Source organism: Podarcis vaucheri (genome assembly GCF_965113315.1).
Source record: "Podarcis vaucheri genome assembly, chromosome: 13".
NCBI classification, from domain to species: Eukaryota; Metazoa; Chordata; class Lepidosauria; order Squamata; family Lacertidae; genus Podarcis; species Podarcis vaucheri.
The window spans coordinates 43,969,616-44,091,330 of NC_138751.1; the positions used below are offsets into that span (position 1 = coordinate 43,969,616).

Below are 121,715 nucleotides of genomic sequence, written 5' to 3' on the forward strand. Positions count from 1 at the left end.
GGGACACAGGGGGACGCATACCGCTAAACATTTTGTGAATCTAACAAGAGCAGAAACTACAAAAATAAAAATTAGTTTCTTCTCTAGCACAGTGAATTGTCAGTTCCGTTGCTACCCCCGATGGCGGCCTTTTATTCATTTACTGTATTTATTTTTCCCCATTTGAACTATAAAATGGTGGTTTTCTTGAGTCAAAATGAGAGTACCCCTAAACTTTTTTTAAAGATAAAAGTAAATATAATATAAATATAAATATCTGCCCATATTATTTCTGGCCCGTGGACTTTTATTGGAATTTTACTTTTATTGTTATGCTGCCTTTCTCACTATGTGTACCAAAAGCGTGTGCTAGAGGGGGTCCTGTTTTGAGCCCCTTCCCCGGTCTTTGTGTCAGCTCAGGCCTGATAAGGAAAGAAGGCTTTTCTGTCCCAGCATCCAATTTCCAACAGTGGAGGGGAACCACACAAGCAGGGCATACTGCTACCCTCTTGAAATGACCATCCTGCAAGATCTGGACTCCCTCCATGCAGACTGAAGGTGCAAACAGGAGAATAAACCCTATTTCTTAAAGCTGCAACAGTCTCTGCCGCGTCTCAATTCACCAAAGTGTTACGGAAAAATCTAGGTGTGAGGCTGCTCAGTCACCCAGCTCGTCGGGCAGAGCCCGCGGGTCCCTGCGGAATAAAGGAAGGAGTCCAGCCACCAACCGGAGCTAATAGCTGTAGACCAAAGTTTACTGCGCAACAGGTTCAAAGAGGAATTTTGAACCCCAAGGATGGGGTGACAAAGACTTTTAAAACTTTCCCATCATATCCCAGAATACAGTTCGTACAGCATCATTGCTACATCACTGACATGTCACAAACGGGGATGGGTAGACAGGGGTTACACTAGGTTGAAGGTTGGTGGTTCAAATCCCCGTAATGGGATGAGCTCCCGTTGCTCGGTCCCTGCTCCTGCCAACCTAGCAGTTCGAAAGCACCTCAAAGTGCAAGTAGATAAATAGGTACCGCTCCGGCGGGAAGGTAAACGGCATTTCTGTGCGCTGCTCTGTGCGCTGCTCTGGTTCGCCAGAAGCGGCTTAGTCATGCTGGCCACATGACCCGGAAGGTGTACGCCGGTTCCCTCGGCCAATAAAGCGAGATGAGCGCCGCAACCCCAGAGTCGGCCACTACTGTACCTAGTGGTCAGGGGTCCCTTTACCTTTTTAACCTTGGCAAAACATGTCCAGACAAGTCCTTGGTACAAGATTAGCATAAGCAGACATGGCAGGGCAAGACTCAGGTATAAGATTAGCGTAGGCAAACACCTCTGAAGTCCCACCACCCAAAGTACAATACAGTGGTGCCTTGCAAGACGAAAAGAATCCGTTCTGTGATTCTCTTCGTCTAGCGGTTTTTTCGTCTTGCGAAGCAAGCCCATTGAAGGATTAGCGCTATTAGCGGCTTTATCTGCTGATCGGATCAGCTGATAAGCGGTTTAGCGGCTTAGAAAAAGGGGGGGAAAGGGGAAAAAACCAGCAGGAACTCGCAAGACATTGTCGTCTTGCGAAGCAAGCCCATAGGAGATTCGTTTTGCGAAGCACCTCCAAAACGGAAAACTCTTTCGTCTAGCGAGTTTTCCGTCTTGCGAGGCATTCGTCTTGCGGGGCACCACTGTAGAACTTCCTTTGCATGTCTGGCCCCTTGACAAATTTGGTGATGGGATTAGGCTTTCCTTGGCCAAGGATCAGCTCAGCAATTGTCACCTCTGGGAACTTCCTGGAGTCCCTTTCAAGGGGGAAATAGCTTTGGAATGGAGGAAACCGGCAAAGGAGTTGATTTTATATTATTTTTAAAGCTAGTTAACTTCCCTGAGCTGTCAAGCTGAAAGGATACATTCAGGCATAATATTTGTAACATTTAACTTTAAAGATGTGCTCCCCCCCCCCCGGTAATTTCCGTAACAAAAGGAACACAGGCCCTGGGTGAGTTCCTGGGACCCCCTAGGTTATTGCCACCGCTAGGCAGAGAGAGGGGGAGGCACCAACCTTTGTAATGTTGTAAACAAAAATTGCCCTTTTCCCTTATGGGGTATCCAAGAGCCCATACAGAGTCCTTACATAGGTTCCCTATTGGTAGGAGAGAATAACAGAGGCCAACCAGAGAATATTGAGAAGCAAAGCAGCTAGTAAGCTTGATCTTTATTGATCTGTTGCAACAGGGTGCTCCCCTCACCCACAGGAGACAGGAGGGACCCAGAAAAATGTCGTGCAAGGCCTTATAAAGACTTTTGAAATTGCCGCCCTGTGGATCAAGACCACCCCCAGAAACATCATACATACATCACAGAAAAGGCGGTCTAAAACAGAAATTTGAATATTGTTTTTCTCCTGTCTGGCAGGTTACTTGATTGGATTGCCAGGATAGCCTGGCCAGTCTTTTGTAATGATAAATACTTAGTTCCTGGGCCAGGTCACAGGCTCACACCCTATTCATATCTTAAATGTGCCCTTAAGACAGGATTTGTGAGGAAAGAGACAATGGGGAGATTTCCGACTTTGACCTTGCAGAGAAAACATTTGGTCAGTTTAGGAATCAAAATGGTTCCAGCTTGGTCTTCCTGTGCTGATCTATGTACGTGCTTGGTTAGTACATTTATGAACATTTCCATATATCTAAGACCTCAAAATTCCTATCACAGTAACATTATTCTTCTTTCACCCCACAACACAGAAGCACACACACAATGTTCATGTAAATAAATTAAAAGTATTTTTATTATTATTTTGGAGAAATCAATATAAATGACAACAATTGGAGAGTGTGATAAGAGGAAGGCAGTGAAGAAATCATATTCTACGCTTCAATGGATGGGGAAACACGTGACTTCGCCAAAGCAAGAGGAACGAGTGCGGAGATCAGGGGTGTTGCGGCGGTAGCCGTAACGTCCATTGTACCCTTTCACCGGTTTTACGTCCATCAAGTGCCAATAGTGGCCAGCCACTTGCTGCGGAGAATGACCTGTAATAATAATAATAATAATTTATTATTTATACCCCGCCCATCTGGCTGAGTTTCCCCAGCCATTCTTGGGTGAGGAGAGGGGGAGAAACTAATTATTTATTACCCCTGCTGTAAGATAATTCCTCTAATTCCCTTATGGGGTTTCCAGAGCCTGTATAGAGCCCTCCCTGGTCATGAAGAAAGCAGAGGCCAACCAGAGTACAGTGGTACCTCAGGTTACATACGCTTCAGGTTACATACGCTTCAGGTTAGACTCTGCTAACCCAGAAATATTACCTCAGGTTAAGAACTTTGCTTCAGGATGAGAACAGAAATCGTGCAGCGGCAGCAGGAGGCTCCATTAGCTAAAGTGGCACTTCAGGTTAAGAACAGTTTCAGGTTAAGAACAGACCTCCAGAACGAATTAAGTTCTTAACCTGAGGTACTTTCAGGATGCGAATGCGGCAAACCCGGAACTATTTTTCCAGGTTTCGCTGCATGCGCAAAAGCACTAAATTACGCCACGTGTAGAAGCACTAAATCACGCCGTGTACATGCGCAGAAGCGACACCTCCGGTTGCGAATTCCTCAGGATCTGACCGGAGCTCCGGAACAGATCCCATTCACAACCGGAGGTACCATTGTACAGTGGTACCTTGGGCTACAGATGCTTCAGGTTACAGACGCTTCAGGTTACAGACTCCGCTAACCCAGAAATATTACCTCGGGTTAAGAACTTTGCTTCAGGATGAGAACAGAAATTGTGTGGCAGCGGCACAGCAGCAGGAGGCCCCATTAGTTAAAGTGGTACCTCAGGTTAAGAATAGTTTCAGGTTAAGAACGGACCTCCGGAACAAATTAAGTTCTTAACCTAAGCTACCACTGTATATTGAAAGCAAAGCGGCTAATAAGCCTGCTCTTCATTTAAAAGGAAATAAACTGTTGCAACAGGGTCACCACACGCAGGACAGAGGAGAACCCTGAACAATGGTGTGCAAGACCCCATAATGGCTTTTGAAGTTGCCCACCCTGTACCCCAAGACCACCCCCCAAAACATCATACATGCATCATGTATGCCACCTCTAGCAGAAATTGGAGAGTATTGCTTCTCTCCTGTCTGCTAGTATACCTGATAATGCCTTATGGTAAAGGTGAAGGACCCCTGACAGTTAAGTCCAGTAGGGAACGACTTTGGGGTTGCGGCACTCATCTCACTTTACTGGCCGAGGGAGCTGGCATTTGTCCGCAGACAGCTTCCGGGTCATGTGGCATGCATGACTAAGCCGCTTCTGGCGAAACCAGAGCAGCGCACAGAAACGCCGTTTACCTTCCTGCCGGAGCGGTACCTATTTATCTACTTGCACTTTGACGTGCTTTTGAACTGCTAGGTTGGCAGGAGCAGGGACCGGACAACGGGAGCTCACCCCATCACAGGGATTCGAACCGCCAACCTTCCGATCAGCAAGCCCTAGGCTCTGTGGTTTAGACCACAGCGCCACCCGCGTCCTGTTGGTAAAGTTAAAGGACCCCTGACAGTTAATTCCTGTCACGAACAACTCTTGCATTTTCTGGGTAGCCTGGCTACCCAGGTGATGGTAAATACTTTAGTTCCTGAATCTCTTGCACATAATTGAGTTTGCTCAGCTTAACAGATACAGTGAAACCTCGGTTTCTGAGCATCTCAGAAGCCGAATGCCGAAAACCCGGAAGTAATTGCTTCCGTTTTCGAACACGCATCGGAAGTTGAACGGCTTCTGCTGCGTTTTTCTTTTTTCTCAGTGGATTTTGCAGACTGCCCATTGCTCCTCGGTTTTCAAACATTTCAGAAGTCGGACGGTCTTCTGGAATGGATTACGTTCGAAAACCGAGGTTCCACTGTACTTGCCAGACTGTGTTTGCAGGAGGGTGTAAGCCCCTACAGTCCAAAGACAATTGGAAAGCTTTTCCCATTTCCCTCCTCCTCGCAGAGAAATATTTGAGGTCAATTTGGGAGGGTCAAAATGGCTTCAGGATTGCTCTCCTGACCTATTTCAGACATGTGGTTTATATACTTATGTATGTGTTTGCCTTGTACATTTATGAACATTTATTCTATATTTGAGACCTTAGAATTCTTATAACATTCCTTCTTGCATCCACCCAGGTCATTAATAAAATATCTAAGTTACTATCTATCTAGCATCCTCAGTACAGTGGTACCTCGGGTTAAGTACTTAATTCGTTCCGAAGGTCCGTTCTTAACCTGAAGCACCACTTTAGCTAATGGGGCCTCCTGCTGCTGCCACGCCGCCGGAGCACAATTTCTGTTCTCCTTCTCCTCCTCAAGCAAAGTTCTTAACCTGAAGCACTATTTCTGGGTTAGCGGAGTCTGTAACCTGAAGCGTATGTAACCCGAGGTACCACTGTATATACTGCTTTAAATGTATCACATGGATGTGTCCTGAATTAAGTCATTTCTGCAGCATCAAACAGCTTCAAAAGCCTTTAATTCCCACAATGAAATAGGGGGGAACTGTTCCAAGAAAAGAGAGAGAGAGAGAGAGAGAGAGAGAGAGAGAGAGAGAGGGAGGGAGGAACGACAAAACACAGGCATAGAAAAGCCATAGTATTTCTCTCACCTGCCCCTGCCCAATTTCTCCTGTTCAGGTACCTCTGTCCTGGCCCATAGATATGAAAATAATCTACTATCCAGCCATCCCTCGAGGTACCTCCGCGGGTCTGTAACAAGCAAAAGCAATTAAAAAATATATTACTAATGCTGCTTAGCAATTTAGCACCAGCAATGTGCTAGGGGCTGTACAGAACTCATTTTTAAAAAAATTCCTTCTAGTTAAGATATTTTTGGGCACGATGAAGCGATAAAATTTGCAGGGCGGGGAAGGAGTCCTTTCAACTTTTCACACTGCCCATCGCATTCCTTCCCTTTTTCCTAATGTAATTGGGGCTGATGTCATAGGGGCATGTGGTGCGTACAGTGAGGTCATAGAGGCAGCTGTGACATCAAGCAGCAAAAGCCGAAACATTCCAAGAAAGGGAAGTCCAAATACAGAAGATATTAAAGATTTCACACACCCCTCCTGAACACCCATAGGCCATGCTATAGGCTCCTTCTGAACACCTATAGAAGATGCACAGCCTATCTATCTTTTGGAAACATTCCAAGGTCTTTTAAGTAGGACATAATTTATTTTTTTGATTTAGGGCACAATTCAGGAGCCTGGTGGTGATTGGGTCTTCATTATATTTTCCCCATTTACTTTCAGTGTGCTGAATGGATTGGAATCTGGCTGGACACTAAGAGAGGTTGACAGGGGCATAATTCTTCTGCCTCCAGAAGCAACCTAGATTTAAAATAATTGAAAAAGTAACAATGGATTTTACTAGCCTAATGGGCAAAAAAGTACCGTATTTTTCGCTCTATAACACGCACCCGACCATAACACGCACATAGTTTTTAGAGGAGGAAAATCCGTAGGCATGCCACCCATAGGCATTTCCTCCATAACACGCAGACATTTCCCCTTACTTTCTAGGAGGAAAAAAGTGAGTGTTATGGTGCAAAAAATACGGTAACCTCTGTATGGCTAAGCATGTCAAATGCTGATCCAGCCCTTTATTAACAACCTCCAAGGCAGACAAACCCACACACCACTCCAAGAGCAATGGATTCGATTACTATACACTTTCAAAAAGATGCACAATGCTTTCCGTTCTCGGGCAAAGCTCTAACATACCAGTAAGAGGTATTACTGAGCTGTGCTAAGCAATTATGTGAATTAAATTGCAGCACGTGGTCGACTCACCCTAGCACTGCAGATGCAGACACATTGCACAGCCAAGGAAATCAGTGGCAGCAAACTATTATGGGATGGAGGGGCTGGCCTGGCCGGAAAGCTCCAAGTGGGCAGTTTGCGGACCACAAACTAGGAGCAAGTTTCTACGGAAAATTGTCCTGCAGGATCATGAGTGAGTAGATCCTGCAGTACCTGTGTGATTGTCAGCTGAGTTGCTTTTATTATCCTTTAGATGCACTTACCTGTTCTGTCCTTTTCAGCACAGATTTGACCACTGGGGATGAGAAGTAGCTGGCCGCGTGGATGTCCAACTGAGCATTATAAGGAGGCAAGGCAGACCACAGCCTGGGCAGGAGGTTGGTGTAGCTGCTTGCTATAGTGTCTACGGCCACACCATCGAGGATGAACTCCTTTTGCCTTTGTAGGCATCTCCGTGTGACGCAAGTCATGTTTTGTCCGAGGCAAGAGAAAAAGCCACTGGTCGCTATTCCCAGCTGTACCACTTTCCCTGCCGCCTCCCCAGCAACTTTCACTACTTCCTGACCACACAATCAGTGTCACTGTGATGCTATCAGCATAGACAATTGCCTCCTAACAACCAAGAGGTTGCCAACAGGTTGTTAAGGTTCGAGATGACTCGTCTCAGGCATGGTATGTCTTGATGAAGGGGAGCGGGGATAATGCTTTCCAGTGGAACAGAAGGGACCCTAAGGGTCATCTAATCGAATCCTCTGCAATTCAGAAATTCTGCCCCAAGCCTTCCCTGGGTGGGCTCAAACCACCAACCTTCTGATTAACAGCCAGATACACTGAGCCAATGCACATAAATATCTTGTTGTAAATCCTCTTATTTCACGAAGGAACCTACCCTCAAAAATGGGCCACGGGAGTTGGAATTTCTCAAATAGAATACGTAATAAAAATCTTTTAACAAAAACGCTAAAGATCTTGGGTAATATTTCTATTCCGTGAAAAAAAATATTATTTTCTGCTCGATTTCTTAGCTGCTTCTTTCTTCGGCTGGGAGCCATATGCATGCACAGCAAGGTACGTATATATATTTTTAAGGACATCTCATACATACTTGGGAGAACTCAAATGTAGACATCACATTCGGAGCTCAGCAATTCACCCTGCCGTATTTGTGTTCAACATGGCACTCGTGGGCCTGATGCCCTCAGAAACCTTCCTTGCCAACTCCCAAGGTCCCGCCCCTTCAAATTTCATACACTTCCCCTAAGATAGGCTTTTTTCTTGTGGGTGCTATCTTCTAGTCTAATAGTTTAGTGATATATGCTTATTACCAGTGATGTTTTAATGTATTTTTAATTGGAAGCCACCCGGAGGAAGAACTGAGGGGAGAGACTCCATCAGGCAAGGCCTCCTTCCACCTGCCTTGCTCCACCCTTTAGTTTCTGCTTCTCAATTTGTATTGTATTATTTTATGTACTGCGGCTTGGTTTTATTGATTATAGTTTAGAAATTATTTATTGTAACTGTTGAGTGGATTTCTGTTTAATTTTTATACGTTGATATTGTTTTGTACTATCTAATAATTGCTGAATGTTACTTTTTGATGTAGGTTGCTTAAAGTTTTGTTTTATTATCACATTTTTGTATTGCATTAGGTGGTTGTAAGTTGTACATTTTTTGTTTCTTCAGCTTGTAAACCGCCTTGAGTATTGCAAGCTAGAAAGATGGTGTACAAATAAAAAAATGATGATGAAACAGAGTCAGATGAGCAGGGTACAAATAAATTATTATTAATAATAATAATTATTGCCTGTTGGTGGGAGGCTGTGTTGTGCTATTCTTATGAAACTGCTATTTTGCGGTGCCCAGCAGTTTTTTAAATTCCTAAATGTGCACCTTAGTCCAACAGGTTTGGTGATCCCTGACATACAGAAATAAAAGTAGAGAATTCTGCTATTTTCCCATGACTGTACTGAACAAAATTCTTATTGCGAAGGGCCTACACCCAACAGGGTGTAAGGAGTACATTAAAAAGCACACATCCCACTAAATAATCACTACAGGATTATCTAGCGCAGGCTTCCACAAACTCGGCCCTCCAGATACTTTTGGCCTACAACTCCCATGATCTCTAGCTAGCAGGACCAGTGGTCATGGATGATGGGAATTGTAGTCTCGAAACATCTGGAGGGCCGAGTTCTGAGGAAGCCTAATCTAGCGGTTTGCCATTATTTATTTTACAGCTTAAAATTATGTTAACTTTTTTTTTTTGCCCAGAGTTAAAATAGGACAGTACAAGCATAGAAAAAACCTACCCAAGTCTCTATCCCATACGGATTAAAAGTTAAACTTGAAATACCTTCGGCAACACCTTTGGAACTTCAAAGTTCAAAATATTTTAATTTTACTATCCTTGCTCAGGAACTGATACAGGTATAACTGCATAATTAACACAAATGGTTAGGTTCTCAACTTTTTAAAAACAGTAATAAATAGTACAGAAAGATGTTCCAAAAGATCACAGACAAGATGCAGAAGAACACTGGGCACGATACAGACTAGTGTAATGCCAAAGGCCAACCAGAACTGACACTTGCAAAAGCTGGGAAATCACCGTAGAGTATGCTTATTCAACTGGTTCCACATACCCGTAACTGGATCACAGGATGACTTACAGATCAGCTAACCTTCCTGCACACTTGTTGCTGAAAGCAGTTCCCGAGTCTCAGAAGACTGATATTAAGGCCCTAAGGTCTAGGATACAAACCCAAATCCTAGTGTTTTCTGCAGACAGATGAATTGCAGGAAAGTTGCATGAAAGCATAATTTCACTGAACTGGGAACACATAGGAGGAAAGTTTAAACAAGAGGGATTACCCCGTTACTGGACAAGTGAAAGGCCAACAGTTGAAAGGCTGTCCTTGTGAAGCTTTCAGACTATTTATTGCATTTACACCAGGGGACACAAGGCACAGATAGGGGCACCCCATTTTATCCCACCAACCCTATGAGATAAGATTGGGCTGGGAGAGTGATTGACCCAAGCTTTTCTGCTGTCTTCAGGACACTCACTCAAACACCTTACACAAATTGTGAAGTTGCTACAAGTCAAGGAGTTTGGTACAACCACTTTTTTTATTGGACTTTTACAAGACAGGTTTATGCAATGCTGCCAGCGTTGGAGGCGATCCTGGGCCACAGATCTGCACATTCCTTGGCTACGGGGCCTGTGATAGCAGAGCCTGGAGGGGGCAAAAATTGTAAAAACCACCATTAAGCACTGGCAAAGGAATTCCTATGAAACGTATTTGCTGAATTTGTATTTAATAAATGGGTCTGGGGAAATAGTCATTAACACACTGGCATGGCAGCTTCAGCTGCAAAGCCAAACCTGAAGCAATCAATTCACAATATAGTCGACTCGCAATTTGCACTCATTTTTACTTGCACGATTGCAGCTTTACGGCCAGCCAGCTACAATTGCACAAACTAAACGCACGCAAGGGGGAGAGCTTAAAAGCTCTTTCCATGCTGGGTTTTCTCAGTGCAGAAAGAGCTTTCAAACACTTCCTTCGCCTTGCTTACTACGCCCTGGGATTTTGGTTTTGCCCAGGCTCTGGGCCTTCCAGAGACAGCTAAGCAAGTCTTGTGGGGGAGGCCCACTGGCTTCAGAAAGGTAGGGATGGTCACATGGGGGCAGTTCTGGGCTTATTCTGATTACAGTGGTACCTCTGGACGTGAACAGGATCCGTTCCGGAGCCCCGTTCGCATCCAGAAGCGAATGCAACCAGTGTCTGTGCGTCGCCGCTTCTGCGTAACCCGAAAATACTTATCCCAAAGCTACTTCAACCCGAGGTATGACTGTATATGCAATTTCAGCTTCATGTGCAACCCCCAGAACGCAACCCCTGCCCACGCAAGTTGCAAGCCTACTGTGGCTTTTGGGGGGAGGGCTTCCTACCCCAAGTCAGCAACCATACCTTTCATTTCCCCTTTGTTGTTTACTATGACCCCCGCATTGTCTTCAAAGTACAAAAACACCCCGTCTTTTCTCCTATACGATTTCCGTTGACGAATCACAACTGCCGGATGCACTGCAGAAAGGAAGAGAAATTCAGTACGAGCTGCCGAATAAATAATATGCAGCCAGCACAGGTACACCACAACCCTTGGGCTTAAACTCAAAGGTAATATGCACCCTCCTAAACATCAATTTCCTTAGGGTTCTATAGTTGATAGTGTATGTGTATGGATTATATAGGCTTAAGCCTACTATTTAATTCAATGAAAACAAGATGTACAGTACATAGGTTTCGGTGGACCTAGCCTTGGCTCTGAAGCACGATTTCTAATGGACAGGACATCAATGGCCAGCATATTATTTAAACTACAGGACGCAATACACCTTTTCTTGGAGCAAAATGTTTTTTTTGAGTGCAGCATACATTTGGCTCTGGGTATAGCATCCAACACTAACATGAGGATCCACCTGCCCTCTGGGAGACTAACGCTAACACCACACACACACACACACACACACACACTCTCTCTCTCTCTATATGCAAATAATTGTACAGTGGTGCCTCGCAAGACGAAAAGAATCCGTTCTGTGATTCTCTTCGTCTAGCGGTTTTTTTCGTCTTGCAAAGCAAGCCCATTGACGGATTAGCGCTTTTAGCGGCTTATCTGCTGATCGGATCAGCTGATAAGCAGCTTAGCGGCTTAGAAAAAGGGGGGGGGAGGAAAAAAACCCAGCAGGAACTCGCAAGACAATTGTCGTCTTGCGAAGCAAGCCCATAGGAAATTCGTTTTGCGAAGCACCTCCAAAACGGAAAACTCTTTCATCTAGCGAGTTTTCCGTCTTGCGAGGCATTCGTCTTGCGGGGCACCACTGTACATTGCATGACCGCACATTATGCTCCTAGATAGTACTGAAGGACCTACTTAGCTGGTAAAAAATCTGCTTAATTGTGAATAACAGCCAATTTATGCGCATCCTGGAGACATATGAATTAGAACATAATTTAGGTCAAATATTTTCCATCATTTTAAAATGACTGCATTCTATCTCTCATCAACACAATCAAGGTCACAACACTGTTCTCCCTTATGATCAGCTATTTTCCCACTACCTGTAGCCCCTATGCAATTAACACAGTAAGGGGGCTTCAAATCCACGAATCCAGCTTCCTCCACCACTCACCTTTCTTCCTGAGCTCTGGTTTGCCTTTCTTGACAGTAGCCATTACCATGTCTCCCACGCCAGCAGCTGGCAGCCTATTCAGGCGCCCCTTAATCCCTTTCACAGAGATGATGTATAGATTTTTGGCCCCTGCAAAGGAAACAGAATCATCATCTTTCTATTCACCCAGGAGGAAAGGTCAAAGAGACTTCCTCTTCAAGTATATGTGACACAACTGATTGAAGCAAAGCAGCACAAGCTGTCACCTCACCCAAAAGTTGTGCTATTGCTGTACCCTTCTACGACAACTCCCTGGGCCACGGGAAAGCAGACCCAACAAGTGCTTTTCAGAAGGGGAAACCTGCTGCTTCTGCCCAGTTACGTTTTCGATGAGCATTGCTGTTTAGAGTCAGAACTGAATAAGGGCCGCTCCTTCTCACAAATTCAGAATGGAAAGAGATCAAGGCAATGGAATTCACTTTTACCCCTCTCTCCCCAGCTAGGATCAAGAACCCATACATCGCCCTTCGTAGAAGCCACACCACGATATGCCACCATTCTGATTGAACAAAAAGCCAGCAAACATCTACACCAACCTAAGAAGAATAGATTCAGGTAGGTCTGTTGGTCTGACGCAGTCGAAATGTATATAAAAAATTGTCCAGTAGCACCTTAGAGACCAATTAAGTTTGTTCTTGGTACAGTGGTACCTTGGGTTACATACGCTTCAGGTTACAAACTCCGCTAACCCAGAAATAGTACCTCGGGTTAAGAACTTTGCTTCAGGATGAGAACAAAAATCATGCTCTGGCAGCGCGGTGGCAGCAGGAGGCCCCATCAGCTAAAGTGGTGCTTCAGGTTAATAACAGTTTCAGGTTAAGAACGGACTTCCGGAACAAATTAAATACTTAACCCGAGGTACCACTGTATAAGCGTTCGTGTGCATGCACACTTCAGATAAGAGGAATATTAAGTTGCATGCTGATCAATGCACCTTAGGGAAGCTTCTTCCAACTGCCTCCACCCCCTTCTGCCCTGATGCTTGCAACCCAAAATTCGAAGGTAAGCTAGAGCTTAGGTTGGCTGGCAGCAACTCCCAAGAATCTCAAGACTGCTGGCTTTCTCTCTCTTTTTTTATATATAATATTTATTAATTTTCCAACAATTTAAACACAACACTACAAAAGAAAAAACATAAATATTAAAAAAATGCAATACAGTACAAAAAACAACACAAAACACTATCACATAAAACTAATAAAACAAAAACAAAAACATTTCACTATCTTATCTTTTGTTCACTTGTTTCCACGACCTCCTCACACCTCCCTTTTTGTATTCCACTTCTGTTAATTGTTTCAGCAATTCCTTTCCATCTTCCTGTGTTTTCTATCCTATAATTATCTTAACACATTCTAACCTTATTTTTCCCTTTAATACTCTATTAAAAGACTGCTGGCTTTCTCATCCCAGCTGGAGATGGCGCAGATTGAACATAGAACCTTTTACAGGCAAATCATAGAAGAACACTTGTACCTTTCCACAGTTGCACAGCAAAATTCTATAACAAGCAAAAAAATTTCAGCACCTCAGCTTTTCTTGTAATAAAGCTTAAAGAATAACAAGTGGGGTGTACTATATTATTTTTTTCAACTACTACATACCAGTGTTGTCTGCGCAGTTTATAACAGCTCCCACAGGGAGACCAAGGGAGATGCGAAATTTCGCACCAGACGAACCACCACGTCCTGTTATGGAGACAGGGATGAAAGACATACAGTTAGCCCAAGACCCACGCAACATCTACCACTTTTTAAGGTCTGTTTCGCTTCTCCCAAAACAGTGAATGGTTTTCTCCACCCACAAGCCCCTTTTATATGCAAAACCACTCTTTCATCACTGCTGCCATGACCAACTGCTGTCTTGTTCAGTTCCAATAAGCTGTACCGGTCCATTAAGATAAAATAAACGACGAGTTTTAAAGAGTGATGCGCGAAACCTAAGCAGTTGCATGCATGGCTACTTAAAACTTGATATTCAATTTTGATAGATGAAAACTTTCAGCTCTTCAAAACGAAAGAAATAAAAGAAAACCTACTACATACGTCACACTGCCCAGGGAAACCCACCCTGTTCACCAGGTATGGGGAAGCAATGTGCTCCTCCAGATTTTGTAGAATACAATCTCTGTCACTCCTGGCAATTTGCCACACGGGCTGAAGATGATCACCGGAGTCCAATAATGTTCTGAGGGCCACAAGTTTCCATACTTGATCCAGAAACACTGGGGAGGCCCAACTACAGTGGTGCCTCACAAGATGAAAAACTCGCAAGACGAAAGAGGTTTTGGTTTTTTGAGTTGCGTCGCAAGACAAATTTCCCAATGGTCTTGCTTCGCAAGACGAAAACATCTTGCAAGTTTGTTTCCTTTTTCTTAAAACAGTTGCGACTTGACTTCGAGGAGCAACTCGTGCTTCGCAAGACGAAAAATTCACTAGACGAAAAAACTCGCAAAACAAATTAATTTCGTCTTGCGAGGCACCACTGTACTATGTATTTTAACATGAAATAAGCAAGATTAAGGCTTACAGCTCCTGGGTGATAAACATGACGGTACTGTATGCCTCTTCTTTCTTTCTTTAATTATATATATATTATATATATTAACAGCACCAACAATTGACACAGAATTGTAGCGCTGGAAAGGATCCTGAGGATTATAAAGTCCGCCATTGCAGGAATCTTCCGCCCAATGAGCGGTTTGAACCCACAACTGCCTGGTTCCTTACAGGATATAGGCCTTTGGGAGCTTACAATCTGAAATCCCACAGGAGGGAAAATAAAGGTAAGGGACTGGAGGTAGCAGTAAACAGGGGGGGGGGATTATTTTTTAATGAAAAACTATCGTTTTAACTACGATAGAGAGGGCGAAATGGCTGCTGAGTGATGCTGTCAACTTTACAACTTATAAAGTTGCTCTTGCAGCTAGGAAGACCAGGGCAAAGAATTTTGATAAAATAGCCATTAATTGTAGGTCTGATTTACACAGTTCACACGAGACTCTCCTCTATTTTATCTGTCCTTATACCGAACATTTCTGTTAGATTTGGATGTGGTTTTATTCTATATTAAGCGTCTGCAGATGTTTTGGATGGCTAGCACAATAGAAGCTGGATTTTTAAACTTAGGCTTTAAAACGCAACAACTATACATGCTTGAGATCAGGGAAGTTTTTAATGTGTGACATCTTAGTGTATTTTTGGTCTTTGTGGAAGCAGCCCAGAGTGGCTGGGGAAACCCAGCCAGATGGGCAGGGTACAAATATTAAATTATTATTCTTATTATTACTGTATTATCATCATCATCATTACAGTAAAATCCAGAGCAGGGCAGAAGACCAGGCGACCTTATTCTGGGAAGAGGATATAGCACCCCACATCCTAAAAGCGCTCTAGAAGCTGCAAATCCTGCCCAAGTCTTCCTCTTAGGCCTAAGACCAAGTGCACGTATTTTGAGTGCATGTCTTTTCTCTGCTAACCCACAACCCGTTTTTCTTAACTCTCCTCCAGCAGGGACGTGTATATTTGCTCGCTAACTCTGTACAGCTTCACGGGCGCGGACACGTCTCGGCACCCTCTCCTTAACAGCACGTCAGAATGCGGCTCAAGGCCAGGCCCTGAACGCGTGTTCGCCGAGGGTGCCAGCGGGGCCCTTAAGCAACACCTCTCTCCCACCCGACCCAACGCTTCCTCTGGATTTCCAGGGTCCCCTTTCCCGCACCCCACGGTATTCCACGCGGAAATACCCAGCCCCCGTGGCAGCCAAGGTCCCCACGCGCGCAACCCGCCACCAGACGTCTCCTTATCCCCGCCGAAGCGCCGGGATGGAGACGGATTCCGCGCCACCCGCAGCCCCGGCTCAGCAAGCTAGGCCTCACCTCGCTTGGACATCTTGCGCGGCCGGCGGAAAAAAATGAAAAGGAAGCGCAAGGCCTGCCGGGAGAGTTAGTAGTTTTTCCTCGGGAGGCGCCCGCGTCACGTGAGGCGGCGCCCCTCTCACGTGACGGCGGAGGCGGAAATCCAAAAGCGCCGGCCGCAGCGCCACCTAGGGACCCGCGCCTTTAACTGCAGCCGCTCTTCCCCTGCAAAACCCTATCCTGTTTCTCCGCGTGGTTTACTTGGAAGCAAGCGGACGCACCGCAGACTTCAGTGGGCGCTGCTCCCGGGTAACCGAACAGAACCGTGCAGCCTTTAAAAAAAGGGCTTGAACTGAAATGGAATGATGTTTTGATGGATGGATGGATGGATGGATGGATGGATGGATGGATGGATGGATTGACTGATTGATAGATTGATGGATTGATTGATTGATGGGTGGGTGGGTGGGTGGATGGATGGATGGACTGATGGATGGATTGATTGATGGATGGATGGATGGATGGATGGATGGATGGATGGATGGATTGTAGACCCAGGGCGGTTGTCGGACTAGATGATCGACCCTACAAATCGACTACTCTTGCGGTTTCATAAATTATAATAAGTGACGTTAGTCGTTTTGCAAGCCGCCGCCACCAGCGAGCATGTGCAGAGTGACTTCCCATCATCGCCGAGGAACTGCGGTTCACCCCCAAATATTCTGAAGCTGCCTAATTCCACGCTGTCCCGAGACTTTGGGACAACATATGAATGAATGAAAGCAGCTGATCGTCTCTCTGAGCATCTGGATCATAAAGTGGGAAGTGACCCGGCGCAGGGGTCATCTAGTCCAACCCCCTGCAATGCAAGACTATTTTGCCCGAGTCGAGATTCGAACCCAGGACCCAGAGGTTAAGACTCTCACGCTCTACCCTGTACTGATCGCAACTTGAAAGCAGCTTACTTATATCTGGGACTGGGGACTAAAGACTTCTCAGGAGGAGCCCGCCTTAAAACCTTTAATTTATATTTTATATAAATTGATTTTTTAAATATATAAATCATTTCTATGCCGTTTTCATTCCAACGCATCCCAAGGCGGCTAGAAACAAACAACACTATAATAGTGCATCGCAAGTACATTGATCATAAAATATAACCAGCAAATCACCACTGAAATAATAATAATATTAATAATAATACTAATAATAATAATTTATTTATACCCCGCCCATCTGGCTGGGTTTCCCCAGCCACTCTGGGCGGCTTCCAACAAAACACTAAAATATAACCTGTTAAACATGAAAAGCTTCCCTAAACAGCATATATAAAGCGCAGCTAACAACCCAGCAATTGTTAAACATAAATAAAGCTTTTACCCTTTTTTTTAAAAAAAAAAGTATCTTAAATCGGAAATCAGTTGCTCCCCAATGAGTCACTAATTGTCTAAATTTGGGGACCGTAACCGGCTTTTGTTGTAACCGAATTAACGTTTAGCAACAATTCTTTGACGTTTGGTGCACCGGTGCTTTGCACGCTTTGGCATTAGAGGGCGTTTCTCAGCTAAATCTCCGCTAATCCCTTTTGGAAAGAAAGACGCGATTTTCGAGTTTGGTTTCCTTATGTTGAAGTCCAGCATGTTTCCGGAAGAGGGGGTATAGCTCAGTGGTAGAGCATTTGACTGCAGATCAAGAGGTCCCTGGTTCAAATCCGGGTGCCCCCTGGACGGATTTTTTGTTCTTTCGATTGCCAATTTAAGAATTTGCAAGCGTAACGTTTAGGAATCGACTCAAAAGCCATGCAAAAAGCTTAGAAAAGCAACATGTCCATTTGAGCAGGAGGAAGCTTACAGGATCGCAATGCACTACTGTGCCATATTCTCAAATTTTGTATTCTTGCCTGAATTTACCTGGAATTACACTCAGGTTCAGCAGCCACAGTCATAAATAAAAATTCTGGCCTCGTCGATCGACTAATTAATCCTTGCTCCCTTTGTTTCCATGCAAGGCTCGTTTTGTTTTTAAGCTGCGTGGTGGAAAGAAATCCAACAGGTGATGCTTTATCACACCTGCCTGTCCTGCAGTCACTAAAAAATACCATATCCTTGGCCTTTGGATGGGAGCAGAGTATTCATATTGCTTTTATGTATGTATTTACCGGTATGTATATTTTTTTTACTGAATTTATATCCCATCCTATACCAGGAGGTCTCAAGGCAGTTCACAGAAAAGATCAACATAAAAACCACAAAATATATAATCAGAATCAAAATAACATCCCCCTCCAAAGAAAAAAGAGACATATTTTAAAAAGGGCATAGGATGTGAATCAGATCAAGCAAAGGCCTGGTTAAAAAGGAACATTTTTGCCTGGTGCCTGAAGGTGTATAATGAAGGCATCAGGCCAGCTTCCCTGGGGAGAGCATTCCACAGACTGGGACCTTAGGACAGCTTTTGAGAATCTTTTTACACCAGCAGGTCTTTGCAGCTGTTTAAAGCGATTACCGTATTTTTCGCCCCATAGGACTCTCCGTCCCATAGGACGCACCTAGTTTCTTTGGGGGGAAATAAAGGGGAAAAAAATTCCCTTTATTTCCCCCCCAAAAGCAGGTCGGGGAAACCGAACCAGGTCGAGGAACAGCGGGATGGCGGCACTGCGCCTCCCTGCTGTCCCCCGAGCTTGTGGGGCTGGCTGATGTCTGCCCTGCGCAAGGGGCGCTCTGCATCAGGGCGCCCTCCCCTGCGGGGCGGCAGGCTGCTATCCGCAGCGTGGGGAGCCTTGCCGGGAACTCCTGCAAGGCTCCCCACGCTGCGGGTGTCTGCCTGGCGCGGGGGGCGCTCTGCTTCAGGGTGCCCCTCGCGCTAGGCAGCAGGCTGCTATCTGCAGCCTAGACATCCCTGCCGGATGTAGGGCTGCCTGGGCTGCGGATGTGTTCCTGAAGCCTGGAGAGCGAGAGGGGTCAGTGCGCACTGACGCCTCTCGCTCTCCAAGCTTCAGCAAAAGCCTGCATTCGCCCCATAGGATGCACCCAGATTTCAACTTCATTTTTGGAGGGGAAAAAGTGCGTCCTATAGGGCGAAAAATACGGTAACCAGCCACTTTAATGATTATTTGGATTCTTTTTAAAGGGTGTTTTATTTTTAGCTGTACATTGCCCTGATATTTTATGATATGGGAGTGCAGAAATGCTTTGGATTAAAAATAAATAAATCAATGCATTATGGAAGGGTCCCCAAACTAAGGCCTGAGTGCTGGATAAGGCCTGAGGGACTCGTTTATCCGGCCCGCGGCGACCGCCGCTGCCCGCTCTTTTTTTAAAAAAATAGATTTTTTATTAGATTTTCCACCGTGATAACACAAACCACAAAGCAAAATGATACATGAAAACAGAAAAAAACACACCAAAAAACTTAATTCTTCACAAATCCAACTTTTTAAACGTCTTGGTTAACTTCCTCAAATCTCTCCCTTCTGAGTTTCTTTGTAATCAAAAGTAACAGCTTTCCAATGCCATTATTAAACTAAAACAATTTCCAATTACAGTCCATCTTATTTACTTTTCTTAACATTCTAAATCCCATTTATTTAATTATAACTTAGTTTAATCCTAGGCCTATTTGTTTCTTTCAAGTAATTTCTAATTTTTTATATTACAATATTTATTCAAATAGTCCTTAAATTTCCTCCAGTCCTCTTGCAACTCCTCTTCTTTCTGGTTGCGGATTCTTCCAGTCAGGTCAGCCAGCTCCATAAAGTCCATCATCTTCATCTGCCAATCTTCCACTGTTGGTAGTTCTTGCGTTTTCCAATTTTTAGCAAGTAATATTCAGGTGGCCGTTGTGACATACAAAAATAATTTAACATCTTTCTTGGGCGCCGCCGCCCGCTCTTACCGGTGCTGCGCTGCACTGCACGGCTGCCCACCTCCGGGTCAGAAGAGCACTGGAAATAGCTTGTGCACATGCGCAAGCGTTATTTGTGCATGCGTTACTTGCGCATGCGCATACGTTATTTCTGGTGCACATCTGGGTCGGAGGAGGCCCACGCACATGCACACAAGCTATTTCTGGTGCTCCTCCGACCCGGAAGTGCGCCGGAAATAGTGTGTGCGCACGCATAAGGGCACACGCTCCCTCGCCCACCACACAATCGGCGCTGGAGACATCAGCCCAAGGCGCGGTAAGTTTGCTGACCCCTGCGTTACGGGTTGTGTGTGCAAGGCTGAGAAAAGCACTTGCCGAAGGGCAGTGGAAGACAGGAGTGCCTGGCGTGCTCTGGTCCATGAGATCACAAAGAGTCGGATACAACTAAACAACAACAACAAACCCAAACTCACCGTCGCCTTCAAATTTTCACCGCAGCTTCCAGCAGTGTGCTTGGAAGAAACAGAATGAAATGCATTTAATTTGCATGCAACTGTAAGGGGTTTTGGGGGGTTTTTTTAGCGAGGAAGTTCAGAGGGGGAAATACAGTACAGCAAATGTGTTTACAATAAAATTTCATCAACAGATGTTATTTAACCGCAGAACTATGAGTTGTGTGACAGTTATAGAATTGTCATCACCCCCCACCATAATTTTGGGAATTTAACATGTACAGGCAACATGTGCAGCCTCGCTAAGGCCTGATATATGATGATTTTTGCTGGGCTTCAGCTTCAGCTACTATAGGCGTGGATAATGTAAGAATAATAAAAAAGAGGCACGATGGCAGTGATGATAACAGAACCGTGGTTGTTGCCACTGCTTGAAAACAGATGCAGCTTAGGACCCCATCTTATTTATTTATATTTATTTCATAAAAATTATACACCACTTGATTGCAAAAAAACAAACCCTCAAAGTGGTTTACAAAAATGGAGACGGCGGATGAAGATTGGAAGAAATTCAAAATTTATCTTAAGAAATATTATAAAATTAATGAATGTTAAAATGTTGAGGTTTTAGAAAAAGAGGGATTACAGCTGTAAAAGATTAAGTAAAATAAAAGAATAAGGGAAAATCTGATAAAACCAAGGGGTAGGATTTGCTGAAATAGGTTCGGAAATTGGGATGTAGAAAGGGGAGGTATGGGGAAGTCGGCCAAGTAAGTTTAAGAAAAAAAGGCTTTGAAATTATACATGTTTGTTTGTGTGTTTGTTTGTTTGTTTTGTGTACTGTTTGTGTTTAGAAAAACTGTGAAAAACCAATAAAATTTTATATAAAAAACACCCCAAAGTGGTTTACAAAAATGCATGGGATGTTTGAAGTATCACACCACTTTAAACCATCATGGCTTTCCCCATAAAATCCTGAGAACTATGAAGAGGATGGACTATTTGGAGCTAGCCGACCTGACTGGAAGAGTCCGTGACCAGAAGGAGGAGGAGCACCAGGAAGAATGGAAGAACTTCAAAGATTATTTACTTAAATATGCTAAGATAAATTAATTAGAAATTAATTAGAAATACTTGCAAAAAAAATAGGCTAAGTATTTAAATATGTTAAGTTATAGAATATTATGTTTAAAGCAAAGATGAAAATAAACAAAGATGTTAAGAGGACTAAGTAAATTTTATGAGATTTTGTTTTGGAAAACCGTTACAATGATATATATTAAAATACAGTCAAGGGAATTTGAGGAAGTCACTTAACAATGTTATTAAGATTGGATTAAGTACAGTTATGATGTAGGTTTGTTTGTTAGTTTAAAATTTTGGAAAATTAAAAAAAAATAAAAATCTTGTGAACTGTAGTTTCTTTAAGGGCGCTGAGATTTGTTAAGATCTTCCCCTTTCACAGCTTCAGTTTCCAGAGAAGAGGAATTGCTTGCTAAAACCGTTCTGGGAATTCTAGCTCTGTAAACGGAACAGGTGTCACCTAACAACTTTCAGCGCCCTTAAGAGACTACGTTCCCCAGGATTCTTTGGGAGAAGCTGTGACTCTTTAAAGTGGCACAATACTGCTTTAAATGTATTAATTCAACACAAGTTTCCAAGTAAATCACACTATGTTGTTACATCCAGGTGTCCCATCCAGTACAATATATTATTTTCTTTCAGACACAGCTAAGAACAGTTTGGGACAACAGCAATGTTCTGTAGAGAACTGTTGCAAATTTTATCGTAATAAAGTAAAAAGGTAAAGGGACCCCTGACCGTTAGGTCCAGTCGCGGACGACTCTGGGGTTGCGGCGCTCATCTTGCTTTATTGGCCGAGGGAGCCGGCGTACAGCTTCCAGGTCATGTGGCCAGCATGACTAAGCCGCTTCTGGCGAACCAGAGCACCACATGGAAATGCCGTTTACCTTCCCACCGGAGCGGTACCTATTTATCTACTTGCACTTTGACGTGCTTTTGAACTGCTAGGTTGGCAGGAGCAGGGACCGAGCAACGGGCGCTCACCCCGTCGCAGGGATTCGAACCGCAGACTTCTGATCGGCAAGTCCTAGGCTCTGTGGTTTAACCCACAGCACCACCTGTGCCCCATTGTAATAAAGTAGGTCTTAACAAATTACATAGCATTGTCAACGTCTATAAATGGTGCTGACACACCTTTGGATAACCATTTTCCTGACTAAGCAATAGTTCCAGATAGGTATTTATTGTTGGTGTCATTCTTGCATGCAAGCTTTTCACAGCATCTCCGCCCCCCATCGTAAGCACCTAAACACCAGCCTGTATCTCCCACCTTTAATCCAGGTTTATACTTTCCACAAAATACCCTGTCATTTCAAAAGAAAAAGAAAAGGATGTCAAACACCTATTTGAAATAGGACTCCCATGTCTGGAAGCACTCTTAAGTTTAGGTGATGGGAACTCCCATATTTTATTTCAAGAGTACAGTTTGAATGAAGAGAAAAAATAGGAGTGTCAAGTCAACAGATGAAAACATTTGCACGGCCCAAGCTAGGAAGGAGTGTGGTTTTGAGAGAAGTTTTATGAGACAAGCATTCAGCTGAAGGATCGGTTGACTGAGATTCACATCTTCCTTAAAAAGAAGGGATAGTGGATGTTCTTGAAAATTACCGTAGCAGTGTTGGTAACAAATATCTCTGAACATGTGTAGAGTTCACTGAGCCATAAACAGCCCACATACATCTAGATTTTAGTATTGGTATGGCCTTACCCCTGGGTGAAGACATTTCCACCCCCTCTGTCACAAAAGAGAAGCAGATCGTTAATTATTATATTTATTACAGTTGTAATTTTGCTGCAAAGGAGAAGGAAAGGTGTTGGTAGGGTTTTCTGCCTTATGTATTCCTGTACTTTGAATTTCAAGGGATGTGTTTAATGCTCACATATAGACAGCTAAATGTATAGGGCTGGTCCTGATGGAGCGATATTTGCATCTGATAACACGACATGGAATGGGTCTCAGTCTCTTCACCTCTCATTTTAGACTCAAGCATGAGCAAATTCATTTTTAAAATTCATTTTCAGAGTGGGACATACACGGATTTGATGGGAGAAAGATGATCTGAAGAGCTGCCCTAAAAATTTTATTTTCCCCCCTCTCCAAATATATATTTTGAAAAGGGCCCTTTTAGTTTTGAAGTTGTTTGCAAGGCATGGTGGCCAAATGGTTAGGCCTAGGGGCAGCAGCACTCACCCTAAATATGTTATCAAGAAACTTATGCATATACAGTTCCAAAGGAATAAAAATGCTGACAGGTTTATCCCAAAAGTATAAACATGTTCCTTTGCATAGGAGGAAAAACCTCTTGCACAAAGCCAATTTAGACAAAGGGGAAATCCAACTGGCTGTTTATTGCGTATTCATTCTGATTTGTACACAAAGATCCAGTGGTTATTACAAGCCAGTGGTTATTTTGCCACACTTTCTTTCCAGGGCAATTTGCTATTCCTTCTCTTCTTATCAGACTTTTTTTCAGTACAGAAAGTGAAAGACAATCGCACAGGACTTCAAGTGATGTCATATAACCTCTGCGCAAATTGTAAGTGAACAAATCAAGATTTCAACATTGCAGAGGGCTGGACTAGATGACATGGAGTCCCTTTCAACTCTATAATTCTGTGAGGAATGCTCAATAAAAACAACCCATGTGGAAGTGCCATAAGCTGTATTATGGAGGAATCTGCTTACGTTTTAAACGTTAAAAAAACAACAACACAATTTAAACTTAAACTTCGGTTCTGTGCACCAGAAATGTACTGGAAGAAGAAGAGTGGTACATTCTAGCTTTCTGTAGTCCTCAGTTTGGATTGTAGGAGGCTCAGAGTATATAAATAAAACTTTAGGCCTTAGAATCCAACTACATTTCTACATTCCCAGAAATGGAGGGAGCTTTTAAAGGCAACTTGTGATAATAATGGTCTCGGATAATAACGCAAAGCCAGAAATCCTGCTATTCATGCCCTCAAACCCCAGACATACCTAAAGTAGCTCTTTGCAATCCGTATGGTTTGCAGTTTTTGACACAGCACCCCTTTACTTGGCCTTATTTGTACTTCAACAATAGATGACGTTTTTCTTCTCGCTGTGGGGAAAAAACCAACCACCAACAACAGCATCCCCTGGCATCAAAACCACCTCAGTGTCACCAATTCCACACATGGGAGAGAATTGTGACATCAAGGGAGCGGAGATTCAGTCCTGTATCTCTTGTGGTGCTAACCGTGCAGCAAAACTACACTATGCGGCGGCGGGTGGCACAAGCTTCGCGTTCACGACCGCGGCGCTAGGTGAGGGGTAGAGAGGAGGAATCGGCGGGGAGCAGTTCATCCGAGGAGCTCTGGGTTTCGGATTCCTCCCTCAGATCGTTGACTGCTCCTGCAGGAAAGCATCGCCGCTGGGCCCCGAGCGCTCCGGTTCCGAGGCGAGGGCTGCCTCGCGCAACACAGCCATGTGCTCCTCTGCTGCAGACAGCGATTGGTCGATCCAGTCCATGCGGCTGGGAGAGTGGCAGGCGTTGCGGGTGATCAAGACCAGGTGGCTGACGGAAAGGAGCAGCGCAGTTGTCCTTCAAAAGGATGGAGACTGGTCAGAATAAGGAGGGAGCTGGACCCATCTCGCCAAATCCCCCCCTTCCCCTGCCCCCGGCACAGAAAAAGAATTGCTATTTGTTGTTTGTTCACGGGATTAAAAATAATTCAATACAGCGTGTTATGCGTTAAAGGAAAATCAAAAGAAAAGAAATTTAAAAGGAAATTATATGAAAATGATGTATCGCTGGTATTTAACTCTGAGAAGATTAGCAAAAATGTACAGTGGTACCTCAGGTTGCAGACGCCTCAGCTTACAGACGCTTCAGGTTACAGACTCCACTAACCTAGAAATAGTACCTCGGGTTAAGAACTTTGCTTCAGGATGAGAACAGAAATCGTGCGGTGGCAGCGCAGCGGCAGCGGGATGCCCCATTAGCTAAAGTGGTGCTTCAGGTTAAGAACAGTTTCAGGTTAAGAACGGACCTCCAGAACAAATTAAGTTCTTAACCCGAGGTACCATTGTACAGGACAAGTTCAAATGTTTGTTGGAAATGTAAGGCAAAGGAAGGCACCTTTTATCATATGTGGTGGAACTGTAAAGTAATAAAGGAATTCTAGGAAGTGATATACAATGAATTGAAAAAAATGTTTAAAATAACTTTTGTTAAAAAGCCAGAAGCCTTTTTGTTAGGAATCGTAGATGCAGAGATACCGAAGGAACTGAAAAGATTGTTTATGTATGCTACAACACCTGCAAGGATGCTTCTTGCCCAGAGTTAGAAAGATGGTAAGATACCTACCAGGGTAGACTGGCAGATGAAATTATTGGACTACGCAGAGATGGCAAGATTAACCGGGAAAATCAGAAACCAGGAGGATCAAAACTTCAGTAAAGAATGGGACAAAGTTACATTATATTTGAAAGACCACTGTAAACACTTGAACTCTTTGGCAGGTTTTAAATAACTCTTGCAATGTTGCACAGATTTGGGACACAATGGAGGACTGTCAATGGAGGACAGATTTGGGACACAATGGAGGAGCCAGTGTGGTGTAGTGGTTAAGAGCGGTAGCCTCGTAATCTGGTGAACCGGGTTCGCTTCCCCGCTCCTCCACATCCAGCTGCTGGGTGACCTTGGGCCAGTCACACTTCTCTGAAGTCTCTCAGCCCCACTCACCTCACAGAGTGTTTGTTGTGGGGGAGGAAGGGAAAGGAGAATGTTAGCCGCTTTGAGACTCCTGAAGGGGAGTGAAAGGCGGGATATCAAATCCAAACTCTTCTTCTTCTTCTTCTTCAATTAGATGGTCTTATAATATGCAATTTAAAAAGTTACTTAAAGAACCCACAGAGGGGAGGAGGGAAGTCTTGAGATTGGGAAGAATCTTGTGTTCTATTATTTGTGATTATGAGTGTGAATGAACTTGTAAAATCAATTTTTTTAAAAAATATTTTTTTAAAAAAATACAGTATAAATTCCAAAGCGATATACGACATAAAACCGAAACAATCAATTCATAATGATAAACACTATAACGGAAAACACTTATCATAATGATAAAACAAAACAAAAATACAATAAAGCCCATGGGATGAACTTTTGGTATGAATGTGGCTCAAGAAGGCAATTAGAGAATAAAAAGGTAAAGGTACCCCTGACCATTAGGTCCAGTCTTGGACGACTCTGGGGTTGCGGCGCTCATCTCGGTTTACTGGCCGAGGGAGCGGGCATTTGTCTACAGACAGTTTTTCAGGGTCATGTGGGCAGCATGACTAAGCTGCTTCTGGCGAACCAGAGCAGCGCACGAAAACGCCGTTTACCTTCCCGCCGGAGCGGTACCTATTTATCTACTAGCACTTTGACGTGCTTTCGAACTGCTAGGTGGGCAGGAGCAGGGACCGAGCAATGGGAGCTCACCCTGTTGCGGGGATTCGAACCGCCGACCTTCAGATTGGCAAGCCCTAGGTTCTGTGGTTTAGACCTTTTAGAGAATAGCCTTTACCAAAGGTGTCATGGACTCTGAAGAAGCACAAACCCAGGACACAAGGGAGAAATGAGCTAAGAGGAAGGCACATTTGGCAAATCCTCACCATGATCAACTCCCACCCAAAAACCTATGTCTAGGGCTCCAATATGTCCCGGACTTTTTCTGAACATCTCTGGGTTTCGTCCTTCAAAAATGGCACCTAGGCAGAATTTCTGAAAAGCACTCAAAATGTCTGGCATCATTGCAGCCCGTATGGGAAGTGTTGGGGTTTTATTTTTGCACTTTTCCTTAAAAAATAGCTAAAAAACACAAAAAAGCAAAAAAAAAACCCTGAAACACCTCAACAACTTCTGTGTCCAGATTTTCACTTACAATAACCCGACCTATGTCCCCACTGTGGAAGGATGTGTGGATCCAGAATCGGCCTCCACAGTCACTTTCGGATTCACTGTTAAGACCGTTTTCATGGAAGGCATTCTTACTTGGCCACGATCGATCGCCAAAGAGGATGTATGACCATGTTGTACAATTCCTGTTATCCTCCACTGACAGCTCGCCTATCCAACATTGCCTACTCACCTGGCATCCAGGAGTTTGGGATCCAGTGGTGGGTACATGGATCGGACCACATCATCGACCCTGGGAGAAAAAAGAAACCCAATAGCCTATTGGGAAGAGATGGCTCTTTCAAGGCCCTTTGTAACACAAGTGGTGTGTATTGGATTAATAAGAGCTACAGGCACATTAAGAAAGAGAGGAGTGTGAGAATAAACAATATACCCTAGCCCAATACAACTCATGTTGATGGGGAAGGAGTGGGCTGGAATAAAGGAGAATCTGCAGACTGATGTTACTGCTACTACTATTAATTTTTGTGGGAATGTTCAGGGATGCAGGAGAGGATATATTGTTTGATTACAGCCTTTCCAACTTGTGTTAACAAGTTCACAATTTAGCAGAGTAACATTCCCCTTTTTAAACTCACAGCGGATGCGTTTGCTCAGGCTCGCTAAAGCCTCTATAATAACTGTTCTGGTATTTCCCCCTTATTCCCTCATAAAAGATAAGACACGACACAGTCTTCTATAAAACTATAAAAAGAGTTTGCTCACATTCTGTTCACAATCGGATCCCAGAAGGCAGACTTAGCTTAGAAAAGTAACACACACCTGGAAACTATCTCATAAAGAGACAGTCCCTTTGTCCTCTCTTGGCTGGAGGCCAAGAGAGCATCTTTGGCTAAGCAGATGTTGCTTCTTCGATGCATGTAGTCAGAGAGAAAGAGAGATGGCTGCCCTGCCCTGTGCTTTTGTTGTTACCTGCACAGGTGAGGCCACACCCACCTCTAGTCACATGCAGAGAAAGTCTGTCCCAGCCCAGAAGGAAACAGGAAGTTTACCTGCTGGCTGGACAAACATCCCTCCCCATGTGTAAACATGTTCACTCTAGGAATGTTGTACTTGACTGCTCTTGTGTTTCACATCCCACAATTTTATTATTCATATGCCACCCCTCTGAGTGGGTTGTCCCAGCCGTTCTTGGGGGCTTCAAGCAAAATATAAAAACACCATCAAACATAAAAGCACTTCCGCAGTAGGTGTTCACTGAAATGGCCATAATTTGTTCACACTTTTCATGCGGCAGCTAACAACAACACAACAACAACAATTTATTTATTTATACCCCGCCCACCTGACTGGGTTTCCCCAGCCACTCTGGGCAGCTCCCAAAAATGTCAAACTGTGGGTCTCTTATGTTTCTCCCCCCCATGCTTTTTGCACTGCAGAAAATCAGATTATTTATTTATTTATTTTGCAACCCTGGATGGAAAGTCATTAGTTAGACCAGAGGTGGAGAACCTGTCATTGCACTCCTATTCCCATCTGTCCCAGCCAGCATGGCCAATGGTCAGGGAGGAGCAGAGTTCAGTCCAGGGGTGATTGAGAGTCCTGAATGGGGCAATTGTGCCCCTGAAGGACCAGGTGTGCAGCCTGGGAGTCATTTTGGACTGACAACTGTCCATGGAGGCGCAGGTCAATTCTGTCTCCAGGGCAGCTGTTTACCAGCTCCATCTGGTACGCAGGCTGAGACCCTACCTGCACACAGACTGTCTTGCCAGAGTGGTGCATGCTCTAGTTATCTCCTGCTTGGACTACTGCAATGTGCTCTACGTGGGGCTATCTTTGAAGGTGACCCAGAAACTACAATTAATCCAGAATGCGGCACCTATAATGGTGACTGGGAGTGGCCACCGGGACCATATAACACCGGTCCTTAAAGACCTACATTGGCTCCCAGTACATTTCTGAGCACAATTCAAAGTGTTGGTACTGACCTTTAAAGCCCTAAACGGCCTCAGCCCAGTACACCTGAAGGAGCGTCTCCACCCCCATTGTTTACAAATGCTGAAAATCACGTCTGCACAGATGCCGAAAATCGCACCTGCGCAGACGCGATCCAGCCCATGGAGCAATCTTCGTGGGAGTGAACCAGCCCAGGCGAGGTAAACCTTGCCAACCCCTGCTCTGCACCCTTGTTGTTGTCATGTGACAACACCTAGAGGGATGCAAAGCTTCCCTCGGCCTGCTCTACTGCTTCCCGACAGTGTGGCATCGCCCCCTGGCAACTCTCACCTGGGGCTGATCCGCTTGGCAACCACAATGATGTCGCTGAGGCTTGCCGGAGGCTTCATTTGGGCCCCTGAACCCATCGTCATGGCAACGAGCTTCTCGGTGAGGGTGTGGCAGATCTGTCCAAAGAGGGATGGTGTGAGTCAGGGCCTCTGAGCATAGCATCCTCACATTGCAGTCCCCACCCCACCCCACCCCCCAAAAAGGGATTTACCTTCAGGATAGCAATGCAATGGGAGACCAGGCCCCTGAAAGGAGGAATAAAGAGGGGGGAAACACAGCAGTGAGTTAGAGAAGCAATGAGGCATTTTAGCAGATACCACTGAAAGAGTCATCCAAGCTTCTGTAGTCAACGCAGAAAACGGAAAAATCACAGGACTGATTGCACACGTGATTATTGGTTAGGGAGCTGCATTGCAAAATTGGGAAGACTGCAAATTTTGAAAAATCTCATTGGTTCCCTGCTTCTAATGGCAAGGGGTATTTCTCAAAGTTCACCATTCATCTTCCTCTCATCAAAGCCAGCTATTCCACCCCCCACATGAAAAATTATAGAGCATTTTCCATGGGAAAAGTCTGGCTAGCCAGCTGCTCTGAGTTTCACACCCTGGTGCTAAACACTCAGATAGACTATAATCTCTGGTGTTGTATTAATTAATTACAGCGGCAAACGATCGCCAGTGTCGAAGCAATGATTCTTCAACATCAACTTCGCTGGACTGGTCATGTTGTGCGGATGCCTGATGATCGTCTTCCAAAGCAACTACTCTATTCCAAACTTAAAAATGGAAAGCGTAATGCTGGTGGTCTACAAAAGAGGTCTAAAGACTCTCTCAAGGCAAATCTTTAAAAATGTAGTGTAAACACTGACCACTGGGAAACACTGGCCTGTGAGCACTCCAGTTGGAGAACAGCCTTTACCAAAGGTGTCACGAACTTTGAAGACGCTCAAACTCAGGATGAAAGGGAGAAGCATGCTAAGAGGAAGGCATGTTTGGCAAACCCTCACCGTGATCAACTCCCGCCCGGAAACCTATTTTCCCACTGTGGAAAGACGTGTGGATCCAGAATTGGCCTCCACAGTCACTTACAGACTCACTGGTAAGACCGTGTTCATGGAAGACAATCTTGTTCGGCTACAAGTGATCACCAAAGAAGATGATGTCTGAAGTGGTTCTTAATACCTGTCACAATTCTGGGTGAATAAAAAAAATATCCCATGTTCCCCGTTTTATGCTGCCTGGGGAGACTTCGCTGCAAAACTTACGAAGCATCTTCAATCCAATCTGCGTTCTCCAGGATAGCCTCAATATGTGGGTTTGTTAGAACCACGTCATCCAATTCTAGTTCTGAAGGTTCAGACTGGGTTTCCATGGTGCCACTGAAGTCAACGATGGGCCTGTCGGGAAAGTTCAAAGGTGATCTGGGATTGAGATCAGCATTTTTTCCCTCTTCCTTTCTTTAAATAATTCTTATTAAATTTTCTGTTTTACAATTTCAAATACTCATTTCACATCCTTAAGATATCAATGACTTCCCTTCTTCTCTTTCCATGGTTCATTTTACATATCTTAAATCTTAAATATTTTAGAAAAACAATACCAATCGGTTTTCCATTATTGCATCCGTCAAAACTTATTTACACTGAAGAAGAAGAAGAAGAGTTTGGATTTGATATCCCGCTTTATCACTACCTGAAGGAGTCTCAAAGCGGCTAACATTCTCCTTTCCCTTCCTCCCCCACAACAAACACTCTGTGAGATGACTGGGGCTGAGAGACTTCAAAGAAGTGTGACTGGCCCAAGGTCACCCAGCAGCTGCATGTGGAGGAGCGGAGACGTGAACCCGGTTCCCCAGATTACGAGACTACCGCTCTTAACCACTACACCACACTGGCTCTCCATACTGGCTCTCACTGCTGAATTTTATCTTAATGCTGCCCGCGTTTTCAGCTGTACACAATTATTTTCCATATATTCAATATTTTTTCCCCATCCCGACACTCAATTTTGAGAGCACAGAGTTCTTCTGCATAACCCGGTGAATTAGAGACGGACGAGGAGGGGAACGTTATGTCGCATCCTCACAGTTTCTTTTTCAAAAATTTGCACGCTCACCTGGTATCATAATGGTTCGAGAAGTCCTTGGGCCGGCAATAACGTTGCCTGCACACCACAACCAGAGCCACGAAAGAAGCTAGGAAGATGGTCGCCAGCACCCCAATGGCCACAATCACAACCGTCTCCATTGCTGGCCCCTTGTACCCTCAGGGAAGAGGACACTTAGGACATAGGACACTTTAGGACACTTCAAAAGCGCTTCCACCTAGAATGAAAGGGAGCAAAAATGAGGGGATGAGCGGGACTGTCTCAAGTGGTATCTACCCATCTTCCACCGAGTCCTTGTGATGTGAGATATTTTTTACAAAACAAGAATCTGTGCTCAGGTTCTCTTGATATGTTAAAGGTAAAGGTAAAGGGACTCCTGACCATTAGGTCCAGTCGTGACCGACTCTGGGGTTGCGGCGCTCATCTCACTTTACTGGCCGAGGGAGCCAGCGTACAGCTTCCGGGTCATGTGGCCAGCATGACTAAGCCACTTCTGGCAAACCAGAGCAGTGCACGGAAACACCGTTTACCTTCCCGCCAGAGCGGTACCTATTTATCTACTTGCACTTTGACGTGCTTTCGAACTGCTAGGTTGGCAGGAGCAGGGACCGAGCAACGGGAGCTCACCCCGTTGTGGGGATTTGAACCACTGACCTTCTGATTGGCAAGTCCTAGGCTCTGCGGTTTAATGCACAGCGCCACCTGCGTCCCTCTTATATGTTAAGGCATGACTAATCCATATTCAGTGTTCCTGAGTTTGTGCACCTGCTTAATGCTTGTTAAGTGCTTGTTAAGGTGAAAATTCCACCGTGTTCAGCATCCTTTTCATGAATCCCTGCAGAACAGGCAGTTGGTGGTTCACCAGAAATTGGCCAATTGATGGATTGCAGAAATTGGCGGATTGCAGTCTACTTTCCTCCACTGCACTGTTACCTAACACCAATTGTTGCTCACTCCAGGTGTTTGGGGGTGTGTGTGTGTGTGTGTGTGTACACATGGGCAACAGACCTGTTTTTGCTCCACTTTAAATAGAATGGTGTACATGTTATCACATGCAATGGAACGCCAAAGAAAATACCATTTAATCCCTCCAGAAAAGAAGATATTGGAGCACCACAAATCATTTCCGCATGCCTGTGTACGTAAAATAGTAGATCTAGTTGAAAGGCAGCACATAGAGATCTGCATTGATCCTCAGGGACCCCCGAGTCTTATTTTTGTAACAAGGGTTAAGGGTGCCGATCTCACAAAGCACCCTGAACAAACTACAGTTCCCAGGATTCTTTGGGGAAAGCCATGTTTAAAAAAAGGTAAAGGTAAAGGACCCCTGGACAATTAAGTCCAGTCAAACGCAATTACAGTGGTACCTCGGGTTAAGAACTTAATTCGTTCTGGAGGTCCTTTCTTAACCTGAAACTGTTCTTAACCTGAAGCACCACTTTAGCTAATGGGGCTTCCTGCTGCCGCTGTGCCATCAGAGCACGATTTCTGTTCTCATCCTGAAACAAAGTTCATAACCCGAGGTACTATTTCTGGATTAGCGGAGTTACCTGAAGTGTAGGTAACCTGAAGCGTATGTAACCCGAGGTACCACTCTATGGGGTTGCGGCGCTCATCTTGCTTTCAGGCCAAGGGAGACGGCGTTTGTCCACAGACAGCTTTCCAGGTCATGTGGCCAGCATGACTAAACCGCTTCTGGTGCAACCGGACACCGTGACGGAAACCAGAGCACATGGAAACACCGTTTACCTTCCCACCGCAGCGGTACCTATTTATCTACTTGCGCTGGCGTGCTTTCGAACTGCTAGGTTGGCAGGAGCTGGGACAGAGCAACGGGAGCTCACGCCGTTGCAGGGATTCAAACCGCCGACCTTCTGATCGGCAAGCCCAAGAGGCTCAGTGGTTTAGACCACAGCGCCACCTGTGTCCCGATGGGGAAAGCCATGACAGTTAAAGCAACATGAGAACGCTTTCGATGTATGCTGAGGATGGGACCTAAACTGCTGTCCTAGTTGGCTTCTGTACATGGAACAAGCTGGAGCGACCCATGATCTTGTCCTTCATCTCTTGGGCCGGCTGTGTGTCTGCTCATTTTTTAAAAAATTACCCCCTTTACAGTGGTACCTCAGGTTAAGTACTTAATTCGATCTGGAGGTCCGTTCTTAACCTGCAACTGTTCTTAACCTGAAGCACCCCTTTAGCTAATGGGGCCTCCTGCTGCCGCCGTGCCGCCGTGCCGCCAGAGCACGATTTCTGTTCTCATCCTGAAGCAACGTTCTTAACCTGAAGCACTATTTCTGGGTTAGTGGAGTCTGTAACGTGAAGCGTATGTAACCTGAAGCGTATGTAACCCGAGGTACCACTGCATTTTTATTTCAATGGCTATTAGGCAGGCACGTTGATGGATTCTGAAACTGTCGGCCGGATTACACAAATCTGCCGAAATTCACCCAACTATTAAAAGGTGCAAGGCCCACCCCCCCTCTTTTTCACCTGGCCACCTGTGGGCCGATGCCTTGTGCGAACCCAAACGACAACCCCAAACAATGACGCTAAAGGGCTGATCTGGAAGAGGCGGTTGTGGCCAACGGCTCCTCCCTTGGCTAATATACAAAATGATGCACCTTCTGGAGCATGCAACTCGTGCCAACCCACCTGGGAAATTCAACGTGTCAACAGCAGGATGGGGCGGAGGGAAGAAGGGTCTCACCTGGCCTCCGCAGGATCACAGCCGCCGCCGGCGGGAGGAACTTCCGTGCGAGGAAAGCAATGGAGCAAACATCAGCGGCGCTGCTGACCTTTGCCCCCCGTCTTCCCGGCCCAAAGCAAACAGTGCAAGGAACGGAGAGAGTTTCCTTGGAAGCACTGCTGGCCTCACTAGGCCAGCCCAGTCGTCATCTTGAAGCAAGCGGGGATGGGGGTGTGTTGAGTGCTCACACAAGCTATGGGAAAATCTAGCCCCATTGTCGGGGAAAGTGAGGTGGCTGCCTCCAACATCAGGTGCCAGGAGGTGGGAGAAGCTGCAATCCCAGAAACTCCAAGTGCCCCAATTTTCCAGGGACAGTGACGGATTGACAGAAGCTTTCAGATTTGATCCTGGAATGTTTTGCTTTTCCTTGGGACGTCCCTATTTCCATAGGAGAAATGTTGGAGGGCATGCAATGCCCATCCAGTGGTACCTCGGGTTACATACGCTTCAGGTTACAGACGCTTCAGGTTACAGACTCCGCTAGCCCAGAAACATTACCTCAGGTTAAGAACTTTGCTTCAGGATGAGAACAGAAATCGTGCTCCGGCAGCGCGGCAGCAGCAGGAGGCCCCATTAGCTAAAGTGGTGCTTCAGGTTAAGAACAGTTTCAGGTTAAGAATGGACCTCCGGAACGAATTAAGTACTTAACCTAAGGTAGCACTGTATATTTAAAGCACACACACCCTGCGCACAAAGAATCCTGGAAACTGCCGTTTACCCCTTGCAGAGCTACAATTCCCAGCACCCTCAACGTACTACAGTTCCCAGGATTCTTGGAGGGAAACCATGTGGTTTAAATGCATGGTATGCGCTCGGTCTGTGCCAAAGAAAGATTCAACCGCCGCCAGTCTGATCGGCTTCTGTACACGGAAGCAAGGAGAGGCCCAGTCTTTTATTTACCAGCAGTAACAAAACTTCTTGGCCGGCTTTGGGGCTTTAAGGATTATGGGCACAGTTTGCAGGTACAGTAAGGCCCGCAACTTACGATCTGGGGATCACACTTAAAGCCAAAACAGCCTATAGTTACTGGGTTCAATGGTGGGTGGAATTGCCAAAGTCTTTTTCCTGGATGCCCAACCCCTTTTTATTTATTTATTGGCCAAGTTCATAAAGCTGAATGTGCACAAGTGACGCGTGTGTTAAGTTATGGGACTACTTTACAGTGCAAGAGGCCAGGATGTAACCTAACGTGTAGGGTATTTTGTTTGACCTTCTGTCTCTAGTCTAGAGCTTAACAGATTCCTAAAACACGCACTGAGAAAAGTCAGATATTTCAACCTATAGATAAATGGCACAAATCAGAACAAAATACACTTAAACTTCCATGTTTTGCTTCATTTATTCTGATTATAACAGAAAGGTGATTCGTTTGACCACTGGAAATTCTAAGCACCTCCACGACATCTGTCTCTGTGGCTATAATGAAGAGCTAGAAATTTACTTTATTTCCCAACATGTAAAAACAGGAGGATTTAAGCCTCTGCAGCTTGCGACGGATAGAACTTTTTCTTTTTTTCTCTTCCCTCTTTCTCTTTGCTTTGAAAATGGCCCTTTTGCTTATCTTTGTTTGTGGGTGCAGTTCCACCCACAAGAAATCCAGGGTAGTTCCGATAATAATAATCATGCTAATAATTTTATTATTTATGCCCCAGCCACTCTGGGCGGCTTCCAACACGCATTAAAAACACAGTAAAACATTCAACATTGAATAACTTCCCTATACAGGGCTGCCTTCAGATGTTGTCGAAAGGTTGTCTAGCCACTTATCTCCCTGAATTCACAATAATTTTATTATGATGAACTATTTTTAACTACCACCTTTCCCAAAGAGTTTAAGGGGAGGAAGAGATGAAAGGAAGGAAGGAAGCAAAGGAGCAGAGAGATCCACAGCTGCTGTTGCTGCTGTTACCTTTTCCTCCTCCTTACTCAGGAATTTTGCCTTAGCAAAAAAAAAAAAAAGAGTTATTCGCAGCAAACAGGGCCCCTTCAGAACTGCCTGTGGAATGTCTGGTTTTCTTTCTTGCTGCTGTTCTTTTAAAGAGGATTAATCACTAAACTCTGGCTGTTTCTCTTCCCCCGCAGTAAAAACAGCCACCACTTTTGAAGCAAGACCTCAACAACCACAAAACGCAACAGGGAAAAATAATAATTGCACCCTATAGAAAATGGGAGAACTGCCCCCCACTCACCCAGTGAACCAAACACGCCTTAAACCAGCAAGAGAGCGTGCAGAAACATTTCTTCTCTTTTCATTTACCTGCGGGAAGACTGGGGTAAAGTGTCCCCCTTGCCAAACGTCCACCAAGCGAAGACGGGCCTCTGGTCCCGGCCGCGCCAACCCTCTCTTTGACTCCTGGGGAACTAGGTCCTCCTGCTTGCATTCCTTAGCAGGATAATACTGAACAGATGCCAAATGGACAGAGGAGAGATTAGAAAGTGGGCTGGCCAAGCCAAGGGGATGGAGGTGGGATTTGGTGGTGGGGGCAAGCTCCGCAGGGATGCTGAGCTCACCCTTCCCTGTGGGAGAAAGTGCCCGAATGTAGTTGTCATGGACAAAACCACATCACTTTCTTTCTTTTTTTGAAACACAATAGGGATACATTTAAATTTGCAATTCGGTATAACGGGGCAGTACAGTGGTCCCTCGGGTTACAGACGCTTCAGGTTACAGACTCCGCTAACCCAGAAATAGTACCTCGGGTTAAGAACCTTGCTTCAGGATGAGAACAGAAATCGCACAGTGGCAGCGGGAGACCCCATTCGCTGAAGTGGTACCTCAGGTTAAGAACAGTTTCAGGTTAAGAACGGACCTCCATAACAAATTAAGTTCTTAACCCGAGGTACCACTGTACTTTAATGTATTTAATTTATGATTTTCAATTTTATACATTTCAATAATTTTATATTCATTTTAACATATCACAACTTGACTTGATGCCAGAGTGGTGCATGCTCTGGTTATCTCCCTCTTGGACTGCTGCAACGCGCTCTACATGGGGCTACCTTTGAAGGTGACCCAGAAATTGCAACTAATCCAGAATGCGGCAGCTAGACTGGTGACTGGGAGCAGCCACCAAGACCATATAACACCGGTCCTGAAAGACCTACATTGGCTCCCAGTACGTTTCCGAGCACAATTCAAAGTGTTGTGATGACCTTGAAAGCCCTAAATGGCCTCGGTCCAGTATACCTGAAGGAGCGTCTCCACCCCCATCACTCAGCCCAGACACTGAGGTCCATCTCCGAGGGCCTTCTGGTGGTTCCCTCATTGGAAGAAGTGAGGTCGCAGGGAACCAGGCAGAGGGCCTTCTCAGTGGTGGCGCCCGCCCTGTGGAATGCCCTCCCATCAGATGTCAAGGAAATAAACAACTACTGCATCTGATTTTCAGAAGACATCTGAAGGCAGCCCTGTTTAGGGAAGTGTTTAATGGTTGATGTTTTATCATGTTTTCAATATTGTCATGGACAAAACCACATCACTTTCTCCCTTTTTTTGAAACACAATAGGGATACATTTAAATTTGCAATTCGGTATAACAGGGACAGTACAGTGGTACCTCGGGTTACAGACGCTTCAGGTTACAGACACTTCAGGTTACAGACTCCGCTAACCCAGAAATAGTACCTTGGGTTAAGAACTTTGCTTCAGGATAAGAACAGAAATCGTGCTCTGGCGGCACGGCGGCAGCAGGAGGCCCCATTAGCTAAAGTGGTGCTTCAGGTTAAGAACGGACCTCCATAACAAATTAAGTTCTTAACCCGAGGTACCGCTGTACATTCTTCTTTCTTTGGCGATCACTCGTAGCCGAGTAAGATTGTTTTCCATAAACACGGTTTTAACGAGTCCGTAAGTGCCTGTGGAGGCCAATTCTGGACCCACACGTCCTTCCACAGTGGGGACATTGGTTTCCGGGTGGGAGTTGATCACGGTGTGGATTTGCCAAGCGTGCCTTCCGCTTAGCACGTTTCTCCCTTGTGTCCTGAGTTTGAGCGTCTTCAAAGTTTGTGACACATTTGGTAAGGGCTGTTCTCCAGTTGGAGCGTTCGCAGGCCAGTGTTTCCCAGTTGTCAGTTTTTACACTACATTTTATTAGATTTGCTTTGAGACAGCAGCAATTAAAATATATAAATTAGATCTTAACACACTAAAATATAACCTGAAGTTGTCTTTTAAAACCTTAATCATGATATCACAGCTTGTTCCCATATTTTATGGCGATCACACAGAATTTGGCCACCTTTAACGTGATCTCTGGATCTTAGTCCTCTACCAGAGATTTTAAACCTTGGAGTTTGGACCCATTTGAAGATTTTTGCATAGCAGGGGAGATAAATGCTGAGCGTATGTCCCCGTAGAAACAACGTCGTAACAAGGCATGAGAGACAGTTTCTACCTCCATCAAGCCGCAGGGACAGACTCTTTCCGTGTATGGTTTACCCTCAAATCTGCCCTGCAATAAGGCAGATGGCAGCACGTTGAATCTAGCCAGGGGTGAACGACCATCTGTATTTGGGTATTTGTAATTTTGTAATTTTGACAAATATATTGCTGGGGTAAACCCTCACCCATTGTCTTTTATTGCTGGGTGTTTATTCATCTCGCTCACATGGCAATGTACAGTGGTGCCTCGCAAGACGAAATTAATTCGTTCCGCAAGTCTCTTCATCTTGCGAGTTTTTTGTCTTGCGAAGCATGGTTTCCCATAGGAATGCATTGAAAATCAATTAATGCGTTCCTATGGAGACTGCCTTCTGAAGGCAGGCCGGGGGGAGAACGGCAAGCTCCGGGGACAGAGGTGAAGGGGCAGCGCTCCTTCGCCTCTTTCCTCGAACCTCTTCTGTAGGCAGGCGGGGGGAGAACGGCTTTTCTTCCCACCGCCAGCCTTCAGAAGGCTGTTCTGAAGGCTGGGGGTGGGAAGAAAAGCCCTTCTCCCCCCACCGGACTTCAAAAGAGCTTTGGGAAGTCCGGCGGGGGGCCAAGGGATTCCTTCCCAGCTGCCCGCCTTTAGAAGCGCTTGGGGAAAGCAGCGTGCTTCGCTGCTTTCCCCGAGCGCTTCTAAAGGCGGGCGGCTGGGAGGGAATCCCTTGGACCCCCGCCGGACTTCAAAAGAGCTTCGGGAAGTCTGGCGGGGGGCCAAGGGATTCCCTTGAAGTCCGCCTGTCCCAGAGATTTCCCTATGGGCTTTCGTCTTGCGAAGCAAGCCCATAGGGAAATTCGTTTTGCGAAGCGCCTCCAAAACGGAAAACCCTTTCGTCTAGCGGGTTTTCCGTCTTGCGAGGCGTTCGTCTTGCGGGGTACCACTGTACCGTATTTTTCGCTCTATAGGACACACTTTTCCCCCTCCAAAAATTAAGGGGAAATATGTGTGCGTCCTATGGAGCGAATGCAGGTTCCTTGGCTTCAGCGATAGCAACGCGAAGCCTCCGAAGCACAGAGGGAGCACTCCCTCCGTGCTCCGGAGGCTTCGCGTTGCTTTCGCTGAAGCCTGGAGAGCGAGAGGGGTCAGTGCACACCCTTCTTGCTCTCCAGGCTTCAGGGATAGCCGCCTGAAGCCTTCAGAGCGCAGCGCGAGTTCCCACTGCGTTCCGGAGGCTTCAGGTTCCTTTCGCTGAAGCCGGGAGAGCAAGACTCTTCTGGCTTCAGCAGAGAGGGAGAGCTGCGCAGCGCCCCTTCAGCCAAGCGGGAGGAAAAATGGAAGGGGCTCCGTTTCTCCTGCCACTTCGCTGAAGGGGCGCTGAGCAGAGAGGGGGAGGTTTTTCCCCCTTGTTCTCCCCCTCTAAAACAAGGTGCGTCCTATGGTCCGGTGCGTCCTATAGAGCAAAAAATACGGTAGTTCCACATCCCAATTTCTGACTTCCATGATTTTGTATGAGCAGGAACTGGTCTGTGACTGAAATAATAAATTCATCCATTCATTCATTCACATCACTTTGGCCTGCAAGCAGAGCCATCTTTCACATAGGGGTTAGTTGTGCATTGCGCCTGGGCGCCGGCCTCTCAGGGGCGCCCCAGGGAGTGGGGGAGCTGCGCGGCTTGGCTGGTGGCCTCCCCTTTCCCTGCACGCACGCCAGCTGTGCCCCGCCAACCATATGGCTGGCAGGGCGCAGCTTCCCTCCCAAATCTCTGTGGGGATTGCTCTCCTGCATCGACATGGGGGAGAGTTGCCCCCCCCCATGTCAGGCAGTGCACAGCTTTACTGCCCCCCAACTATGCATGGTAATTTGGGGGTGCTGGGCGGATATTTGCACCCCGGCGCCGCATCTGCTAAAGACGGCCCTGTCTGCTAGCCAGCTAACAGCTGGAGGAGACCCTTATCCCAGCGGGAACAGTTGCAACTCCTAACAGGATGCACGCAGAATGAGAGATGGGGCATTTAAATGGCAAAATGCAGCTCAAGGTCTGCGTGAAGCGATGCACGTTGGGGTAGGCTCCATGTGTAGCAACTGGGAAAGGCAAATTCCACATTAGGAAATGAGTGAAGAGAACTGAATCCCTAACTGGACTGTAGCCTCAGCCACAAGGAAGATCCTTGAAATATACTCAGAGTCAAGTGTGGATTTCATGCTCTTTACTCAGCTCATATTAGTGAGAATGGAAGTTCCCCCGAAATGTCTGCTTTATAGACGTTATTTACACAATGGGCCCCACGTGATTGGCTAATTCTGGGATTCTCCTGAAGGCCAATCAGGTTGCGGATTCGCTTCCACCTGGAGTTGGATTGGGTGGCTCCTGCGGACCAATCAGACTGCTGCATTCTGGATCCTATTGTTCTAGGACCAATCAGACTGCTGCATTCTGGATCCTATTGTTCTAGGACCAATCACTCTGTTGCATTCTGAATCCTATTGTTCTAGGACCAATCAGACTGCTGCCTTTTGGATCCTATTCAACTCAGTACATAACAATCCTATAATGCAAAAAAGCAAATCCAAAGGCAAATGCGTCTACACAGAATGCTTCATTTCTCAAAATGATGTCGTAACTTCCATCCTAAACACTCGACATAACACTTGTGCTTTCCTTCCTAGAAAAAAAGTGCCGGTACTGGGGGGGGGGGACACTACATCACACGATCCCAAATAAACACACACACTTTGTTCATTGAAAGGTTATTGTTTATTTTAAAATCAATTGTCACAAATTGTCTTCCAGCAAAAAAACAAAACAAAAAAATCCTTCAGGTCCAACCACCGTTGTCTAAGATGGTTCCTAAAATGACCAGCAATTTAAAAATCAAAACCTGTTGAATGTAGAAGGCAAGTGGTAGGGATTGAATCATTTTGTGCTTCCTCAAAACCCATGCCACAACAGAGATGTCCTAACTGTCCAATTCCTGAACAAAAAGATTCAAGTATCTCATTTTTGTTGTGCCTGCGAACAATACTTTGACTCTCCTGTCAAATCTTTTTCAGGAACAGGAAATGCTTTGGGATAAAGAAGTATATTTAACTTGTTTGGCCAACGTTTATCAGAGGCATGTTACGTTCTAATTTGTGATTATTCCCTCTCCCAAGGATTTATAACCACACAACTCCTCTGGTAGCCCAGAGCTCTGTGGACACAAAACAGTAAATAACATGACATGGCTATAAAAAGGAGGAGAGGAATTCATCCCTCCCCTCCAATGATAAATTAATATTATTATTGGAAATACATAGCTGCTTCTGCATGGGAGGTGCATAGGGAAAGGGCACTTTCTTAATAGCATTACTCATTTACAGTATCACTTTCTGTGGACTGTAAAAGGTTGCTTGGCTGAAGGTTTTGTGTCTTGAAGGTCAGACACCAAGCAGACAGTGCAGGAAAAGCGGACAAGCTTAGACCATGTGAGATTGGGAGGGAAGACACAGAGAAGACCCTGTCCTTGGCCAGGTGAAAAAGCAGGATGAAAATTCCTCCTTCATTGTTCATTTGTTCATTAAAATCATAAATACAATTCCCCCCCCCATTCCCCCTCGAGGTAGGTTGGTAAGTCACTTTTCTACATCCGCTTATGGCTTTGTGCGAGGGACTTAGAAGCGCCCATTGCACATTCAATGCCTCTAGCCAAAGCCACATGGTCCTGGAACCTACGCAGGCGGAGATCTAGCCTATGCTGGAGAGACCACATGGTAAATTCCTGTATACCAGCCTTCCCCAAGCTGGTTCCCTCCAGGTGTTTTGGACTATAATTCCCTCCAGTCCCAGCTGCTGATGGGAGTTTCAGTTCAAAACCTCTCCCGGTACGCCCCACGGAGGACCTTAAGGTCCATATATAGCAACACCCTAGTGGTCCTGAGCCCTAAGGAAGTTAGATTAGCCTCAACCAGAGCCAGGGCCTTCTCAACACTGGCTCTGGCCCGGGGGAACGCTCTGCCTCATGAGACCAGGGCCCTGCGAGATCTGATTTCTTTCTGCAGGGCCTGCAAGACAGAGTTGTTCCACCTGGCCTTTGGCTTAGAATCAGTTTGATTCTCTCCCCCTCTTTTTTTTCTCCTTTCTCCTCCTGCGAAGAGGCTGCATCCTAATGTTTTAATGTTGTATTTTCATCTTTTTTAAATTGTATTTTAATCAACTTGTTTTTATTATTGGTTGTTAGCCGCCCTGAGCCTAGTCTTGGCTGGGGAGGACGGGGTATAAATAAAAAATTATTATTATTATTAAAACATCTGAAGGGCACAAAGTCATGGTTAGGTGTCACTTTGGAACAGTGTTCCTCTAAGCCAGACAACCTGTGGCCACTCCCATCAGCCCCAGGCAAATGGTTGAGGAAGATGGCAGCTGTAGGGCGGTCCTACTAGCCCTACTCAAAGTAGACCCCCTTAAGTTAATGGACATGAACTTTCATTGCTTTCAATGAGTGTGCTCTGTCTTTTGTTGAATGCAATACAAGCAGCAACTGGAGGGCCACAGATTCTCCATCCCCTGCCCCCTATGAATTCCCAAATGGTGGATTTAGCAAAAAAAAAAAAAGATACTCCCCGCCCCCCAACCACTCCCAATTCTTCAGTAGATTGTAGACTGGTCCTGGCTGTGCCAGCCACTGATGTATCACAGTTATAACAGCATCTCTTCTTCCTGTGGGAAGTACTTCCTTGTAGAATGGCAGACCATGAAATCCAGTATTTTCCCAAGACAAGGCAACCTTAAACACTCATGGCTCAGAGAACCTGGGCCCTTGGCGGGGCTTCTATCTGCACTCAGACGTTTGAGTTATTCATGTACCAGCAGCAGTGGCCAAACCAGGAGGGCAAGATGGAAGACACAGCAAGCCTATGTGCACAGCTTCCAGCACATAGTGCTTTTCCCTGGAAATGGGGGAGAATTAGACCTCATTGTTACCAGTCTGAGACTCGGCCACTTATTTGTGCTGTTGAGCAGTGTGACAGATGAGTGGCGCAACATTGGAGCAGGAAGTTCACAAATCTAAGCCACGGAACTTTTCCCAAATGGCAGAAACTAGCCTTCTCAATCACCATCGGTGCTAAAAGCCCAAACTCTTCACTGTCAATATTGGCACTAGACATGCAAACTGAATCCTCTTGACCGAACCAGAAAGTTTGCCAATGAAAACTCTCGTACAGATATCGCTTCTCGTGCAACGTCGGAAGTTGTGTGTGTCCTGCGTGTGCCGTGTTCTATGACACTAAGAAACACAAGCACACACACCTGCAATCATGTGGACATATGGAAATAAGCTTCAATCAGTGGTAGATGCTCCCAGGGATCAATTTTTTTGCAGAGGTAGAACATGTATAGGAAGCACACTGCAGGTGGACAAAGTTGCATACCACAAACAGGGCAATCTCAATAAACTGGTCTTGGCTGTCAAGTGCAATCAACTCTTCCATCTTGGGGAGGAAAACTGAACACAAACTTGCAAATCTCAGGAGGAGCATTACCCTCACGCTTGGCTAAAATCACACACATGCACCGGAATGAGCAGAAGATGCACTGTTGTTAACCCTACAATGCTGAACCCGCCATTATTCCCATAAACGCTTGTGACCTGCATCACGAGATGGCATCTTGCAATTTTCCGTGTTGCGCATGGGCAGAGACAGGTGGTGTGTGCCACATGGTCTAGCGCAGGGGTCTGCAATATTGTTTCTTACCTTAATGTCCGATCTGACAGTGGGCGGGAAGGTGACGTCGGGACGGTGCATGACTAACACACGCACCGCCCCCATGCGACGTCACAGCCAGTACAGCGCCCGCCACAGTGGGGAGTGTCGGGGCGCACAATGCGCCTCCTCCCCTCGCTAGTATCTGCCCCGGAGCCGCGGCAAAGGTGTAAAAGAGCCACATGTGGCTCCGGAGCCGCGGGTTGCAGACCCCTGGTCTAGCGTTTGGGTGGTTGATGCCCTTGAAATGGATTTCTGGCTCTATTCAAACCCACTATCCGGACGTGCTTTTTTAAACAAAAGTTTGCTCAAAAGAGCTGAAGATTCACAGGACAATTGTAGCAAGACAATCCCTGTAATTCCTTAACAAGAAGCCAGGATGCTTGAAAACACTATGGTGTGCACTTGGCCACAGAAGCCTCCCTCCCATACCCCCCCCCCAATTTTGTCCACACTACATCCTTCAGCGAAAGATATTCCGGGTGGGAATTGAAGTTCACTAACCCAAACAATGAGCTCCTTTCGCGTCCAGCAGGGTTTCACATCCCTGACCCGCAACGTTCAAGAGAGGCAACCATGGACATTCTGAATCCTACATTGACAGTTTTATTGCTAGTCGTTTCTCTCCCTCCCTCCCATATCTTCACTGTCTCTAGTCTTGGCACTGCCCAGCAACACCGTCGTCCCCACAGCGATGGGACCTGCCCCTTTGCGTGGCAGCTGCTCCTTCATTCAACCAGGCTCCTTGCTCCGCTGGGAAGGTCTAGCTCTCGGGGAAGATGTAGCTGTATTGGCTAAGGATTTGCTCCACAATCTGGTTCTGGAAAACCATGTACATAGTCATGTTCCCTTCTTCGGCCTCTGGCTTCAGCAACGTTGGCCCAAAGACAATCGCGACGCTCTGCATGGACATGCGGTTCTCCTCCCGGAACTCTATAACCCTGCGGGGAAGAGAGGAAGGATTCCGTGAAAGGGGAAGCTACAGATCTGCAGCTACAGATGTATCTCATCTGGGCATCCTCGCTTGGTGGTGGCGTCTTACTGTAGTTCACCTTCATCTGCACTGTAAAGCAGTATCACGGCGCTTTAAAAAGTCATGGATTCACCCAAAGAATCCTGGGAACTGTATTTTGTTACGGGTTCTGACAGTCACTAGGAGACCCCTGGTCCCTCCAGGGGTGATTTAGCAAATAATCCCTCTTTCTTGGGAACTTTGGGAATTGTAGCTCTATGAGGAGAATTGGAGGTTCTCCTCTCAGCACCCTGAACAAACAACAGTTCCCAGGATTATTTGGGGGGTTTAAAGTGGTATAGTAAAGGTAAAGGTAAAGGGACCTCTGACCATTACGTCCAGTCGTGACCGACTCTGGGGTTGCGGCACTCATCTCGCTTTATTGGCCGAGGGAGCCGGCGTACAGCTTCCGGGTCATGTGGCCAGCATGACCAAGCTGCTTCTGACGAACCAGAGCAGCGCACGGAAACGCCATTTACCTTCCCGCCAGAGCGGTACCTATTTATCTACTTGTACTTTAACGTGCTTTTGAACTGCTAGGTTGGCAGGAGCAGGGACCGAGCAATGGGAGCTCACCCCGTCGTGGGGATTCAAACCGCCGACCTTCTGATCGGCAAGTCCTCGGCTCTGTGGTTTAACCCACAGCACCACCCGCGTCCCATGTGGTATAAGGGAGCTTTAAATGTCTAGTGCGGATGTGGTCCAAGTGTCTTCTAACACGGGTTAAAAGACACTTGCTACCATGTGCAAATCCCTCTTCCATCCACCATACGATATCGTCAAATACTAATGCTTTCCAACAGTGAAAAAAACGAAAGAATCACCCACAGAACGTTGACCATCAATTCAAAACAGTGCAGCTAAAAGAAAATTCCTCTATAAACAACCCAGGGAAAACGTCTGAAAGGTGGAGTAAAAAATATAATAAATAAGTTTGGGTTGTCTGGGGGTGTGGACAGGGTTAGAGTCCTGTTTACAGACAGGAGCCTAGGGACAGGAGAGTCAGCATGCTGGCGACAGGTGTGGAGAGGAGATGCAAAAGGCTGGGCGACAGCAAGACAAAGATTGAATGGGAGGATTGTGGAATGGGAGGATAACCTCAACACAGGGACTCGAAGGGCTGGGCTTCAGAATTCGCACTCAACACCCTTACGCCAGCCCAGAGAATCGGGAGATGCAGCTGCTCACCTGCAGAGATGCTGGAAAAGTACCCTCATGGTATTGTGGTTAGCAGGAGGTAGAGAATTCACCAGCTCCCGTAAGCGGTAGCTGCGCTTCGAGGGCTCTGTAATTTCTGCAATGCCAAACAGAGGAAGAGATTTCACTCAGTGCATCCCCGCCCCCTATAGAGATACAGTGATACCTCTAGTTACATACTTCACTTCCTGAGAGAAGTGAAGCTACAGGGAACCAGGCAGAGGGCCTTCTCAGTGGTGGCACTCGCCCTGTGGAACACCCACCCATCAGATGTGAAGGAAATAAACAACTATCTGACTTTTAGAAGACATCTGAAGGCAGCCATGTTTAAGTAAATTTTTAATGTTTGATGTTTTATTGTATTTTTAATACGGGTACCTCGGGTTACATACGCTTCAGGTTACATACGCTTCAGGTTACAAACTCCACTAACCCAGAAATAGTACCTCGGGTTAAGAACTTTGCTTCAGGATGAGAACAAAATCGTGCTCCGACGGCGCAGCAGCAGCAGGAGGCCCCATTAGCTAAAGTGGTGCTTCAGCTTAAGAACAGTTTCAGGTTAAGAACGGACCCCCGGAACGAATTAAGTACTTAACCCGAGGTACCACTGTACAAATAAATGTAGAAGCCTGCACTGCTGCTATAGTCCTCCCTCCAACTTCCCTGCCACCCAATAATGGGACCGCTGCAAAGCGGCATGGGAATGGTAACTGCAACCTTTTGGAGACATTGGAAGTGTGCATCTCAGGGCTCAATCTTGATATTGCAACTTGCAGCTGGAAGTGGGCAAAAACCAGCAGTGCATCTACTAGTTCCTCTCCTTTCACTGCAGTGTCTAGTATGGGAAATACCTGACATGACATACCATCGTGCCAAGCATTTCTTCGCCGCGCTGCAGCAGTCAAAATATGGAGCAGGGCAAGTCTGTGCGTACGATACCACATCAGACATCTCCCTCACTAGATGTTGGGAAGTGAGGTGAGGAACGATGACAAAGCACACATGGCTGCTGTTCTTCAGCAGCCGGCATTTATCACAACACCTAGCTGTGTGTCAGACGGACCAGCTCTCTGTTTCTACAAAAGTCATGTTATCTCCTGCTTGGATTACTGCAATGCGCTCTACGTGGGCTACCTTCGAAGGTGACCCAGAAACTACAACTGATCCAGAATGCGGCAGCTAGACTGGTGAGTGGGAGCGGCCACCGAGACCATATAACACCAGTCTTGAAAGACCTACATTGGTTCCCAGTACATTTCTGAGCACAATTCAAAGTGTTGGTGCTGACCTTTAAAGCCTTTAAAGGCCTCGGCTCGGTATACCTGAAGGAGTGCCTCCACCCCCATCGTTCAGCCGGGACACTGAGCTCCAGCTCTGAGGTCATTCTGGCAGTTCCCTCCCTGCGAGAAGTGAAGCTTCAGGGAAGCAGGCAGAGGGCCTTCTCGGTGGTGGCACTCTCCCTGTGGAACGCCCTCCCATCAGATGTGAAGGAAATAAACAACTATCTGACTTTTAGAAGACATCTGAAGGCAGCCGTTTAGGGAAGTTTTTAATGTTTGATGTTTTATTGTATTTTGAATACTGTACAGTGGTACCTCGGGTTACATACGCTTCAGGTTACAGACTCCGCTAACCCAGAAATAGTGCCTCAGGTTAAGAACTTTGCTTCAGGATGAGAACAGAAATTGTGCTCCAGCGGCGCAGCAGCAGCAGCAGCGGGAGACCCCCATTAGCTAAAGTGGTGCTTCAGGTTAAGAACAGTTTCAGGTTAAGAACGGACCTCTGGAACGAATTAAGTACTTAACTTGAGGGACACTATATTCTGTTGGGAGCTTCTCAGAGTGGCTGGGGAGGCCTGGCCAGATGGGCAGGGTATAAGTAATACAATTATTATTATTATTGGCTCAGAAGGATGCTATGTTTTGTGGGCAGGAATTGAGGCAGAGGAGGCTAGCTGATAGTGATCTCATCCCAAACAGGGCTTTCTGAGGTCCAAGCTACATGATGTATTACTATGCTCTTTAATACAGGGTTGTTGTTTTTAATTCACAAATTTCTGGAGTGTGGTTGTGTGGAATCCTGAGACTCTATCATGGAGGGTAGGCTTTAACCTTTTATTGCGTGTTGTGATCCCAAATCCAGGCCAGCCCTCCCAATTAAAAATTGCAATGAAAAAAGTACTCTCATAAAAACTTGTTTCCCTTATGCAAATTGCAGTCACGGCCTCCCCAAACTGGACTGGGACCATAGCAGGGGGGGAAAGGCTTAAGGTGCCTCCTCTGCACACTAGGGTCCTGATCTGGATCTGGCCCTCCTGCACTGACAAATTTGTGCAAAAGCAAACCTGTGCTTAAGGCACAGATTCTTAGCCAAGGTATCGTCCTGTTTAGCTCCGAATGAGACTCCCCCTGAGGCTTGAAGTGAGGAGATTTCACACCTCCCATACCCAAGAATCTCCTGATGATCTCCTGATGGTTTCTGCTGACTCTCCAGAGAGTAGGAGGCGTGTCCTGCCTATCTACTTATTCTGCCCAGCAACATATCTCTCTGTGTGTGTGAGAGAGAGTCAGTCAGTCAGTGTATCGGAGAAAGTGAGAGTGTTGGAGATCCTAGAGATAAGATTGCTGCTAAGTGCAGCTGCAGACTCTCAGTGTAGCATTGATTTATGCTTAGAATATTCAGCTCTGTATATAGTTTTGTATCATAGTTGTAGTTACAGAATAAAAGGAAGATATTCTACAGAGCTGCCCTCCGAGTGGTTTATACTCTGCAAGACTCTGCAAAACTCTGCTGCGCAACGACTGTATTATTGAGACAGTGAATCCGGTGCTCTCAGCTCTAAGCTGTGAGTCTACAGCATCGTGACCTGTTCCTGCGAGAACGGAGGTCTCTGGCGGTGCTTCCCAGCTCGCCCAGCCCAGTCGGGGTTGAAGCACATGAGTCCAGTTGGTGCACTGGCTCTAGGGCGATGCTGACACAAAGGCCTCAAGAGAAGCAGGCCTCTAAGAAGAAGAAGGAGGCGTAATCTGAGTTCTCTTCCTGCTCTTGTCTTTTCGAAAGCACTGACTAAACAGAAGACCACTCTCACAGATGCACCTTTAAGTAATACTGCAAGGACCAAAAGATGCTCTGATGCTTGCACTCAGCTTCCCCCTCCCCAAAGCAACGTCTCTTACTGATGGCTGCAATGAATCTGTCAAAATGGCTGAAGGGGAAGAGCGGCTCCGGCAACTCGCGGAAGAAAAGCTTGAGGGCCCCCGTGATGACGTGGACATCGTCCCAACGGCCGTCGTCGAGATCCAAGCGCTCATCTGCAAAAGCGACGGCAGGGAAACGGGTTAAGCAAGTATCCTAGGGCTGCTGAATAAGGAGCCAATATTACTCTTGTCCAGAATGTTTGGGCCTGACCGCAGCACATCAAGAGCCACGCCTGCACCAATCTAAAATACGAGGATGAATGAGGATCCCCTTCGGTCACAACACAGAGCGGCTGTGAAAGGAGTCCAGCTTCAGTCCCACCACTTGGGCAACTCTGATTGGCTGTGAACATGGGAGAGCAGCAGGTCTAGAAACAACTCTATGATTTTATCATAGAATCATAGAATTGCAGAGCTTTTGACAACTAAGATGTATATATTTTAGGACCCGCCTTATTTCGGGTATTGTAAATTGTTTTAAGCTGTTTTAAACCCTGGGGCCTTAGGATAAAAGGACGACAACAACAACAACAACAACAGTTACTCGTTCATTTTTTTCTATCACAGTACGATTGTGTGTGGGGATCTTGCTTTTATTATGAATTTTGTGCTTTTATGCTGTGAATTGCCCTCAGATCTTTGCATGTAGAGCAGTATACAAATGCAATTAATAAGGTAAAAGGTAAAGGAGCCCTAGATGGTTAAGTCCAGTCAAAGGCGCCTCTGGGGTTGCGGTGCTCATCTCGCTTTTGGGCTGAGGGAGCTGGTGTTTGTCCACAGACAGCTTTCTGGATCATGTGGCCAGCATGACTAAACCACTTCTGGCGCAACGGAACACCGTGATGGAAACCAGAGTGCACGGAAACGCCGTTTGCCTTCCTGCCACAGTGGTACCTATTGATCTACTTGCACTGGCATGCTAGGTTGACAGGAGCTGGAAGAGAGCAATGGGAGCTTAACCCATTGCAGGGATTCGAACCACCGACCTTCTAATTGGCAAGCCCAAGAGATTCAGTGGTTTAGAATAACAATACTAATAATCCACATAAATATTCAACCAAGACCCTTTCTAGAGTGCGCTCTCTCTCTCTCCACACACACACACACACACCACACACACACCACACACACACACACACACACACACACACACACACACAATGCTAGAGATTGAACTTAGCACCTTCTGCACACAAGGGGAACATTTGTCCCCTGCCAAGCTGAATCTATGGAGTCCCTTACCATGGTCCACCTTGTAGCGCAGTTTCTGTATCGTCGCCAGATTCCCACTTATCCGGTAGAGTCCATCGATATCCAAACCTGCGGGAGGAGAAATTACAGCTCTTATACTAAAGGCCCACGAGACCAAAAAATTGCCATGAACAATAAGTCTGAGCCTGAGAAGGTATCATGCAAATTACGGGTATTTGCATGCATCTCTCTTCCTTTGCACAATATTTTTTGCTTCAGTGGGAAGCTCCTTTCCAAGATGTCACCGGGCCCACATGTTTTGACACTTATCTTGACTGCCACAAGGATTAGGTTAGTGGTGGCTTGTGTCCTTTTAGGACTGGTGGGGAGAATAGAAGGGAGCACAAACAGTAGGTGGAGCTGCAGGCAATGATATGCAGAGTGAACTCTGTTCAAGTCCTGTCGGCCATCTAAATCTCTGCTGAGTTCTTCAAGGGCAGGGGTCCCCAAACTAAGGCCTGCGGGCCGGATAAGGCCCGAGGGACTCATTTTTCCAGCCCGCGGTGACCCCTGCTGCCCGCCCACGCTTACCGGCACCGCACTGTGTGGCTGCCCACTTCTGGGTTGGAGGAGCAACGGAAATAGCTTGTGCGCATGCGCAAGCGTTATTTGCACATGTGCAAGTGTTATTTGCGCATGCGCAGGTGTTATTTCCGGTGCACATCCGGGTCGGAGGCCCGTGCACATGCACACAAGCTATTCTTGGTGCTTCTTTGACCCAGAAGTGCACCGGAAATAGCATGTGCGCACGCGTATGGGCACGCACTTCCCCGCCCTCCGGCTTGCCGCGCGATCGATGCTGGCGACACTGGCCCGAGGCGCAGTAAGTTTGCTGACCCCTGCTCAAGGGCAACACTGAGACTAAGGTGGAGGAAGCCAATAAGTAATGTTACCATCAGTCCAGAGGGGTAAGCAAGAAGGGCAGGCAGTTGGGGGGTAGCTGAAGGCAGACTAAGATTGGTGGCACCGTGCCCCATGGGCCTCAACAGAGCAGCCTTCACTGGATTAGTAGGAAGAAGAGGAAGAGGAAGAGGAAGAGGAAGAGGAAGAAGAAGAAGAAGAAGAAGAAGAAGAAGAAGAAACTCTCAAGACTTCCCACGACTCAGCAAAACCAGATAATATGAATGGCACAAAACAGAAGAAGTTTTGCTGAAGTTGTACAATGCGTGCAAGCCACAAAACTGGGGGTAGTGGGCACATAATTTCAATTTATTTGGGGGCATAGAACTGTGTACCTCTCTTCTCCACAGTGCAGATGCACTGCCTCACAAACTGAGGCACAGTACTCTTCTCACGGTCGCACAAAACTTGCAGAGGGCATCCAAACACCTGATCTGGATTAAAGAAGCAAACAACCCCACGAGAAATCAGGTTAGAAACACGATCCAAAATATCCTTTCTATTTATATCTCATTGCCATCCTTGAAACTTGTGGCAAAAGTAAGACAGCTATAAACAAATCAAAGCCTTCTTAACTTACACGCAGGCTGGGGACACGCTATACATTAATGGCACATGGTTTCCCCCAAAGAATGCTGGAAACTGTAGCTCTGTGAAGGGCAAACTACGGTTCTCAGGACTCTCTGAGGCAAGCAATGTGTTTCAAATGTGTTCTAAATGTATGGCGTGTACACTACCTCAATTAAACAGCTGCTATACAAAGGCTGAAACCTCTGTAAATTGGCCTTGGCTGATCAGCGTAGTCGCAAAGCCATTTATTTTTTTTTAATGGACTCTTAGATCTTCCAAGAATATACCTTTGATGTAGCCTCGTTCCCGCAGGGACTGAAGGGTTGGCCGTCTCTGAAGAAACCTCAGGAGTTTGTTGCGAACTTTGCTGGAATCGCTGTCCGAGTTGAGAGACGTGGATGAATGCCAGGAGGCTGCAGAGGGGAGAATTTGGCATTTTAGTACAGGAGGAGATTTATTTTCTGCTGAAGGCTGAGCCTGCCCACATGCTTCAGAGAAGAGGTACAAGAGAAAATGCAAGCTTCTCTTCTAAGACAGTTCCAAGGGCCTGTTCACACATGGCAGAGCCGTAGCTAGGTGGATCTTGCGCCCCCTGGCAGAACCATCCAGATTGCGCCCCCTAAAGTAAAGGGACCCCTGACCATTAGGTCCAGTTGTGACCGACTCTGGGGTTGCGGCGCTCATCTCGCTTTATTGGTCGAGGGAGCCAGCGTACAGCTTCTGGGTCATGTGGCCAGCATGACTAAGCCGCTTCTGGCAAACCAGAGCAGTGCACGGAAACGCTGTGTACCTTCCCGCCGGAGCGGTACCTATTTATCTACTTGCACTTTGACGTGCTTTCGAACTGCTAGGTTGGCAGGAGCAGGGACCGAGCAACGGGAGCTCACCCCGTCACGGGGATTCAAACCGCCAACCTTCTGATCGGCTCTGTGGTTTAACCCACAGCGCCACCCGCATCCCTAGTCACCAACAAATCAGCTCTTCTTTTTGCCTCTCCTCCAACCCCCCCCCTCCAACCATTCAATTCACCCTCTATTTAAAACCTTTACTTATGAGGCAATAATCAATATTTTTATTTATGGACGTATTTTTAAGCTGGTTTTGCACGCGCCCCTCGCCTGTGCCCCTGGAGGAGGCCCACGTCACCACCCCCTAGCAGCGGCCCTGCACACATGACCCTCAAAGTGCTATTTGCCTTGTCCAGAATCTTTGAGGCCGGTGTGTGATTTCTGTTACAGTGGTGCCTCGCAAGACGAAAAGAATCCATTCTGTGATTCTCTTCGTCTAGCGGTTTTTTTTGTCTTGCGAAGCAAGCCCATTGAAGGATTAGCGGATTAGCACTATTAGCGGCTTTTAGAGGCTTTTAGAGGCTTATCTGCTGATCAGATCAGCTGATAAGCGGCTTAGCGCTATTAGTGGCTTTTAGCGGCTTATCTGCTGATCTGATAAGCGGCTTAGCGGCTTAGAAAAAGGGGAGGGAGGGGGAAAAAACCAGCAGGAGCTCGCAAGACATTGTCGTCTTGCAAAGCAAGCCCATAGGAGATTCGTTTTGCGAAGCACCTCCAAAACGGAAAACTCTTTCGTCTAGCGAGTTTTCCGTCTTGCGAGGCATTCGTCTTGCGGGGCACCACTGTATCTAGAATGAATATCCAGGCTGTGCTCAGGTGAGGAGCAAGCAAAGGGAAAGGGTGGTGACAGAGACCCTAGGCTGAAAGGTCCCTCCCAACAGGCACAAGACAAACTTCCAAGTACAGTGGTACCTCGGGTTAAGAACTTAATTTGTTCTGGAGCTCCGTTCTTAACCTTAAATTGTTCTTAACCGGAGGTGCCACTTTAGCTAATGGGGCCTCGTTCCGAAGGTCCGTACTTAAACTGAAACTGTTCTTAACCTGAAGCACCACTTTAGCTAATGGGGCCTCCCACTGCTGCCGCCGCACGATTTCTGTTCTCATCCTGAGGCAAAGTTCTTAACCCGAGGTACTATTTCTGGGTTAGTGGAGTCTGTAACCTGAAGCATCTGTAACCCGAGGTACCACTGTAACAGACGTGCAAAAACAAGCTCCTGCACCACTGGGGGTGTATAATGTATAATGCCTTGAGCTGCTGTTTTTTTGGGGGGGGGATGTGCTAAAGAAATGCAAGAAAGCAAAGTGGCTGTCCAACGAGGCCTTACAAATAGCGGGGGAGAGAAGGCAAGCAAAATGCGAGGGAGATAGTGAAAGATACAGGAAATTGAATGCAGATTTCCAAAGAACAGCAAGGAGAGACAAGAAGGCCTTCTTAAACGAGCAATGCAAAGAAATAGAGGAAAGCAACAGAATGGGAAGAACCAGAGATCTGTTCAAGAAAATCGGAAATATGAAAGGAACATTTCGTACAAAGATTACCATAATAAAGGACAAAAGTGGTAAAGATCTAACTGAAGCAGAAGACATCAAGAAGAGGTGGCAAGAATACACAGAGGAATTATACCAGAAAGATATGGATGTCTCGTACACCCCAGGTAGTGTGGTTGCTGACCTTGAGCCAGACATCCTGGAGAGTGAAGTCAAATGGGCCTTAGAAAGCACTGCAAATAACAAGGCCAGTGGAAGTGATGGTATTCCAGCTGAACTATTTAAAATTTTAAAAGATGATGCTGTTAAGGTGCTACACTCAATATGCCAGCAAGTTTGGAAAACTCGGCAGTGGCCAGAGGATTGGAGAAGATCAGTCTACATCCCACTCCCAAAGAAAGGCAGTGCCAAAGAATGCTCCAACTACCGCACAATTTCACTCATTTCACATGCTAGCAAGGTTATGCTTAAAATTCTACAAGGAAGGCTCAAGCAGTATGTGGACCGAGAACTCCCAGAAGTGCAAGCTGGATTTAGAAGAGGCAGAGGAACCAGAGACCAAATTGCAAACATGCGCTGAATTATGGAGAAATCTAGAGAGTTCCAGAAAGACATCTACTTCTGCTTCATTGACTATGCAAAAGCCTTTGACTGTGTCGACCACAGCAAACTATGGCAAGTTCTTAAAGAAATGGGAGTGCCTGATCACCTCATCTGTCTCCTGCGAAATCTCTATGTGGGACAAGAAGCTACAGTTAGAACTGGATATGGAACAACTGATTGGTTCCAAATTGGGAAAGGAGTACGGCAAGGCTGTATATTGTCTCCCTGCTTATTTAACTTATATGCAGAATTCATCATGCGAAAGGCTGGGCTGGATGAATCCCAAGCCGGAATTAAGATTGCCGGAGGAAATATCAACAACCTCAGATATGCAGATGACACAACCTTGATGGCAGAAAGTGAAGAGGAATTAAAGAACCTTTTAATGAGGGTGAAAGAGGAGAGCGCAAAATATGGTCTGAAGCTCAACATCAAAAAAACGAAGATCATGGCCACTGGGCCCATCACCTCCTGGCAAATAGATGGGGAAGAAATGGAGGCAGTGAGAGATTTTACTTTCTTGGGCTCCATGATCAGTGCAGATGGTGACAGCAGTCACGAAATTAAAAGACGCCTGCTCCTTGGGAGAAAGGCGATGGCAAGCCTAGACAACATCTTAAAAAGCAGAGACATCACCTTGCCAACAAAGGTCCGTATAGTAAAAGCCATGGTTTTCCCAGTAGTGATGTATGGAAGTGAGAGCTGGACCATAAAGAAGGCTGATCGCCGAAGAATTGATGCTTTTGAATTATGGTGGAGGAGACTCTTGAGAGTCCCATGGACTGCAAGAAGATCAAACCTCTCCATTCTGAAGGAAATCAGCCCTGAGTGCTCACTGGAAGGACAGATCGTGAAGCTGAGGCTCCAATACTTTGGCCACCTCATGAGAAGAGAGGACTCCCTGGAAAAGACCCTGATGTTGGGAAAGATGGAGGGCACAAGGAGAAGGGGACGACAGAGAATGAGATGGTTGGATGGTGTTCTTGAAGCTACTAGCATGAGTTTGATCAAACTGCGGGAGGCAGTGGAAGACAGGAGTGCCTGGCATGCTCTGGTCCATGGGGTCACGAAGAGTCGGACACGACTAAACGACTAAACAACAACAACAAGTGCTATCAATGTAAATTAATAATAATAATAATAATAATAATAGTAATGTAATAGACAAATATAAACTGTTTGAACTATTTGTCAAGGAAAATTCCGTTCCAAAAATGCATTTCTGTGTTTGAAACCAAAAATTTGCACTGAGTATTAACACTGACCTGGGCTTTTCTTCTCACCCTCTTTCTCTCTATTGCTTCCTAGCTGTTCCTTTGATTTCAAATCTGATGAATTCTCCTCATTGTCTTCTGGAGGGAAATCTGTAGGCTGAAAGAAATACAAGGGTCACCTTTGTCGGTACCTCTGAAGAGAACACGACATTTTACGGTGTGTTTGCAGCTGCTTGAATTCCCCATTTCATTTGCATTGTCCACACCGCTCTCAACGCTTGTCCCCTGCAAAATATGGGGGTTGCCTGATATGGGGATCATCCAGTAAACCGGGGGGAAATTGGGCTCCAAAGCACTCCAATCAGGGTCACAGACATTTGTTTCAGCGTTTTGGAGCAGGTGGATCCATAGCCACTTTCTGCAACTCTCCGTTCCACAGCTACTACAGTAGTACCTTGGGTTAAGTACTTAATTTGTTCCGGAGGTCCGTTCTTAACCTGAAACTGTTCTTAACCTGAAGCACCACTTTAGCTAATGAGACCTCCTGCTGTCGCCGCGCCGCAGGAGCGTGATTTCTGTTTTTATCCTGAAGCAAAGTTCTTAACCTGAAGCAATATGTCTGGGTTAGCGGAGTCTGTAACCTGAAGCATATGTAACCTGAAGCGTATGTAACCCGAGGCCCACTGTACTTCCTGAATGCCTTCATTTCTCCTCCAGCCATGCTCCTGACTATTTCATCCACATTCCTAAACTATTCAGTTACTCCTTTGATCCCTCACATTTGCACAAAACCAGAAAACCGCAGAGGCAGCCAGTTCCACCCAACATTGGGGGTCCCCCATCAACACATGTTGCACGGCCCGCCACTGCTGTGAGGCTCACCGCTACTGCAAGGCCCGACAAGGCCTGTTGCCACAAGATTTGGCCCCTCAATATATACTGTATATATTTTTGTGGGGCTCAGTCTTGTCCAAACAGACTTTTTTGGGGGTGGGGGGACTAAAGACACTGCCGTCCTATAGAGTCTATGCAAGCAAACCATATTAAATACAGTGGTACCTCGGGTTAAGAACTTAATTCATTCGAGAGGTCTGTTCTTAACCTGAAACTGTTCTTAACCCGAGGTACCCCTTTAGCTAATGGGGCCTCACGCCGCCGCCACGTGATTTCTGTTCTCATCCTGAAGCAAAGTTCTTAACCTGAGGTTAAAAGGTAAAGGTAAAGATACCCCTGCCCGTATGGGCCAGTCGTGTCCGACTCTGGGGTTGCGTGCTCATCTCGCTCTAAAGGCCGTGAGCCGGCGCCGTCTGAAGACACTTCCGGGTCACGTGGCCAGTGTGACAAAGCTGCAGCTGGCGAGCCAGCACCTGCGCAGCACACGGAAACGCCATTTACCTTCTCGCTATAAAGCTGTCCCTATTTATCTACTTGCACTTAAGAGTGCTTTCGAACTGCTAGGTGGGCAGGAGCTGGGACCGAACGAAAGGAGCTCACCCCGCTGCGGGGATTCGAACCGCCGACCATACGATCGGCAAGTCCTAGGCGCTGAGGTTTTACCCACAGCGCCACCCGCATCCCCTATTTCTGGGTTAGCGGAGTCTGTAACCTGAAGCGTCTGTAACCTGAAGCATCTGTAACCCGAGGTACCACTGTACAGTGGTACCTCCAGTTGTGAATGGGATCTGTTCCGGAGCTCTGGTCAGATCCCGAGAAATTCGCAACCGGAGGTGTCACTTCTGCGCAGGTATGTGGCGCAATTTAGCGCTTCTACACGTGGTGCGATTTAGCACTTTTGCAGCGAAACCTGGAAAAATACTTCCGGGTTTGCCGCGTTCACATCCTGAAAGATATGCAACCAGAATGTGCTTATCCAGAGGTACCACTGTAATCCATGTGGTTTGCTTGTGCAGTTTTCTCATTTTCTGCGAATCTGAGGGAACAAAATGAGGGAGATGTACCTGATATTGCACAGCTATCTGTGCAGAGCCTCTGCTGGTACTTAAGCAGTACGGTGGTACCTCGGGTTAAGTACAGTGGTACCTTGGATTACATACACTTCAGGTTACATATGCTTCAGGTTACAGACTCTGCTAACCCAGAAAAAGTGCTTCAGGTTAAGAACTTTGCTTCAGGATAAGAACAGAAATCGTGCTCCGGCGGCGCGGCAGCAGCAGGAGGCCCCATTAGCTAAAGTGGTGCTTCAGGTTAAGAACAGTTTCAGTTTAAGTACGGACCTTCGGAACGAATTAAGTACTTAACCCGAGGTACCACTGTACTTAATTCGTTCCAGAGGTCCGTTCTTAACCTGAAACTGTTCTTAACCTGAAGCACCACTTTAGCTAATGGGGCCTCCTGCTGCTGCTGCGTCACTGCCACACGATTTCTGTTCTCATCCTGAAGCAAAGTTCTTAACCTGAAGCACTATTTCTGGGTTAGCGGAGTCTGTAACCTGAAACGTATGTAATCTGAAGCGTATGTAACCCGTGGTACCACTGTATAATAGAACACCTACTGGCATGAATGGAAAAGACCAAAGTTGCTCCTCATACAAATTTAAATAGGTGCAAGTGTGGACCACTCTGATCTATGCTCAAATGTGGACAACTCCTAAATGTATCTGGGTGTGTACAGGTCTTCTCAAGGATGCCATTTTCCTCCCATTCCTCTGGCTAGCAGAAGAAAATATCTCCCATGAATTGGCTGCCAATTGATGGAAGCTTCCAGACTGAATTCTTGTGAAAACGAAACAATAAAGAAATGGTAAAGGTCTTCAAATAACACAGGATACGCAAACTAGGGGTGCTCAGGGATTTCATTACGTCCACATTCCTAAGTGAACTAATCTAATTGCCCTTACTGGATAAACACGTAGTTAGCAACATCGTTATTATATTGACACACGTTTTATGTTTAAAATGTGTACCCAACATGCAAATTTTTGTAGGTTGCTTTTAAAAAATAAAATTGCAGGATGATGCAGAAACAGGAAGGAAATGACTTATGAATAAACAAACCAGAAGCGGACTGAGCTTTCCTTCCCCAACGCACAAACTAGTTTTTAAAAAATTACACAGTATTTTTAATAACACATAGAAGCCAATCAAGACAGAAAATCAAATGGCAAAAAATAAAACAGAATACGTAATAAACTAATTATTTAATGCCCCTTAATTAGCAACATGGGGTGGAAATTTTCTACAATGGAAACTTTCCAGTGTGCATCCTCTCTCTTTAAATGTAGTTTTATTGAAGACTATTCAATGAAATTTGTTTCCATTTTCCAAATATGTGTTTCACAAAATTAATTAGCAATACAACACATGAATACAATACCAACGAAACTGGGCAATTTCAAAGTTGTAAATCAAGCCTTAAGAAAATAAAATGTAAGAGAATTGTGTGCCACTGAGGTGTCATGTCTTAAGTATTCACAAAAATAAGAATAATTTCCAAGTAAAGCTTTGAAGTTGCTTGAATGGAACACTCAAACACCACATTAATGCTGCAACCTTTAACACACTTGAATTTAAGTGAGATCTGAGTCAGCAGGCTTAGGTTTGCAACGTGATTATTTGAACTTCATTAGGAAAGAAGATTCAAAATATTGGGCCATTGGAATAACTTCTGAGATTTTCATACAGCATGAAATTCTAACATGGCCATTAAAGAACTAAACTAAACAGAAAAGTCAAATAAACATACTAAATCAGATCCAAATGGCGTTGGGGGTGTGTATGTGGAATCCATGTAATTTCCTGATTTAATTTTTTTTCCAGGGGAAAAACTGCAACACAGCCTTTCATATTACACACAATCAGATACCTGAGGCAGTGCACCTCTGTGTCACATTCAGGCCAACCTTGTTTACACTTGATGCACAGAACTGGGGGCGAGGGGGGGCGGTTTACAACATTTGTTTTCCCCCTTGATGAACATAAGGCCTACTTCTCCCCCCAGGCTCTATGCTTCCCTCTTCCTGGAAGTCCTTGCTAACCCCTTAAGTTATGTCTGCCATAAAAACATCTGACAGGAACCCAACTGAGGTTTCTTACATTCGGGGCTGGCCTAAGACATTTTGTCACCTGAGGCAGACTGCAAAATGGCACCCCACTCCTTGACAGGAGAGAAGGGGTGAAGGAAGGGAAAAGAGGGGTGGGAAGAAAGATTGACATTGGGATCTGCTGTCCCTGTGGATTCTTCCGCCTGAGGCAGTCGCCTCACCTTGCCACATGGGTGGGCCAGCCCTGCCTGTGATAAAAACATGGGACAAGCCCCACTCTCACCAGTTTACTGATGCTGTCAGCAATTGCCTTCTGCCATGTGCTGATGATGCACTCTGAATCATGCCGGATCAGGTACTCAGATCCCTCCCGTGTCTTCAGCTGGAACAGAGGAACCATGTGATTGTGACATCCAGACAGAAGATGCTCACCACAACCCCAAGAACTCAGCAAAATGCGCCCCAGATTCAGTACAATTCTCACGGGTTTCTCATTGAGGACGTTCCTGTACAGTATTTCAAAATTTCTGAAAGGTGAACTGTGCCAGATCTCAGAGCCAAACCGCAAAGCCTGCCCTCTAGCCCAGCAACTCTGCCATATAATGCACAAATTGGAGAAGGGTGGGGTTAAGGGACTACTGAAACCCTTTTGACATCACAGGGGGGGACCACCACTTGAAACCAGGTTGCCATGTACAAATATGGACTCCTGACACTAATCTTTGCCTTTTGTAACCGACGCAGCGCAAGACACATTGCATGGCAACCATAATTTTCATTTTAAAGAAGTGGCCTGTATTTAGGAAATGACAAGATTCACTTTTGATAAGTCTAGTCTTCATAGAGGAAGATGCTTGGAAGATGGAGTGTTGTGGTTTTGTGGCCAAAACTCATCTGTACCATCAGCATTAAGACTGCCTTAAAAGTCTGTCTGTTTTTAAAAATGTGTGTTCCCTTTTATCCAGTGAAGATAAGTTTGCTGAATTGATATTTGCAGGAATAGCCACATTCAGGCATGTGTAACAGACAGATTGCCTGGTGAGGAGCAGCACAGGCCTGTGTTGCTTCCTCCTCCATGCATTTTGCCATCATCTGTTGCTACGGAAACAGAAGCAGAGATGGGGACCACCATCCTTTACCTCCAAGACGTTCTTTTTGCTCGACTTGTCTTTTGCAGCCCAAGAAAGTGTTGCTCCACTAAGATCCACAGTGTGCTCAGGGCTGCTCAACACGGAGGGATGTTTCTGAGGGTGAAGGTAGGAAACAGAAGCAGCAGGGAAGTCCACATTTTATGACTGCTTGCAACTACAGAGAAAACAAAAATCCCACCCACTTACCCATCAAATTATACCCAGCAGAGAAATTATGGAGCTTTCCAGACACCCTTTTTATTGTGCATTTACGATGGTTTGTGCTCATGATGCTATTGGGGCAGTCACACAGCTGAATTTCCAACCAGTGCATATTGTGTAACTTCCTTCTGAAACCCTGCAACTTTTTATATACCACAAAGATTGGGCAGGAGGAGATGCCCTGCTTTTCTTGTGCTATAGTCCCTCTGGACAACAATAACATGCAAGCATTGACTTGGCTAAGTACCACAGAACAAACTAGATCATCCTGGAGGGGTTCTAAAAGATCACTGGCTCTCAGTACGTTTCCAAGCACAATGCAAAGTGTTTGTGTTGACCTTTAAAACTCTAAACGTCTTTGGCCCTGTATACCTGAAGGAGTGTCTCCACCCCCATTGTTAAGCTGGACTCTGGGCTCCAGCTCCAAGAACCTTCTGGCAGTTCCTTCACTGCGAGATGTGAAGCTACAGAGAACCAGGCAGAGGGTCTTCTCGGTAGTGGCACCCACACCCACGCTAGGCGTTCACACTGGGTCACAGATCAACAGCGGAGCATCTGCTTTTGTCTTGTGTGTAGTTATCTAAATCTTTTCATGTTGTAAGTTGCCTTTTATTATTATTTTAATGTATTTTATTTATGATTTTCAATTTTACACATTTCAATAATTTTATATTCATTTTAACATATCATAACTTGCCAGAGTGGTGCATGCTCTGGTTATCTCCCGCTTGGACTACTGCAATGCGCTCTACCTGGGGCTACCTTTGAAGGTGACCCGGAAACTGCAACTAATCCCAAATGTAGCAGCTAGACTGGTGACTAGGAGTGGCCGCTGAGACCACATAACACCAGTCCTGAAAGAACGACACTAGCTCCCAGTATGTTTCCAAGCACAATTCAAACTGTTGGTTCTGACCTTTAAAGCCCTAAACGGCCTCAACCCACTAGACCTGAAGGAGCGTCTCCATCCTCATCATTCAGCCCAGACACTGAGGTCCAGCTCCAAGGGCCTTCTGGCAGTTCCCTCCCTGCGAGAAGTGAGGTTGCAGGGAACCAGGCAGAGGGCCTTCTCGGTAGTGGCACCCACACCCTGTGGAACGCCCTCCCATCAGATGTCAAGGAAATAAACAAATATCTAACTTTTAGAAGACATCAGAAGATGTATAGGGGAGTTTTTAATGCTGGATGTTTTATTATGGTTTGGTATAAGTTGGAAGCTGCCCAGAGTGGCTCGGGCAACCCAGTCAGATGGGAGGGGTATAAATAATAAGACAGCAGGCAGCTGGGAGAAGGCTGAGGTTTGGTGGAGCAGCCTCCACTGTCTGCCTTTCAACTGGAGCAGCAAGCCAGGGCTGAGGACTCACCACACTGCTAGACGTGGAGTGTTTTGAGTCCTTGAAAAAAGTCAAGACACCACCTTCTAGGACTGTCCATGAAGAACTCCAATTCTTCCTAAGAGGGGAGAAAGGGAAGGAAGAGAAGGAAACCTCATTCACAGAGCAGTGCTAACTGAGCAGTGTGAAATGGAGGAGAGGAACTCTGTCTGCCTCAAGGGAAAAGGTTCTCCTACCCTCAGTTATCCTGATTCCCTTCCACCCGCCCCTCGCTCCGCATTTCTGTCACCAACTTTGGCATTAGGGAGAGTTCACACATGCAATTGTTACAACATCCAGGTCTCATGCCATGCACCTCTCCGCAAGTTCAGGGCCTCTGATGAAGAGTCAGCAAAGGCAGAAGGTGGGACTTCTCAACTGAGGGAACCAGGCCATGGCATTTGGTCGAAGGAAGAGATGGAGACAGAACCAGGAAGCCAAGCTGAGGTCAGTTCCAAGGAAGCAGTCCAAGCAGGGCAGAAAGGAGGAGACAGAAGGGCTGGGGAGGAGGAAGAGACAGAGGGCCAGCAAAGTTCAAGGAGAAATGTGGGAAGAAGACAAGATGGTGAACCAGAGCTGCTGAACACAAGGAAAGGCTTTGCTGCACGGCCAAAAGTCCTTTCCACCCTAGGGCCTTTTGGAACTGCCCTTCTGCAATCAGCTGGAAACGGAATTAAAGCACTGCTGTTTTGTGCAGCGCTGTTTATCCCACAACAATCCTGCAATGAAATCCCACTGTTTACACAAAAGAAGTCACTCCCTGGCGTGAAAGAAACTAGGCTGCCTCTGATTCAAGATGGGGCCTACAAGCTTCCGTTGCTTAAAAAAAAATTTGCATTAAAAACTTTTTTTTCAAAACCAAACACACCTTCTCAATTAAGGACACATCTTTAACGTCCGCTTTAAAAAAGGAGGTTTTCAAACAGCTTGGATCCAGGATACTTGGGGGTTTGATTGACCCCATACCAACCTGCCCCAAACCCCAAGATCAGAAAGGAGATGCACACAAACAAATCATTCTTACCTCTGGCGTTTGCCTTTATCAGCAGTCTTTGTCCGAAAGAGCATCCCAGCCTTTTCAAGCGTTTTTAACTGAGCGGAGGGGAGGAAAAGGCTGTAGTTTAAATCTGTCCTAGCTGTTGGGGAGATCCCGTAACATTATTCACCCCCTTTCCCATTCCTAATCCCATTCCTAATGCTGAGGAAAATCTGTGTACACACCATACCTTTGAAACACACCCCGCAAGAATATAAAACAGCCGCCTGGGGAATGCCCTTAGGCCACATCCAATATTTAAAGCAGTGTTTCCCAACCTTTTTTGGGCAAAGGCACACTTGTTTCATGAAAAAAATCTCGAGGCACACCACCATGTGTGCCTATGTGGGGCACGTTACAGCCCCGTGACGTCAGCGCGCAGCGTCACGCCGGGAGGGACGCACGAAAGTGTAAGTTTCAATTTTTTCCCTCCTCCTTGCCTTCCTTCTGTGCCAACCGCCAAAAAGCCAAGAATCGCGGGACCGCCGGCGGAGGGGGGGAGGGCGAGCGGAGGCAGCGGCGAGCCCCGTTCCTCCCCATCCGCCCCATTCCGTGCAAGGAGCGCGAACAGGTGTGAGAAGGGGGTCAAACCTGCGGGCCGGCGCCGGGGAACCTCCAAGCTTTGGGGGTGGGGGGGGGGAGGAGGAAGCAAAGCGAGGCAGGAAGGAGAGCGCGGCTTGGCTGGGTGAGCTTTGGCAGGGGCAGGGAATGAGAGCCGCGAGGCGGGCGCTGCGGACGGAGGCGCTGCCCGCCGAGCTCGCAAGCAGCCAGGCCGCCCAACTCGCCCGCCTCCCTCCGGGGACGGCGCCCCAATCGAAAATTTGACTTTAAAAAAAAAAAAAATCTTTTGAATTTTTTAATTTTTCCCACGGCACACCAGGCAACATCTCGCGGCACACTAGTGTGCCGCGGAACAGTGGTTGAAAAACACTGATTTAAAGGACTATATATTAAATTTAAATGTACCAGTATGTTTGCAGATGTGGTCTTACATGCGATGCCCAGTCTCCCAGTTACCAATCAAGAGAAAACAGAAGAGAAATGGAAGAAGTGGGAATTGTGGCCACAAGAGTTATCAGCTGACTCTTTATGGAGCGGAAGGAAATTGGGTCCTCAGCTCACCACCCTATAGTATCTTATTCATTTCTCTCCCCCACCCTAATCTTTTCACAGATGAACCTTGTAGTTCAAAATGCAGGAAGGATCAGGAAACCCATATATATCCCTTCCTCAATGGGATATGAATTCCCACTTCAGATTTTCCTCCACCAGTCCAAGACAATTGAGGGTTTTCCTTACTTGTTCCTCCTTTGGCCCAGAGAAGGGTACCCAGTTTCCAAAAGGGCTGCTGTCCAGGCTGGACCCACTGCTGGTACTGTGGTGATGGTGGCCGGATGCAGCGACCTGGAAGATATCCTTTTATTAGCAGGAGCAACACAAAACAGGAGCATGTTACAAGCTGCTGCTCAGCCCACAGCGCCCTTGAAGCCCTGCCCAAATATTCCTGTGTTTGTGTTGATATTAAAGGTAAAGGTAAAGGGACCCCTGATCGTTAGGTCCAGTCGTGGCCGACTCTGGGGATGCGGTGCTCATCTCGCTTTATTGGCCGAGGGAGCCGGCGTACAGCTTCCAGCTCATGTGGCCAGCATGACTAAGCTGCTTCTGGCGAACCAGAGCAGCGCACCGAAACACTGTTTACCTTCCCACCACAGCGGTACCTATTTATCTACTTGCACTTTGATGTGCTTTCGAACTGCTAGGTTGGCAGGAGCAGGGACCGAGCAACGGGAGCTCACCCTGTCGCGGGGATTCGAACCACTGACCTTCTGATCTGCAAGCCCTAGGTTCTGTGGTTTAGCCCACAGCGCCACCCGCGTTCCATCCCTATCTTTAAGTCTGAACAAAATGCTTGTTTAACCTGGAGGTAGGCTGTCTGAATTGTGCATTGCTTTGTAACGATTTGTTGGGTCTGACCGACTCTGGGGCTGCAGTGCTCATCTTGCTTTATTGTCTGAGAGAGCCGGCGTTTGTCTGCAGACAGCTTCCGGGTCATGTGGCCAGCATGACTAAGCCGCTTCTGGCAAACCAGAGCAGCGCACGGAAATGCTGTTTACCTTCCCCTATTTATCTACTTGCACTTTGACGTGCTTTCGAACTGCTAGGTTGGCAGGAGCAGGGACCGAGCAACGGGAGCTCACCCCATTGTGGGGATTCGAACCGCCGACCTTCTGATCGGCAAGTCCTAGGCTCTGTGGTTTAACCCACAGCACCATCCGTGTCCCTGTGTTGATATTACCACAGAAGAAAAGCCTTGCCATCAGCTAGTCCATACCATTTAATAAGGGCTACCAGAAACAGAAAACAGAGGAAAAACTGAATTTTGACTTGTGCTTTTTTATTTAAAAAAACTTTCTTCAAAGCTTAATCCCCAAATCAGAAGAAGAATCTTCAGCTTGAATTTCTGCCCCCAAAGCAGCTTTTAAAACAGGCTCAGGATCTTGCCAGCTTTAAAAAAGGCGGCATTTGTTATTTTCACAGGGTTGCTGGTTTCATTGACCACTTACGATAATGTTTTGTATAACATGATCACTTGCTATAACTTTCAGTGATGATCATCTGACATTTCCTTAATGAGCATCAAAGGCCTCAAGCGGCTTTTTTCAATGACCCATGACAACTAGTGGCTATAACAACAGGCCAGCCAAGAGGACACACTTTCTGGTTAAAATGGGGAATAACCTCCAGCCTTCTTCAGTTTGTAGCAGAGGGGACAGAAACCCAGAAGATTTAAGGGTGTTACAAGGTAGCTGGCAAACAGGTCTGAGATTTTACAGCTGAGTGGCCAAAGTAACCTTTGGTGGAATAAGATTACGCTTATTTCCATTTGGGAATGCTTATCTCCTCTTCTGTGCTTAGTGACTCTGCGCACGCTCTTTCCCCTCAAAGAATTCTGGGTACTGTAGTTCCCCCTCCTGGAGTGACAATTCCCAGCAACCCTGAACGAACGACAGCATGGCAAACCGTGGCAAATGGAGCATGGTTACCCCAGTGCACAGACCCACAGGCTTTCCGAGCCCCCCCTTACCGGGTTGGAGGCATACTGGTCACCATCAAACACCAGTCCTTCCTGGTTGCCATAGGACGGCCAGCCTTGGTACGCAGAGGGAACGCAGAGTCCGTCCAGCGGCTGGTAGGAGCCAACCGGAGAATAATCTTCTTCAGGGTAGGGCTCAAGTTCATCGGGAGAAAGGTTGGGGTAGTCAGTTTCTGGAGTTGGCGGCTAAAAGAGGTTTCAGACAAGAGGTCAGCACACAGCATGTTGTCAAACAATAATTCAGGGGTTCTTAAATCTCCTTAGAGAATCTTCCCCCAGAAGAAAAAGGTAAAGGGACCCCTGACCATTAGTTCCAGTCGTGGCCGACTCTGGGGTTGAGGCGCTCATCTCGCTTTATTGGCCGAGGGAGCTGGTGTACAGCTTCCGGGTCATGTGGCCAGCATGACTAAGCCGCTTCTGGCGAACCAGAGCAGCGCACGGAAACGTCGTTTACCTTCCCGCCAGAGTGGTACCTATTTATCTACTTGCACTTTGATGTGCTTTCGAACTGCTAGGTTGGCAGGAGCAGGAACCGAGCAACGGGAGCTCACCCCATCGCGGGGATTCGAACCGCCGACCTTCTGGTAGGCAAGCCCTAGGCTCTGTGGTTTAACCCACAGCGCCACCCGCGTCCCTCTTCCCCCAAGAAGATAGGGAGGGAGCAAAGAGCTACAAACCAAAAAGGCAGCAGGCATTTCTGACTGTGCTTCCCAAGGCTTATAAAATACAGAGGCCTTCTCCTGATCGATAGGGTGGGCACCTGCTAATCTATAGCAGGGGCAGGGAACCTTTGGCCCATAGGTCTAACTGGACCTGGCATGGGTTCCAATTTGACTCTGCCGACCTGTGGGGCAGGTGGGGACCTGTGGCTGCCAGCGCGCAACCAGGTACTTTAATGGGCACTCCTGATTCTGCAATGGTAAGGGAGGGTTTGCTGCCTGTCCCCCACCCATCTGCTGAGAGGTTGCTAGGTTCAGTTTTGCTGCCCACTGGGAACCTCGGAGGCAGCTGACCCTCGCAAGAGATTGGATCCTGAATTTAGAGCCAATAAGGAAGCTGGTTCTGGAGGAAGAACTGTGAGGGGAGAGACTTCATCAGGCAAGGCCGTCTCGCCCCACCCTCCAGTCTCTACTTCTCAATTTGTATTGTATTATTTTACGCACTGTGGCTTGCCATCTGTTTTATTGATTGCAGTTTAGAAATTACTGTATTTTTCGCTCTATAACACGCACCAGGCCATAACATGCACATAGTTTTTAGAGGAGGAAAACAAGAAAAAAAATATTCTAAACGAAATAGTGGATATACGATTTTTGTGGTTCATGCTGTGGCCACAGACATGTGATCTGACAGTGAGTTTGGAGTAGCCCAATGCAAAAATCCTGAGGGTCCATGTGGATCCATGCTTTGTAACCACGGAGGAGGGAAGGAAGGGGAACCATGGATCCTCTGCTCACGACTGCAGCAGATCCCCCCACCATCCGTAGGCATTCGCTCCATAACACGCACAGACATTTCCCCTTACTTTCTAGGAGGAAAAAAGTGAGTGTTATGGTGCAAAAAATACGGTATTTATTGTAATTGTTAAGAGGCCCGGGGGCCAGATGCGGCCCAATCGCCTTCTCAATCTGGCCCACCGATGGTTCAGGAATCCAGGGGCTGCAGGAATTAAGAGAAGCATTGGCTGGCTTCACGGTTTCCCCCACATTGCGATTTTCGCATAACACACACACACACTCTCTCTCTCTCTCTCTCTCTCTCACACACACACACACACACAAACACGATTCGCAATATGCTGCAATATGAAACCAATATTGTGATGTGGACTTGAAACCGGTTTTAGATGATAATATTGAAATATCACCCAGCCCTGCCACCACCTGCCCTATACAAAGCAGATCCTATGTACTCACAGATCAAAGTACATGATCCGGACCAAAATACAAGACAAACCAGGACCTACTTCCTGGAATAGGAAGCACCCAACTGGCAGCTTAAAGGCAAGGTGGATAAAAATCACTGATTTTAAAAAAAATAAAATTAAAATAACAGATTTTTAAATTTAAATCAGATTTTTTTTTAATTTAAATTGGATTTTTAAAATAAAATGCCTTTGGAGGAAAAATCTTTCTAAAGATAGTTTTCTATTTAAGTTACACTATAGTCCAAAGGCTATTCATCAGGAAATAAAGATTTGTTTTAATTTTTCCTGTGTGCTAAAACTCAGTCTAAGTTTTTTTTTAAATTGTTTAACCACATCAGTTAACAAACATGGATACATCTGCTGTAATGTTGTTTTAATTCAATAAATTGTTTAAATTGTTATAAAGGAAATGATTATTTTTCTCCTTCCAATAAAGCATAGTAGAAAAGTTGTCCAAATATAAACAGTTAACATATTAAACATCACAATAATTTCATAATTATCTATGCATTTCTAATAGTATAACCAAATGAGTAATTTCTGATATAACTGTAAAAACTACTCAGAAATTTTACTATTCCAAAAATGAAACCTTCATCTGGTTGTAAATATTAAGATTATACCGGCAAGAATGAGTCTTTCTGTAGAAAAAATGATTTAAATCAAGTCTTACTGACTAGTGATTTAAATTGTGATTTGAATCAAATCAAATCCACCCTGCTTACAGGCTCAATCCACACACAGCCTCAACATCAGGGATAAATTATTCGGACCCTGGTGACCCTCTTCGCCACATGGCCCTGGAGGAAAAATTCTTACTTACTCCTAACATGGAAAATCAGGCCATATGTGTTCAACACTCATCAACCAGTCTTTCCACAGGCAGTTTCCTGGGCCATAACTTTCTATCCACCAACGTCTCATCCAGGGCCGGATTTAGGTTTGATGAGGCCCTAAGCTACTGAAGGTAATGGGGCCCGTTATATGTCCAGCTGTCCTTTGTCAACAACAAACTGTTGCCGTTTTTTGTGTTGGATTTAAGCTATAGGGTAATTTATGGACCTAATAGGTATCTAAAGCCATTTGCACATAACAAAATATGTATTTTATCAGAGTAATTGTTGAACTGAAATATACTTAAGAAGTATATTGGGGGGGGGGCTCCAAAAGAGTGGGACCCTAAGCTATAGCTTGTTTAGCTTATACCAGGGGTCAGCAAACTTTTTCAGCGGGGGGCTGGTCCACTGTCCCTCAGACCTTGTGGGGGGCCGGACTGTATTTTGGAGGGGGGGAAAGAACGAATTCCTATGCCCCACAAATGACCCAGAGATGCATTTTCAATAAACGGACACATTCTACTCATGTAAAAACACGCTGATTCCCAGACCGTCCACGGGCCGGACTGAGAAGGCGATTGGGCCGGATCCGGCCCCCAGGGCTTAGTTTGCCTACCCATGGCTTATACAGTACATAAATCTGGCACTGGTCTCATCCCTGGACGTAGATTATCCTCAGTCCTCACTACATGAACTAGACTTCAGTGGGCTATCTACTGCATCAGAACATAACTGTCAACTTACAGATTTGAAAATAAGGGACCAGCAGCCTTGAAAATAAGGGATCAGCAGCCAAAATAAGGGGTCAACAATTACTTTGATAAAATACATATTTTGTTGCGTGCAAATGGCTTTAGATACCTATTAGCTCCATAAATTACCATACAGCATATATTCAACACAAAAAGGCAACAATTTGTTGTTGACAAAGGACAGCTGGACATAGAAAGGGCCCCATTACCTTCAGTATCTTATTTAAGGGACATCATCAATAAGGGACAGCAGCGGGACATGGCGCTGGGATAAGGGACTGTCCCGCCAAATAAGGGACGCTTGACAGCTATGCATCAGAATTTGCCCCCCACCCCAAGACCCAGTAGACCCCTCCCCGACATTTACCCTCCGTTCCACAGGGCTGTAGGGCACAAACGCAGGCTGCATCTCTGGATAATTGAGGGTTTCGTCCATTCGGGGTGCGTCCCACGACGTCTCGCCCGTCGATGTGTTGTAGAAGAACACCTGCCCGCTGGCCTCGTCTACATATTGGTCCCACTCGGCAGGTGTGGCAGGGCTGAGGGCCAGCAAGGGAGAGCAAGAAGGAGGGGGACTCCCGCCGCTGGCAGGACTGTCAAAGGGAGGCTCCCAGGTCGTCTGGCCGGTGGCCGAGTTGTAATAGAACAAGCGGCCACTTTCTGCGTCCGTGTGGGTCTCCCAGCTGGCCGGGGGGCTGATGAGGTGGGGCTGGGGTATGGATTCAGTTTTGCTCGCAGCGGAGGGACTCTGTTCCAACCGGAGCTCCTGGAGATTCACATACACAGGATCTTCAACCACCTCCTTGCTTGGTTGAGGCTGAAAAGAAGAAATAAAAGAAGTCGTCAGCCAACTGCATCATCACACAATTACGTGACACACAGAGGCAGGACTCCCAAAGCCTCCAATCCACAGAAACGTGCTGGATTTCTAACGTTGGTCAGCTGGATGTGACTATCTTCATTTTTTGTAACGCCCAAACTTCCCTTGTCATCTAGCTCCTATACGTTGTACCGTATTTTTCGCTCTATAAGATGCACCAGACCACAAGATGCACCTAGTTTTTGGAGGAGGAAAACAGGGGAAAAAATATTCTGAATCCCAGAAGCCAGAACAGCAAGAGGGATCGCTGCGGAGCGAAGGCAGCGATCCCTCGTGCTGTTCTGGCTTCTAGGATAGCTGTGCAGCCTGCATTCACTCCATAAGATGCACACACACACACTCTTACTTTTTAGGAGGGAAAAAGTGAGTCTTATAGAGCAAAAAATACGGTATTTCCTGTATTCTTCTATTACCCTTGCTGTTACCTTTCCCGGGAAAATCAGAGGCTCACAATGTCAGGTTCCTATTGGAAGACCGGACAAACGCTAGAACATTAGCAGCAGTGAAGTTTTTATCAGTGGTTGCAAGAACCAATGATCCCTATCTTTAAGTCTGAACAAAATGTTTGTTTAACCTGGAGGTAGGCTGTCTGAATTGTGCATTGCTTTGTAACGATTTGTTGGGTCTGTGGACCGTAATAAAGATTGATTGATTGATTGATTGATTGATTTTCCTCACATTTTCTCCTATTAGGTAATGTTAACTCAGAGTGCTTCCAGACGACCTGAGCATTCACTCAGATCTGCTTGCAGGGAGGCCAGACAACGGTGCATCAAAGCAAGTTCCACCCCACATTTTCAGGAGCTTTTCCCCATCACTTTCCTTACAGCAAAAGGCTTGACCTTTTGGGAAAGTGACCTCCTAATCAAATGCACAACCTGAATTTGCCAGGATGTGACTGAATCCCACCCCAGTACAATGACAGTCTGACAGAAGTGCCCTCAGTTTTTAATGTCCCGAGAGCGATTCACAATGAGGTTTGGTTTCCCTTGGTTCTCCAGCTGGTCTGCTTGGCTGCTACAAGCCTGGCCCTTCGCAGTTGTGTCCAGCAATGAATGGCCCAGTTCCAAAAGTGGGTTTTGTTATGTACTGAAGTTCTCACTCTGGGCCAGCAGGGGGATACTGTAGATAGTTATGGAAATGAAGGATTGAAAGTGACGTTCAGTGATTGGATGGATACTGTAGATAGTTATGCAAATGAAGGATCGAAAGTGACGTTCAGTGATTGGATAGTTTCAGAAAGTTGTTACAGTAACGTGGTACTGGAGCTCTATATAAGCAGGCTGACTGAGCCCTTCAGTTCAGTTCTGTCCTGGCCTGCGAATAAACAAGAGCTGTTTGAAGAATCGCTGTGTCGTCTGATATGTTCACCCACAACTTAACAGGTTTGGTAGTCCTTTCTCTCTATCAAACCCGCTTCTGTCTATTGAAGGATGTACCTGAGAAATCCAAAGGGTGTTCACGGGGAGGGCAGCCCCTTCGTTTCCTGAAACTTACCTGAATGCAGCACCTACAAGAAAATCAAGCAACACAGGCCGACTATTTTGAAATGGAGCAAGAGACTTCTGAAACAAAGGACTCTTGGAAACGGTACATGTACCAACCCCCCCCCCCTGTGCAAGCATATAACTGTATGCCAGACAGTGCACTATTACACCGAGAAAATTTCTTTACAAGTTGAAAGGAAGGATCCATTAAAAAGAAAGAAAGATAAATATAGATCTAGGCAATGCAGCATTAAAAAAGGCTTTTGCCCAGGGAATTTGCTTTTTTTGTGCCAGTTCTGAAGTATTTCCTCTTCTTTAAAGTAAAGGTAAAGGTAGCCCTGCCCGTACGGGCCAGTCTTGCCAGACTCTGGGGTTGTGCGCCCATCTCACTCAAGAGGCCGGGGGCCAGCACTGTCCGGAGACACTTCCGGGTCACATGGCCAGCATGACATCACACACTTTCCACATCTCTCGGCTCATAGCTAGAGTTACTACCTTTCTTGCACTGGCCTCAGCCTGAAAATAAGTGATACTCTTGGCATAATCTTAGCTCCATGTCAGGAGAGCTTCATCTGCTAAATTTCTCTCTACAGTGGTACCTCGGGTTACAGATGCTTCAGGTTACAGACGCTTCAGGTTACAGACTCCGCTAACCCAGAAATATCACCTTGGGTTAAGAACTTTGCTTTAGTATGAGAACAGAAATCGTGTGGCGGCAGCGGGAGGACCCATTAGCTAAAGTAGTACCTCAGGTTAAGAACAGTTTCAGGTTAAGAATGGACCTCCAGAACGAATTAAGTTCTTAACCCAAGGTACCACTGTATTTAAGGGAGGGAAGATGATAGGTCAAACATTGTGGGCAGGGCTGGCTCCAGGTTTGCTGGATTTGTATACCCCACTTCATCAGAAAACCGCAGGGCAGTTCACAGCATAAAAGTAAAAGGTAAAGGTAAAGGTAAAGGTACCCCTGCCCGTACGGGCCAGTCGTGTCCGACTAGGGTTGTGCGCCCATCTCACTTAAGAGGCCGGGGGCCAGCGCTGTCCGCAGACACTTCCGGGTCACGTGGCCAGCGTGACAAACTGCATCTGGCGAGCCAGTGCAACACACGGAAACGCTGTTTATCTTCCCGCTAGTAAGCGGTCCCTATTTATCTACTTGCACCCGGGGGTGCTTTCGAACTGCTAGGTTGGCAGGCGCTGGGACCGAGCAACGGGAGCGCACCCTGCCGCAGGGATTCGAACCGCCGACCATGCGATTGGCAAGTCCTAGGCGCTGAGGTTTTACCCACAGCGCCACTCGCGTCCCACACTTCACCAGAATATCGCAGGGCAGTTCACAACATAAAAGTACAAAACAAAAATGTAAAATACACAATAAAACAAAAGCAAAACAACCCAATAACCCACAGACACATTTAAAAGGCCACAGAATGTTTATCAGCCAAACAGATGGTTGAAATGTTTTTGCCTGGGGCCTAAAGATATGCAATGAAGGCGCCAGGCAAGCCTCCCTGGGGAGAGCATTCCACAAACAGGGAGCCACTGCAGAAAAGGCCCCGTTCTCAGGTTGCCGGACTGCTCGTAGGGGGAGGCACACAAAGGAGAGGCTTAGATGATGATCACAGGGTTGTGATGGCAGCTTTCTAATCAACCCTGGGTAGCTGGGCCTAGTTATCATTTGCATTTTTCCTTGACGCCCCAGAGCAACACTGAGACAGGGGTAACGAGGGAGATTAAAAGGGTGCCTAGATCCAGCCAGGAAAGGATAAAGGAATTGGAATGCAGGTCCAGGGCAGATGACCCCCAGGGTCCCTTCCCAGTCTACAATTCTATGATTCATCAGTGATGAGTCCTGCCAGAACCCTGGGAGCTGCCCAAGGGCACCTCTGACTCGGGAGTCCCATTTGAAGGCCTCACCCCAGAGTCTGTTCGCTGGTGTCAAGCCCAAGTCCCTGAACATGTGCAACAGGGGCAAAGAGTGCCTCTGAGCAAGTGCTGAGTGCACTAAGTGAATCAGAGCCTAGCTGTGGGACCGGCTTTTCTGTGCCAGGACTCAGCCTTGATCATTATACGAGATGCGTTGCCAAGTTTCGATCAGTCATCACTGCAAAACTATACAGCCAGCTGCTTCTCACCTGAGAGAAAGTTGCTTGTCGGCATGATCAAGCAGTGACACCTCCTCCCTGCCCGCTCTGAATAGTGAGTTCATTCTGCAGCTTCCTATTGGCACCTCTGCTCACGCATCCTCACTCAGCTTCCTCTGTGCACGAGTTGCTACTAGACCTTGGTTAAAGGTAAAGGTAAAGGGACACCTGACCATTAGGTCCAGTCGTGGCCGACTTTGGGGTTGCAGCACTCATCTCGCTTTACTGGCCGAGGGAGCTGGCGTACAGCGTCCGGGTCATGTGGCCAGCATGACTAAGCCGCTTCTGGCGAACCAGAGCAGTGCATGGAAGCGCCGTTTACCTTCCCGCTGGAGTGGTACCTATTTATCTACTTGCACTGGTGTGCTTTCGAACTGCTAGGTTGGCAGGAGCAGGGACCGAGCAACAGGAGCTCACCCCATCGCAGGGATTCGAACCGCCGACCTTCTGATCGGCAAGTCCTAGGCTCAGTGGTTTAACCCACAGCGCCACCTGTGTTACCCATGTGCAAATAGGGAGTGCTGATCCCCACTCTCACAGGTGGAAGCAGTTGACCCAAGCTCTTTAGGAACTGCACACCGACATCTTCAGAATCGTGGAATTTGAAGGGACACCACGGCGCCCTACAACGCAGAAATATTTCGCCCAACATGGGGCTTGAACCCACAACTCTGAGATTTAATACTCTACCGACTGAGCTACCCAGGCAGAAACAGACCATTCCCTCTCAACAGGATGGCTTCCCAAATAAGCAGCTTGCCTTCAAGGTCGGGCAGAGAAACTGAAGCTAGACTTGACATCTTCTGAATTTAAGGAGTGAGTCTGCCTGTTAACCAGAAGGTTGGTGGTTCGAGCCCACTCGGAGGTGGCTGTGCGTAGGATTCCTGCACTTCAGGGGGTTGGACTAAGTGACCCCCCCAGCCTCCCCTCATGCTCTACAATTCTATGATTCTAGGAAGAAAAGCTAGGAATTTAGCCAGAATTAAGTCATTTGCACATTTGCTGGCTGCCTGTGACAGCCACAGCCACTGTTGGGAATCAGACATAGAATAAAGACCTGCATTACTGAGGCACACCTGAATTTATGGTACTGCCCTAATCTACCGTATTTTTCGCCCTATAGGACGCACCGGCCCATAGGACGCACCTAGATTGGGGGGGGGGAATCAAGGGGGGGGAATTATTATTTTTTCCCCAAAAGATATTTATTAAAGTTTTTAAAGTATAACAGTGAAAAATAAAAAGAAACAAAATACAACATAAAAACAGTTAAAAAACAAATAATTTTCCATAACATATCTTCCTTACGCTTATTTCCCCAGACCTCCTCACACCTCCCTTCTTTGTATTCCGCTTCAATTTGTTAGTTGAGCAAATCCTTACCATTAAGCTTTTACCCATTTGTAAACCTTTTTTTCTATCTCCTAAAGCATTACAGCTGGAAACCACTTAGTTTCTATCCAACATCCTTCTAACATTCATTAATTTTACAATATTTCTGTAAATAGTCTTTAAATTTCTTCCAGTCTTCTTTCACCAACTCTTCTCCCTGGTCTCGGATAAGGGGGGGGGATTATTTCCCCCCCCCAGGCGCGGGGCTGGGGCAGGGGAAGCCCGAGCTTCCCCCTACCCCAGCCCCCAGAACGGGTCCCAGAGCGATGCCAAAGCTGCGCACAGATTCGGCATTGCTCTGGGAGCTTGCCGGGCTGGGGGGATAGCTTCCTGAACCCTGGAGAGCGAGAGGGGTTGGTGCGCACCGACCCCTCTCACTCTCCAGGCTTCAGCGAAAGCCTGCATTCGCCCCATAGGACGCACACACATTTCCCCATCATTTTTGGAAGGGGAAAAGTGCGTCCTATAGGGCGAAAAATACGGTATTTGTGAATCTGTTTTTTCTCATTCATAGGAAAAGCTGTGGTGTTGGAGTTTCTCGCCACTCAGAAGTGGGAAACACTTGACAGGAAATGTGTAGGGTTGTTTTTGCTATCCAGGCCTATAGTTAGTAACTGGGGAATAGAGCGGCTGTGTACGCATTATTGCTCACTCCAGTTCTAGTGTTTGAAGCAGAGTACACATGATGTTAACTACAATCTACAGGTATCTTGTCACTTCTAGAGAAATATGTGCTTTCCTGAAAAGCAGCAACCACCCAGTTTGAAAATGCAAGCCACAGTTAAGCTGAGGTGTGTACATTTCAGACAGCTGTCGCACAAGCACAGATGACAGCTTCAGTGGTGAATTGGAGTTTGGCGCAGGGAAACCAAGCAGGTAAGGAAAGGTAAAGGTAAAGGACCCCTGGACGGTTAAGTCTAGTCAAAGGCAACTATGGAGTTGCAGCGTTCATCAAGCTTTCAGGCTGAGGGAGCTGGCGTTTGTCCACAGACAGCTTTCCGGGTCATGTGTCCAGAATGACTAAACTGCTTCTGGCGCAACAGAACACCGTGATGGAAACCAGAGCGCACAGAAACACCATTTGCCTTCCCGCCACAGCGGTACCTATTTATCTACTTGCACTGGCATGCTTTCGAACTGCTTGGTTGACAGGTGCTGGCACGGAGCAACAGGAGCTCAACCCGTCACGGGGATTTGAACTGCCAACCTTCCGATCAGCAAGCCTGAGGCTCAGTGGTTTAAACCACAGTGCCACCCACATCCCAATTACCAAGCAGGTATCTCTTCCCACTCTGTGACCCTCGCTATGTTTCAAGCGGCCAATGTGCACATAGAAGAAGAAGAAGAGTTTGGATTTGATATCCCGCCTTTCACTCCCCTTCAGGAGTCTCAAAGCGGCTAACATTCTCCTTTCCCTTCCTCCCCCACAACAAACACTCTGTGAGGTGAGTGGGGCTGAGAGACTTCACAGAAGTGTGACTGGCCCAAGGTCACCCAGCAGCTGCATGTGGAGGAGCGGAGACACGAACCCGGTTTCCCAGATTACGTGACTACCGCTCTTAACCACTACACCACACTGGCTCCCAAAAAACACGCTGGCAAGATGTGCATAAGGGGGAAGAGATTCAATTCAGTTCACATTTGAAGGCAAACCACTCTAATCTGCACTTTCCAAATGACAGCCATCCTTCAAATTTCACACTTGTCCAAATTTCACACTTCTCCAGCCTAGTAATGGGCACAAAACTTTCATGTACCAGGTAAAGGGTCTGTAAAAATGCATATATTCATGAAAAGGATATGTGACAGTGTTAAATGCCGCACAAAAATAAATAAAAAGCAGACACTGCCCCACAAATTTAGAAGTAAAAGTAAGACACATCCAGGAGGACATGTGATAAGGTAAAAACTTACTGGGAAAACATATACAATGACCTAAAGAAGATCTTTAGATATACGTTTTTGAAAAAGCCAGAGGATATTGTTAAGAATGATCAGAAATTGTTCTTATATGCAACAACAGCGGCAAGGTTATTATTAGCCCAGGTTTGGACACAACAACAATTGCCAACAGTAGAAGAATGGCGACAGAGGGTATTGGAATATGCAGAAATAGCTAAATTAACGGGGGAAATTCGACAACAGGGCGATGAAACATTTCAGAAAGAATGGGAAAAAAATTATGTCGTGCATAGGAAAAATAAGGTGAGATAGTGAAACCAGTAGAACTGAAATAAACCTCATAATGTGAAATACAAAGAAAATTATCGGATAAATAAAAATAAGAAGAAGTAAAATGTATAATGTGAGTAATGTAAATAATAGTAGTTGTAAATGAATATAGACAGACAACAAGAATTGTATATATAGAAGGACTTATTTGTTTATAGACGTATCATGGACAAATATGTAAGAAGAACAACAATACAGTATACAAAATGGATGAAGACAATGCGAAAAATTTAGAGGTGATATAAAAAAACCAGAAGAAGGAAGGAGGGAAGTCAGCTCTTAGGAGCAAGTATAAATGTAAAATGTAATACAATATCTGTATGTAGAGTATGTAACTGAAAAACCAATAAAGATTATTCTTTTAAAAAGAAGACCCATCCAGGAGGAAGAGAAAGACATGTGAATGGATGTGGGGGGGGGGGGCGGGTTTATGTGAAATCAGGGGTAATAAGCCAAGGTGCGAGAAGCCAAGTTACAGGGAACCAGGCAGAGGGCCTTCTCAGTGGTGGCACCCTCCCTGTGGAACGCCCTCCCACCAGATGTCAAAGAGAACAACAACTACCAGAAGACATCTGAAGGCAGCCCCATTTAGGGAAGCTTTTAATGTTTGATGTATTACAGTATTTTAATATTTTTTTGGAAGCCGCCCAGAGTGGCTGGGGAAGCCCAGCCAGATGGACGGAGTATAAAGAATAAATTATTATTATTATTATTATTATTATTATTAGAATGGCAGCTTCCAAACGGAAAGTCAAATCCAGGACAGTAGAGAAGTATGGGTTAAGGGTATAACTACAATGGTGTGACTCTGTAGAAGGAAGTTTCCTATGCTCCCGAAACAGGCAACATGAAAGGCAGAGCTGAGAGGTCATCCAAGCATGGACAAAGTTCAACAGTTCAGAGGGGCATTCTCCTTGAGCCGAGTTGGGCAGGCTTAGAGCCAGTGGGTGTTGGCTCACAAAGATGTTAGGAGCTTACAACAGAAACAGGCACGCAGACAAGAGTCTTTGAGCTGACTCTGAATGGCGGAAGTGGCTGCTTTATTCTTGGGCAGGCGACGGCCGAGGACATAAATAGATCCCAGGTTGCAAAACTCAACCCAGCCAAGAGGAACTACCGAGGCAGAGAGCAGGCTGGGGGGAGAATATCAGTCCAAGAGGAGCAGCAGGGTGGACTGTACAGTGGTACCTCGTGTTACATACGCTTCAGGTTACATACGCTTCAGGTTACAGACTCCGCTAACCCAGAAAGAGTGCTTCAGGTTAAGAACTTTGCTTCAGAATGAGAACAGAAATCGTGCTCCGGCGGCGCGGCAGCAGCGGGAGGCCCCATTAGCTAAAGTGGTGCTTCAGGTTAAGTACAGTTTCAGGTTAAGAACGGACCTCCGGAACGAATTAAGTACTTAACCTGAGGTACCACTGTATGGCTCCCACGACTCACCCTACACAGCAGAAAGGCAGCACACAGACTCAGCTGTCTTTGGGTCAAATCTCTTTCAGTCGTGAACTAGGCATCTATCCTTAATAATAATAATAATAATAATAATAATAATAATAATAATATTTATACCCCGCCCTCCCCAGCCACAGCCAGGCTCAGGGCAGCAAATACCAATAAAATTACAATAAAACATAATTGGGGGGGGGACACTAACAATCAATCAAACAAACAAAAACCAGTTTATTAAAATACAGGTTAAAATACAATTTAAAATGCAGCCTCATTTTAAAAGTAGCCCATGGATCAAAACCGTAAGGGGAGGGAAAACATAAGGGGCAAACTGAGTCCAAACCAAAGGCCAGGTGGAACAGCTCTGTCTTGCAGGCCCTGCGGAAAGATGTCAAGTCCCGCTGGGCCCTAGTCTCTTGAGACAGAGCGTTCCACCAAGTCGGGGCCAGTACTGAAAAGGCCCTGGCCCTAGCTGAAACCAATCTAACCACCTTGCGGCTTGGGACCTCCAAAGTGTTGTTATTTGTGGACCTTAAGGTCCTCCGTGGGGCATACCAGGAGAGGCGATCCCGTAGGTACGAGGGTCCTAGGGCTTTAAACGTCAAAACCAGCGCCTTAAACCTGATCCTGTACTCCACCGGGAGCCAGTGCAGCTGGAAAAGCACTGGATGAACGTGATCCCGCGGCAAGGACCCCGTAAGGAGCCTCGCCGTAACATTCTGCACCTGCTAGAGTTTCTGGGTCAGCTTCAAGGGCAGCCCCACGTAGAACAAGTTACAATAATCAAGCCTGGAGGTGACCATCGCATGGATCACTGTGGTCAGATCAAGACTGGTCTCAAGGCGCTTCCAGACAACCTGTTTACTGAGCACTCACCCCAATCTGTTTGCAGGGAGATTAGACAACCTGGGCTATTGAAGAAACATTCACTCTGATTTGTTTACGGAGCGGCCGGTGCAAGTATTAACCCACACTTCTCATGACATTTCCTCACCACCTTTCCTATTGCAAAAATAATCCAATATTTGGGGGGAATTGAGTTTGTTGCACAAGGCCTTGAATTGCACAACCTGAATTTGCTGGCATGCAATGGAAAATAGTAACAGAGTAAGAAATAACCCTCCACTCTCAACAAATCTGGACCTGAAATATGGGCAGGGGGTACAATGTTCCTTCTTTGCAAAACTTCAGAGCCAGATTTGGAGGAGAAACGGTGACCTGATGACAGCGAGGGAATCATTGCTCTGCATATTCTACCACTGAATGCAATTCTGCAGCTGTGCCCTGGAAAGCCCTGGCTGAGTTTATGGAAGGAAGTGAAGGCGCCAGATTTCACCCCCAACAGCAGACATGGGTGGAGGCAGAGAAAACCTATTTTGTGCTCTCTTCAAATCACTCAGCTTAAAACACCATCAGGGCCACTTTTAACTGGGGCCACCATCAGGGCCACTGTGGCAACTGGAACTTTGCAGGCCTGAACATGGAGAGCAAAACAGGATTGCTGCAATGAGGCCACTGTCTCCCTTAGGCCAGCACCCCGTCTCCAAGAAAGGTCAGCTAGTCCCCGAGGCAGAACATGAAAGCAGGACTCTATGCTCAGAATCTAACATTCAAAAGTAAACTGTCTCTGGATATAGAAACCCCACTTTGTGGTCATGGCCGGCCTACGTAACTGGTCTGTACTAAGGATCACAAAGAAACTGCATGAAGCTCTTGGAACGCAGGAAAAGCGTCACTTCAAATATTTTTAGTGGCCAGCTAACAGTCATGGTGCTGGAGGAGACTCTTGAGAGTCCCATGGACTGCAAGAAGATCAAACTTATCCATTCTGAAGGAAATCAGCCCTGCTCAAAGACTGATCTGCCAAAGACTGGATGACATCGATTTACAGCGAAATTATACGCTGGGGGGAGGTGTCTGTTCGCCCCAGAACATTGGTATCACTTTAACTTACTGCGTTCCATCATACCTCTCCTCCCTTTCGACTGTTGCCCATAGGCTGGCCTTCACCAAAGCGAGGTTTAACTTTTTTCCCTCCAATGTCCTCAGATATAGATTCTCAAAGGGCCAAGCCTCCGCCATGTGCGAATGTGATAAGGAGACGCCAGAGTCGCTTCAGCACATTATGTTCACTTGCCCCTTATTCAATGTGCCACGGGCAAATTTGTTGGGATCAATCATACAGAAACTAGAGGGTACCCCACCAAAATTCCACCTTGCCCAAATCTTGCAGGATAAGGATACCCACACGACCCTGAAAGTGGCTAGGTTCCTGGTCGCTGTCCTTACCCAAAAGCATTGCCAAGGAGCACCACAAGCTAATTAAGGCGTAGTATGCCATTCCATCTTATAGTATTTTATTGTTATAGTAGTGTTTTAGCGGCTGTTTTTCCCCACGTGCACAAGCTGTTATTTATGTCTTGTTTTTATCTGTATGGGCCTACGGCCGTAATAAACTATTATAGCCCTGAGTGCTCACTGGAAGGACAGATCCTGAAGCTGAGGCTCCAATACTTTGGCCACCTCATGAGAAGAGAAGACTCCCTGGAAAAGACCCTGATGTTGGGAAAGATGGAGGGCACAAGGAGAAGGGGACAACAGAGGACGAGATGGTTGGACAGTGTTCTTGAAGCTACCAGCATGAGTTTGACCAAACTGCGGGAGGCAGTGGAAGACAGGAGTGGCTGGCGTGCTCCGGTCCATGGGGTCACGAAGAGTCAGACACAACTAAACAACTAAACACCAACAAATCAGTCATGCAAACTGCTCGAAGACTTCAGTACAATCCAAGCAGTTGCGATCTCATGCATGCTTATTCCTACAGAGCAAGTCCCAGGAAATTGTGGCTGTGACTCCAGCCAGACTGACCTGCTCTTTAGGCCACAAATGGGTCATTGCAGCCCTCCAAACTGCTCTTTGGAGTATAGAACCAGCAAATATTTAAAAAAACTCCCCCCTCCCCGTATTATGGCACTCAATTCCAAGAGATAGCACACAAGCCCCATCTCTGGTCTCTTAAACAGATTGTAAAAGGCTGATTTATTTACTGTGTCCTTTGGGGGTTGGATTAGAAGGTCTGGTACTCTTCAGTCTCGTTACAGGGTACAGTATTATTAGGGCACCGCAGAAATATTCAGATAATGGTCTTGGGGGGAGGAGATAAAAAAAAAATCCCAGAAAAATCTATTCGGAGAGAAAATTAGCTCAGCTCTACGTTTATCATAATAGCCCCCACTTTCTTGTCCCTGACTAAATTTAGACCTTTGGCATTTTTACTTCCCCTTCCTGTCTCAGTCTTGCCAATGTGGGGAGGAGGAGAAGGAGGGAGAGCAAACCCCAAACAGCTCTAAAATTGCCTGAGCAAAGTTCAGGTCCTGAAAAGGCTTTTCCTTGTCCAAAGGTGCAAAGCTCCACAAGTCTGCTTGGAAGCAAGCTCAGTAGGGCTTATGACTAGATCTGGGACTGCAGCCTAATGTTTTTCAGACAAGGCACCAACTTTCAGTTCGCGGTGCTTTTGCGGGGAGAGAGGGGACAGCAGATTGTGAAACACTTTTTCATGCAACACTTAAAAAGCAGAGCAAGTTCTAGGCCTGGGCGAAGAGTGGATGCACCAGGATTTCCCACCTCTAAACATTTCCAGAAGCCAACTTTCCCATCAACGTATAGCGTTGTTGTTGTTTGCTGTTATTATTATTACTATTATTAGTTTTTAATGTTTGATGTCTTACTGTGTTTCAATTTATCGTTAGCCACCTAGAGTGGCTGGGGTAATCCAGTCAGATAGGCGGCATATAAACAATAAAAATATTATTGTTATTATTATAGCATGCCACTGTTTAGAAAAGCAGCGGTAAATACGGCCCCTCTAGCCCCCTGGACTCTTCCCACTATAACAGCTGCATGGAGCATTGAATGTAGTCAAAGAATGAGCTCGTTGCTCTCTGGCAAGGCACATCTGCTGAAATCTGTTATGTTATGTTTTATGTTATGTTACGTTATGTTATGATGTTTTATGTTATGTTGGGAGCTGTAGTCTTGAGACTCTATTGTACAGGGAGCGGCGGATGTTTCAATGTTTTAGTTGACTAGTTACTACATTCATTAGATTTTATTTATTATTTATCTCATTTCTTTACCGCTGTATATTCTTAAGAAAAAAACCACAAAGCGGTTTATAAACATGTTAAAACATCAAGTAAAAACAACCCAGGATAAAACATTACTGATGAAAGGCAAATATAAAGCATACGTTCAAAGCAACACAGTTAAACACTGACTAGAATTATTCCTACATATTTTTGTTATATATGCATATATAATATGTTTGGCTTGTCTACCTTGTGCACCTTCTTGTGCAAAATTGTTCACTTTTGAAAGGCAAGATATAAAATCTAGAATAAATACCGTATTTTTCGCTCTATAACACGCTCCCAACCATAACACGCACATAGTGTTTAGAGGAGGAAAATCCCTCCTCTAAAACACGCATACCCTCCATAACACGCACAGACATTTCCCCTTACTTTCTAGGAGGGAAAAAGTGAGTGTTATGGTGCAAAAAATACGGTAAATAGATTTACCAGTCACAGAGGTGCTGCGATGGGGAACTCTGTGTAGGCCCATCTTCTGACAATCATGGGATAGAGCCCCAGAGCTTTGGGGTGAGGGCATGGGGTGGATTTTACATGGTGGAAATTATTATGAATTTCCTGCTATCATCCACCAGCTCTTCTAAACATGGTGTGATGTATTTTAATCAGCAATCGGAATACCCTTCCCCCTTGTTGACTACTTTCTAAAAGGCGTGCATGAAATTCCCCAGGAATCTCATATTCCTAGCCCCAGATATGCAAGTGACCCACTGCAACTATTCAACAGAGAGAGAGAACACTCTGCACATGTCCAGAGGCCCGAACACAGGCACCCCCCAACTCGGCCCTCCAGATGTTTTGGGACTACAACTCCCATCATCCCTAGCTAACAGGATCAGTGGTCAGGGTTGATGGGAGTTGTAGTCCCAAAACATCTGGAGGGCCGAGTTTGGGGGTGCCTGCCCGAACATATCCACATATTTCTAGCCCTAGTCCACGGAGTACAAGGCAAGTTCTGCACCATCTCAAAAGCAAGCGGTAAGCAGCACTCTTGGCTTAGTTAGCAACTATCTACCTTTCCCACATCACCATACCTTGGGAAGGTCAGGCGGACGACGTGATTTGCGCCGGGAAAACGCTCTGGGGACCCAGTCGCCCATTGCCAACGCCAGCCAAGAAGGTATGTCACAGAACCCAGACGCGGCGCCTTAATGGGGAGAAAATGGCTGAGGGCGGGCGGGAAAGGGACAATTCACTTTCTCAACCACCGGCCAATCACGAGGGAAGGAGCAACACAACGCAGTGCACAAAACAAGAACCCTCGCCGATTGCCTTTTGCAGGTTTCCTGTTGAGGTTTGTGGGATAGATCAGTTGCTGTGACAACAGGGGCGTTAAGTCCTACCTAATGCGCTCTACTGACAGTTTCATAGTCACTCATCAAGACTTCCTCCTCTATGCTCCTAGGGCCATGCGCAGATGACGGAGGGAAATGCCAAGGATTCAGACCCTCTGCAAATCCTACGTTTTTTGATCTGGGAGCCCTACATTCCAACAGTTACTCAGTGTGAAATGCACTCTGCGCATGCACAGAGGATGCTCTTTTCCCACTTCAAAAACAAGAGAGGGCAATGGTATTCCAAGGAGGCACAGGTTTAGCAAAGCGAACAAATGGACAACATAGTTTGTAAGCTGCAGGTCTGTACTTAACCTGAAACTGTTCTTAACCTGAAGCACCACTTTAGGTAATGGGACCTCCTGCTGCCGCTGCGCCGCCGGAGCACGATTTGTTCTCATCCTGAAGCAAAGTTCTTAACCTGAAGCACTATTTCTGGGTTAGTGGAGTCTGTAACCTGAAGTGTATGTAACCTGAAGAGTATGTAACCTGAGGTATCACTGTACTCATTCATTCCTCCCACAAATTTATCAGTTCCTTTTCCTATCACTTTTCTAACCACAAGAAGTCCGTTTTTATTTTTTAAGTGGATTTATTGCATCTTTTGGGGCCACGTTCCTCCTTGGCCAACCCTCTGAGCCACATGTCAGCAGTGAAAGCTCACAGTCCCATGAGCTCCAGCTGATCCGTATATATATGCGCTGAGGGGCGGGCTTTAGCGCCCCCTCCCCCTATTCATCAAATGATCAAACCTCTCCACCGACCCCACATCAACTTTATTTTCCTGCTTCTTGCTTCCAAAATAAGTGAGGTCTTGGGGGTGGGGTAAATCACAACCCTGGGCTGAGTTGTCAGCCATACTTGTTTTTAAGAGATGCATATTAAGGAGACATATTTGACAGGCACCATTTTTATTATCATAGCAGCAGTGGGATCGAAAAAGACACACCTGAGCTCAGTATTAGTGTGGTGCTAATAACACCAAGGTTGCAGGTTCAACCCCTGGATGGGACACCTTCATATTCCTGCATCGCAAAGGGTTAGACCAGGGCCGGATTTAGGTTTGATGAGGCCCTAAGCTACTGAAGGTAATGGGGCCCTTTATATGTCCAGCTGCCCTTTGTCAACAACAAATTGTTGCTGTTTTTTGTGTTGAATGTATGCTACAGTATATGGTGATTTATGGCCCTAATAGGAATCTAAAGCCATTTACACATGCAGAATGTAAAAAGGTAAAGGGACCCCTGACCATTAGGTCCAGTCGTGGCCGACTATGGGGTTGTGGCGCTCATCTCGCTTTATTCGCCGAGGGAGCCAGCATACAGCTTCCGGGTCATGTGGCCAGCATGACTAAGCCGCTTCTGGCGAACTATAGCAGCGCACGGAAACGCCATTTACCTTCCCACTGGAGCGGTACCTATTTATCTACTTGCAGTTTGACGTGCTTTTGAACTGCTAGGTTGGCAGGAGCAGGGACCAAGCAACGGGAGCTCACCTCGTCATGGGGATTCGAACCGCCGACCTTCTGATCGGCAAGTCCTAGGCTCTGTGGTTTAACCCATAGCGCCACCTGCGTCCCATATGCAGAATGTAGGCACCCTATATATAGAAATGAGCAAACCAGTGATATTTTAGGGAGCAGGCTAGCAGGGAGGCCCATTACTTACATCATAGGAGCCTACACAACACAAAACACTGTTGCTGTATGTAGGTAGTAATTTATTTGTTTTTTATCTTATATTTTGGAAATGTACGTCCAGTTTTTCACCCTTTTAATTTTTTTGGGGGGGGCCCAAGAGAGTTGGGCCCTAAGCTATAGTTCGTTTAGCTTATATGTAAATCCGGCACTGGGTTGGACGAGATGATCTTCAGGGTCGCTTCCAACTCTACAGATCTATGATTCTATGAAATCTTAGTCCCGCTACCATAATAATGGTGGGGCTAACGACCCCAGAACCAGACTCTGTTTTTGTATGGCAATGACCTTTCATAATGACATCTGCCCAAGCCCATGACAAAAACGGCAGCTAAAATATATTCCAACACAGGAGACAGGAAGGATTCATCATCTTTGAGACAAAAGGCGCTATAGCAACTCAGGGAACTTTATTAAAAGAGAGGGAGAAACTTTACTGGGTAGCTTGAACACACCCTCCTCACAGTTACTCTGACCTTGACGTGTTTGCAGGCGGCCCGTGAAGTATTAGATCACTGGGTGTGTTTTGCAAAGCAGTTATGCGCAAGAAATTAAATCAGAGGCCAACAAGAACTCTGCGGCACCCGCTGCAATAAACCTGAATTTTAACATTCCCAAGAAGCAGCATGCTGAGGGCTGGACAGGAGGTGCTGGTTAGCGAAACCAAGTGGTAAACACAAGAATCCACATAAAAAAGCAACTCCTCGCGTGCTGGTACTTCAAGACAATCAAACTGTCCATCTCTCCCACCCTCGCCTAAATACCTCTATGCTTAAAGCATCTATAGGCGCTGCAATCCATCAACAACCCTCTTCAGTCTTAACAGGATGCCTTCGTGGGAGACATCGCAAAGTGGGTTCTTGCCCAAGAAAACTCAAAGTAAAACAGGTGATTCACAGTGCAACCATTTGCATGTTTACTTAGAAGAACGGATCGTGGTACTGAGGGGAGACTAACAGGCCTAGCAAGTTGAGTGTGCATTAGATTGTCACTGTCACATCTCTCTACTTAAGCCTGATTTCTGTATTATTAGTGTGTGGTGTTTCTGTTTGTTTATTCAAATTTTCCCATGTAACCACAGCTTCCCATCCAGCTGACAGATTGAGTTACAGTGGTACCTCGGGTTAAGTACTTAATTCGTTCCGGAGGTCCGTTCTTAACCTGAAACTGTTCTTAACCTGAAGCACCACTTTAGCTAATGGGGCCTCCTGCTGCCGCCACGCCGCCGGAGCACGATTTCTGTTCTTATCCTGAAGCAAAGTTCTTAACCTATTTCTGGGTTAGCGGAGCCTGTAACCTGAAGCGTATGTAACCCGAGGTACCACTGTACAGAAATATAGTATGAGATGATACCGAGGGCTAAACAAATCAAACCTGTATGTTCGTTTATAAGGTAGCTGCAAACTGCACCAATAAGATTCCTCACCTTTGCTCTAGCCTCAAATTAAGAGCGTTTAGATGGATCGCAAACAGCACAAGAGAAGCTCAAGAGATTCCTTGTGGCCACTTGAGACAAAAACAGGTGTCTTATTTGATGCCACCAGACTTAACACACTACGGCTGCTCTCCTGGAAACCTTCATCCGGAAGTTCCCAATGAGATCTGCCAGGAAACACCACTCACTGCCTTACAAAACTGTAAAATGCCTCTAAATACCACTTCTAAAAATGCAAAATCTCCACTACAAACCGAAGAGAAAAGGACCTGTTTTACGTGAAATACTGCGTTGTGAACCTGCCCAAGCCCCCATCTTCATTAAGAGAGGAGTCTTATGGCTACACCTTTGATGAGAGACACCTGCTCAAAAACTCTGATCAGCAATCTGAAATGGACACAGGGAGATTTATACAAATTTCTACTTACCCCGGGAGCAAAGAAATCGCTACCTTAGGCCTTCAGCCACCCTGGTCACTTTGCCTAGCTCGATTTTTCAGCAAACAGCCCCACCCCGCCCTGCTAGGACAGGTAAGGCAAACGGGTCATTTGCATAAGAGAAAAGGGGCGAGGCCTCCCTGGTTTTAACCCTCTCGTTGCCTCAATCGGCCCCTGGACTCCTCCTCTGCCACTGAATCACCTGCAGATAACCCGTGGCTGGAAGGCAGAACTACCAAAAGACAGGATGCGGCTTCCAAGCAGGGACAGGTTGTGGTTTTGTTGTTGCTGTAATAACCCTCCCCTGGAGGCCAGCATCCACCAGGGCAAAGCTGTTTTGAATTCAGCCTTTTGAGATGCAATGCGACAGGAGGAGCAACTCTGAGAAGATACAAGGTGCACTATTTCATTACTGAGTGCACATCAGTCAGCTGCACCTCTGGGACTGGGGGGAAGGGAATATTCCCCAATCAAAGGTTGTCACTTTCATTTTTAAAATATTGCAATTTTTATAAAAATAAAAAAAGACTAAAAGATTGACAGTGTCGTTCTTCCCCCCGGCATTGCACATATTCAATCATAAGTCAATCATTTCTGCGTCAATCTGCTTTGGAATTAGTTCAGAATGAAAAGCAGAATAGAAATGGATCTTTAATGGAGATTTTTGTTAGAAATCCCAAAAACATACATTCTAAAATTACATTTATCCCAAAATACACATTTTTAATGTATCTTGGTACTTTCTTTCTTTTTTATAAGCAGAGAACTGTATTGCAAAACCCACAGAAGCGAAAATACCCAGCGATAACTGCATCCCCCCATCTGGGAAGTGTGAATCAGGCCAGTGCACTTAAAAATCCAGAGCAGGCTCAGTCCCCAGGCCCCAGTGGACTCGGGTGCATGAATTTGTCTAGCAACTATCCCTGCCACCCTCTACATTTCAGCACCCCTTCAAGGTTTCTCCAGAAACTAATGAGAACATTTTTATTTTATTTGATTTGGTCATTTTGAGACAGAAGAATGATCCACATCTATTTGGCTTGTCAGGTGCATCAGGGAAGCTCATAAACTTCATTCATCAGGGCAATATTCAACCCCTGTGGTTAATCCCCAGCGGAGTCTACCTTGCTGACGAATGAAAGCATTTTTACAAATCTAGGAACACCCAACCCACCTCCTGGTTGAGGCAAGTAACTCTCACAACATCCTGTGGCAATTATTTTCACCCAGTTCTTAAAAAGATGCACTGTAATAATTGCTAGCAGTCTCCAACGGATGTATCCCATGCGCTCCTCAAGCTCTTTTAACAGCACCATCCTATGCCAAGGGAGATGGACCAAGGCACACGGAAATAAATTCAGAGCACCTAACATTGCAAATGGAGGCAGTGAGAGATTTTACTTTCTTGGGCTCCGTGATCACTGCAGATGGTGACAGCAGCCACAAAATTAAAAGACGCCTGCTTCTTGGGAGAAAAGCAATGACAAACCTAGACAGCATCTTAAAAAGCAGAGACATCACCTTGCCAACAAAGGTCCGTATAGTAAAAGCTATGGTTTTCCCAGTAGTGATGTATGGAAGTGAGAGCTGGACCATAAAGAAAGCTGATCGCCAAAGAATTGATGTTTTTGAATTATGGTGCTGGAGGAGACTCTTGAGAGTCCCATGGACTGCAAGATCAAACCTATCCATTCCGAAGGAAATCAGCCCTGAGTGCTCACTGGAAGGACAGATCCTGAAGCTGAGGCTCCAAGACTTTGGCGACCGCATGAGAAGAGAAGACTCCCTGGAAAAGACCCTGATGTTGGGAAAGATGGAGGGCACAAGGAGAAGGGGACGACAGAGGACGAGATGGTTGGACAGTGTTCTCGAAGCTACCAGCATGAGTTTGACCAAACTGCAGAAGGCAGTGGAAGACTGGAGTGCCTGGCGTGCTCTGGTCCAGGGGGTCACGAAGGGTAGGACACGACTAAACAACTAAACAACAACAACAACAACAACAACATTGCATAAGATCGAGCTGAAATCCTTTGCACATAAGCTCGAGAGTAAATCACTTTTGAATTGGTGAGACTGTGAACATGCATAGGACTGGTCTGTAAGCAGCAACAAACCAAACAGTTCTAGTGGCCCTTTCAACTCCTGTAATGATATATATTCCATATGACAACTATGCATCTCAGAGCAACAAAATTCCTAAGACCTCATTAGTTTGAAACCCATTGTCGATTTCAGCACACAGCTCCAGGTGCAAAAGCTACTGATTACCTTTTAAATCTTTGTATCCTTCCACTACATTTCTGCTTGTTTGAAAACAAAAGCATTTTTTGTTTAAAAATTAAGGAAGACAACCCTTCCATCCTGATCATTTTAATTATCATTTGCATCATTCCTCAATATAATCTCCTCCTTCAGAGAACATCCCATTTTAACGGCAGAGTGTACCGTATTTTTCACTCTATAAGACGCACCAGACCACAAGACGCACCTAGTTTTGGGAGGAGGAAAACAAGAAAAAAAAATTCTGAATCTCAGAAGCCAGAACAGCAAGAGCGATCGCTGCGCAGTGAAAGCAGCAATCCCTCTTGCTGTTCTGGCTTCTGGGATAGCTGTGCAGCCTGCATTCGCTCCATAAGACGCACACACATTTCCCCTTACTTTTTAGGAGGGAAAAAGTGAGTCTTATAGAGCAAAAAAATACGGTATATATTGCTACACACCACCCCAATCCCCACAGCAGTGCAAGATTCCAGGATTTCTTTGGGAAAATGAGGCACAGCAGAGATTGCGGCGTCTTTATGACATATGGTTTATTTATACAACCTGAGCCTAAGGTTGCACATGGCAGTCATACCCCAAGAGGTTATGCCTCCCCCATAAGTGCAGTATTGCATTCAAACACCCCAGCCATTTCTCTGCCTCTCCCTCCAGCCCCACTGCTCGATAACTCAGTTGCATAACTCTTAAAACTCTGAACTAAGCTCCTGTCCATATTGCTTCCCTTCCCTTCTCTAAGCTCTTGGCTTTTATCTCTCCAGTTAAAGGGCTCCCACTTCTCTAAGGTGAGTTTCTTTTGATCGCTAAAGACCAATTACCCAGGCTAGTCCTGACTTAATTGGCCCCAACACTTGGCTTCATTAAAGGATTAGCAAGGTCTGGCACAGCTCAAACACGGACTTGGGTCTACCCTAAATACAAATGAGCCTGGCTATTTCCTGCCTTTAATACTCTGAGCCTAAATTAAATTCTACCACCAGCATAATCTGGAATCTAGGGTGTCTTGCACCCCCAGATTCATAACAATACGATTAATTTCAAACATGTGCACACACACAAACACACACACCCCAAGATGCCAACTTCAGATTTAATAAATTCAGGTCCCCTGGGCAAAACTGCTGAGACAGGTCAGCAAGGTTGCCAACTTCTGTTCCTGGCTTCTGCTCCTCGCCTTGAAAAGCAGCTTGATCTACTGTCATCAAGAAGCTGTGAAACGCTTCACTTCCTGTGCATCAAGCAGTTGTTAAAGGCACAGGATTTCCTCCCCCAGCTACCAGACTTGTACAGTGGTACTTCGGGTTAAGTACTTAATTCATTCCGGAGGTCTGTTCTTAACCTGAAACTGTTCTTAACCTGAAGCACCACTTTAGCTAATGGGGCTTCCTGCTGCCGCTGCGCCGCCAGAGCACGATTCCTGTTCTCATCCTGAAGGAAAGTTCTTAACCTGAAGCACTATTTCTGGGTTAGCAGAGTCTGTAACCTGAAGCGTATGTAACCTGAAGCGTCTGTAACCTGAGGTACCACTGTAGCCTTATCATAGCTGTCACAGATTTGAAAATAAGGGACCAGCAGCCTTGAAAATAAGGGATCAGCAGCCAAAATAAGGGATTTTGCTTAGCTTATGCACGTTGGGGCTGCCGTCGTCCTGTCGCGAGGAGTTCCATCGGCCCTTCTCCGCCCGAGAGAGAGGGAGGGAGGAAGAGAGACTCTCACCCGCGAGCCCAGCATGAGGTGGTTGCGGCGCCGCGGTGGCCGCTGAAGTGCCACCCTTCTGCGTCCCTCCCCATCCCCTCCTCTTCCTCCTCCCTCAGGCTGCCTCCTCAGCCGCCTCTGGCTTCCCCTGGCAGCGCGGCGGAAGTCTCGCAAGAGAGGGGCTGCCTGACTAACCGCCACCACCCGTCTCCTCATGACGCGCCCCTGAGGGGGAAAAGGGAGAGACGGAGACGCCGCAGCTCGTGCGCACGCTCTCTCTCACCCCGAGCCGCTGCTTCTCTCCCGAGCCGGGCGAGCATGAAACCCGGGAAATTTAAGGGACATCATCAGTCCGGGACAGCAGAGGGACACGGCACTGGGATAAGGGAGTTTCCCGCCAAATAAGGGACGGTTGACAGCTATGCCTCTCACAGGGACAAGCACCCGTGTGGAGTGTCGTTTGGCATCTGCAAAAGGGCTGTTAGTTTGTTCAGTTCTGGAAACCGCCCCAGGGTGTGGTCTCTGGCATGCACCATTCCCCACTTCACCCTGTTATTTATAGCAAGCCAAAGCAGAGCAGATTACATAAACCAAGGTGCAAAGGAAGAGTTACATAAACCAAGGTGCCACTGCAGACCGATGGCTAAAATAGTAAAGGCAGTGTGATAACGTAACTCAACCCTGGAAGCTTGCACCCAAATATCTGGAGGGGTTTCTGGCAGGTCTCCTGTGCCTCTGAAAAGCTGGATGATAGGCACACATTTAAATTGAACATTTCCCCACGCAGGGGAAGCTTCTCCTGTTGAATTTCTAACTGGCACACAGCTGCGAAAGGCACAGGAGCCTCACTAGAGAAAACGGTGATACCTCAAGGTGAGGGGGTTTGTTGGGCGATTTTATAAAAAGAGAAGCATGGAGCCTTAAAACTGCTGGGAAATAACACCCCTTGCCCTGGAAATTATTACATTTCTAGGGATGGATGAAACTTCTCAATTTCAGTTTCTCATTTTTCCACTCATCAGTTCTCCACATTTTCATGTCAGTTTGTGGTGTGTGTCTGTGTGTGTGTGTGTGTGTGCAATATTTTCAAGTCCTCACGAACATTTGCCAGCATTTTAGTGCAAATATTCATATTTTCGAAGCAATTTCCCCTAACATAATGCATTTTTATGCCTTTTTTTACAAATATGCGCACTTCCCCCCAATATTCACATTTTTGTACACTTCATTTGGTTGGAGAACTGCGTCAAAAAAGTGGATAAATGCTAACTTTGAAGGATAGCTGTGATTTGGTCCACGTATTGTGAACGAAGCAGATTCACTTTAATGTCTGAACCAAAAATTTTCCCTCTTCTAGGCAGGGGGCTTAAACGGCACAGGTCAGATCTGCCTATTCAGTGGGATATGATACGCATATGGCCACGTTTCTCTCCCTGCCCCAGTATAAATACTCCAAGATGAACTCTTAACGAGCTCGGGTTGCAATTAATCAAATTATGCACTGCCAAGTGGCTTCATGGCCTCTCCGGCTGCAGAGTTAGGAACCAGCTGGGTGAGCTGTCATTCGGACTGCGCATGAGTCATTAGTTAAATTAGAGCTACCTTGTTCTGACTCTGCAGGCAAACATTTGCTGAAGGACTGAGTCATCCGCAAGTCACACAGGACCCTCCAAAAATTAAGACCTCCATTCAGCCAGGATCACTCTTCAAAGGAAGCACAGGCATCACATGCTCACAGGTGCTGCCTTTCCTGAGATCTGGTCTGTACCTGTCCCAGAATCAGGTGGGAAAATGGACTCTACCACTCGACAGAGCAGATGGGGGAAATTACATATTTAAATACTTTTTAAAAAACCCTTTTAATTATCTTTTTTGGGGGGGGGGGAGACACTCCAAAAGAAAACTAGCACAGCAGATAAATATTAGAAGTTTTCTATTTAATTTGCTATTTTTCTTCTTCTGTTTGCTGGAATTATTGGGGGGGGGACATGCAAAAATGGCATCTCCCACCTGTGGTCTTCTTAAGATGTTCCTTCGGCCCGTTTCCTTCGGCCCCATCAATTGATCAAGCTTTAGTGAGGTGCTGCCACCTGCTGGATCCTCTGAGTTTGCAGGAGGAAAGGGTCCATTTCAAGCATTTTTAACATGTTTAGTTTCCTATTTTGCTACAGTTGTTACCTCCTCACTTACTGGAGAACCTATTTGCGCGGGTGGCGCTGTGGGTTAACCAACAGAGCCTAGGACTTGCCGATCAGAAGGTCGGTGGTTCAAATCCCCGCGACGGGGTGAGCTCCCGTTGCTCGGTCCCTGCTCCTGCCAACCTAGCAGTTCGAAAGCACACCAAAGTGCAAGTAGATAAATAGGTACCGCTCTGGCGGGAAGGTAAACGGCGTTTCCGTGCGCTGCTCTGGTTTCACCAGAAGTGGCTTAGTCATGCTGGCCACATGACCCGGAAGCTGTATGCCGGCTCCCTCGGCCAATAAAGCGAGATGAGCGCCGCAGCCCCAGAGTCGGCCACGACTGGACCTAATGGTCAGGGGTCCCTTTACCTTTACCTTAGAAAGGGGCAAAATTAGACCAGTGTTTCCCAACCTTTTTTGGGCAAAGGCACACTTGTTTCATGAAAAAAATCTCGAGGCACACCACCATTACAGCCCCGTGACGTCAGCACGCAGCGTCACGCCGGGAGGGACATGAATTGCTAGCAAATTACATAATCACCTCCTTGAGGGCTGGCTCATCTTCTCCGAAGGCAGAACCCCATTAATTAACAGCACAGACTCACACCATAGCCAAGACGAGGGGGGAAAACCTCAGTCATGCACAGTCATGCACATGTGGGGGCTAAATGAGGACGAAGACTGGGCAGAGAGCAGGGTTCAAATCACCCCACCTGGCCAGGACAATCCCTGGGTGCTCCCTTGGGCCACTCGCCTGACCCACCTCGCAGGGCTGTTGTTGCGAGGATAACACGGGGAGAACCACGCGCGCCCCCGGGAGCTCCTTGGAGGAGAAAGTGGGCGATGAATGCAATGCACGAAATATATGAGAGGCGACCAGGTTTTGCAGGTGAGGGGCCCCCGCTAGCCTCCGCTTCCAACACCCGGCGCAACAACGCCGAAGTTTCCCCCCGGGCTCGGCTCGGGGAGCAGCACTGCTCCCCCCCGGCTCCCCTTCGCCCTCCCGGCTCTCTCTGCCGCCCACTGGGGACCCCCCTCACCTGCCAAGTCCGGAGCGCCGGTGGAAGTTGCATGCATGCATGCAGGGCGCCGCATTGCCATTGCATTGCACTGCACTCCATGCAACACATGCATTGCCTTGCACGCCCGCCAAGGGGTCTCCCCGCGGTCCGATGCGTCCCCTCCGGCGCGGATGCAGCATTGCAAAAATAAAAAATCCCCGACGCAGCCCTACCTGGGGGGCAGCCTCCGCCTCCGCCGCTCCACCTCCGCGGGGATCCCTGGGCTCCATCCTGCCGCCCGATCTCCGCGGGGGCGCAGGCAGGCTGCGCAGGGTCTGCGCGGAAGAGCCCCTGCCCGCCCGGCCGCCGCCGCGCTCATTCCATGGCCGGGAGAAGAGCGCTTCAAACAAAACGCCCGGCCCGCCAGGCCACGCTGGGAAACATAGTTCGCGCACCCCGCGCGGGCGCGGAGCCCAAGGGCGAGGGGACTACGGATCCCGGCAGCCCCCGCGCCGGGGACGGAGGGGGAGAGGCCGGGTGCAGGGATGGAGGGACGGGTGGGCGAGCGAGTGAGTGAGTGGCAGCCGCCAAGCCTTGGCCGAGAGCCAGGAAGGGCCTCCCCGGAGGAGGAGGAGGAGGGAGGCGCAGAGCGGGAGGGAGGGAGGGAACCCCAGGGGTCATCTAGTGACGGCGCCCCAATCGAAAATTTGACTTAAAAAAAAAATCTTTCGAATTTTTTAATTTTTCCGGCGGCACACCAGGCAACATCTCGCGGCACACTAGTGTGCCGCGGAACAGTGGTTGGGAAACACTGAATTAGACACAAATAACAAAGCACTAAAAAATAAATAAATAAAGACTTCTTGCGCTCTGCTCCATCCAGCTAGGTGGGGTATAAATAATAAATTATTATATTATTATTATTTCTTCCCGCCCAGGGCATCTTCGGTCTCTGCCTGCTTCTCAGATCCGCTATATCACACGGGGCTGGACCCCAGCTGCAGCAGAATCTCCTCTGGTCTGCTCTCCAGCAGCCACTATGTTATGTACTGAGTTGAATAGGATCCAAACTGCAGCAGTCTGATTGGTCCTAGAACAATAGGCTTCAGAATGCAGCAGTCTGATTGGTCCTAGAACAATGCAGCAGTATGATTGGTTGGCAGGAACCACCCAATCCTGTTCCAGATAGAAGTGAATCCACAACCTGATTGGCTTACAGTAGAATTCCGGAATTAGCCAATCATGTGCAGCCCATTGTGTAAATAATGTATATAAAGCAGATACTGTGAGGGGACTTTCATTCATTCCTCCTCACCACTATGAGCTGAATAAAGAGCATGAAATCACTTTGTGACTCTGAGTATATTTCACACTACAAAGCTGCTCAAGGGAGGAGGAGGGCAGCGGCAACTATGGGGTAGCAATGGGGTGCTCCCGCACAGCCGCCACTCGGGACAAGCAGCAGCTCATCCTCTCTGAACTGGGTGGCCGCTGCCCTGGCAGGGAAATAGGGACATTCCAGGATCAAATCAGAAGCCAGGATGGCTTTGGTAATTCTGGTGCTGTCCCTGGGAAATTGGGACACTTGGTGGGTACGCTACTTGCAGCCTGCATGGATTTGTATTGAAGTTATGTACACTGGACCCTTGGGTTGTGAACATGATCTGTGTGGGATGCACATTTGAAACCAGCAGCGTGTGTGAGTGTCTGGAGGCGGTTGGAGGATGGATGGCGGCTAACAGATTGAGGTTGAATCCTGATAAGACAGAAGTACTGTTTTGGGGGGACAGGAGGCAGGCAGGTGTGGAGGACTCCCTGGTCCTGAATGGGATAACTGTGCCCCTGAAGGACCAGGTGCGCAGCCTGGGAGTCATTCTGGACTGACAGCTGTCCATGGAGGCACAGGTCAATTCTGTGTCCAGGGCAGCTGTTTATCAGCTGCATCTGGTATGCAGGCTGAGACCCTATCTGCCTGTGAACTGTCTCACCAGAGTGGTGCATGCTCTGGTTATCTCCTGCTTGGACTACTGCAATGCGCTCTACTTGGGGCTACCTTTGAAGGTGACTCGAAAAATAGAACTAATCCAGAATGTGGCAGCTAGACTGGTGACTGGGAGTGGCTGCCGAGGCCACATAACACCGGTCTTGAAAGACCTACACTGGCTCCCAGTACGTTTCGGAGCACAATTCAAAGTCTTGGTGCTGACCTTTAAAGTCCTAAACGGCCCCGGTCCAGTATACCTGAAGGAGCATCTCCACTCCCATCATTCTGCCCGGACGCTGAGGTCCAGCGCCGAGGGCCTTCTGGAGGTTCCCTTGCTGCGAGAAGCCAAGTTACAGGGAACCAGGCAGAGGGCCTTCTCGGTCGTGGCATCCGCTCTGAGGAACGCCCTCCCACCTGATGTCAAAGAGAAAAATAACTATCAAACTTTTAGAAGACATCTAAAGGCAGCCCTGTTTAGGGAAGCTTTTAATGTTTGATAGGTTATTGTATTTTAGTGTTTTGTTGGAAGCCGCCCAGAGTGGCTGGGGGGACCCAGCCAGATGGGCGGGGTATAAATAATAAATTATTATTAATTTATTATTATTATTATTATTATTATTATTATTTATTATTATTCATAACCCGCAGCGGTGCGTCTGCGCACGTGTGGGTTGCAATTTGGCGCTTCTGAGCATGCACAAAGCGTGATTTAGCGCTTCTGCACATGCGTGCACCGAAACCCGGAAGTTACCCAAAGTCATACCCGAGGTATGACTGTATTATCATTTCTCGCACACATGAACTTCAGCCGGCTTGCTCACTTCTCCCTTATGCAATGGGGAACCTGAAGCAGGCGTGACTTCCCAACCCCCTGTTTGCTTGTATCGCCATGGAAAAATGGGAATCGAAAATACTTCACCCCACAGCCATGAGAACAAACAGCCTTGTTAGTTCACCAGGTGCTGGATATACAAGATTGCATCTACCCAAGATTTGCTGGAAGAAGGGGAACTCTTTGGCAGCTCTGCCTGGTAGGTTTTCGCAGGCTTTGAAAGAAGCGCGTTCACCTCTTATCACTGGAATGACGTCCCAACAGGCTTTTTCTGGCAAGACACTCTTCCTTTTCCATGCTGCATCCGAAGGGAGAGAGATTCAGCAAAGAGACCTTTTCCACACCGCAGAGACAGCGAAAGCTGCATTTGTTCCTGTCAGGGGTTCAGGAGCAGAGGCGAGGGCAAGGGAGGAAACAGAGAGCGAGGGGGAGGAGGCAGAAGAAAGGATGAGTGACGACGACGACCCGAGATCTCCGAGTCTGTCCAGTGAATCAGAAGATTCACAAAGAGGAGCACCAGTGGCAAGGGCAAGGGGGGAGACTAGGGGGACACCCCAGGAAGAAAGAGCCAGAGGGGACTCAGAGGGGAGCAGTTGGAGATCGGGACCTACGTCACCGCCAGAGAGTAGGGAAGAGGAAGAGCGCCTGGGAACTAGCGCTGGCAGCTCACAACAGGAGGGAGGGCACGAGTCAGGAGTGGCCACACCTTCATCGGGGAGCGAAGTGACGGTTAGACGGAAAGTGGAAGGTTGGGCGCGCGCGCCAAGTTCAAATGCACAGGAAGGTGGCGCAGTAGGCAGCCCGGAAAGAGAGCCAGGTCCTAAAGCCCGGCGCAAGGAGACAGGGGAGTCAGGGGGGTCAGCGTCAGAAGAATCCCGGAAGGGAGAGACCCAGGGGGGCAGAGGGACCCAGAGGAGAACTGTCAGGCGGAAAAGGTGGAGCAGGGCTAGGATATTAAGTTGGTGCGCAAGGGGCGGAGACTCAGAAGGAGCTTCGCCGACCTAAGCATAAGGCGTAGGGTTGCACGCAGCAGCTCAAGAATGGAGACTGTAACTCAATAAAGACTTTTAATCAACAACCGCTGGCTAGCGTGATCCTCTGTGAGCTAGGATCTGGAAGTAACCCTGACAGTAAGCTCCTTCGCTTCAAATTGTGGACATCCACGACCTCGCGGAGAGGAGGGAAAGCGGGTGCCTACAAGAAAGCTCACGAACGGTAGACAATATGACGGCCGAACAGCAAATAACGGAACTCAGAGACGCGGTTTCACGACTGACTGCCAAGGCGGTGGCGTCCAGGAAGAGAGAGGAGGACGCAGCGGCCGCCTACAGGGATCTCCAGGTCAGGTTGGACGTGCTTACGAAGCAGGGGCAACAGACACCCAAATCAGAGGGGATTGGGTTGGGGAGACGCACAGGCAGTCTGGTCTCGCACTTCGATGGGAATTTGCAACAGTACCCCAATTTTAGAGCAGACGTAATGTGTGCACTACAACTACTGCACAAAGACTTTAGAGATGAACAAGAGAAAGTGGGGTTCATCATGTCCCATTTGCATGGAGACGCTAAAGCATGGCTGCGCAATTTGTGGAGGGATAAGGATCCTGCGCTCCAAAATGCGGACGCCTTTATTAAAGCGATGGATGGCTGTTTTTTATCAAGCATTGACGTGGATCTTGCCCGAAGGGAGGTGCACGGACTAAGACAAGGGAGGGCCAGCGTACGGCAATATCATGCCCGCTTTTTCGCTTTGGTCAGTGCCCTGGAATGGGACAGAGATTCGGCTCCCGTCAGAGACCTTTTTTGGGAGGGCTTGAACAGCTCGGTGAAAGATGAGATTGCGAGGGGGGAGAGACCCCGGACCACGCAGGAGATCGTTCAGAGGGCGCTGGCGGTGGGAGTGCGGCTGGAAGAACGTCCGTGGAGCAGGGACGAAGGGCGCAGCGGGCGCGAACCAGCCAGGGGCTCCTCCTTCCTTCCCAGAGAAGTAGCGTGTGCGCAATCCACGCCCCCAACAGGGGGAGGGGTGGAACCGATGGAGGTTGGTCAGTCAGCAGCCAGAGCCCTAGCACCGGCAGCAGTGAAAGCGAAGCCTCCTAGAGGGAACAGGAAGTGTTACATCTGCGAGGATCCAGGCCATTTGGCGAAAGAGTGTCCCCGGAGGCTCCACAAGCACACTGCAGCCTCAGCAATGGTGACTGCAGCAACGCAGCAAGGAGAACCACAGCAGGGAAACGACGATGTCTGGCTGGAAGAGGAGGCACTGGGGCCCAGCCAGACGTGTCAGTGAAGCAGTCCCCAGAGATTTTACCGCCCATGGACCCCCTCCCGCCCAAGCCAGTAGTGAGGCTCACCGCATCGCTCCAGCTACCCAATGGAATCACCATGGACGTGCCAATCACCGTCGACTCGGGAAGCAATGCAGACTTCATAGGGCAGGACTTTGTCGACCGGCACGCTATACAGTTGCTGCCTGCCGCGCTGCCACTGCAGGTTGTCACGGTGGATGGCAGGGAGCTGTTAGGGGGGCAAGTGGTGAAGCAGACGCCACCTATGGTGCTGCGGCTTGGAAATCACAAGGAGATTATCAGCTTCAACGTCACTCAACTCTCAGACACGCCTATCGTATTGGGCATGAGTTGGCTGGACAGGCACAGCCCGACGCTGGCTTGGTACCAGAGGCAGCTGACCTTCGGTTCTTCCTTTTGTGCTGAACACTGCATCATGCCCCAGCAAGAAGGGGAGCAAGAGGAGTCACAGCTGCTGCTCGGCACGCTGCAAGCGATTCCCCACAAGTACGCAGATTTTTTGGAGGTTTTCTGCGAGAAGGAGGCAGACAAGCTACCCCCCCACAGACCATATGACTGCAAGATTGACCTGCTGCCGGGGGCGGCGCTGCCCAAAGGGAAGCTGTATTCCATGTCTGAAGACGAACTGCAGGAACTCAAGGAGTTCATTGATCATAATTTGAAACGCGGTTTCATCCGAGAGTCCCAGGCAGCGGGGGGCAGTCCTGTATTCTTTGTGAAGAAGCGAGACACGCCCCAGAAAAGGCTCGTGGTGGACTACCGCATTTTGAACAGTGTCACCAAGCCGTCGGACTTCCCCATGCCCCGAATCGACGACCTCCTCGCGAAAGTACGCAAGGGCAGCGTGTTCACCAAGTTGGACCTGCGAGGGGCGTACAACCTGATTCGCATGCGGGAAGGAGATGAGTGGAAGACAGCCATGTTCACACCCCTGGGCACCTACGAATATAGAGTTATGCCTTTTGGATTGCAAAATGGCTCCCACGTTTTTCAAGCTTTCATGCATCACGTGTTGGCGGGGCTCCTCTACAAGACGTGCATCTGTTTCTTGGATGACATCCTGATCTTTTCGGAATCGCAGCAGGAGCATGACAGACACGTCAGGGAAGTGCTGAGCAGGCTCCAGCAACATAGGCTTTACGCCAAGCTGGAGAAGTGCCAATTCGACGTGACGGAGGTGGATTTCCTGGGATACAGGTTGTCTGACAAGGGGCTCGCCATGGACAGCGCCAAGGTTCGAGCGGTGTTGGATTGGAAAAGCCCACGCAACCGGAAGGAGGTCCAACGATTTGTCGGCTTCGCGAACTTCTATCGCAAGTTCATCAAAGGCTTCGCTATGCAGACTGCAGCCATTACAGACACGCTCAGTTCCAAGAAAAAGAAGTTCATCTGGACAGCGCAGGCGGAGCAGTCCTTTCAGGCACTCAAGCGTCTTTTCGCCTCGGAGGAACAGCTGCTTCATGTCGATCCTAGCAGGCCGATGAGAGTTGAAACAGACGCCTCGGACAGGGCCGTCGGAGCAGTCCTGCTGCAGAAGGACCCGCAGGGGGTTTGGAGGCCCGGAGCGTTTTACTCCAGGAAGCTCAGCAAGTCCGAACAGAATTACACCATCTGGGACAGGGAGTTGCTGGCTATTCATGCAGCGTTCAAAGCATGGAGGCACTTCCTGATTGGAGCCAAGCACACGGTGCAGGTCTGCACGGACCACAAGAATCTGGAGCACTGGCGCACGGCACAGTTCCTGAACCAGAGGCAGATACGTTGGGCTGAGTTCTTTGCGAATTTCGACTTCCGAATAGAGTATGTCCCGGGGGACACCAACATCATGGCGGACGCGCTATCCCGTAAGCCACAGTATCTGGAGGACGCCACGCCAGCGGCCGCCATGCACATCTTCGCGCCAACAGTGTGGGCGTGCGCTGTGGCGACAGTGGACCTGGAGGCGGTGCGACAAGCGTTGCAGAATGACTCTGTGAGCTAGGATCTGGAAGTAACCCTGACAGTTCCAGTTGTGCTTTTAGGTTGCACAGGAACCTATCTCTGGGAAGAAGTTGGTAGCTGTGCACATGCAGATAAATCACATGGCGTTGCTTTTCTGCAGCTGTAGCCCAAAGGAGCAAAATCCTTTTGGCCTAGTGGGCCACATCTTCTTCTCCCCACCCTGCACCTCTGCTGGCCTACTTTCACAGGTGGGTGGGGCCTGCCAACTGTCAATCACCTGACATAATAATAGCATCTGGTGACTGACAGGTAGGGTGTCCTGCCCACCTGTCAAAGATGGCCTGTAATGGGGGGGGGGAGAGATAGTGACCAAGCAGAATTCAGCTCCCTGAACATCAGCTGATGAGTTTGGTCCTGCCTTCTGCAGGGATCCGGTGGGTGATCAGATGATCCAGGTGCAACTCTACCTGCTCCACACCTGACATATGATGCAAGTGGATGTGGTTTGGGGAAAACAGTCTCACAGGCCAAATGCAGCCCGCAGAATGCCCCCACCCCTGCTGTGTCCTACCTCCATCAATTCCTACACACAGAAAAGTCAAATACCCAGAGAGAAGGAAGAACCCTTCTCTCTAACATGCTACTTCCCAGTGTTCAAGCAGTTTGTTTCATTCCACACACAAGAGCTCCAATCTACATATTGTCAGAAAGGGCTAGGCTACAACATTTTTCTACATCTGGAACATTACGTCGCTGGAGGATCCTGGATAACGTGCATAGGAGAAAGAATGCCGGTGGCAAGGTTAACTAGAGTCAGGGTTTGGCCCCAGAGCCTCTTTTGCTACCATAAGGTAAAGGTAAAAGGACCCCTGACCAATAGGTCCAGTCGTGACCGACTCTGGGGTTGCAGCGCTCATCTTGCTTTATTGGCCGAGGGATCCGGCGTACAGCTTCCAGGTCATGTGGCCAGCATGACTAGGTCGCTTCTGGCAAACCAGAGCAGCGCACGGAAACACCGTTTACCTTCCCGTCGGAGAGGTACCTATTTATCTACTTGCACTTTGACGTACTTTCGAACTGCTAGGTTGGCAGGAGCAGGGACCGGGCAACGGGAGCTCACCCCGTTGCAGGGATTTGAACCACCGACCTTCTGATTGGCAAGTCCTAGGCTCTGCGGTTTAACCCACAGTGCCACCCGTGTCCCGGTTTTGCTACCATAGCGTGCAACAAAAGAGGTTCCTCTGAGCATGTGCAGAGTGGCAATCCTTCAATGAACCCAAGTCAGCTCCTTCCCACCTGAAGACAGAATGTCAGAATGTGTGGCTTACGAGCAATGGAATGCTAGCGCCGCCTAAGGTATGAAGAACAACAACTGACAAAAGATAGACATAATACAGTACAAGGACAGGAAGAAATATCATGGATAGTAATAGCCACACACAAGAAGAACAAAGAGAGAGTTTGAAGGCTTCGCCTGTAGGCCTGTAAATTATTTGATGTGTTAATGCAAATGGAAGTCATTAAAACTGCAGCTGCGGTATAAGGGTTTGTTATTCTGACTGGTGTGTAATTGGAATTTATAAGCTTTTGGAACGCAGATTTAAAGTTAATGTTCAAAACATCAATTCTAGCATGTGAGGGGGGCAACAAAATAATATAACTTGGCATCTGAACCACTGGCATTATTAATTGTATTATAATTTGGTATCGACAATGATGCTTTTATCGGGTTATTGTAATTGAAAATTGTCGTATTTTTCACTCCATAAGGCACACCCGACCATAAGACGCACCTGGTTTTTAGAGGGGGAAAGCAAGAAAAAAAATATTATGCGCAGAGCATGTAAGCGGCTCTCGCTTTTCTTGCTTTAAACCCTTCCGTCCCTCCTCCCGCTTCGCTGAGAAGCCAGCAGAGCAAGAGCGATAGCTGCGCAGCGCCCCTTCTGCTGGCTTCCCAGCAAAGCGGGATGAGGGACGAAAGAGAGCCATTACCAGGGAGCGCTGAGCTGAGCCTGGCAGCGGCTCTTGCTGGCTTTTCCGGGAGGTCTGGGAAGGGACAGAGGGCAGCCCGTCAGTCCCTTCCCCCACCTCCCGGAAAAGCCCTCAAGAGCTGTGCCTCTTTAAAGAGCCACGCCTAGCGTTTGTGCGGCTCTTGGGGGCTTTTCCCCGAGGAGGGAGAAGGGACTGACGGGCTGCCCTTCTCCCTCCTCGGGGAAAAGCCCCCAAGAGCCGCACACACGCTCCACGCGGCTCTTTAAAGGGAGCGCTGAGCAGAGCCTCCCGCCTGCATTCGCTCCATAAGACGCACACACATTCCCCCTGAAGGAAGGTGAGGACAGGTGACCTCACCTAGGCCCGAAGTCACACCCCCCCCAAGCAGGCTCAAAGCTTCTCAAAGCTTTCCAAAATCATTTTCTCAGCAGCTAAGCATCAGAAACATTCCGCTTGCTGTAACTTCTCAGACCTTTCTCAGAACCACATTGCAACTTGCTTTCTCTCCGGGAACCATGCCAAAGCACAAGAATGAAACAACGGGAACACTCTGAAAACCCCCTCACCCCCTTTCCTGCCAAGAGTCCACAATAGTCCCAAGACAGCTTTCTGTTCATGCTCAGAGGAACCTCAACATGGGGCAGGACTCCTGAGGGAGGAGAAAGGGGGAGGGAACTAGAAAGGGGTATATATGTTTGTGCACATCACTGTGAACTCGTGCATGCTTTTTGTGACTTATCACACTTGCTCTTTCTACCAGTTCATGGATGGTAGAAATAAAAGCCTTTTCTCCGAAACTATTCCTTGAGTGTCTGTTGACTCCCACTTCCCTTTCCCAGGCTCAATATTTTTCCCACCCGAGTGCAAAGCCTCATAAGGCTACACCCCTTACTTTTTAGGAGGGGAAAAGTGCGTCTTATGGAGCAAAAAATACGGTAATAAAAATGTGTGGCTTACCTAGAAAAGGCTGCCTCTCAACTGGGAGAGTCAGAGATACAGGGAGTGCGTGGAGTTAGCCGAACAACAACAACAAACTAGGACCTCCACATGATTAAAGTGGTGGATATTTTTTAAGCAAATCCCATACCTGTCTGGCCCGGGGCTCTGGCGTACCCTGCTCCAACCTTTCCTCCGCCGCTTTGTGGAAGGTTTCGGAGTTGCTCTTTGGGAGCGGGCGAGCCGGACTCCACGAGGCAGCTTTGTACAAGTTCCCAACGCCCGCCTGGCCGGGGGGCGTCGCGAATTTCGCCAAGTCGTCCAGGGACACCGTAGACCTTATGTGTTCAGAGGAATGACTGTAGCCCACGGGACCTGTTGCGTGGCGAGGCTTCAGGGAACCGTGAGATGCACTGAGGGCAGAAAGAGTGGCTCTGCTTGCTCCGGAAATGGGGGACGGAGCGTTTCCACCAACGTCAAAGGGAATCGTCGTCCCGACCCCTGAGGAGATCGAGCCCTGCGGGGAAGAAAAGCCAGCTTTCTCCGCATCTGCCTCACACGCTGGAACGGCATTGACAAACCGATATTCATACTCCGCCGGCGGTTCCTGGCTGACCCGGATAGAGGCCTCTAAGTTGACATTTTCCAACATGGTTGTGGAGGGTAGCTCCCCAGAGGATGGCATGGTGTGGGTCACAGAGCCCAGTTCCTTGACGTATTTTGCTGGGATGTAGAAAGGCCGGGCTTCTTTGTTCTTCCTCACGTGCCACCAGTGGTCATTGGTTCGCCTCAGAAGCATGTATCTCTCGTTGGGCTGTATTGAAATGAGCTGCCCGTCCTTAGCGGTGTACTCAAAGGGGTATTCCACCAAGACGTATCTGTCCTCCTTGCCACCCAGGGAATCCATTCTTGTGCCCTAAAGTGGCTTCCTTGGAGCAATGTCGTCTTTCTGAAAATGAAGAAGGAAAAGTTGGTGGCATGGGTTGAGATAGGTAGGCCTGGAAAGACTAATGTTTGATGCAACTTGTCTGAGAAAATGAATGAGCAGACGCCTAGATTTTATTTCATCGGAACTGAGTGAAGATGGCGTCTGCCACCAGAGAAGGACTTTTGGATTGATTCGGCATAAACACCAGCGTGTGAGGACATTCTGCAAACGACAGACTTACCAGCTGCAAGAAAAAAAAAGGAGAGTCATACAAATTTCACACAGAAGCACATTATTGTTTATTTCAACTCGCCTGTGGAAACAACTCAGAGGCTACGAAAGAAGGAAGGATAACAACAGGAAGAATTAAAGAAGGAACTATTGGAAACTCAGTGCAGTAGAAACATAAGATGATTAGAGCCCCACTGAACTTGAAGCATGGGAAGCCCCAACAAAAATTTATAATTTGGCAGAATATTTGGATTATGATATGTATTTGTATAATTTGGAATACTTAATGTGAATTGATTGATTGTTAAAATGGAAAAAAATATTTATTTATTTTAAGAGATAGGTATACCTGTGTGGACTTAGCCATTGGGGGGGGGGAGGCAAAAGAAAGAGTTCTGTAACAAGCAGAATCCTACAACTTACGTAAGAGGCAAATGTAGGATAAATCCACTTAGTTTTTGTCAGGACAGGCCCTACCATTAGGCAGAGTGAAGTGGCCGCCCCAGGCACTAGGTTCTGGTTGCTGTAAAGGCCACCAAATTGTTAGTTTTCAAAGATATGAGTACAGTGGTACCTCGGGTTAAGTACTTAATTCGTTCCGGAGGTCTGTTCTTAACCTGAAACTGTTCTTAACCTGAAGCACCACTTTAGCTAATGGGGCCTCCTGCTGCCACAGCACCACCGGAGCACGATTTCTGTTCTCATCCTGAAGCAAAGTTCTTGACCTGAAGCACTCTTTCTGGGTTAGCGGAGTCTGTAACCTGAAGCGTATGTAACCTGAGGTACCACTGTATTGTATTTTTACTGCCTGGGATGGGGAGAGGTGCTTGTGGGTTTTTCTGCCTCAGGTGGCAAAACGTGAGGGGAGGACAAAAGGTACAGGGCCAGCCTTTGTTATGCCCAATCATTTTGCTTATGCTAGCCAGAGAGAGGGGTCTATGCAGAGCACCTTTTCTAAATTCATTCCTAACCAGTTCTAAAAAGAAATAGCGGAGATGGGTACAACACAGAAGCTGACACCAACAAACTAACACAACAGAACATTTCCCAACTCCGTTCTTGTTAAGTTGTAGGGGAACATATCAGACGACACAGCGATTCTTCAGACAGCTCTTGTTTATTCGCAGGCCAGGACAGAACTGAACTGAAGGGTTCAGTCAGCCTGCTTATATAGAGCTCAACTACAAAGCAACAGTAACAACTTTCTGTAACTATCCAATCACTGAACGTACTTTCAATCCCTTATTTGCATATGTGGACCTGAGTGAAAACTATCTACAGTATCCCCCTGCTGGCTCAGGAAGAGAACTTCAGTACATAAGAGTTCTAGCTATACCCAAATGTTGTTTTGAACTGCCATGTCTCTACCCTCAGTGTCACCCCCGATCACTCTCTCAAACCAGTTTCCCCTATCAATTTAAATCCACCCCTGCTTTATTCAAACTTCGGCTGTTTAAAATTGCCGCTTTTTCTCCTTTCAGTGTCTCTCTCTTCTTGCCATACTCAAATTTCCCCCCTATTCCATTCCCCCAGTTGCTTCATGTGAGATAAAGGATGTGGAGTCCTCAGATATTCCAGTGTGCTTTACTCAGACCTCTACCATTGTTTAAAACTGCCGTTTCCCTGTTTTTTCCATCCCTGCTTTACACATACCTCTGCCGTTGTTGCAAACCACCTCTTTGTGACACTAAGAATCCTCTAGTGGGATGATGACAGCATTACATTTTTATGTATATAGGAAGAAATATAAACAAAAACACCGTTCTATTAGAACTGCTTGCAAGAAAATGCACACTGGGGCAACACTGCATATAAAAATACATCTACCAAGTTAAATGCATGCAAAAATGTGCATACATTTTCATCCAGACTTAACCCCCTCCTCCCCACCCCACCCTCATCGCTGGCTAGCTACTGTGGAGGACCAAGCTTAGGATTGGGAAATATAGAGAAACTAGAATTGGCATGCCATCTATCCCCTACCTGAGAGCAGCTTTAGGAAAACCTCTTTCCTACTGGAGCCTCCAAAATGAGCACCTGGATCATGAATCTGGCTGGTTTTGATAGAAGAAACCCTGCTCTCTTGCTTTTCCTCCCATACTGATAGATGCTGACTTCTCTGCGTCTGGGGTGGTGGACTTCCTCCAAACAGCAGAAGGGCTTCCTCTTCGGCAGTTTCTCTGCTTTTTGAGTCCTGATTTTGGGGGGGGGGGAGGGAATCCCCAGACTAGATTACAGACTTGCAAATGGCGTTCCCGGATGAGGGCTTCAGGCCGAGGGCTTCCCAACACTACTCTGAAAAAGTAAAAAAATAAATAAATTCATTTCAACAGCGTGCATTGAGAAATGCAATCAGATAGCTCCCAATATTAAAACTTCTCCGGTGGTCTTCCAGGATAACAGTATGGCATTGGTTAATAAGTATTGATGCTTTTGAATTATGGTGCTGGAGGAGACTCTTGAGAGTCCCATGGATTGCAAGAAGATCAAACCTCTCCATTCTGAAGGAAATCAGCCCTGAGTGCTCACTGGATGGACAGATCCTGAAGCTGAGGCTCCAATACTTTGGCCACCTCATGAGAAGAGAAGACTCTCCGGAAAAGACCCTGATGTTGGGAAAGATGGAGGGCACAAGGAGAAGGGGACGGTAGAGGACAAGATGGTTGGACAGTGTTCTCGAAGCTACCAGCATGAGTTTGACCAAACTGCGGGAGGCAGTGGAAGACAGGAGTGCCTGGCGTGCTCTGGTCCATGGGGTCACGAAGAGTCGGACACAACTAAATGACTAAACAACAACAACAACAATAAGTAGCCTGGGCAAGTAGCAAGGGCTACTTTTGAAAACAGGTCTGAAGGCTTCTCCGTCTCCTTCTGAAAGCTAGCCATTTCTGCTCCCTCCATCTTCCCTCTAGGTTAGCAACAGAGAGGGCCGGATTGCCCCAAAGGCCCTCCGCTGATATAGATGAAGCTGGCAAAGTCAAACGCTTGCGAACACTAAGCTAGGAGTAAGTCACCCCACTGAGTGCTGTGACCTATTCCTGAGTGAGCAGGCACCGAATTGTTGTGCAAACCACCCATTTGGGGAATTTAATAAAGCAGTCAATATGCCAGCCTAGTTTCTGTTGTGCAGTATGCTGTTCCTATCCCCTGGTCCACAGTGCGAGCTGCAGCCAACAGTATTCTTTGCCCAGGCTTATGGCTATTAAATAATCTATGGCCTGTGAAAGTGTGGGGAGAGGACAGTTATTAGGATAATTTTTTTACTATTAGGCTCTCTGTCAGTATGCTTTCGACAATGTTTGTATTATGTTTCTATCACTGATGTTTTGCAATGTGTTTCCGATGTTGTACACCGCCCTGACATCTTTTGATAAAAGGTGATATATAAATTGTATTATTAATAAGAATATTAATATTAATGATCATAAAAGGTAAAGGGACCCCTGACCATTAGGTCCAGTCGTGACCGACTCTGGGGTTGCGGCGCTCATCTCGCTTTACTGGCCGAGGGAGCTGGCGTACAGCTTCCAAGTCATGTGGCCAGCATGTCTAAGCCACTTCTGGCGAACCAGAGCAGCGCACGGAAACGCCGTTTACCTTCCCGCTAGAGCGGTACCTATTTATCTACTTGCACTTTGACGTGCTTTCGAACTGCTAGGTTGGCAGGAGCAGGGACCGAGCAACGGGAGCTCACCCCATTGTGGGGATTCGAACCGCCAACCTTCTGATCGGCAAATCCTAGGCTCTGTGGTTTAACCCACAGCGCCACCCACGTCCCATTAATGATCATACGCCTGTGCTACCCTTATAAAGGATTCCTTAATGATGGTTAAGCAAGATGTATTCAAAACAAGAAGATGTGTGGAAACCGGAAGGGTTTTAGTTTGCATATTAATAGCACGTTGCATTCTAGAGCTAACATTGCACCAGTGCGCACTGCTCTGATGCTAGCCCAAATGCCACACCACACTGTCATAACAAAGGCAGCACAGTGCGTGGGTGTGCCTGTCTCGGAGCTCTTCCGTTTGTCAGTCTGTGCACAACCAGCTCTCTCTGTTTTCCTCCTCTGTTCTCTTTTCCTTTTAGCTGGGAGGAGTCTTGCAAATGGGGCCAGACACTACAGCTGCGGCTGGTGCAGCGGTTTCCTGTGTGAATTGTAGTCTGTGACAAAACAATCTGCACAGAGCCTGGTTGCACGGAAGGGACCAGGTCTTACTTGGGCCTTGCACTCCCTGTTATGTAATGGTTACCTTTTCCCAGTACAGTGGTACCTCGGGTTACATACGCTTCAGGTTACATACTCCGCTAAACCAGAAATAGTACCTCAGGTTAAGAACTTTGCTTCAGGATGAGAACAGAAATCGTGCTCTGGTGACACGGCGGCAGCAGCAGGAAGCCCCATTAGCTAAAGTGGTGCTTCAGGTTAAGAACAGTTTCAGGTTAAGAACGGACCTCCGGAACGAATTAAGTACGTAACCTGAGGTACCACTGTATGAAGTTGTGTTATGATACAGGGGAAGAGGAGAGCTGCCGGAATGCGCTCTCACACATAGCGAAGGCACGTGTGAGATGGGCCACATGATTGTGAGGCGCAGCCCCGCCAAAAACATGCACACTGACAGCATCACTTGCTGGCCATACATTTGCCGGCCGTAGGAGGGGACCAGAAGGCTCTGCAGTGTTCAAACGTCCCAGGTTCCCCATCCATCACACAGCATGTATACAGTGTTCATGTATACAGTGGTACCTCTGGTTGCGAACGGGATCCGTACCACAGGCCCGTTCACAACATGAAAAGAGTGCCATCTGCAGTGGCGCGTCTGCACACACTCAGATTGCGATTCACCACTTCTGCACATGCGCGTGACGTCATTTTGCGCTTCTGCGCATGCGCAAGCAGCGAAACCCGGAAGTAACCCTTTCTGGTACTTCTGGGCCACCGCAGGACGTAACCTGAAAAACCGTAACATGAAGCAAACGTAACATGAGGTATGACTGTATACAGTGGTACCTCGGGTTAAGTACTTAATTCGTTCCGGAGGTCCGTTCTTAACCTGAAACTGTTCTTAACCTGAAGCACCACTTTCGCTAATGGGGCCTCCTGCTGCTGCCGCGCTGCCGGAGCACAATTTCTGTTCTCATCCTAAAGCAAAGTTCTTAACCTGAAGCACTATTTCTGGGTTAGCGGAGTCTGTAACCTGAAGCGTATGTAACCTGAAGCGTATGTAACCCGAGGTACCACTGTATTTTTATACATGTAGCATACCCTTCAACTGTCTTGTTTTATGTGGGACATCCCAGAAGCAAATCCTGGTTTCTGTTTGGATCCTGGAATTTTTTTGGTACAGCTCTCCTTTTTCAGACTGATGCTCTGGCGTGAATCGGCTGGGTTGCACCAAAGCACTAGAACAAAAACCGCTCATTTTTCAGACGTGACACACTGGACGTGACACCGTCATGCGTGACACCTGGGCATCGCACGGCTTCTGGCGGGGGGGCTCAGCCCCCTAAAATACATGGGGGGCACTTAAGTCCCCTCAGCCCCCAGGAATTGGCGCTCATGTTGGATGCTATGAAGTAGACCCCTTCATGTGCCTGCCAAACTGGTCCACGGCCTGCAAGTGCCCTGTGTTCGATGCAATTGACCATGTATCCTCCTAGTATGTCTGCAGGAGATGGGTTTCAGTGGAAATGTTCCACTCTTACCTCCAGAAACTGTTTAAGAAGGTAGCACAGGGTGTACGTTTCCGAGCACAATTCCAAGTGTTGCTGTTGAGCTTTAAAGCCCTAATCAGCCTCGGCCCAGTATACCTGAAGGAGCATCTCCACCCCCATCGTTCAGCCCGGACACGGAGGTCCAGCTCTGAGGGCCTTCTGGCGGTTCCCTCACTGCGAGAAGTGAAGTTACAGGGAACCAGACAGAGGGACTTCTCAGTGGTGGCACCATCCCTGTGGAACGCCCTCCCACCAGATGTCAATGAAATTAAACAACTATCTGACTTTTAGAAGACTTCTGAAGGCTGCCCTGTTCAGGGAAGTTTTTCATGTTTGAAGTTTTATTGTGTTTTTAATGTTCTGTTGAAAGCCGCCCAGAGTGGCTGGGGAAACCCAGCCAGATGGGTGGGGTAGAAATAATAAATTATTATTATTACTCAGACCCATGCCTCTTGAACCACAGGGGGCTGCAGGGCATTACATTGTCTCCAATGCTATTTAATTATATTTTCTGGGAATATGCTGATGATGGACCAACTCGATTTCTCTGTAATGTCTGAATCAATAATGGCCAAGGAGGTCCTGGGCGAGGTTCCGGTTGCACTAGTGAGCTGGATGAATGCTAATAAACTGAATCTGAATCCTGGCAAAATGGAGGCTCTGTAGGCGAGTTGTTCCCAGATCTGGGAAGCTGGTAAACTTCCTGCCCTAAATAGGATAATGTTCTCCCTGAAGGAGCAGGTTTGTAATCTGCAGGTGTTCCCAGACCCTTTGAAAGTACCGTATTTTTTGCACCATAACACTCACTTTTTTCCTCCTAGAAAGTAAGGGGAAATGTCTGTGCGTGTTATGGAGGAAATGCCTACAGGTGGCATGCCTACGGATTTTCCTCCTCTAAAAACTACGTGCGTGTTATGGTCGGGTGCGTGTTATAGAGCAAAAAATATGGGTAGTTTAACTTTTGCCCATCATTGCACAGAAGAGAGTTAGAGATGGAGGAAGTGGCCTTCTCTGACAAACTATCTCACTTTCAGCAAGCAGAGAAGTGAAATTGACTAAACTGCAGATGAGGAATAGGTGGCTTTCAAAAACTGATTTATTTTTTTAAAGGAACAGATACAAAAAAAAGTGGGTGCATTGCTGCCGGGAACATAAATTAGCAATATCAAAAGCAGCACAATGGCCAGAAACAATTACAAAGTGAAAAACTTTATGGACTAATTCAAAACATCAAAACTAACAAACTGAAGTCTCTGAAAGTCTCTGAAAGTCCTTAAATGAATCACGGTTGCAGAGAGCAAGCTTTGTATAATCAGCAAATGACTGATTCTGATGTCGAACATAATTGCATGAGACTGTTCCAGAGTATTTTTCATTCTCATGTACAGTGGTACCTTGGGTTAAGTACTTAATTCGTTCCGGAGGTCCGTTCTTAACCTGAAACTCTTCTTAACCTGAGGTACCACTTTAGCTAATGGGGCCTTCCTGCTGCTGCCGCGCCGCCGGAGCACGATTTCTGTTTGCTATGCCAACCCTGATGGTCCTAGACAGAAGACCATCAAGATCACAAAGAACTTGCATATGGGAGTGCATTCAGCATGGACTGAAACAAAGGACAATGATCAGATTTTCCCTCTGGGGGCAGGAAACTGCCAACTCCCCTTTGTCTCCTGGAAGTGACTCATGGGGAGGGGGAAAGGAGGAACCAGCCAGGTGACAGGACACTCAGGTTACCACCACAACTCCTCCCTCAACCCCTCCTTTCTGTAATGTATGCATGATGTTTCTGGGGGTGGGCTTGACCTAGAGGATGGGAATTTCAAAAGTTTTTATAAGGTCTTGCACACCATCTTTCTGGGTCTTTCCTCTCTCCTGCAAGTGAGGGGAGCACCCTGTTGCAACAGTTCAATAAAGGCCAAGCCTACAGGCTGCTGTTTTGCTCCAAATTATCCTGGTTGGTGTCTTTGTTTTTGTCCAAGGGAGCCCTCGGATGTTTCAGGTAACAGTACCTATTTATCTACTTGCACTTTTACGTGTTTTCGAACTGCTAGGTTGGCAGGAGCTGGGACCGAGCAACAGGAGCTCACCCCGTTGCGGGGATTTGAACCGACGACCTTCTGATCTGCAAGTCCTAGGCTCTGTGGTTTAACCCACAGCGCCACCCGCGTCCCTTACCTACACTTACCTACACACTTACTTACACTTACCTACGTTTTAAAATTATCTCGCCCAAGTTTCAGAAGAAACTCAAAGTAAAATTGCATCGACAATAACTGAAGCCATCACATAAAAGTAACCTTTCCCTCACTTCCCAATGGAAATTGCAAAGCTGCTGCCGGAATTTGAACATTAAAATACCAAAATACCCATACACATTCCCCAAACGCCAATGCTCATTCCTGTTCAAACATTGATTTCTGAAATGCATAGAGCAGGGATGAGTTTCATTGCTTATCCCTAGATAAGGTACCGTCACTGTTGCCATAGACCCTGGCCTTTGGCACTCGGGCCATTCCAGTCTATGGCAATCTTGGCTGTGAGTCGTGGAATATCTGTTCCCTGCCATGGAGGCCTTTGCCCATCTGGCCTGAGAGGGCAGGGCCCTGACTGACTCCAACTACAAAAGCCAACGCAGCTGAACAAACTCTTGGACTGGGCCATTGTTGTGGGATTTATTTATTTTTTGCTGTTCTTGATATTAATCTTTTGTATCTTCCATACATCACTACTGGGAAAATCATAGCTTTAATTATACGGACCTTTGTTGGCGAGGTAAAAAGCAGAGACATCACCTTGCCAACAAAGGTCTGTATAGTTAAAGCTATGGTTTTCCCAGTAGTGATGTATGGAAGTGAGAGCTGGACCATAAAGAAGCCTGATCGCCGAAGAATTGATGCTTTTGAATTATGGTGCTGGAGGAGACTTTTGAGAGTCCCATGGACTGCAAGAAGATCAAACCTATCCATTCTGAAGGAAATCAGCCCTGAGTGCTCACTGGAAGGACAGATCATGAAGCTGAGGCTCCAATACTTTGGCCACCTCATGAGAAGAGAAGACCCCCTGGAAAAGACCCTGATGTTGGGAAAGATGGAGGGCACAAGGAGAAGGGGACGACAGAGGACGAGATGGTGGGACAGCGTTCTCGAAGCTACCAGCATGAGTTTGACCAAACTGCGGGAGGCAGTGGAAGACAGGAGTGCCTGGTGTGCTCTGGTCCATGGGGTCACGAAGAGTCGGATACGACTAAACGACTAAACAACAACGTCTTTATTTTAATTCTTGCTGTGCTTTATGTGGAAAATGTTTAATTTGGCTGTGTACTTTTTTGTTGGTTTATTCATTGCTTATGACAGGCATCCCCAAACTCGGCCCTCCAGCTGTTTTGGGACTACAACTCCCATCATCCCTAGCTAACAGAACCAGTGGTCAGGGATGATGGGAACTGTAGTCCCAAAACAGCTGGAGGGGCGAGTTTGGGGATGCCTGGCTTATAACCTGTTACGTTTGTAATTACATAATATTTTCATGTGGTAAACCGCCTTGAGCATGTTTTTAACTATGAAAAGACAGCATACAAATAAAATTATGTATGTATATATGTTTGCCGCACATATGTTTGTATGCTGCATTTTCCAAGTACAAAAATATTACAGTTTGAGTGCTAGAAAATGCTTCCTCCCTAAAAAGGAAACTAGAGGAAGCACATTGTTTGTTTGTCCCACATGTTTCTCCATGTGCTTTGATCATAGAATCATAGAGTTGTAATAATAATAATAATAATGATAATAATAATAATAATAATAATAATAATAATAATACATTTTATTATACCCCGCCCTTCCTGGCCAGAACCAGGCTCTGGGCGGCTAACACCAATAAAATCACAGTAAAAGCATAATGGGGGGAAAGGGGGGGGACCAATTTAAAATACAGCCTCATTTTAAAGTAGCTGATAAATCAAGACCATAAGGGGAGGGAAACATAAGGGTCAGACTGAGTCCAAACCAAAGGCCAGGTGGAACAGCTCTGTCTTGCAGGCCCTACGGAAAGATGTCAAGTCCCGCAGGGCCCTAGTCTCTTGTGACAGAGCGTTCCACCAAGTCGGGGCCAGTACTGAAAAGGCCCTGGCCCTAGCTGAGACCAATCTAACCACCTTGCGACCTGGAAGAGTTGGAAGGGACACCAGTGGTCATCTAGGCCAACCCCCTGCAATGCAGGAAACTTTTGCCCAATGTGGGGCTCGAACCCACAATGCTGAGATTGAGAGTCTCTGGCTCTACCAGCTGAGCTATCCCTGCTGTCACCTTTCAGCTCAGTAAGGAAGAGAAAGGTCTCGTCACATGTTCAGAGGCACTTGCCTATATGATTTCTTTACAGGTTTCCCGGACTGAGTTTTTGGCTTTGAAAACACATTCTGAGGCTTAGTGCTGCTGGAAACTCAGTAAGGGATGAAGTCTATTCAAAAGCTGAAAAAACTCAGAGCATGGCCACTTTGTCTAACTACCCCTGTACAAAAAGGCAGGTCTGTACACACAAAAAAACATCAGCGGAACAATTCATGCAAGCCAAACCACAATGTGCCACAAGCGCACCATAGCTACAGGCGTCTGAAAAGCAATTGTATGCACATCTCGAGCAAGTGAGCCAAGCCACATGGACAGATGACCGTCCAACCTTTGCTAAAAAAACCCTCCAAGGAAGGAGAGTATATATGTCTATATGTCACCTATAAGTTGGTCTATATGTCATCTTTCCACACTGAGCAGTTTACAACAAACATCCACTAGTCATCAAATACAAAACATCAGGAGGGTGTTGTTTGTGCTCACCCTATTATGGTGAAATACATACAATTCATTGCCGCTAAATGTTGTTGTGGCCACTAGCATAGATGTATTTTTAAGAACGAATAGACAAACTGAACAAGGAGAGAGAGAGAAATCAGTATTTAGTAGTGGTTGGGGAAGAAACTTCCATGTTTCAGAGGAATGAGACACTTGTTTACAGATTCAGGGAATAAACCCCAGACAAAGAGCTTTGTTTTCCTGCCCTGTTTGCATCTGCAGGGCTGCTGTTGCAGTGCTTAGAGATGGCTGGATGGATGAGCTTTAGCATGTGCTCAATCCTATGCCCATTACGTTTTTGGTATGCATTTCCCCATTTAAAATATCACCGAAACCATATCGCAAAAATCAGGAATGTGTGCGATAGCTATGCGTAGAAGTCTGTGGACTTCAAAATGCAGACCAAACACATTTCTACTCTGTTCCTAGCAGGTACTGAGTTAGACAGACCTTGCTCTGATTAAAAGAAAGGTTCCTTAATTTCCCTCAGTGCTTCTGAAGAGAAGATAGCAGGACATTGTTTAGCATTCTGGAGAATTCAAAAAAGCTTGCATGCTCTTTTGAGATGTTGCTTTATAAAAGTATCTCCCCAATAGGGATGTTGGGATTTTTCTGATGGGCCGATATGGCAACGATTATTTTCTGTTTCCCGTCATGTTTGCACTGTGTGTCAGGGCAGCATCGCTCCACTTGCACAGACGAGGAAAACCGAAGTTTCTCCCAGGGCCATTAAACAATCCCAGCATGGCTATCTAGGATCTGGACCACAGTTTGACCTCTCTGCCTCCGCTGGACAGCTGCCAGCCTGCCTGCCTCTCAAAGATCAATGGGCCAGAATTTGTGGACCAAAAGAGATTCAGGATTGCGCCCAGCTTCTCCATCCTCTCTCTAGCTCGCCGATTGAATGGGTTGGAAAATATTTGGAGGGGACTTTTATGTCAGGAGCAGCTGTTCCCTTCTGTGCAAGGAGTGCTGGCGAGAATCCATCTCTCTAACAAGCAGCGCTTGCCCAGACAAACACACAAGCCCTGCCGAAGCTGATCATTCAAGAAATTCAGCTCACACTCTGAATTTTCAACAGCTGGAACAACATTGGGGAAACGGAGGTCATTTTGACCTGTTTTCCATGCTGTCCCATCGCGGATTCAGCCAGCCTCCCGGGACTTGACCCCTTCACCCCACCCCGTCCCCCTGTTTTACCTGCTGGCTCACATTTTCTTAGTTTCCTTTCCTGTCCCGGCCTCTTCTTCGCCTGCCTTTCGATCCTACGCTTCGAAGGATGTCCCAGATCTTCCTCGTCGATTGTATCAGGAGCAGCACGGACCTGCCCAGGCCTGTGTGCCTGGTCTGAACCTGCCTCTTGTCCTCTGCTACCTAAACTATGTCGAGAACGGAGGAAAGGAGGGGGAGCAGAGACTGTCACAAAACAGATCTTTCCGTCGGCTTCCTCAGGAGAAGGAGACTTGCGAGTGAAGGAAAGAAACAGCAACCGGTCAAGACTTTGGTCCAGCAGCTCTCCCCAAACATCTTCACCATTGCCAGCAGCCCAAGTCTGGCATTCAGCCGTCACCTAAAGGATCGAAATCAGCTTCTTGCGGGCAGCAGCCAAGACGTCCGACGGCAAGAGGAGCGTTCTGCAAGTGCCGCTTCGACGCAACACGAAAAACCAAAACGAAGAGGCACCTCTGGGGAAAACAGCCGGCCACACCCCTTCCAGTTTCTTTCATCCAGGTCAATTCCAGCTGAGGACAGGTGCTCGCTTCTCCATCCGTCAAAAAGAGCTCCTTGCAGTCACCCAGGACCTAGTTCCGTGACCTCGTCTCCTCCGACTCCTCCCCAGCGATGCCCGTTTTCGGCCAAGCCCTGCCGAACTTGTGCAGAGTCTTGCGAGAGTGAGGCAGGCAGAACGGCAGGGCTGTTCCCACCAGCCTGCGCTGGATGGAGGAAGGAAGCTCCCTCAGTCAGAGGAAGTCTCCCCAAGGCCGGGGAGGTTGGGGGGAGGGCGCTGCTCAGTGGGGAATGACTCACACACCACCGCCGAGTGCATCTCTCTCCCGGTGCGTGTCCAAGATTTCCACCAGCCTCCTGTGCCACCCTGATTGAGTCACGGGCTTGTCGGAGGGCATGGATAGCATTCCAGCTGGGTTGGGCTCCTCTAGTCCCCAAAGGATGTGCGTGTGCACGTTTATTTATCTCGTAAGCAGCGGAGGAAGGCAACGGGGAGCCACACGTATCAGTCACCAGAAGGAGCAGCCTACCTGTGCCTTTCAAAACCGAGGGCATGATGTGCTGGGCTGACCTTTGCCATGCCACTCCCTTGGGGCAGGCAGACCGCAAAAAAGGGAGCTGCTTTCTGTTTTCTGAGCTGCAGAAGGTCTGCCACAAGCTCAGTAGGTGGTTTTCGGCAAGCTGCTCTTATCGTCTCAGCACCCACTCACCCAGGAGCCTAGACACGCAGAGAGGGATATTTATAACCGCACCGGTTCCCAGCGTTTGGTTTCCGCCAGGCTCAAAAGTGAGTCAAAGAAGCAAAAGGCGGGAGCCATTTTTGCAGGGGAGGAGGAAGCCATTTATAAATTTGTCATGCAGGGAAGGGTGAGGGGCAGGGGTGCCATCTAAGGAACCTGAGGGGCCAAGTGCGCCCCCCATTTTTTTCAATAAGCCCCATTTTTCTGCGCCCTGTGGCAGAAAAACCTTTCCGTGGCTGTGATGGGACCTACCAGCAGGTAGCAGAAGGTTGCCTCATCCTGCGTGGTGTCGGGAGATGTGTGTGACATCACTTGCCGCGTGTGTGACATCATATGTGCGCGCCGAAGCACCTTTGATCTTGGGGGCGACCAGGCACCTGTGGTGAAGGCCTTAGGTGAAAAAGGGTCAAGTGGGGGAATGTTTTCGATACAAGGGCCATGTTCCTCTCTGGTCAACCCCAGGCCAGAGGTGGGCGGGGCCACAGGCAAAAGTTAAAGGGGGCGGAGCAACGAAAACTTAAAAAAAAATCTTTGCACATTAGGCCAGATTCTAAACATGCACGTGCCTCTCTGGCGTCCATTAAGAATGCAAGAGTCTCCATTCGAGATCAAGGACACATTGCAGCCAGACAAAAACATTGGGCTGCAAGCAGGGGCAGTGAGGGTTGTGGCCGGGAGAAAAGGGGTGTGGCCTGGAGAGAGGGTGTGGCTTGGGGAGAGTTCAAAGAGCCTTTAGTGCCAC

The 121,715-nt window shown here is 47.1% G+C and overlaps 4 protein-coding genes and 1 long non-coding RNA gene across 11 annotated transcripts; 1 reads left to right on the top strand and 4 right to left on the bottom strand.

Annotated features, from left to right (window-relative positions):
* Window positions 1–2,734: 2,734 nt before the first annotated feature.
* Window positions 2,735–7,347, bottom strand: SPMAP1 (sperm microtubule associated protein 1). Its single transcript, XM_082195170.1, has 3 exons — window positions 7,022–7,347; window positions 5,604–5,703; window positions 2,735–3,002 (listed from the first exon to the last, which is right to left on the bottom strand). The coding sequence occupies exons 1-3, from the start codon at window positions 7,226–7,228 to the stop codon at window positions 2,845–2,847; spliced, it is 465 nt and encodes a 154-aa protein (XP_082051296.1). The 5' UTR covers window positions 7,229–7,347; the 3' UTR covers window positions 2,735–2,844.
* A 2,521-nt stretch (window positions 7,348–9,868) lies between these two features.
* Window positions 9,869–15,997, bottom strand: RPL23 (ribosomal protein L23). The gene is made up of 5 exons (XM_082195183.1): window positions 15,872–15,997; window positions 13,599–13,682; window positions 11,956–12,084; window positions 10,733–10,846; window positions 9,869–9,994 (listed from the first exon to the last, which is right to left on the bottom strand). Exons 1-5 carry the CDS (start codon window positions 15,882–15,884, stop codon window positions 9,912–9,914), a joined length of 423 nt encoding a protein of 140 aa, XP_082051309.1. The 5' UTR covers window positions 15,885–15,997; the 3' UTR covers window positions 9,869–9,911.
* A 7,581-nt stretch (window positions 15,998–23,578) lies between these two features.
* Window positions 23,579–36,676, bottom strand: TMEM98 (transmembrane protein 98). 3 transcript variants are annotated; one of them, XM_082195134.1, is made up of 7 exons: window positions 36,508–36,676; window positions 31,511–31,718; window positions 30,661–30,792; window positions 29,608–29,641; window positions 29,397–29,512; window positions 27,343–27,402; window positions 23,579–24,812 (listed from the first exon to the last, which is right to left on the bottom strand). In XM_082195134.1, exons 2-7 carry the CDS (start codon window positions 31,639–31,641, stop codon window positions 24,605–24,607), a joined length of 681 nt encoding a protein of 226 aa, XP_082051260.1. In that variant the 5' UTR covers window positions 31,642–31,718; window positions 36,508–36,676; the 3' UTR covers window positions 23,579–24,604. The 3 variants fall into 3 exon arrangements, with proteins under 3 accessions (XP_082051260.1, XP_082051262.1, XP_082051261.1); XM_082195136.1 differs by lacking the exon at window positions 36,508–36,676 and adding an exon at window positions 34,212–34,306; XM_082195135.1 differs by lacking the exon at window positions 36,508–36,676 and adding an exon at window positions 34,157–34,252.
* Window positions 36,677–44,937: 8,261 nt separating this feature from the next.
* Window positions 44,938–121,090, bottom strand: ARHGAP27 (Rho GTPase activating protein 27). Of its 5 annotated transcripts, none has more exons than XM_082194786.1 (17): window positions 119,718–121,089; window positions 109,930–110,241; window positions 106,939–107,736; window positions 71,372–71,821; window positions 67,481–67,675; window positions 65,695–65,799; window positions 64,384–64,451; window positions 63,351–63,438; window positions 61,774–61,878; window positions 60,918–61,016; window positions 56,686–56,791; window positions 52,769–52,894; window positions 52,247–52,345; window positions 51,003–51,080; window positions 49,740–49,874; window positions 46,555–46,660; window positions 44,938–45,295 (listed from the first exon to the last, which is right to left on the bottom strand). In XM_082194786.1, the coding sequence occupies exons 3-17, from the start codon at window positions 107,692–107,694 to the stop codon at window positions 45,118–45,120; spliced, it is 2,694 nt and encodes an 897-aa protein (XP_082050912.1). In that variant the 5' UTR covers window positions 107,695–107,736; window positions 109,930–110,241; window positions 119,718–121,089; the 3' UTR covers window positions 44,938–45,117. The 5 variants fall into 5 exon arrangements, with proteins under 5 accessions (XP_082050912.1, XP_082050911.1, XP_082050913.1 ...); XM_082194785.1 differs by having other exon boundaries at window positions 119,706–121,089; XM_082194787.1 differs by lacking the exon at window positions 109,930–110,241 and having other exon boundaries at window positions 119,706–121,090.
* On the top strand, window positions 72,218–73,487 carry LOC309516445. The gene is made up of 2 exons (XR_014212928.1): window positions 72,218–72,960; window positions 73,270–73,487. It is a non-coding gene; the product is annotated as an uncharacterized lncRNA (long non-coding RNA).
* Window positions 121,091–121,715: the final 625 nt, after the last annotated feature.

Coding starts and splice junctions, on each gene's coding strand:
- RPL23 (XM_082195183.1), bottom strand. Junction 12,085..13,598: donor AAACTGCGCAGACAACACTG/GTATGTAGTAGT, acceptor TTTCCTTTGCAG/GGGCCAAAAATCTATACATC. Junction 10,847..11,955: donor ACCAGAGCTCAGGAAGAAAG/GTGAGTGGTGGA, acceptor TCCTTTCTGCAG/TGCATCCGGCAGTTGTGATT.
- ARHGAP27 (XM_082194787.1), bottom strand. CDS start 107,694: ATGGATTCCCTGGGTGGCAAGGAGGACAGATACGTCTTGGTGGAATAC. Junction 67,676..71,371: donor ACAGCCCTGTGGAACGGAGG/GTAAATGTCGGG, acceptor AACCTCTTTTAG/CCGCCAACTCCAGAAACTGA. Junction 63,439..64,383: donor GATAAAGGCAAACGCCAGAG/GTAAGAATGATT, acceptor CTCCCCTCTTAG/GAAGAATTGGAGTTCTTCAT.
- TMEM98 (XM_082195134.1), bottom strand. CDS start 31,641: ATGGAGACGGTTGTGATTGTGGCCATTGGGGTGCTGGCGACCATCTTC. Junction 30,793..31,510: donor TCGAACCATTATGATACCAG/GTGAGCGTGCAA, acceptor CTTTCCCGACAG/GCCCATCGTTGACTTCAGTG. Junction 24,813..27,342: donor CCCAAACTCCTGGATGCCAG/GTGAGTAGGCAA, acceptor ATCCTTTTGAAG/GACAACTGCGCTGCTCCTTT.
- SPMAP1 (XM_082195170.1), bottom strand. CDS start 7,228: ATGACTTGCGTCACACGGAGATGCCTACAAAGGCAAAAGGAGTTCATC. Junction 5,704..7,021: donor TGCTGAAAAGGACAGAACAG/GTAAGTGCATCT, acceptor TGCTTGTTACAG/ACCCGCGGAGGTACCTCGAG. Junction 3,003..5,603: donor GAGAAATTGGGCAGGGGCAG/GTGAGAGAAATA, acceptor TTATTATTACAG/GTCATTCTCCGCAGCAAGTG.